We start from the raw sequence: 144,179 nt of genomic DNA on the forward strand, positions 1-144,179 counted from the left end.
ATGTGTCATCATGGGGTATAGCATGTAGATTAATGATGGAAAACATTTTATTTAATACATTTTTGAATAATGCTGTAATGGAACAAAATGTGTAAAAAGGAAAGGGTTCTGAATACTTTATGAATGCACTGTACAATAACTTTACATTTACATTTAAGTCATTTAGCAGACGCTCTTATCCAGAACGACTTACAAATTGGTGCATTCACCTTATGACATCCAGTGGAACAGCCACTTTACAATAGTGCATCTAAATCTTTTAAGGGGGGGGTGAGAAGGATTACTTTATCCTATCCTAGGTATTCCTTAAAGAGGTGGGGTTTCAGGTGTCTCCGGAAGGTGGTGATTGACTCCGCTGTCCTGGCGTCGTGAGGGAGTTTGTTCCACCATTGGGGGGCCAGAGCAGCGAACAGTTTTGACTGGGCTGAGCGGGAACTGTACTTCCTCAGTGGTAGGGAGGCGAGCAGGCCAGAGGTGGATGAACGCAGTGCCCTTGTTTGGGTGTAGGGCCTGATCAGAGCCTGGAGGTACTGAGGTGCCGTTCCCCTCACAGCTCCGTAGGCAAGCACCATGGTCTTGTAGCGGATGCGAGCTTCAACTGGAAGCCAGTGGAGAGAGCGGAGGAGCGGGGTGACGTGAGAGAACTTGGGAAGGTTGAACACCAGACGGGCTGCTGCGTTCTGGATGAGTTGTAGGGGTTTAATGGCACAGGCAGGGAGCCCAGCCAACAGCGAGTTGCAGTAATCCAGACGGGAGATGACAAGTGCCTGGATTAGGATCTGCGCCGCTTCCTGTGTGAGGCAGGGTCGTACTCTGCGGATGTTGTAGAGCATGAACCTACAGGAACGGGCCACCGCCTTGATGTTAGTTGAGAACGACAGGGTGTTGTCCAGGATCACGCCAAGGTTCTTAGCGCTCTGGGAGGAGGACACAATGGAGTTGTCAACCGTGATGGCGAGATCATGGAACGGGCAGTCCTTCCCCGGGAGGAAGAGCAGCTCCGTCTTGCCGAGGTTCAGCTTGAGGTGGTGATCCGTCATCCACACTGATATGTCTGCCAGACATGCAGAGATGCGATTCGCCACCTGGTCATCAGAAGGGGGAAAGGAGAAGATTAATTGTGTGTCGTCTGCATAGCAATGATAGGAGAGACCATGTGAGGTTATGACAGAGCCAAGTGACTTGGTGTATAGCGAGAATAGGAGAGGGCCTAGAACAGAGCCCTGGGGGACACCAGTGGTGAGAGCGCGTGGTGAGGAGACAGATTCTCGCCACGCCACCTGGTAGGAGCGACCTGTCAGGTAGGACGCAATCCAAGCGTGGGCCGCGCCGGAGATGCCCAACTCGGAGAGGGTGGAGAGGAGGATCTGATGGTTCACAGTATCGAAGGCAGCCGATAGGTCTAGAAGGATGAGAGCAGAGGAGAGAGAGCTTTAGCAGTGCGGAGCGCCTCCGTGATACAGAGAAGAGCAGTCTCCGTTGAATGACTAGTCTTGAAACCTGACTGATTTGGATCAAGAAGGTCATTCTGAGAGAGATAGCGGGAGAGCTGGCCAAGGACGGCACGTTCAAGAGTTTTGGAGAGAAAAGAAAGAAGGGATACTGGTCTGTAGTTGTTGACATCGGAGGGATCGAGTGTAGGTTTTTTCAGAAGGGGTGCAACTCTCGCTCTCTTGAAGACGGAAGGGACGTAGCCTGCGGTCAGGGATGAGTTGATGAGCGAGGTGAGGTAAGGGAGAAGGTCTCCGGAAATGGTCTGGAGAAGAGAGGAGGGCATAGTGCAACGAAATACTTACTTGCCGGTTCAGCTCACGACAATTGAAATGAAGTGAATAATTTTTTGGGGGGCCATAAATATAATTCAAGGCGGCACTCGGACAAATTGTGAATTTACATGTGCCAGGGAATTGTGCAATAATAAATAGACATTGTGCAGTAATATAAATAGGTGTGTGTGTGTGTGAGTCCATGTGTGGTAGAGTGCAGGGAGTCTGTTGTTCCGGCAATCAGTCCCGGTTCAACAGTTAAGTAGTCTGTTGGCTTGTGGGTAAAAACTGTCTCTGAGATGGTGGTCCGGGAACAGACGGTAACGGAGTGAATAGTCCATGGCTGGGCTGAGCGGAGTTCTTGTCCTGTATGGAGGGGAGCGCGGTTCCAGTGATGTACTGGGCAGTCTTCACCACCCTCTGAAGGGCCTTGCGGTCGTGAATGGAGCAATTTCTGTACCAAGCCGGGATGCAGCCGGTTAGGATGCTGTCGATGTTGCTGCGGTAGAATTAGGAGAGGACCCGGGGGAGCGTGCCGATTTTCTTCAGCCACCTGAGAAATTAGAGACGCAGTTGCACCTTCTTGACCAGGGCTGTGGTGTTGTCTGTCACTGTGAGGTTCTCTGATGTGAACGCAGAGGAACCTGAAGCTGCTGACTCCACTGCAGTGTTGTTGAATCCCTGCTTCCTGAAGTCGGCAATCAACTCCTTTGTTTTGCACCACACATTTATCCCCTTCTTTGAGAGAGAAAGAGCCTAGTTATTCTGTAAGAATGTGTGACTTTAGAGGGCAATGTAGGACCCAAATAACATGCTTCCAGGCATAGAGCCTAGTGGGGTATCCTGCAGGCTGAAACAATGACAGCATTTGTGAATCTTAAATATCCAAAATATAATCCGACAAGGGGAGTTCTTCACTTGCACAAAGTGCCACTGCACAAATACTTTTCTATTGATGAGACTGTTATGCCCCCCCCCACCTTTGCTATACAGTACAAATAAGATATGAAGGCAAAGGCCAAATGTACAACTATAAGTGTGTTGATGAATTTTGTAATATTATGTGAGTAGCAGTTCATCAAATTGGCAGATTGAGATGTCCTGGAACTGAGTTGAACAACTGTGATATTTTAATCAATGTCTGCAACTGGTTTCTTAGACCAGGCTACCTAAATGGAAGCCATTAAAATGTGGACCAACTCTTGTCTTGCGGTAATTGCTGTCCTGTGTTATTTGTCAGGCTCACACCAGTTTCAGTCAGCTGCTATGACAAATTCATACTGAAGAGGTTGCTGTACACAAATCATTTTGTTTGTAACTGGTTCTAAATTAAAAATAATGCTAGTTAACTTTGGTAAGAGATGAGGGCGTTGCTGCCGCTGAAGCCGGACAGGAAGTCGCTCCACGCTTTAGCAAAACACTTGGCCAAGCCCAGCCTAATTTCCCTCAGCATGTTGTCACAGCAGTCCCAGATCTTCACGTTCCTCCCAGGGCCAGACTTAGATCAACAGCTTTCCCCCTCAGTTCCACTCCTTCACCCAGCCGCACACTGAAGACGTCAGCAAGCATGTTGGTGCAGCAGCTCGGAGCTCATTGGCTGGGCGTCAAACTTATTTAGCAGGCTGCCTATGTCCCAGCTCCATGTCTACACGTAGCCTGTGGCATTACCTGTGTAGCAGTAGCATTCGAGCCAGTCTGTTGATACAGTGCAGCATAGCCCGGCTGCAGCCAGTCTGTTGATACAGTGCAGCATAGCCCGGCTGCAGCCAGTCTGTTGATACAGTGCAGCATAGCCCGGCTGCAGCCAGTCTGTTGATACAGTGCAGCATAGCCCGGCTGCAGCCAGTCTGTTGATACAGTGCAGCATAGCCCGGCTGCAGCCAGTCTGTTGATACAGTGCAGCATAGCCCGGCTGCAGCCAGTCTGTTGATACAGTGCAGCATAGCCCGGCTGCAGCCAGTCTGTTGATACTGTGCAGCATAGCCCGGCTGCAGCCAGTCTGTTGATACAGTGCAGCATAGCCCGGCTGCAGCCAGTCTGTTGATACAGTGTAGCATAGCTCGGCTGCAGCCAGTCTGTTGATACAGTGCAGCATAGCCCGGCTGCAGCCAGTCTGTTGATACAGTGCAGCATAGCCCGTCTGCAGCCAGTCTGTTGATACAGTGCAGCATAGCCCGGCTGCAGTCAGTCTGTTGATACAGTGCAGCATAGCCCGGCTGCAGCCGTGGAACTGTAGCAGCTCACGCTGGCCCGTGAACTCAAAGCTCTTGACGTGGTGGTTGCACAGGTCGTAGATGGAGGTCTGGCGCTATGTCACTAGGGCCCCACCAGGGTATCCATGTGCAGGGAGCAGCCGTTTCAGTCCCGCACTCTCACCAGCCCCAGGGGTGTCTGAGGGGACATCCAGAAGCCCCAGAAGGCAATGAGGCCCATGCTTATGGTCATCGGCTAGTTGGTCTCGGGGCAAAAGTGCATGCCAACTCCAGAAGCAGGGCAGGTGGTTCTGTGAAACACGGTCATCTCCTGGGGGGTGTCAGTGAAGACACACAGAGACAGATCACTGCAGGCCCCCACCAGAATACGCTGGGTCGGCACAAACACCAGGTGCTCTACCCGGTACTTCCTGTCCATAGGGATGCTCAAGTAGTGCGTCAGCTGGCCCTGCCCATAGTCTCAGCAGGTGACTCACTTTATGCCTGAGCAGTGGTGGAAAAAGTACCCAATTACCATACTTGAGTAAAAGTAGAGAACTTAACAGAAAATGTATAGAAAATTGTGTCACACACACACACACACACACACACACACACACACACACACACACACACACACACACACACACACACACACACACACACACACACACACACACACACACACACACACACACACACACACACACACACACACACACACACACACACACACACACACACACACACACACACACACACACACACACACACACACGAAAAGACAAAGAGCACTGTGAGCCCATTGAGGATATGTGAACTGGCTCATTGACACTTGGGAGAGGTAAGTATTCTGTTTTTCCTCTACAAGTTATACCCAGATTTCTTTAGAATGTGTTTTAGCATGTGCAGGTGAGGGCTGACAAATTGTCTGTTGTATTTTGTTGCCTTGCATTCATCCGCAGATCATCAGTGGTGATGGATTACATAGTCTATGTACTTTAAAAAAGGGACTGATTACATAGTCTATGTACTTGACAAAAGGGACTGATTACATAGTCTATGTACTTTAAAAAAGGGACTGATTACATAGTCTATGTACTTGACAAAAGGGACTGATTACATAGTCTGTGTACTTTAAAAAAGGGACTGATTACATAGTCTATGTACTTGACAAAAGGGACTGATTACATAGTCTATGTACTTTAAAAAAGCGACTGATTACATAGTCTATGTACTTGACAAAAGGGACTGATTACATAGTCTATGTACTTGACAATATGGACTGATTACATAGTCCATGTACTTGACAAAATGGACTGATTATTTAGTCTAAGTACTTGACAAAAGCTATCCTACTGTTTTGCGAGTGGTCATGATTGAGGGATGCTTTGGGGGGAATTTTGATGGTAGTCTTGACCACCTGCTATTTGGTATGTGCTGCTATGAGGCCTATGGGCACTAACCTGTGGGGGTGAGTCAATACACTTTGCAACAATAACGTTTTACAACCTGTTCACTAAAAATGACCAGAAGAATGGTCACTGATTTGGTTGATACATGCTTTGTGGTTGGGATGTTAAAATGGACTGGAAAATAATGGATTGATATTAATGCAAAATACAAGGTTAAGCAGAAAGAAAGCAATTGGTGACAATGTATGAACAAATTCCTTAAACATTGATTTGTTCAATCTGTGCTATTCAGTGCAATCCAGAGCTGTGAATCCAAGTGCAGTACAATGCAGCTTGGTGTGAACAAAGGGAGCACTGACTACACTCACATGAACAATCAGCCCTTTATTCCTCAGGCCCAGAGCATATAGCCGTGCCTTTTCTAGGGTGGCTCTGGACAGCCCCTCCTCTCATATAGCAAATGAGACGGCTATATGAGACTCCTAAAGACTGTACAAGGTTAGGGCTGAACAAGGCTGCTTCGTACTGCCACACACACACACACTGTTAGAGGTTATATTGTACATGCATGTTTTACATTTTACCGTTGGCTTTTGCTTATGTATTTCTCTTTCCCTCACTCTGTTTTACACTTTCAAAACAGTCTGGTCGTACATTCCCCCATAGGTGCTGTGGAACGTACCAACCATTACCTCTGTCAAACACTCACTCTTTCTCAGTTGGAGGTGTTGTACTACCCCCACCAAGCAGTGACTCTCTCTCCATGATGGCATCCTATAGCCCTACCCACAAGGGCTGGTTTGGTGAGAGGGGGGTTCACCAGGGGATTGGGCTGGACATCCTCTTCTGTGGCAGAGACTTTGACACATCTAATCTGTACTCCCAAAATGACACTCAACAACTTCAGGAGGCCAAGTCCCATTATGCCTGTCCCAGGGCCCCCCAGAGGTCCCTGCATGGCTGGGGCTCATACAGCCCCCCTCCACAGAGACCCAGCACTGGCAGCAGAGGGGGGACCAACCAGTGTCAGAGCTACCACGCCCATACCCTGCCCCTGCCCTTGCCCTGCAGAGCACTGCCTGTCTTCAGACCCTGGTGAGTAACAGACAGGGGGAGTGAGGGTGGGACACCCTGGTGGGTGAGACATGGGGAGTGAGAGATGGGAAGAAGGGAGGAAAGGAACACACTGGTGGGAGTCAGGAGTAGTGAGACAGAGACCCTAGTGGGAGGGACCTTGGTGGGGTATAGATTTATATGTGTGCAGATTCCGGGTCAGCTGAGAGCCGCAGGGTCCCAGGGAGGGGAGGATTAGGGGAAACGTGGGACACACCCTCCCCTCTACCATCACCATGTGACACATAACTTATAAAAACACACTGGGTGGGGCATCGTGGCAGCAATACACTATTGGAGTAATGCTTGGGTAAGTCTCAATGGTGTTGAAATTTGATTAGAAAATGTCTATGCATGCCGTGTGTGAGTTTGCACGTCACCACTGTGTGTGCATTTATTTGGTGTGTGTCTGTCCGCTGTGTTTGTGGTGTGTTTTTGTATGTGCTGCTCTGTGTGTCTGTGCTGTACCCGTGGATATGGTATGTGTGTGTTTGTTTTGCCTTTAGTGTCTACAGCAGCCCTCAGGGATATAACGCTACCACAGTGGACAAACCTCGCATGCTTAGAGCCACTATTACATCCAGCCCCTCGGATTCCAACCACCCTGTCCAGCACCAGAGCCAGCAACCCAGACCAAACCAGCAGCAGGTCATTAAGCAGCAGCACCAGAGCCAGCAACCCAGACCAAACCAGCAGCAGGTCATTAAGCAGCAGCACCAGCCAAGTCGCAGTCAAAAGCCTGTCTACCAGCCAAGCTTCAGTCCTACTCCAATCTATAGGAGACTCACAACCTGGCAGCACAAGGACAACACCAATACAGACAACACCGTCAAGACTAACAGCCCTCACAGTAACAGAATCAAGAGGTGAGTGTTTGTGTGAGTTTGAGCATGAAGAGAGAGTTATTCTATGTTAATGCAGTTGTTGTATAGTGCCTGTACCAAATACTTCATTAATGTGTAATTCATTGATTTAGAATCATTTTAGTTCTGTAATATTTAGATATTTTAAGATCTGAGTTGACAGGAGTATTTCTATTGCGTTGATCCAGACAGGAGTTGCAGTGTGTTGAGATTGATTACTGAGTAACTGTACCACTCTGTAATCAGACAGGTGGACATGACGTCCCAGAACGTGTTGGGTCAGCCGCTTGTCCTGGCCTCTCTGCGCGGCCCGCCCTCTCCACGACAGATCCACAAGACAACTAACCTAGAGGAGGAACTGAGGCTCATCATACTGGACACAGAGGACTCAGGGAGGGATGCAGTGAGTTAGGCACACATCAGCTGCGTTTACACAGGCTGCCCAATTCTGATATTTCTTCCACTAATTGGTCTTTTGACCAATCACGTCAGATCTTTTCACAGCAGATATTTTTCAGAGCTGACCTGATGGTCAAAAGACCAATTAGTGAAAAAGAGTGGAATTGGGCTGCCTGTGTAAAGGCTGCCATCTAGAAACATCATAGATGCACAAGTGAGGCGAAAAATAAATGTAGCCAATTCTACACCACAGGTTTAGTTAAACAAGAGCATTGGGAGCTCTGCCTCCGATAAAGATGTCAACAGGTTTTATTTTCTCCCCCACCATTAGTCAAAACCACAGACTTCTCTTTAAAACTTAGTTAAAGGACAAGAAGCACACAATGAAATATACAAACAAAAACAGGTTCTGGGCCAGTGCAGGGTCGAGGGAAGAACTACCTAAACATTCATTCATAATCAAATCAAGAATAATCAAATATATTCTCTCAATGTAGTCAGACAGTAAAAACTAACAACCAGCCACATGACAAGTCACACTCTTACCTGCACCTTCCCAGGTGGATGCACCTCAAACAAAAAAAGAGACTGTATTTAAAGAAATAGAATATAATTACTTTATTTTTCCAGAAGGAAGTTCAGTTGTGGCAAGTTGGATAAGATAAAGATATACTGTATAGTAAACGTATTAACAGCAACATTCACATACTAATGCTTGTGGGATCACTAGACTTTTTCCACATTTTGTTACATTACAGCCTTATTCTAAAATTGATTTCAATAGTCCCCCCCCATCAATCTACACATAATACCCCCTAATGACAAAGCAAAAACAGGTTTAGAAATGTTTGCCAATTCATTAAAAATAAAATACTTAAATATCACATTTGCGTAAGTATTCAGGCACTTTACTAGGTACTTTGTTGAAGCACCTTTGGCAGTGATTACTGCCTCAAGTCTTCTTGGGTATGATGCTACAAGCTTGGCACAATCCTGTCTCTGAGCTCTACGGACAATGCCTTCGACCTCATCGCTTGGTTTTTGCTCTGACATGCACTGTCAACTGTGGAACCTTATATAGACTGGTGTGTGCCTTTCCAAATCATGTGAAATCAATTGAATTTAGCACAGGTAGACTTCAATCAAGTTATAGAAACATCTCAAGGATGATCAATAGAAACAGGATGCACCTGAGCTCAAATTCGAGTCACATAGCAAAGGGTCTGAATACGTATGTAAATAAGGTATTTCTTCTTTTTATTTGAATAAATTTGCAAAAATGTATAAAAACCTGTTTTCACATTATATGGATATTGTGTGTAGATTGATGAGGAAAATGTTTATTTAATCTATTTTAGAATAAGGCTGTAACGTAACAAAATGTGGAAAAAGTCAAGGTGTCTGAATACTTACCAAACGCACCATGAATGTGTATAATTATATATATACAAGATAAATGTAAGTCACAAAAATCTATTTTCATTTATGAGCTGTGCTGATGATGGTACTAAACTTTTAGTGGCTCTTGCTTTTTGGAGGTGAAGACCTGAGTCTGTGCCCTCAGTCAGCCAATGAAATTACAGGATCTATCATTCATTCAGTAGTTTTTTTCTCTCAAAGCAAGGTAGGGTGCACAAGAATATAGAGGCTCATTGTCAGACCTGTAACACACAGATGTTGAATATTCTAACATACTCATAACATACTCATATTCAATGTACTCATTTAACTGACCACAGCTCTGTCCCCTAGTCCTGCCGTCATAGCCTCTCTACAGAGATCAGCCTCAGCAGTGGTCCCCTGGATTCCAGTCTGGCATGTTCCCCTGTCTCTGACTGCCCAGAGCTGGAGGGGCTTGAGGATCTGTCTGCCTCTGAGCTGTCTCTGACAGAGGGCTGGGACCCTGGGCACATCCCCCTACTGGCCCCTGCCTGGGGCATGGAGTGGAGCAAACTTGTCAATGCTGCCAAGGCCTATGAAGGTAGGAGACTGTGTGTGCAAGAAGCATGTCTGTGCTTGAGTTTGCCTATGAATGTTTGTGAGGAGCAAGGCATTTTAGACCAAATTATAATATGCAATGATTTTTTTGTGATATCAGTGAATGTTGCGTTAATTTTTTATGCTTGTAGCGAAGAGGACAGTGGAGCCCATTCCTCCCAGCATGCCCAAGAAGCATGGATCAGAGGGTGGACCTGCTGCTTGCCCACCTAATCACTACCCTCCTCAGGGCTACAATGCCCAGCCCACATTAAGAAGGTACAGTACACACACTCTCTCTCTCTCTCTATGGTCCCATTCCCTTTACTGGACACACACCCATAATGGCTGTACTCCGACTTAATGACCTTAAGTCCTGTAAGATATTAATTATCAAACAGACATGGATAAGTTTGGAGTGTGCCATTTATAGAGTTATGCATTTTAATTCAGCTTCAGCACATTTGTTTTTTCCCTCATGAAGTTTGTGTTGAAGTTATTCTTTATTAACAAGATGTTTTGCTTCTCTAAAGTGAAGTGCCCAGTGATCTGTCAAGACTTCACCACCTGGAGGCGCTGCTGAGACACTTGGAGAGTAACCTGGAGAAGGTGCGACACGTCCGCCTCAGATACACAACCCCCATTTCTCATCATTAAATCAATTTCGACCACTTCACCATCTCTTTTTAAATAACCCCATGACCTCTCTCTCTGTGACGGTCAGGAAAGGGAGGATAAAGTAGCCCTGATGGAGGAAGTGACAATTCTGAGAGAGACCAACCAGCGCCTGTGGGAGGAGTCTCTTTCATCCAACGAACAGCTCCGTAAACTCAGCCTGTTGTTCAACATGGCCCCAGGAATGATGCCTAGAGAGAGAGAATGACCAGCGACACTAAGAAGAGAGAGAGATGATTTGAAAAGAGGAGTAGAGGGAAAAAATGGTTTCAACAAAGATAGTACATTGAAACAGAGTTTACAAATGTAAATTGTCTTCAAAATGTGATCAGAGAAAGAGGACAGATCACGGCGAGTTACCAGAGTTTGCTTGTGGAGGTTACTTATGCTGGGACAGTGACATGTACAAGCTGGCTAAATGCTTGAGTTGTTAGCCAGTTCAGCTTTACACAGTTGGTACGTTTTAACTCCATGACATTGGAATATTTCAGTTGTGTAATTCTCATGTCCTCTCGCCTCTCCTGCTTGTCAAAGCCCATTGGATGAGAAAACCAGAGATCCATCCCCTCTGACCTTCTCCACCAATGGGTACAATAAAATATTTAAGAAGGCACTGCTGAGATTTGAACTCAGGATCTCTTGTATACTAGACAGGTACTTTAAACCAACTAAGCCACAGCACCCATAGCTGTAATTTCTATTGTGGGTATTTTGAATCAACCCAGTAATTTTCATTTAATCCATAACTCTGTCTGCAAAATTACATGTCAAAATAACAGATGTAATTTCCTAATATTGTAATCGATATGGACACCTTAAATTGACTAGCAAAAGGGTTTCTTAAACTATGGTTTGGGAACAAAAGTGGGCCCTGAGCATGTGAGAGGTGTGTAGCGAGTTATGAGTAAACATTTAGTATCATACCCTATTTCTTCTTCATTTGGGTTGTTCGAGGACAGTACATTTCCCATTTGGGTCTTGATTTTAAAAATCATAAGAACCTTTGAAATAGCAGATTAATCAGTTTGTGTAAGTCATTAAGCTACCATGAGCTGGGGGACTTTATCAAATGGCAGAGTTTCTTAGTTTACACAGTAAGTTTAAACTCATTCAAAGTAAGGGCCTTTCGTCATGACATTCTGTATAGCAATGCCGTGACCGGGATTCGAACCAGGATTTCCGAGGCCACAATGCAGAGTACTGACCACTATAAGATCACAGCGAGCTACAGGAGTTTGCTTATAGGGGATATTTATGCTGGGAAAGTGACGTGTACAAGCTGGCTAAATGCTTGAGTTGTTTGCTAGTTCAACTTTACACAGTTGGTACGTTTTAACTCTTTCAAAAAGTGCCCCTTTTCGATGACATTTGAATATCTCAATCGCATATTCCTCACGTCCTCTCCCCTCGCCTACTTCTCAAAACTCATTGGATGAGAAAACCAGAGATCCCTCCCCTCTGACCTTCTCCGCCAATGGGTAAAAAGAAAGGAACTCAGGATCTCCTGTTTACAAGACCAGCTAAATCACAAACCCCACGCGTTGGAGATAATGTCATTTCTATCGCGGGTATGAAAATCTGTCTATTTTGAATCAAATCAGTCTCATTAATTTGACCCATATCTCTGTCTAGCGAAATAACATGTCACAAAACATATGTAATTTCCTAGTATTGGAATCGACATGACACCTTGAATTGACTAGCAACAGGGTTTCTTAAACTATGGTTTGGTACCCAAAGTGGGCCCCGAGCATAAGAGTTTGGTCGCAAGTTATGAATAAACATTTATAATCGCACACTATTTCTCCTCAATTTGGGTCATTCGAGGACAGTACATTTGTCATTTGGGTCTCGAGCTTAGAAATCTTAAGAACCCCTGGGCTAGAGACCTGCTGCTCTGTACCTTGATAGATTGTCTGTTCACATTATTTCTCGTTTAATACATTCGGGTATGAAAAAGCCTAAGTAATAACTACCTGATTGTATTACCAGCGCTTTGAATATACTGCAACCTGAGATTCCCAAAGTCAAGCGATAATAACTTCTAAACGACTACCATGAAGTTTGAGGGCACAGTGGTCTTGACTTTAGATGAAAAACTGAGCCGTGCAATATGACTTTTAGTGTCGTTTTGTTTAAAGAATGATTGTTATATTTGTAATAATCTAAAATAACATATTGCATGTTATCTCAGATGTTCACTTGTTTCATTTGTCTCAAATAATTCAAAGTAGTAACAATTGAATAACTTTAATTTACAGAACATCTTAACATATTTTGACACCACACATAGAAACACTTCAGCAAACTTCCAATTAATTGACAATTTGAATAACTCAATACAATGGTAAGACTTCAGTTCTTACCTGCCTTATAAAAAAAGGAATTTACACAATGTGTAATAGAGTAACAGACATTCCACACATATTAATAAATGCAGTGTGTATAAATAGGTAATAAATAAAATGGTCAGTCCATGGGGCAGTTGATTTATGTGCTGCATACTGTGTTGCCTGGAATTTCTTTGGCCCATATGATAATAAATATAGACTGATTGATGAAATAAAGTTCAGGGTGACATGACTAGTAAAACAGTGCCTTGGCATTATAACCCACGGGAAGACATCACTTCATGTAAATACAAAACTTCCTACTAAAATGGTTCTCAATAATATCTGTAAAACCACATTTGAACATGTTGTATAAATAACTTTAACATGAGTCAGAAAACAAAAAGTAACAGTTAAATGTGGTGTGCTATAGACCAGGGGTTCCCAAACCTTTTCACTCAGGCCCCCCTGTCAGCATTGGGGAACAGCTTATTTTTTGAAATTCTATACATTTTGTCATGGGGTGCAAAGAAAATGTTGCAGTTTTAAGACAAATTATCTTGCAATTCTATACATTTTGCCATGTATTGGAGTGACAAAAAATTACAACAAAATCTATGGGCTAAAAAACCTAAATAAAAAAACATTAGCTGACATGAGCTAGTTGATCTGGACATTTGACAAGTTATAAATAGCTCTATAAGGTATGCAATGACTGACATGACAAGAGGAACTGATGACTCACTACCTCATTTCAGTACCTAATTCTACTATTACAACTTCAAGAGTCAGTTTAAAGTTGGACTGACTTCCTTTAAAAAACATATATAATTTGAGAACCACTGTGCTAGACAGAGATTAAGTGTCTGAGTTTGAGAATATAATTTAAACTCCAAAGAACTTCATAATTAACTCATACGGTTTTTCTTAAATAAACAATATTGTTGGTTTGAATATGGACAGATACAGTATAAATATGGACATCCAATGCTAGATGCATATGGTCAGTGAAGGGTCAGTGTGTGTGGAGGTAGCTACTCTAGGGGCCTCCTCTGGCTGCAGCACACAGGTCTCTCTGGGCCAGCAGCATGTGGAGGGGGCTGGGTACACAGTCCTCTTCCTCCCCGCCTCCCTCCACCAACTCACTCCTCACGTTACGGTTCTGCTGGCGGCTGAAGTGGCGAGCCTTCAGACTGAGAGAGATTACACAAGCTCCTCTGTAAAACTGAGAAATTCCAATTGTAAGTAAAGAGACAGACACAGTAAGAAAGTTACTGACCAGTAGACGTGCCTCTCCTGCTTGGGCATGACGTGCCACAGGCTGGCCAGCTCCTTGGTAACCACGGTAGATGGGGTGCCAGGGTGGGTACTGTTCAAAGACATGACATCTTAGTTACAGACACACAGAGGTACAGTACATCTAGCTGATACACAGGGTTATGGGGATAAAGGTCAGGAGTCACTCACCGGAGGTAGGTCTTCCTGTTGATGCGGCAGAACATTATGAAGCCGTTGACACACTTCTTCTTCAGGTTAAGAGGGGTGCGAGGGGGGCCCTTGGTGGAGGCATTGGCTCTGCGGTGCCGTCCTGTGCTACTGGTCTTTGACTTCAGAGGGACTTGCTGTTGCTTGGGGGTCCATGTGACGTCCCCTTCCTCCCCCTCACTCAGGGAGGACAGCCACCCTCCTCTGCCATGCCTGACTTCAGCTTCACCCTCCGACATCTAGGGGGAATAGTGGCTTTATCATTAAGCTGAACATACTCATTTCCTTAATTGTTTTGCACGATATACCGACACTTCTGGAAAGTAGAACATGAAAAACAGTTCAGTAGTAGAATTTGTATTACTTTCGGTACTGCTGTCAAATGTGTCTCACGGATTAAGCCTGTCTACTAGCACAGCCGACCCCTTATAGCGCGCACCGTACCTGATCCACCTACTCACTGCTAGCCTGCACTGAGAGTCTGGGCTGCATCATTTTAGCTCTGTTTGCAAAACAATGTCCATACAGGCAAGAACACTTTACAATGCAAGATACCTGTAGCTCCCAGCTTTGTAGGCTAACTTTCCTGGCTAGCTGACAGCTAAAGGTAACATCAATTCATTACCCTTATACTTCATTTGTGGTAATATAGAAACAATAACGCAAAAGCTGATTGCCACCAAAAACCTTAATAATTAACTTATTCGGTCTCTCTCACGTCTCTCCCAAAGATGATCTATTGCCTCAGCAAACTGACTCTGCACCAAACCTCTTGCATTGTGAATGATGCCATTACTGGTTAAAGAGACAGCGTACAATTTTTAAATAAAATATGCTACTTCTATGCAAATGTTGTTGATCAGTATAATAAAATAAGTCCCAAATGGAAGGGAACCAAATTGTTTTTCATCTGTAGCCCCATGAAATCAGCAAAAACAACCTCAATAACTCAATGCATGCACACACTCCTATTGAATATGAATTCACCTGTATGGTGGATAGGCCTAGGTTACATCCTGATTTACCCAGTTTATCAATAGAGATGTATCATTTATTGTGATATTGACCTCAAAAGATGCCCAACGATTGAACAGAGCAGTAGCTGAGTTTATCTGTCCGAATCAGGTGCCATTCTGTGACTTTGGCTAATATGTTGTTGTTTTTACACTGTTCTATCGTTTTGGTATCGAGTATTGTGATACTAAACCTGGTATTGATATTGAACACAACACTAGTACCTAACATACTATACACTCAACATTTGTGTTGTGGAAACATGATTCTATGAGGCTTACTGAGTCATTGGGGTCATGGCAGGGCAGGCAGGAGACTTTGGTGTGGGTCGTTTTAGGGGTGACCCAAACATCCTCGAATAGCACTGCAAAAAGATGAGTGTGTGTTGGCCTTTGGCTATGTTTCACTCTCTCTCTCTCGCACCAGGAACTGAAGACGTAAGTAGGAATGTATATGATTAATAGCTGGAGGAATCCTCCCAATCGAGTTACAATTAGGGTTTACAGACTGCACTACTTGGTAGACTACACACTACACCAAGCGTCCCGTAATCTATTTGAAGTCATACACTTCAAATATACTTCAATGGCAGGCAGGGTCTCTTTTGTATCCAACAAAATAAAGCAGCAATACCCTGGTCATTAAGATGATACTAAATCAGCTTAATATTGAGCGTGTGTTATTAAAAGGAGTGTTACCATGGAGCTCCTCCTGGCCCTCAGGCAAGAGGCAGTGGCTGAGGCCCCGGGCAGGGGATGTGAGGAGGGAGGGGCTGAGGTTCAGACTGTCCCCAGTCCCAAACAGAGGCAGCAGGGGGAGCAGGGTAGGGCGTTGGGGCGTGGCAGCAGGGCTGTGGAAGGGCTCCCTTCGCCCTCGCATGGGTGGGATTACCCCAAGCATTTGGTCCTTCAGGAAAAGTGATCCTGGCCTGGAAACACATACAGTTGAAGTCGGAACTTTACATACACTTAGGTTGGAGTCATGAAAAGTCCTTTTCCAAACACTCAACAAATTTATTGTAAACAAAGTATAGTTTTGGAAAGTCCGTTAGGACATTACTTTGTGCATGACACAAGTAAAAAATAATTAAAATTGTTTACAGACAGATCATTTCAGTTATAATTCACTGTATCACAATTCCAGTGGGTCAGAAGTTTACATACACTAAGTTGACTGCCTTTAAACAGCTTGGAAAATTCCAGAAAATGATGTCATGGCTTTAGAAGCTTCTGATAGGCTAATTTACATAATTTGAGTCAATTGGAGGTGTACCTGTGGATGTATTTCAAGACCTACCTTCAAACCCAGTGCCTCTTTGCTTGACATCATGGGAAAGTCATTAGAAATCATCCAAGACCTCAGAAAAAAATTGTAGACCTCCACAAGTCTGGTTCATCCTTGGGAGCAATTTCCAAATGCTTGAAGGTACCATTCATCTGTACAAACAATCGTACGCAAGTATAAACACCACGAGACCATGCAGCCGTCATACCGCTCAGGAAGGAGAAGCTTTCTGTCTCCTAGAGATGAACGTACTTTGGTGCAAAAAGTGCAAATCAATCCCATAACAACAGCAAAGGACCTTGTGAAGATGCTGGAGGAAACAGGTATAAAAATATCTATATCCACAGTAAAACGAGTCCTATATCGACATAACCTGAAAGGCTGCTCAGCAAGGAAGAAGCCACTGCTCCAAAACCGCCATAAAAAACCCAGACTATGGTTTCCAACTGCACATGGGGACAAAGATTGTACTTTTTTGGATAAATGTCCTCTGGTCTGATGAAACAAAAATAGAACTGTTTGGCCATAATGACCATCGTTATGGTTGGAGGAAAAAGGGGGAGGCTTGCAAGCCTAAAAACATCATCCCAACCGTGAAGCACAAGGGTGGCAGCATCATGTTGTGGGGGTGCTTTGCTGCAGGAGGGACTGGTGCACTTCACAAAATAGATGGCATCACGAGGAAGGAAAATTATGTGGATATATTGAAGCAACATCTCAAGACATGAGTCCGGAAGTTAAAGCTTGATCACAAATGGGTCTTCCAAATGGACAATGACCACAAGCATACTTCCAAAGTTGTGGCAAAATGGCTTAAGGACAAAGTCAAGGTATTGGAGGGGCCATCACAAAGCCCTGACCTCAATCCTATAGATAATGTGTGGGCAGAACTAAAAAAGTGTGTGGGAGCAAGGAGTCCTACAAACCTGACTCAGTTACCCCAGCTCTGTCAGGAGGAATGGGCCAAAATTCACCGACTTATTGCGTGAAGCTTGTGGAAGGCTAACCGAAACGTTTGACCCAAGTTAAACAATTTAAAGGCAATGCTACCAAATACTAATTGAGTGTATGTAAACTTCTGACCCACTGGGAATGTGATGAAAGAAATAAAAGCTGAAATAAATAATTATTCTATAATTCTGACATTTCACATTCTTTAAATAAAGTGGTAATCCTAACTGACAAGACAGGGAACTTTTTCTAGGATTAAATGTCAGGAATTGTGAAAAACTGAGTTTAAATGTATTTGGCTAAGGTGTATGCAAACTTCCGACTTCAACTGTATATATGGGTTGAAAACACATTCACATGAATACTATACTAAGTTACACTAAAAAGGGCAAGCATGCGGCTACAGGGATGTAAACCCACCCAGTAATTGGAGTAGTTGGAGTGTCTAGGACCCCGCTCCCTGATGGGATGCTCTCGTTGCCTGTGCGGTCCTCACAAACAAAGCAGTGGCCTCTCTCTGTTGGGGATGGAGTCCACAGAGTCCCACTGCTCCCTGTGGGAGACCAAAAGACAGAGGCATCAACTCAGTAACATTTGTCCCAAACACACCTGTCATGTATAGCCCAGAGAACACTTAGGGACCCTCCAGCCTAACTCACCCTCCAGAGGCGTGCTCAGGGGGAGCAGCTGATTTAGGCTGAAGCCTGAATCCAGGGAGCTCGGCTGGGAGTCACTGTCATACACAGGCCACGCCCCATGGCTATCACTAGACTGGAGCTCTGACCAATCAGAATGCACACCCCACATGGGGACAGACACACCCTCCTCTGGGTAAACTATTTTTCCATTGGCTACAGCTTTGTACAACCTCCTTCTGTTCACCTGAAGCTCTGCCTTCACCTCTGAGTTAAGCAAACAGAAAAGCACCATTCTGGTTAGTGTGATGTTATTACACACAAAACTAGTTTGTAATCATACTTGAAGTAACTAACAGAACTACTCTCGTCACCTTACAACAGTCTTTGACAGTGTTGAACATAATGTCATGGGTAGTTGGGGGGAGGTGTGGGTCTGGTACCTGAGGTGGGGGCAGGTCTCTTGCGGGAACGGCTGAAAAAATATTTGCGCTTGGCCTTTAGAGTGTGAGGGGGGGTGCAGGGATCAGAGAGGGTGTTCTCTTCACTCTCAGACCCTGTACATGCACACACACATACAGTGTAAATGCATTGATATGAAAGTCAGGTACGTAGTCTGTACTTGTCTTGATGCTTGGCTGAGGTTGTACCTGTGTCGGGTTCCTGCTTGGGGATGCAGTGGGGGGGCAAGCGGCTCTGCAGGGTCTGGATCTTACTCTGAAGAAAGTCAAAATAGCGCAGCATGTGGACCAGAGTCTCCTTCTGAAGATAGATTAGAGGTGAGACACACACAGAAACACCCACCACCATAATGTAACCGTACTGTATTCAGACATACTGTAGCCATGCACCCACATACGGACACAAATACTCATACAGGGAATCCATTAATACAATTAAATCAAGATCGTCCGTGCACAAACCTTGGTGAGTCCTCGGCCATTCCTAGGCTTAGATATGGGCAGGAGGCCTGCAATCTCTTTCAGACTGTTGCTCCAGCATGTGCTCCAGTCCAGCTGATCCTTACTGTAATATAATGTACCCATTACTTAGATACAGTAGATCATTTTCATGTCTTCAAGTCTATTTTATCATTCTTATTGACAGTGACGTGCAACAGGCCATTTAAGTAGCTAAAACTACCTTTTCCTGCGAGTCGCGTCTCTGCCTGCGGGTCCTTGTGCCATGCTCAAATCTGCCACAGGGGGCGTCAAAGACGCAAAATGAACGTTCAGTCCCTTGCGCGGTAATGTTAGTTTGCTGGCCAGTTAACTTAGCTAGCTGAAGTTTGCCATCCATCAGCCTAGCTAATTCTTTTCACGCCTTTAACCAACGAGTGTCTGCTTTAACTAAAATATATTAACAATATTAACAATATATTAACAAAGTTACGTTGAGCTAATTGCATAGCAAAATTGATATAACGTTAGCAATCCAGCTAACTTTATGGGTAACTTACCCGTTTTTTGTTAGCGAGGGCGAGCCAATGACTGTATATGAAGGGTGAGCAGAGATAAGCAAGATAAATATACATTTGAATTATTAAACACTATAAAAATATTAATATCTGTGGAAATAATTGTTAGTGACAATTTATGGCCAGTCACTTACCTAGAAGAAGTTTAGCAGCAAAGAGAATGTTGGCTATCTATTTTTTAAATGATTTTTCTCTAGCCAGCTAGTCATGTCACCTCATTGGTTAAGAAAGGACCAATCCCTTCGCACGAGGCAGATCATTGGTTAGACACAGACCTATCCTAGCGGGTACATTGAACGTTCTTAAGACTTTTAAGAAATGTGATTCTAATGCTACCATGCGGAAATATTTTGCCTACATGACAAACCAATCAGTGGTTTGGTTCACTAGATATCAATCAATAAATCAATAATTGATTCATTCGTTCAGCAATGTACAGATATAGATAGAACAATACACACATAAATTCATATTTTTGGGCTAACGTGTGACTTTTTTTTTCAATTCTAGTCTATTGTCATTTTTAGAATTTCTTCCAAATAAACAAGGCACATTTTCAGTCTCATTTTTCCATCAATTGATAGCCTTCTCCTGAATCATTTTCGCGTACAATTTTCACAGCAGGCGGTCGGAGCTCATGCACCAACTGCAGACACAGAACACCGCGTGTGCACTAAAAATGGGGCCATAACGAAACGACGACGATATGGCGGGGGTCAATATGCGATTAGTGCGGACGTTGATAGTTTATTATACCTCAGTGGTTGATAGATTTGATTGGACAGATCCGCCGCAGCATGTATGTCCCAACATGACTGCATGAGTGCTCCATTCAGGTAAAATAGCCTGTATCTTGTTGTTAAATTGTAGCCTATCCTGATGAAATTGTGTTAAATGACAATCATAGATGTCATATATTGTTTCATGTTTATTTGCCCACGCTCGGCTCGAGTCTAAGCAGCAAGTGGCCTCATTAATTCAATCGGTCATGGACGTTATTCTCCATTGCCATACGCTAGCATGGAATCATAAGCACTACAACGCACATAGTTAAGAAAGGCTCTGTACCGGACTGAACTGTTGTGTGAATCTAACGGTTCTTCCAAGTTATGAGAACCACCCGGAAGCCCCGATCTTCTCCAGGCACCAAGCTGCTACTGGGACGCTGCTACCGGCTCCGGATGTCCCGAGTTCGGGTGCTTCTCGTATGCCTATGTGGGATGCTGGCTATAGCTCTGACACTTGGATTTTCTTTCTCGAGTAATGATACAAGCGATGATGATGACAGTATTCATATGGACGATAACACACAATTTCGTGTGCCAGACCTAATAAGGGACAAGGTAGGTGATGGCTCCTGCACTGTAGCCTCCGGTTTTCCAATATTGGACTAAGCCTAAGGAGTAGCCTACTTTTTAGGTGCTGCTGTCTTGCTACAGCCTACATACCCCAGCCAGCTGGAACACTTAACCCAGTATGTTCAACTATATACACTTCACTGATGGCAGACAATTTACCTCAAGTCAGATCTTTGATTGCTCAATAATAACAGTATTTTCTGCCTGGTGACTGACGGTTTTCAAAATGCATATGTGAAACAAACTACTGCAATTGTCTCCTTTCTCCTGCTGTCCTCCTTTTCTGCAGTTGACCCATAACCCCCGTCGGGCCACTGTGGCCCAGATCAAGCGTCTGGTGGGCCAGGTGAATTCAGGTAGACTGTGGTACTCTCTCCTGAGGCCCATCCTGGTAGAGAGACTGCCAGGTACCAGGGGCAGCCGTAGGGTGCGTGAGGTTAGGATCTCTACTGACTCCAGGAAGAGACATCAGGGTAGAACGTCTGTAATTAAAGTGGAACTGGTGTCTCTTTATCCAGTCTTACATGTTATTGTATCAATTTACATTTTGTTTTCTGAAATAAAGTTCTTAGATTAAAATCACACTGTTTTTTTTCTTTGAATGCCACAGCATATCTACAGCCATCTAGAGTTCCTGTCAGCGGGTTGGTCGTTGGAGGTCGACTCCTTCAACTCTGCTACCCCAAAGGGAATAATCACCTTCTCCAACCTGCTGGCAGTCCTGGACCCCTCGGCCCCGCGCCGTCTGCTGCTGGCCTGCCACTACGACTCCAAGGCTATGCTCCCAGCTTCCAAAACCCCCGACGGGCCTCTCAGGAGGTTCCTAGGGGCCAGCGATGCGGCCGTCCCCTGTGCCATGATACTGGAGCTGGTGACTGCTTTGGACGTCCACCTGAAAGTGCTAAAACAACAGGTAAATACTGTCTGCTCTGCTACTGTAGGACAAGGCTACGCTTCAGAGGGCAAGGATGAAAGTGATGACTTGACAGATCCTTTTAAGTTCCTGGTTGCACTGGGAATATAAGTTGTTGGATTTGCGGAAAACTGATGACAGGATGAGGCTTCAGTGTGTGGTTGGGCTACCCTCTGACATGTTTGCCTCTCTCCCGGGATGTCAGACTATTTATAGATCTGGAGTCTGACCCATGCACACACATCAATTATTCAAACATTTATATCCAAATTAAACTGCAGACATTTGTGGGTTGAGGCACAGACATCATTAACACTCACCGGACATCTCTCATGTTGGCATCAAAAGCAATGCATTTTAAAGGATATTGTATGATAGTCACATATTACTCGACCAATATATATTTTTCTAAGCATTTTTGTTATATTACAAGAATATGTATCACTCCAACCCCTGTATCAGTCTTTCTTTCTGTCTGTTTTTCTCTCTGGTAGAAGTCACAGGTGACTTTGCAGTTGGTCTTCTTTGATGGTAATGAGGCGTTTGATCAGCCGAGCCCCTCCGACTCTCTGTATGGCTCACGTTACCTTGCTGAACAAATGTCCCGTACACCTCACCCTCCAGGAGCTGAACATACCACCCTGTTACATGCTTTGGTGAGGCTTTGTTAGTGTTTGTTACAATGTTCCATTGCCACATGCCTTATGTAGTATGCAGTTAAGTGTTCTTCGCTAAGTGTTCTGTATGTTGAATGGCAGGACCTGTTTGTTCTTTTGGATCTGATTGGTGCCCCTGACCCTATGTTTGTCAACCACTTTGACGACACTGTACGCTGGTTTGATGAGCTGATATATGCAGGTACGGCCCCCACCTCTTATCTCAAAATGTATACTCCATATACTGTATCACAAAAATTGCCTATATTGCCAGGTAAATTAATTCATTATTATCACGCTCATTGCTCACTGTAATCGTAATGGGGCAAAAACATATTGTAATGGAGATAGTGAGGTAGAGGGACACTAGAATGACAGAAAGAGCCAGGGAGCAAGGCACAGAGTTTTGTAGGTGGATGACTGACTCATGCAAATACAGGACCAGGCTCTGCAGTGCTGATCTGGCTATAATTCCACTCAGGCACAAGTAATAAGACACCTGAAATGAGCTGTTCTTCCTCCATCATTTTTTCTCTCCTCCCTGCTTACCCCTTCTCCACCCCCCATGGCCCGCGGTGGCTGTCACGTTCGTGTGCTAGAGAGGAGGCTCCATAAGCTGGGTCTGCTGTCCTCCCACCCCAGAGAGGTGAGCTACTTCAGGAAGGACATAAACCTGGGCCCTGTGGAGGACGACCATGTGCCATTCCTCCAGCAGGGTGAGAGAGCACACCCACATAGATAGGCAGATGGTTAGAGGGCACATTTACTGACTAACAAGGATGGACGATTAACAGTACACCATGAATATATAAGTGGATGCTCTTAAGGGGAGGACCATCCTACTCAGTGAATTTAATTTAATTTTCTAGTGAAATATTAAAGATGCACTATGCGGAAATCGCTTGGCTATTTCCTGGTTGCTAAAATTGGAATAGTTCGCCTAATTTCAGTTTATGTCAAATCAAATCAAATATATTTATATAGCCCTTCGTACATCAGCTGATATCTCAAAGTGCTGTAAAGAAACCCAGCCTAAAACCCCAAACAGCAAGCAATGCAGGTGTAGAAGCACGGTGGCTAGGAAAAACTCCCTAGAAAGGCCAAAACCTAGGAAGAAACCTAGAGAGGAACCAGGCTATGTGAGGTGGCCAGACCTCTTCTGGCTGTGCCGGGTGGAGATTATAACAGAACATGGCCAAGATCTTCAAATGTTCATAAATGACCAGCATGGTCAAATAATAATAAGGCAGAACAGTTGAAACTGGAGCAGCAGCACGGCCAGGTGGACTGGGGACAGCAAGGAGTCATCATGTCAGGTAGTCCTGGGGCATGGTCCTAGGGCTCAGGTCCTCCTGAGCCCTATGTGAAGTATAGTGTAGAGCCCTCAAACTCAACTCTGGACCTCAAAGCAATTTCCACTGCAATGTGCACTTAATTATCAGGTAGAACAGAAAACCAGCAGGCTCCGGACCTCGTAGGGTAAGAGTTGAATACCCCTGGTGTAGAGAATCATTGTACCATATAAACTGTGGTGAAATATATTTTACATAAACAAAAACATTATATTTTCAGCTGTTTAAAGATCGTGTACAAAACCTAAAGTAAAAGATGCAAAAAGCATAGAAATTGCGCATATAGAACAGATCTACTGCTTCTTAGAGTATGACATATCTATAACTCACATTTCTATGAAATGTTTGTCAAGTCACCCAAATAGATACATATTGCAAGATCTCCTTTTTAGGTAAAACTATACTAAATATATTCACGTCACCAAATGACTGATTAAAACACAGTTTTGCAATGAAGGTCTACAGTAGCCTGTAGGGTAGCACCATAGTGTAGCAGAACAGCTAGCTTCCATCCTCCTCTGGGTACCTTGACTTCAATACAAAATCTAGGAGGCTCATGGTGCTCACCCCCTTCATATACTTACACAGTAATTATGACGACTTCCGGGGGACGTCCTCCAACCTATCAGAGCTCTTGCAGGATGAACTGACATGTCCATCCAATCAAAGGATCAGAGAATGAATCTAGTAGTGAAAGAATAAGCTACAGCTAGTTAGCACTGCAGTGCATAAAATGTGGTGAGTAGTTGCCTCAAAGAGAGAGAAAGACAATAGTTGAACAGTTTTGAACAAATTCATTTTGTACAAAATTAAGGAGAAGCAGCAGAGCGAAATATTTTTATATTTTTAGCTAGCTGGCTAAGGCTATCCGAACTGTCCAATTCAAGGTGAGCTTTCGGTTTTATAAGTGTATTGTCACTGGGCCCCGCCAGTGTAACTACTAAACTGCTCGTTGTACACTACTGTGTGATTGTACAAATGGATTGGATTGTGGGTTTACTAATGCGTTAGTTATAGTAGCTATGTTGACTATGAAGTTAGATAATATGGTGACAACAATGTAGGCTGTGTGTAGCAGCTATGGTATGACAGCTATTGTGTTGTGCACTGAACTCCACAAGTGAAGGGAAAATATGAGAAGAGAGCGTGTAAATGTGATGATGCTGTTTGTGTGGCTGCTATGAAAGTGAACTGTGTGTGCTTATACGGGCACAAGGCGAGACCCAGATGCAGACACGGGAGGCAGATGGTTTAAGTCCTTGATATTTATTATATCCAAAAGGGGTAGGCAAGAGAATGGTCGTGGAAAGGCAAAAAGTCCAAATCAGTTCAGAGTCCAGGACGTACAGTGTGGCAGGCAGGCTCGAGGTCAGGGCAGGCAGAATGGTCACGCAGGCGGGTACAGAGTCCAGAAAACAGGCAAAGGTCAAAACTGGGAGGACTAGTAAAAGAGAATAGAAAAGGCAGGAGCATGGGAAAAACACACTGGTTGACTTGGAACATACAAGACGAACTGACACAGAGAGACAGGAAACACAGGGATATATACACCAGGGATAAAAAGTGACACCTGAAGGAGGTGGAGACAATAACAAGGACAGGTGAAACTGATCAGGGTGTGACAGTGCGGCTGAACAGGGGTGTATTTATTCCGCTAATTCTGTTGCAAAATGTTTCTTAAATGGAAGAAAACGGAATGAAACGGGGATGGATCTACCTGAATTTGTCCACTAGAAACTCTTGTTTTAGTTTTGCAACTGTTTGGACTAATGATTGCACCCTAGATCAGCTATATGCAGGCAGTACTCCAATTTGTCTTTCGACCTTTGCACCTACGTTATAAACTTAATTTGTAGGCTAGGTTGTAACAACCTCATGCTGGGTATAGGGCAAATATGAGTATCATGTAGTAGCCTAAACATATCAATGTTACATTGAACTGGGTGAATGGAATATGAAAGACAGACAGTCATCCAATATGCTGTAATAGAAATAAGGCCATGCTCATTAAAAAACCCCGCCTCTGATATCTACACCGCTGATTAGACTATGACCTTATGACTGTACTGTATCTGCAGAGAGTTCTCCCTCTGCTTTAGTTTTATCCCTGGAGAACTTAATCTACCATCTGCCTTTTTGATCTCTCCGTCTATTAACCTCTGTCATCCCCTACACTCTACCCTATCTCATTTGTCTTCTCCCCTCCCCTATCTCTCTGTCATCCCCTACACTCTACCCTATCTCATTTGTCTTCTCCCCTCCCCTGTCTCTCTGTCATCCCCTACACTCTACCCTATCTCATTTGTCTTCTCCCCTACACTCTACCCTATCTCATTTGTCTTCTCCCCTCCCCTGTCTCTCTGTCATCCCCTACACTCTACCCTATCTCATTTGTCTTCTCCCCTCCCCTGTCTCTCTGTCATCCCCTACACTCTACCCTATCTCATTTGTCTTCTCCCCTTCCCTGTCTCTCTGTCATCCCCTACACTCTACCCTATCTCATTTGTCTTCTCCCCTACACTCTACCCTATCTCATTTGTCTTCTCCCCTTCCCTGTCTCTCTGTCATCCCCTACACTCTACCCTATCTCATTTGTCTTCTCCCCTCCCCTGTCTCTCTGCCATTCCCACCCACTCCCCTCTATGCCCGCAGGGGTTCCAGTCCTACACATGATCACAACGCCCTTCCCCTCCTTTATGCACACTCTGGAGGACACAGCGGAACACATCCATTCTCAGACTATCGAGAACCTCACCAAGGTGCTAGTGGTGTTCCTTGCTGAATACATAGGACTCTGACTGACGTTTCCTCCCTTTACTGTTGCTCATAGACATGTATCCTTTAGACTTTATGCCACAATCACCCAGCTGCATTTTATAATACCAGCCACTCTCCCACATAATCAATTTACAATCATCAAAGTCCTATCATACCATGTCTTTTCTCTACATCACCTATATCTCTCGTTCTAGAATCTATACCCTAGTAGTCTTGTTGTTTAAAAAAAAAAATCCATTCTGGAGCCATACTAGAAAATGGTTGAAATTAGGATTGTGATTATAGTGGCCTTTTAATATACCCTGTCCCTCTCATTCCCATAATCCATGTGGAACTCAGACTTATGCAAAAACAGAATGACGAACTTGATTAGGTGCCTTTTCTCAATACGTTCAGTAAATGAGGTTGTGAACACTAGAGTATATAGTGTTTCCCAATGAGGGAAGTTCAAGCTAGATCATGTGGGTAAAAAAAGATTAAAATGCTAAATAAAGAGGTGATATACAGACATTACTGTACATATTTGTTCCCCAAAAATCACTTATATGTTTAGGACAGACAGTCCAGTAATAATATAGCAATAAACATGTGCTATGGGAAGTGCTAGATTATATGGGATATAATTGTGTATTAACAGTGCCTTCAGAAAGTATTCACACCCCTTGACTTTATTCACATCTTGTTGTGTTACAGCCTGAATTTAAAATGGATTGTTGCCACTAGCCTACCTACAATACCCCATAATTTCAAAGTGGAATTAGATTTTTTGAAAATGTTGCAAATGAATTACAAATGAAAAGCTGAAATATCTTGAGTCAATAACTATTCAACCCTTTTATTATGGCATAAATACGTCGCATGGACACACTCTGTGTGCAATAATAGTGTTTTACATGATTGCTGAATGACTACCTCATCTCTGTGTCCCACACATACAATTATCTGTAAGGTCTCTCAGTCAAGCAGTGAATTTCAAACACAGATTCAACCACAAAGACAGGAGGTTTTCCAATGCCTCACAAAGAAGGGCACCTATTGATAGAAGGGAAAATACAATTTAAAAAATACATTGAATATCCCTTTGAGCATGGTGAAGTTATTAATGACACTTTGGGTGGTGTATCAATACACCCAGTCACTGTAAAGATACGAGCTTCCTTCTTAACTCAGTTGCCAGAGAGTAAGGAAACCGCTCAGGGATTTCAACATAAGACCAATGGTGACTTTAAAACAGTTACAGAGTTTCTTTGGGGCTGTGATAGGATAAAACTGAGGATGGATGTATCAACAACGCTGTAGTTACTCCACAATATTAACCTAATTGACAGAGTGAAAAGAAGGAAGCCTGTACAGAATAAAAATATTCCAAAACATGCATCCTGATTGCAACGAGGCACTAAAGTAATAATGCAATGAAATGTGGCAAAGCAATTAACTCCTTGTTCTGAATACAAAGTGTTATGTTTGGGGCAAATCCAATATAACACATTACTGAGTACCACTCTCCATATTTTCAAGCATAGTGGTGGCTGCATCATGTTATGGGTATGCATGTAATTGTTAAGGACAGGGGAGTTTTTCAGGATAAAAAGAAACAGAATGTAGCTAAGCACAGGAAAAATCCTAGATGAAAACCTGTTTCAGTCTGCTTTCCACCAGACACTGGGAGATTAATTCACCTTTCAGCAGGACAATAACCTAAAACACAAGGCCAAATCTACACAGGAGTTGCTTACCAAGATGACAGTGAATGTTCCTGAGTGGCCGAGTTAAAGTCTTGACTTAAATTTACTTGGAAATCTATGGCAAGGCTTGAAAATGGCTGTCTAGCCATGATCAACAACCAACTAGACAGAGCTTGAATATTTTTTTTAAGAATGTGAAAATATATAATACATATACAGTGGAGCAAAAAATATTTAGTCAGCCACCAATTGTGCAAGTTCTCCCACTTAAAAAGATGAGAGAGGCCTGTAATGTTCATCATAGGTACACTTCAACTATGACAGACAAAATGAGAATAAAAGAAATCCAGAAAATCACATTGTAAGATTTTTAATTCATTTATTTGCAAATTATGGTGGAAAAAAAGTATTTGGTCAATAACAAAAGTTTATCTCAATACTTTGTTATATACCCTTTGTTGGCAATGACAGAGGTCAAACATTTTCTGTATGTCTTCACGAGGTTTTCACACACTGTTGCTGGTATTTTGGCCCATTCCTCCATGCAGAGCTCCTCTAGAGCACTCCTCTAGGACTTTCAACTCCCTCCAAAGATTCTCTATGGGGTTGAGATCTGGAGACTGTCTAGGCCACTCCAGGACCTTGAAATGATTCTTACGAAGCCACTCCTTCGTTGCCCGGGCGGTGTGTTTGGGATCATTGTCATGCTGAAAGACCCAGCCACGTTTAATCTTCAATGCCCTTGCTGATGGAAGGAGGTTTTCACTCAAAATCTCACGATACATGGCCCATTCATTCTTTCCTTTACACAGATCAGTTGTCCTGGTCCCTTTGCAGAAAAACAGCCCCAAAGCATGATATTTCCACCCCCATGCTTCACAGTAGGTATGGTGTTCTTTGGATGCAACTCAGCATTCTATGTCCTCCAAACACGACGAGTTGAGTTTTTACCAAAAAGTTCTATTTTAGTTTCATCTGACCATATGACATTCTCCCAATCTTCTTCTGGATCATCCAAATGCTCTCTAGCAAACTTCAGACGGGCCTGGACATGTATTGGCTTAAGCTGGGGGACACATCTGGCACTGCAGGATTTGAGTCCCTGGCGGCGTAGTGTGTTACTGATGGTAGGCTTTGTTACTTTGGTCCCAGCTCTCTGCAGGTCATTCACTAGGTCCCCCCGTGTGGTTCTGGGATTTTTGATCACTGTTCTTGTGATCATTTTGACCCCACGGGGTGAGATATTGCGTGGGGCCCCAGATCGAGGGAGATTATCAGTGGTCTTGTATGTCTTCCATTTCCTAATAATTGCTCCCACAGTTGATTTCTTCAAACCAAGCTGCTTACCTATTGCAAATGCAGTCTTCCCAGCCTGGTGCAGGTCTTCAATTTTGTTTCTGGTGTCCTTTGACAGTTCTTTGGTCTTGGCCATAGTGGAGTTTGGAGTGTGACTGTTTGAGGTTGTGGACAGGTGTCTTTTATACTGATAACAAGTACAAACAGGTGCCATTAATACAGGTAATGAATGGAGGACAGAGGAGCCTCTTATAGAAGAAGCTCTCTGTGAGAGCCAGAAATCTTGCTTGTTTGTAGGTGACCAAATACTTATTTTCCACCATAATTTGCAAATAAATTCATTAAAAATCCTACAATGTGATTTTCTGGATTTTTTTTTCTCATTTTGTCTATCATAGTTGAAGTGTACCTATGATGAAAATTACAGGCCTCTCATCTTTTTAAGTGGGAGAACTTGCACAATTGGTGGTTGACTAACTAAATACTTTTTTGCCCCACTTTAAATATAATACAATCCATGAGTGCAAAGCTCTTAGAGAGACTGGGTAAGAAAGACAGCTGTAATCGCTGCCAAAGGTGCTTCTGCAAAGTATTGACTCGGGTGTGAATTCTTATGTAAATGAGATATTTCTGTATTTCATTTTCAATACATTTGCTCAAATTTGTCATTATGGGGTATTGTGTGTAGATGGGTGAGAAAATCCCTCGATTTAATCCATATTGAATTCAGGCTGTAACACGACAAAATATGAAATAAGTCAAGGGGTATGAATACTTTCTGAAGTATCTTCTAGTAGCTTATGCAAGTAATACCAAGTTATGCTTCCGATTTTACATAGACCCAACAGTTCCAACTCTGTTTGTTGAAATACATGTACTATATATTAGGATGAAGATAAAGATTAATCAAATGTATTGGTATGACTTTGTATATTGAGCATTACGATATGTAGAGATATTTATCTAGAAGTAATACTATGTTCAGTGCCAATGTGTCACATATTATTTGTATACTGAAAGAGTCGCATCCACCAGTTAACTGGTCAAAAAGCGATAATAACAAAATTGAATTATTATTAATTGATTATTGTGTACTGTATGCATCCACTATTGTAGCACAACAATGGCTTTCACATGATCTCCGCCAGCAGAATCTAATAATGCATAATAAGAAACTATTTTATGCGCAATACTTGCTACAGCGAACTCAGTGACAACATTATTATACTGAATGAACCAGACTGTGTGAATGGATGCTGTAACTGTCACAGTGTTGTTACATAGCCTGGCTGACAGTCTATTTCTGCTAGCCAACATGTCCTATAATTGTTTTGCCGAAAGAAACAAAACACTCAGAATGGTTCATGCACAACGGGCTTCCATTGGAGTCATGCCATCTCCTATGTGAAAGATTGATTGAGGCTATTCTGTACCTCAACCCTCAACCCAATATTCTATTGCACTACTTTCTGACATCGACTCATATTTTAATTATGTTTGTATTATTATTGAACTGTATGAAAAATGTATATGAAATGAATGATTGCTTGCATAGAATTCCACACAGAATGTTTTCCTAAATAAAGATTATAAACTTGTTTGATTTGTTTAATTTCATGTGTGAGAAATGTGTTGAAACATGTTAAGTTCACCCCAACGTTTGAGCCTGTACTAAACTGACAACGTAATTGTGAGGTGAGACATCCAAGCCAATAGAGGGCAGTGTAACTAGCACCCATCGCAACAGCTCCGCCGCCTTTGGCTTTCGTAACATAAACATTTAACCACAAGAGTTTCTAAACTCAGAGGCGCAACATCGCGAAACTTCCGGGAACGCTTGCGAAACAGACTAGACCTGGCTTTCGCAAAGGTATCGTAGCAATAACCATCTTAATTCCATTGAAACTAAATAAACGAAAGATCATTTTAGTGCTACGATGCTTTTGGGGAAATCAGCCCAGGCCGGGGTTTGAGAAGTGAAAAATTAGTTGTTCCTTTTCTCGAAATCTAAAGGCACAACGTGGATTTGAGCCAATACCTCAACGAGTTTAACATGTTATTACGCCAACCTCGTGAAAGTGACAAACTGACACGTTTTCATCTTCATCAAAAACAACTTTATATGGACCTTTGATTTGACGGTCTTTGTCAGTCCTACTTTTCGGTACCTTTTCTGTCCCCAGGAAATATCAGTTCTTATTTAGTGTAATATGTGGATTCCAGAAGGCTTTAAATATAAGGCCTGGTGTCCTTAACCTTAAAAAACATACAAATATGGATCCTGAAAAGGAGTTTTATGCAAGTTTTTTTTGTCAGTGGATGTTGGCGTTTTTGCCATGTCCCCAGTTATCTACTTACACAATAAATATGCCATAAAATAATACACATTTTACGTAATACACACGTTCTTCCTTATGTTATAGTCCTAGTTAAAGTCTCTTTCATCAATAAAGTATTTTTCATAATTATTTTATTTAAGATTTTCCGAATCACTTTCCCTGTTAGTTTGTTGAAATTCTCCATTTAAGAAAACAACCCCTTCCTACAGTGACACCACATTTAGGAAGTGTCGTAATTTCTTTGGTGGGAAAACAATTTTGCAAAACTCAATAAATATAAATAAATACTCAGTTGTTAGTCCGTATGTCCCACTCAAATGTCCACTATGTTAGGCTAAATTATGGAGAAAATGTAAACATGTTTGATAGAGAAGTTAAAATCCTGTTCATGTGTTCACATTTTGCTTGCCAGCTCAATCTTGCTCACTCACAGAGCTATGGCTAATTTAGGCTCAAAATTCCCACCCAGTTAGGATTATGCGCCTAACAAATTGGAAAATGCACCCAATATTTTTGTAAGTGCCTGAGCTTGACCAATTTGTTTTTCTGAAAGTCAAACATGCCCATTTTCTCTTAGAATACTATTTAAAATACATATATTGGGTTTTTTTCTCCAAAGGTTTTGAGGTCCACATGGTACCGCAAGAGAGGAATGACCCTCCTGCATATGACGTATTTGTACGCATGAGTTTAGCTAGCAAATGTCGCCGTGACATCGCCTAGAAGTCTGATATGGGGAAGCAGTTCTGGCCTATCTTCATACTATACTGTCTTTGATACATAGCTAACATGAGTTATCATAAAGGTCGTGCTGTGTTAGCTAGCTAGTGTTTAAGCAATATGTTCCTCAAACGGTTTAAGTGGTAAATAGGTTATTAACGGGAGTTTCACACTTGATATGAAACGCATTTCACTATCAAATACAGGCAAAGTTACTATATTTTCGAAGTTGACACTGACTGTGAAGGTAGGTTAGTTTGCTGGTTAGCTAGCTAGCAGTTCTAGCCCAGTAAATTCGACTAGCTAGCTAGTATATAGCTACATGACTTTAAACCATATTGTGGTGTTTTAGTATCAGCCTGTATGTGGAATGTCTTGTAAAGTGTTCAACTTTGTGGTTTGTGTAGGTTAGCGACGAGCTATACGTTTTATTGATGTGACTCACTAATATAATACTGTTCCTGTAACGTTACTGTCCACTGCCTGGGATGAGTTCGGGTCCCTGACTGTCCAATCTGAGTTTATTTATCATCAGGGATATTGGTTTCATAGGCTATCATCATGAAGCTAATCAAATCTTCAGAAACACACCTATAATCATAAGATAATATAATGACAACTAACATGGCCAGATATAATTGTTTCACCAGCCACTATGATGTCTTTCTCCCATAGGTGTAGGAGACACTTCGTCTACACCCTTATGCATGTGTTGTGACTGAGGCTGCTTCATTCTCTGTCTTCTGGTAGGTCGTCTTCCCTGGTCATCTGTGTTGCTGTTGCCCTGTGTTCCACACCATGGCACGCCACAGTAAGCTGCAGAAACAGGTGTTGTCTCTGTTCCGCCAGTTCCTGCGTGCTGGCCAGGACAAGCCAGGCTTTCTACCCAGGATCCGGGATGAGTTCCGGGAGAACTCCAGCATCAAGAAGACTGATGTCATGCACATAGAATATCTTTACCGGCGCGGACAGAGACAGCTAGACCAGCTGAAAGATGTGAACACAAAGCAACTAGGAACTTTCTCCAAACCCAAAGCAGAGAGATGACCAAAACCATTTCCTTCTCTACCTCTAACTGGATACGGGGGCATGCGCTATGTAATTACATTAATCATTCACTAGTCAGATTACTACTCCTTTCAATCTGCAGCTAAGTGCAGTCATTGTCCTAAGCAATGGCCATGGATCTGAACTGTATGACATCACTATTGTCCTCTGTCAGAGAGGTGGACACCACTGATGAGGATGTACATTTGAAAACAGTCTCTGGCCAGTGAGTTTGTTGGGTTGAGCAGACCAGTTGCTCTGGTCATTGTTGTAAAATACTTTCATCTAGCTACATTAACCTGTTGAGTGTTTTGGATTTAAAGATGATATCATCAGTATGAGAAGTGAATTTGACTATTATTTTAAGTCTAGCTAATACTAGTATATGCTTACATGTCACAAGAGCTCAAGTAATGGCATTATATAATGCTTATGAAATGTACGGTAAATAAACATGTATGGTCACATATACCAGATAGGTGAAGTGAAATATGTTGTTTTATAGGGTCAGCCATAGTAGTATGGTCCCCCTGGAGCAAATTAGGTTTAAGTGCCTTGCTTAAGGGCACATAGACAGGTTTTTCACCCTGTTGTCTTGGGTATTCAAAACAGCGACGTTTCATCAGCTGGCCCAAAGTTCTAACTGCTAGTCTACCTTCCACTCACAGGTGGCATCACACAAATTAGAAATGCCTGAGTAATTTAGATATTGACTGTCAACCAGAAAGTAGCTCAAGCTAACAGCCCAATCCCAAATGGAACCCTTGACCCTACTCCCTATGCACTTGTGGAAATCTGAAATTATTTGGTTGGTATAAGCAATATGGTGAAACTTCAACCTAGCATATGAGAGGGCAAGGTGCAGCTATTAGCATATTAGTTGCACCTGTTAAATCCTCTCAGATCTCAAGTGTGTAGGGTTTACTATAGGGGGATATCTCAATTGCATTTCCTTGACTCCTCCTGTCCTCTCACCTCATTCTCAAAACCCATTGGAGGAGAAGGTCAGAGGGGTGTGAGGAGAGAGGACATGAGGAAGAAATGCAATTCAGATTCTCCCTAGGGGTCCATTTGAGATTGGGTCATAATCTTGACAGCTCAATTATGTAAGGCTCTCGCTTTAGCCGCTAGGTGGCAGTAATATGGGTACATCTCAGCACATGAACTAGAAGCAGAAGCAAAGATGGTGGACAAATGAAAGATGCCGTTTTCTCATTGAGAAAATGGTCAGTCCCGGTCTGCTTAACGGGTTGACTCTAGGCACCAATGCATTAGCAGCTGGCTCTGGTCTGTTTATTTCAGGGATGGGCAACTGGTGGCCCCTTTAATGTCCCCCAGATCAACCCCCCCCCCCCGTCTAAATTTATCATGGTTGAATTACTTTGTTAGTAATCTCACTAAGATATCATATTAAAAACTGCAAACATTTCTCTCCACCCTATGGCAAAATGTGTAGAATTGCAGGAAATTAGCTGTAAAACTGTGGCACCTCATGATGAATTCAGATTTTTTTGTGGCTCCCCACCCCCATCAAAGTTTCCCATCCCTGGATTAGTTAATTGACTGTGTAACACTGTATAGGACCACCTGCTCTTTTCATGACATAGACTGACCAGGTGAATCCAGGTGGAAGCTATGATCCCTTATTGATGTCACCTGTTAAATCCATTTCAATCAGTGTAGATGAAGGGGAGGAGACTTTTGAAATAAGGATGTTAAGCCTTGAGACAATGGATTGTGTTTGTGTGCCATTTAGAGGGTGAATGGGCAAGACAAAAGATTTAAGTGCCTTTGAACTGGGTATGATAGTAGGTGCACCGGTTTGAGTGTGTCAAGAATAGCAACGCTGCTTTGTTTTTCACACAACAGTTTCCTGTTTGTATCAAGAATCCAACCAACTTGACATAACTGTGGGAAGCATTGAGGTCAACATGGGGCCAGTATTCCTGTGGAACGCTTTTGACACCTTGTAAAGTCCATGCCCTGATGTATTGAGGCTGTTGTGACTACAAAAGAGGGTGCAACTCAATATTAGGAAAGTGTTCATAATGTTTTGTACACTGTGTATATAGCCTTAAGGTAGATATAATTGTTGTCTATCCATTGTATGTTGTCTTTGTCTATTTTCTAATATGATACATATTGCCTTTTAATTATTGTAATGAATGTATATTAAAAGCAGTGGTGGAGAAAGTACCCAATTGTCATACTTGAGTAAAAGTAAAGATACCTTAATAGAAAATGACTCAAGGTAAAGTGAAACTCTCAGTAAAATACTACTTGAGTAAAAGTAAAAAAATATTTTGTTTTAAATATACTTACGTTTTAAAAGTAAATGTAAATGCTGAAATATACTTATTCAAAAGTAAACATAATGATTTTAAATTCCTTACAAGGTTTCACAAACTCTCTGCACGTTGTATTTTTTGCCCTAGCACTACACAGCTGATTAAAATAATCAACTAATCATCAAGCTTTGATCATTTGAATCAGCTGTGTTGTGTTAGGGGAAAAAGCTAAACGTGCACATGAAAAATGCTGTATTAAGCATACCAGACTACATGATTTTCTTGTGTTTTTTAATTTATGGATAGCCAGGGGCACACTGCAACACTCATCATTTACAAACGAAGCATTTGACCAGAGATCTTTTCTTGATAAGTGCATGATTTGGACCATTTTCCTGTCCTGCTAAGTATTCAAAATGTAATGATTACTGTTGGTTGTGAGGGAAAATGTATAGAGTAGAAAGTACATTATTTTCTTCAGGAATGTAGTGGAATAAAATTAAAAGTTCTTAAGAATATAAATAGTAAAGTACAGATACCCAAAAAAACTACTTAAGTAGTACTTAAGTATTTTTAAGTGCTTCACACCACTGATTTAAAGGGAGACTGTTCTGATGCTTTTTAGGCAAATTATTGAACACAAGATAACTCATGTCTTCATTCATATGACCTAGACTTCATACATCAGGTTTTTGCCAAAAGATAGAGTGGGTTGTGATTTAGGGACATTGCCATGTTTCATTCTGTCCATAGCACAATGCATGATACATGCATGTAAGTGCTACATGAAAAATTGAAGAGCAGCATGAACACAAGACTACAGCACTAAACATCATATGCTCTTAAAATAGTCTAAAGAACACAAGACTACAGCACTAAACATCATATGCTCTTAAAATAGTCTAATGAACACAAGACTACAGCACTAAACATCATATGCTCTTAAAATAGTCAATGAACACAAGACTACAGCACTAAACATCATATGGCTCTTAAAATCATATGCTCTAAAATGAACACAAGACTACAGCACTAAACATCATATGCTCTTAAAATAGTCTAATGAACACAAGACTACAGCACTAAACATCATATGCTCTTAAAATAGTCTAATGAACACAAGACTACAGCACTAAACATCATATGCTCTTAAAATAGTCTAATGAACACAAGACTACAGCACTAAACATCATATGCTCTTAAAATAGGCCAATGAACACAAGACTACAGCACTAAACATCATATGCTCTTAAAATAGGCCAATGAACACAAGACTACAGCACTAAACATCATATGCTCTTAAAATAGGCCCTTGAACACAAGACTACAGCACTAAACATCATATGCTCTTAAAATAGGCCAATGAACACAAGACTACAGCACTAAACATCATATAGGCCAATGAACACAAGACTACAGCACTAAACATCATATGCTCTTAAAATAGGCCCTTGAATGAACACAAGACTACAGCACTAAACATCATATGCTCTTAAAATAGGCTAATGAACACAAGACTACAGCACTAAACATCATATGCTCTTAAAATAGGCTAATGAACACAAGCCTACAGCACTAAACATCATATGCTATTAAAATAGGCTAATGAACACAAGCCTACAGCACTAAACATCATATGCTCTTAAAATAGGCCAGTGAACACAAGACTACAGCACTAAACATCATATGCTCTTAAAATAGGCCAGTGAACACAAGCCTACAGCACTAAACATCATATGCTCTTAAAAAAGGCTTGACTACACACACTTATATGTGATCTGAAATCACTAGAAGAAGTGTATTTTGCAGGTGTAAATGCAGGTGTCACTCTTTCATGCATGGCCTCTTTCTTCTGCACCTGGACACTCAGTGCTCCAGTGTCCTTGCATGAAGCCATGCCCCTCTAGTACCCCTCAGCCCTCATCCAAGATTAAAGGCAGACAGACAAACACAAAAGAGAACAAAGCCCTCCTTCCCACACAACCTACAACAGAGAGGACTTATACCTGAGGCATTTGGGACAGAAACGAAGGAGAGAGGAGAACATACATTGTATGTTGGTTGTCTGAAAAATATACTTAGTTAATCACTTGGTAAACTCCTTATAAGAGTATCATCAATAAGCTGTGAACCACTTCAAACGCCACATTTGCAATCAGATGTCGCAGGGATAAATACCATGCAAAACTTTCTCTAAAAGGAATTGAGCTGTTGAATAAGAAGTCGTTGTGTTTTAATCAGTTTACAGTCCAGATCCAGTGTTTTAATCAGTTTATATATTTGCATATCAATAATATATTGAAGAACACCAGTCTCACTGCCCAGTGAGGAGGAAATGCTAGATTGAACGTTGATTACAGGTTGGAGGACCTGAATAGAAAAGCTTCTAAAATCAAGAAATTATTATTACACCAATCAAGGTATGCTTGCACACATGGGTTTTATCCCTCTGATCTCACCCTGCCTCTCCCTGCCTCTCCCCTCTCTCTCTCTCCATGCCTCTTTCTCTTTGCCTCTCTCCCCCTCTCTCTCTCTATCTCTCTCTCTCTCTTCCTGCTTCCTGCTTCGCTCGCTCCCTCTGCCTCTCTCTCTCTCTCTCTCTCTCTCTCTCTCTCTCTCTCTCTCTCTCTCTCTCTCTCTCTCTCTCTCTCTCTCTCTCTCTCTCTCTCCTGCTTCTCTCTCTCACTCCCTGCCTCTCCCTCTCTCTCTCACTTTCTCTCACACACACACACTTAAACAACGAATATATTTAAGTCTGTGATGGAAACATTTACGGATCAGATTGCTTCTCCACATCTCCCCCATCTCCATGGTCACTGATCATCAGATCCTCGGAAATGTGTACCCAGCGCAGGTAGGCTACCTGGAACCGCAGATCAAGTCTCACCATGACGATGGGCAAAAACTATTTGAATAAATTGTGGAATCATCGGATTAATCAAGATATATAAAATCAGGTATGTTTTTTCTAATATATGAAATTAATAAATGATATTAATTATCAAAGAGCCTTATGAACATTTCATGTAACAAACAAAAAAATCAAAATTATGAGAAGTGTAGGCTTTTGTGATGTTTTTGATTTTCAGGCATAGTAAAGAGCTCTAGTGGTTCATGATGGTTTTACTTTACACGACAGATGTCAGTAAATGTATATACACATTTTGAGAAAAGATGGAAAAATGATTTGCACTTGTTGATTGGAAACAATGCCAATACCAAATGAATTGCCCACTGGTACCGATATCTTGTTCACAGACCAGTGCAGGATTCCAGAGTCTTACACAGTGACCAAACAGTCAGGAGTTCTCTTCTAGTGGGCACATCATCACACAGCTGACAATCTGTGAAACTGTTCATCAGATTCGGAACTCATAAGGAACGTGAATGACCACTCAGGACATTACACCACATTGAGAGCTCTGGATGGACCAACCATCAACGTCCTCTGGCCTTGGGGGCCAGCTGTGTGTAGGTTCTCTGTGTGGGTACCCAGTTTGCTTTAGCACATTAGGGCTTGTTAAGCGTGTTGTGTGTGTGTGTGTGTGTGTGTGGTAGTTTGGTGTGTGTAATGTATGTGTAGTGAGTGATCTGAGTGGTGTTAATAAGCAGGCTCAGACAGGCAGTGTATGTTAGTGCAGTGGTTCGTGTATCTGTGCCGGGCCAGCTGCACTCATGGCTCGTAAACGGGATGGTGGCTGCTGCCCCCTGCCCCTCAATGAGGACAATGCCCGCTTCTGCCTGCTGGCAGGGCTCATCTTGCTCTATCTGCTGTGTGGGGCAGCTGTGTTCTCCGCCCTAGAGCGTCCCTCTGAGCTCCGCGCCCGCCTCCTCTGGGACCAGCAGCTGGCCAACTTTACCCTGAGCCACCGGGTGAGCCTGGGAGCCCTGCACGCGCTGCTGCGTCAGTATGAAGAGGCCAACGGGGCCGGGATCAGAGTGGATGCTCTTAGGCCCCGCTGGGACTTCTCTGGAGCCTTCTACTTTGTCGGCACGGTGGTGTCCACCATCGGTGAGTTGGACAGCTGCTCTGTTGAGGGTCAGAGTCAGGCTATTTTAGATGCAGTTCTTTGTTGTCATGTAGATGCAAACATCCGAACACAACCGTCTCAACAGATACACAGTATAATGTAGAGGATGTATTGAGTAGATAAATGGGGGTGAAGAGAGGAGGCTACGGGGATTAGCTGGATGATCGGTTAGATTCCGAGACACTATTGTCAAATTAGTTTAATATCAATTAAATATTGGCATGTGAGGTTGATGTGCTTTACTATGACTTTTTCAATGTGATCACTACTCATGACTGAACAATGCCCCCATTTTTAACAGACAACAGGATTGCCATCTCATCCCTTCTCTCCCTCAGCTCCTGTCTTCATGACTCATTCAGTCTCCCTTATTTTTAGTTTATGTTAACATTATTTGGAAGTACCCAGTACTGTGAAATGATTATCCCTCACTAATATCAGCTACATTCATAGAATGAAGCCAAAATGCTAATATCAATATCGATGCTAATATCTCCACGTCTTTTGTCATCTCGACATGTAGTGCTAATTAAGAACAACAGTAAGGGCACTTAATTGACAAACTATTTTCACATTGACCCTTCTCTTTTGTACTCTTTCCCACCAGGCTTTGGTATGAACACCCCAGCTACCATCCCTGGTAAGATATTCCTGATCTTCTACGGCCTCATCGGCTGTGCCGCCACCATCCTCTTCTTCAACCTCTTCCTGGAGAGGATCATCACCATGCTGGCCTACATCATGCGTTGGTGCCACGAGCGGAGGATGAGGCGCTCGGGGTTGGGGGCTGTGTCAGGGGCCGAGGAGCCCCGCAGTGAGGAGGACAGTCTGGAGGGCTGGAAGCCCTCTGTCTATTACGTGATGCTGATCCTGGGGGTGGCGTCTGTGCTGATCGCCTGCAGCGCCTCCTCTCTGTACTGCTCCATGGAGGACTGGAGCTACATGGACTCCCTGTACTTCTGCTTCGTGGCCTTCAGCACCATCGGCTTTGGGGACCTGGTGAGCAGCCAAAGGGAGCACTATGAGGCCCAGGAAGCCTATCGCCTGGGCAACTGCCTCTTCATCCTCATGGGCGTGTGCTGCATCTACTCGCTCTTCAACGTCATCTCCATCATCATCAAACAGACTCTCAACTGGATCCTGGCCCGGCTGGCTTGTCCAGGCCGACGCTGTCCCTGCTCGTGCCCTAAGAGAGGCCTCCGCAGGCGGGTCTGCTGCCCCTGCCTCCATAAAAAACACTCTGGCTTGAGGCCTCCACCTGCACGACTCCGACAGCAGCACTTCAAACGCAACGCCGTGCAGCCCACCCCGTCCCAAGTCCCCACAGGGCGACATCGCTACATGGACGCCTCGGTGGAGACAGTGTGCGATAGCGAGACGGATGCCGGAGCGGGGGTGGACGGGGTCGCTGGGGGCCGGCGTCTCTCTGGGGAGATGATTTCGGTGAATGACTTCACAGCGTCCAATAAGGTGTCTTTGGCGCTGCTGCAGAAGCAGCTGTGTGAGACGGCCCAGCAGGGCCCCAGGCAGAGCCATGTTCCTCGCCACAATGGCTTCTCTGGGGGGGTGGGTGCATTTGCCATTATGAACAACCGCCTGCAGGAGACCAGTGTGGACAGGTAGTCCCACCTGACCCCAACCAAACCTATTCACACCAACTCAGAAATAGAGCACTGTTTGTGTGGGTTATTGAAATATGACTGCAGCTTGACTGGATGCTGGATCTTCCCCTGTTATGTCTAAAAAAACTAGCAACGTTTCATCCTCAGAATGAGCATTGTTTGTCGATCAAACAGTAGTGAAACAGAACAGTTGGATGCCACGGCTGGCCATACATATTTGCAAATTTGTTTTCAACGTAAATCATATTGAGGTCAGCGAGATTTCTAGTTGTAGACATGATTATAGCCCACAGCATATCTCTGTTCTGTCTGACAGCTTCTCAGAATGCCAGACATTCATGACAATCACTGATCTCCTATTGAGACAGAATGATCCCGTTTGGTTCTGTGGGGGAGATGCGGTGGACAGACACCTTCCATTTCAACAGCATATGTCTGGAGAGGGTTTGAGAGGCTCAAGTGATTGGCAGGAATGCAATGCTGAACGCAATCAGGCTTTGTGTGGAGTATGGAGATGTGGAGGGGGTCTGGAGGAGACCCACTGATTTATGAGAGCCTTTCAGATGTGTCCTGAGCTCCTCCACAACACAATGGATTTGCGTGGGGTGGCATCAGTGAACATAGAAATGTACCCATATTCTGTATTTGTATCCTGTCACCTAATGTCTAGGGCTCTGCTAGAGAACCCGTTGAATATGTATCATGGTTCAATTGTGTTGCGTTAATTAGATAGAAAGCCCTCAGACACACAGTATGAGAGCTGTAAAAGGAAGATACAACCTCTTCATCTTCTGAAGGCTGAGATGGAGGTCACATTAAAATGCAATGCAATCATCAAGATAACTCTGACAAATAGGATATTGAAATAAGGCACATTTAATCAAATATAGCATTTGGAAAGGTATTTATGTCAATAAATGGTGTGAGAGTGTGACTATCTCATCCAATTTTTATGGATTGCCAATTTTCTGTGTTCATTTTAACAGTACCTAACTGATCAGGGCCCCTCACGCGTATGCAGGTATTTCCCACAAGAGTCACCTTGATCATGCATACTTATCTCTTTACAACATGAACATCATGTACCATATTATCCTCACCAAGGTGTTTAATAGCACATCTTTAAACAGGGAAGTTCAAAAAGAAGAAGGCTGAACACTTTTTTATTTAGAGACAACTCCTCCTGGTGGACATACATGAAATGAAGTCTCTTCGTTGTCTGTGATTCACCATCCGGCAGTAATCATTTAAAACACAGTAAAACCTTTAATGGTCTGGCATATCAAAATATTTGTCATTATAAATATGTAGTTGAAAGCTACTTGATGGAGATGTAAGTGGATGCTGTGGTGCTCTCTAGTAAAATCTCTGCAAGTTCTTATTCAGTCAAATCATCTTTATTTAGGCTGAAAACAGTCATAACTTTTAACATGTAGTGTCTATACACACACTACACAGTATGTAGGTAAAGTACATACTCATTTAAATCACATATGATAATACATTAACACGTTCATCAATCTACTGACCTTTCTTGGGTTTGTCTTGGTCATGTCACTGTAATAGGTTATTAAATCCACTGTCAGCAAGGTCGGTAAGGCAGCACAGTACAGGTCATGCCAACCAGACCAAACACAGTACAGGTCATGCCAACCAGACCAAACACAGTACAGGTCATGCCAACCAGACCAAACACAGTACAGGTCATGCCAACCAGACCAAACACAGTACAGGTCATGCCAACCAGACCAAACACAGTACAGGTCATGCCAACCAGACCAAACACAGTACAGGTCATGCCAACCAGACCAAACACAGTACAGGTCATGCCAACCAGACCAATCACAGGACAGAGAGAGAGAGAGGTTTGATGACTCAACACTAAACATCAACCTGAAATCCATACCTATAGAAGTTGTGCAAAGAATACTGGTGCTAATTTTACCTCATTGAATTCCATTTTTAAAGAATATAACAATTCGAATTTGACATTATTATCCATTATGGGATAAATATATGTCAGATGGGTTGTCAACTACTGGATCATATTGCTGAGCCAGAATCTCTGAGTTTAAAAGTGTCAGGTCCTATAAAATAAAATGTTCCCTATATTGTAGAAATATAAAATCTATAGTCCACAAATTGCATTATACTTGTCACATCAGGATGTTGCTTGGCAGGAGGGATGCGACAATATTCCTTCGTCAGGTTCCCTTTTGTGATTGATTGAATTGCCACATAATGAAAACAGTTTTTATTTTGTCATTGGTTGTGTTCCTGAGACGTTTCCCAGACAACAGAGCCTAGACGAGCTTTTCAGAAACACCAAGCCCCTGGAGAAAAATGTGGACTGTTGTTAAGTGATTGTGTATAAATATTGACCCGCTCAGAGATGACGTAGTATTGGTATAGTAACTGAGATAGTTTGATATAAATACAAACTTACATTAGGTGTAGTAGGTTTGTGTGCCTCTTTCTTTTCGTAATAGGCAGAGATGATACAGTTCCTTCTGCAACACACAGGAAACAGGTTTGAGGACAAGCAGTGTCTCTCTACTCAGAGGATCCTTATTGCACTTACTTGCTCTGCAGACCGCCTCCAGGTGGTAAACCTGGGACATCAGTGTTTGCCAGAACAGTGAGGACAGACAGCAGGTCAGGATCCTCCCCCTGGGAACTCAGCTCCTCATAAATCTCTATCAAAAGGGAAGAGGGGAGTATTTGAAAGAAAAACAATGATTGAAATGATACATGTAGCGTACTTGACAATAGTGCACCTGTCCTCTCTGTATCAATGAACTGTTTCACTCCACAAAATGACTGCCTTTTGCATTCCTTTGATATTTGAAGTAGAAATGGTGCACAGATATTGAATTTTAAAAGCCTGTTATATTAAATGAAGTTGCCTTTAATATAGACCACATGGACAATTCAATAAATCTGATTTTTTTTATATTAATAAAGACTTGCTAAAGTGCCCGAAATTCAGCATTTGTACATGTCCTTTTAAGCATCCCCTGTGACTTATAGGACTATTTTAACCCCCTTAACCCCAACATTTCTCCAAGTTGTCACCAGCATTGCAAAGCCCTAGTTATTTTGTTGCATTTTGTCAACACTGTTACTTGAACTGAGCTCTTGTTTTAATATCTTTTTCAAAAGAAGTATTTTTACACAGTGTAAAAGCAGGTGAGCTGGTTCTACTCCTTTTGGCAATTCTTTTATGCTTTGTGGTGGAAAACTGAGCTGGTCGATCACACCACGTCAACCCTGTTAGCTATGAACAGACAGGCTAGACATTTTTTTTACAGAAATGTTTTGGGGTGAAGCATGCATTCAATCGCCCCTCCTTGTTGTACACAACAAGCTTCTATTCCTTCTGTCAAAAGGGGATTTATGGCTGATTTAAGAAGTAGTCAACCCTGTTACTTTATTTGCACTTAATAGGCACTTACTATAGTATTTCTTTTATTTAACCTCTTGAGATGGGAAAAGGTGTTTTTTTATTAAGTTTAACGTGCTCTTTATGACTGTTGGTGTTTTTAGGTACTCAAAAGGTGACTACTTTGTGGAATGACCCAACTATAGTTGTGTAAATCTTGTTGTAAACTGATTTGGGGTTAAAATGGATAAACAGAAGTGAGTGAATATAATTATCCTCACAACGACCCCCACAATACTGCACCTGCCACTTTAGACTCCAGCAGATCTTCAAGTGCTGCCTCCTGGTGTAGGGCCTCTGCTGAGAGCTGGGGGGAGCCAGGGAAGCAGACCAAGATTATGCTGATGTTGTCCAGACTGCCCTGCAGAAGAGAACAAGCCAACCAGGGTTAGGACAGTCCCAGTACACAGAGATCCCCTCATGGTAGGATACAGTACACACCTGACATAAGTACGTACATCTTACATTTGTAAAAAGGGTTGACTGTTGTTAGCACATTTTTGTGATGTGCCCTCTGAACAGTGTGTGAGATAGGATAATCCTTCCCTCCATTATAATAATGGTGAAAATGTATTGAGCTGTAGATATTGTTGTTGGTCAAGTGCCAAATCAGGTGAGTGCCAAACAAGGCTTACTAGAAGGCTACTAGCAGGATTACAACAGCCCGCTAAGTAGTGACCTTTGACCTCCAACTACGACCACTTCTCTTCTGTGTTTGTCTGATCCTTACAAGATTAGGCCCCCTTTGTTCTAGAAGTTACCCCACTCTCAAATTATAGAGTACTGCCTGTCTTCCCTGTAGCCTACGTGGTGCATGAACTGCTGACTGTTAATCATTTACAGATGATTGTTGACACCTCAACCAGGATTAAGGGGCAGGGCAATTTGCGACTGTTGTTGTCTTCGTAATCAGTGGCTGTATTGGAGGGGGAGTGGTTTCTCCTCTCATAGGCAATCAGCAATTGGTATCATGGAGGTGTGCTCTTTACCTCTGCAAGGCAATTATTGCTAGCGCTTCAGTCTCCCATGTTTTCTCAGTGGCGGTCTGGTCGCAAGTCTAAGACCATCGCTGAAACAAAGAAGGTGCTGTAGAGTTGTTCTGCTGAGTTATTTGAGGAAGGAAAGAGAGGAAGGCTCCACACCACTCTCTTACTTGAGTGTCTTACCTCCAACTATGACCACTTCTCTTCTGAAAAACAGCTTGTATCTCAAGGCCATCAGACTATTAAATAGCCATCACTAGGCACCTTAGAGGCTGCTGCCCCATATACATAGACTTGAAATGACTGGCCACTTTAATAATGGAACACTAGTCACTTTAATAATGTTTACATATTTTTGCTATACTGTACAGAACCAGTCAAACGTTTGGACACACCTACTCATTCAAGGGGTTTCTTTATTTGGACTATTTTCTACATTGTAGACTAATAGTGAAGACATCAAAACTATGAAATAACACATGGAATCATGTAGTAACCAAAAAAGTGTTAAACAAATCTAAATATAATTGCTTCATGAGGTAGTCACCTGGAATGCATTTCAATGGAATGCATTTGTATTTGATTTGATTTATTTCACCTTTATTTAACCAGGTAGGCCAGTTGAGAACAAGTTCTTATTTACAACTGCGACCTGGCCAAGATAAAGCAAAGCAGTGCGACAAAAACAACACATGTATATACATGTAACACAGAGTTATACATGGGATAAACAAACGTACAGTCAATAGTACAATAGAAATACATCTATATGCAGTGTGTGCAAATGTAGTAAGATTAGGGAGGTAAGACAATAAATAGGCCATTGTGGCGAAATCATTTAAATTTAGCATTAACACTGAAGTGATAGATGTGCAGATGATGATGTGCAAGTAGAGATTCTGGAGTGCAAAAGAGCAAGCGGGTAAGTAATAATATGGGGATGAGGTAGTTGGGTGGGCTATTTACAGATTGGCTGTGTACAGGTACAGTGATCGGTAAGCTGCTCTGACAACTGATGCTTAAATTTAGGGAAGGAGATATGACTCCAGCTTCAGAGATTTTTGCAGTTTGTTCCAGTCATTAGCAGCAGAGAACTGGAAGGAAAGGCAGCCAAAGGAAGTGTTGGCTTTGGGGATGACCAGTGAAATATACCTGCTGGAGTGTATGCTACGTGTGAGTGTTGCTATGGTGACCAGTGAGCTGAGATAAGGCGTGGCTTTACCTGGAAAATACTTATAGATGACCTGGAGCCAGTGGGTTTGGCGATGAATATGTAGTGAGGGCCAGCCAACGAGAGGACACAGGTCGCATTGGTGACAAAATGGCGCTGTGATAGACTACAAACAGTTTGCTGAGTAGTAGGTGTTGGAGGCTATTTTGTAAATTACATCGCCGAAGTCAAGGATCGGTAGGATAGTCAGTTTTACGAGGGTTTTACGAGGATGTTTGGCAGCATGAGTGAAGGAGGCTTTGTTGCGATATAGGAAGCCAATTCTAGATTTAATTTTGGATTGGAGATGCTTAATGTGAGTCTGGAAGGTGAGTTTACAGTCTAACTAGACACCTAGGTATTTGTAGTTGTCCACATATTCTAAGTCAGAACCGTCCAGAGTAGTGATGCTAGTCGGGTGGGAGGGTACGGGCAGCAATCGGTTGAAGAGCATGCACTTAGTTTTAATAGAATGTAAAGCAGTTGTAGGCCACGGAAGGAGTGTTGTATGGCTTTGAAGCTTGTTTGGAGGTTTGTTAGTACAGTGTCCAAAGAAGGGCCAGATGTATACAGAATGGTGTCGTCTGCGTATAGGTGGATCAGAAAATCACCAGCAGCAAGAGCGACATCATTGATATATACAGAGAAAAAAGTTGCCCCAGAATTGAACCCTGTGGCACGTGAACCCCTAGAGACTGCCAGAAGTCTGGACAACAGGCCCTCCGATTTAACACACTGAACACTATCTGAGAAGTAGTTGGTGAACCAGGCGAGGCAGTCATTTGAGAAGCCAATTAACATGTGTGCCTTGTTAAAACTTAATTTGTGGAAATTCTTCCTTCTTAATGCATTTGAGCCAATCAGTTGTATTGTGACAGAAAAGCCCTATTTGGTAAAAGACCAAGTCTATATTATGACAAGAACAGCTCAAATAAGCAAAGAGAAACGACAGTCTGTCATTACTTTAAGACATGAAGGTCAGTCAATCCGGAAAATTTCAAGAACTTTGAAAGTTTCTTCAAGTGCAGTTCCAAAAACCCTCAAGTGCTATGATGAAACTGGCTCTCATGAAGACCGCCACAGGAACGTAAGACCCAGAGTTCCCTCTGCTGCAGAGGATACGTTCATTAGAGTTACCAACCTCAGAAATAGGCAATTAACTGCACCTCAGATTGCACCTCACAGAGTTCAAGTAACAGACACATCTTAACATCAACTTTTGAATCAGGCCTTCATGGTCGAATTGAATCAGGCCTTCATGGTCGAATTGCTGCAAAGAAACCACTACTAAAGGACACCGATAATAAGAAGAGACTTGCTTGAGCCAAAAAACATGAGCAATGGACATTAGACCAGTGGAAATCTGTCCTTTGGTCTGATGAGTCCAAATTTGAGATTTTTATTCCAACCGCCGTGTCTTTGTGAGATGCAGAGTACGTGAACGGATTATCTCTGCATGTGTGGTTCCCACAGTGAAGCATGGAGGAGGAGGTGTGATGGTGTGGGTTGCCTTGCTGGTGACACTGTCTGTGATTTATTTAGAATTCAAGGCACACTTAACCAGCATGGCTACCACAGCATTCCGCAGCGAATCACTAGCCACTTTAAACAATGCTACCTTATATAATGTTACTTACCCTACATTATTCATCTCATATGCATATGTATATACTGTACTCTACATCATCGACTGCATCCTTAGGTAATACATGTATCACTAGCCACTTTAACTATGCCACTTTGTTTACTTTGTCTACACACTCATCTCATATGTATATACTGTACTCGATACCATCTACTGTATGCTGCTCTGTACCATCACTCATTCATATATCCTTATGTACATATTCCTTATCCCCTTACACTGTGTATAAGACAGTCGTTTTGGAATTGTTAGTTAGATTACTTGTTGGTTATCACTGCATTGTCGGAACTAGAAGCACAAGCATTTCGCTACACTCGCATTAACATCTGCTAACCATGTGTATGTGACAAATAAAATTCGATTTGATTTGATTTGATTCCATCTAGTTTGCTCTTAGTTGGACTATCATTTGTTTTTCAACAGGACAATGACCCAACACACCTCCAGCATGTGTAAGGGCTATTTGACCAAGGAGGAGAGTGAAGGAGTGCTGCATCAGATGACCTGGCCCCCACAATCACCCGGCCTTAACCCAATTGAGATGGTTTGGGATGAGTTGGACCGCAGAGTGAAGGAAAAGCAGCCAACAAGTGCTCAGCATATGTGGGGACTCCTTCAAGACTGGTGGGAAATAATTCCTCGTGAAGCTGGTTGAGAGAATGCCAAGAGTATGCAAAGCTGTTATCAAGGCAAAGGGTGGCTACTTTGAAAAATCTCTAATATAAAATATATTTTGTGTTATTTTATAGTTTTTGTCTTCACTATTATTCTACAACATAGAAAATAGTAAAAGTATAGAAAAACCCTTGATTGAGTTGGTGTCCAAACATTTGACTGGTACTGTATATAATGTATTCTATTCTACTGTATTAGTCTATGACACTCTGACATTGCTCATCCTAATATATATATATTCCTAAATTCCATTATTTTACTTTTAGGTTGTGTGTATTGTTGTGAATTTTAGATACTACTGCACTGTTGGAGCTAGAAACACAAGCATTTAGCTACACCCGCAATAACATCTGCAAAATGTGTATGTGACAAATCAAATTTGATTTGATTTAGTTATTTTCAGATGATCTCATTTTGCTCTTTTGTAGCTTTGCTAACTATGTGTGTGTTTTCTATACCTGTTCGCTCCTCTCCTGTAGGCTTTACAGACAGACGCTCATCACCCCTTGGCTGCAACCCTTCTAATTTAGTGCACCCTGCATGCACAACAATGTGGGATTCCTGGTCTGTCTCTGGCAGTGTTTTGAACTCTTTCTTCCCCTCCTTGCCTCTTTTGACCTCACCTGTTCCCAGTCTCCTCCCACTCACAAGGCAGGCAATACGCTTGACCTCATCTTTACCTACCTTCCATCACTGTAAATTTCAAGCTTCTGGCTCTTTTCGATCTTCACCGCCCTCCGTAGCCCTTTCCTGCAGTCAATGACCAAAACTACCCTCTTTGGCCTCATGGATGGAATGTTATTCATATTCATACAACTGTCAAACAGTTGTTATATTCTGTGATGTACAGTATATAAAGTGTAATATTGGAATGTATTACAGTTCAACTCTATTTGACACAGTACAGGTGTTTTCTTTTTTTAAAGCCAATAACCATATGTGTAAAGGTGTATACTTCGGTTTCAAGGTAAATGTGTTAAAGATGACCAAGATACACTCTTTGTGACCCTGATTGAGCCCATTGCAGTAAAAGATTAAACCTCCCCTCTTCTTCCCGTTCTGCGGATTACTTTGTCAAACACGTTGAAAAGAAGGTCGACGACATCTCCTCCTCATTCCCTCAGCCTTTTGAGTCCACTGGTCCCACTCACACAGAACTACCCTACACCTTGACCTCTTTCTACCTCTCTTTTCAGATCAAATCCTGCGATTAGTGTGGTCCGGCCGCCTGACAACCTGCTCTCTTTACTCCATCCCCTTCTCCAGACAATCTCTGGAGACCTCCCATTCCTCATAAACTCATCCCTGACCACTGGCTGTGTCCCCCCTGACTTTAAAATGGCCAGGGTCGTTTCCCTCAAGAAACCAACACTTGACCCCTCTGACGCCAAAAATTACAGACCGGTATACCTGTCTTTTGTTTCCAAAACTCTTGAGCGTGCTCTCTGACTAACTCTATCTCTTTCAGAACAATCTTCTTGACCCTAACCAGTCAGGCATCAAGACGGGTCACTCAACCAAGACTGCTCTTCTCTGTGTCACGAAGGCTCTCCGCACTGCTGAAACTGACACTCTCTCCTTTGTTCTCATCCTCCTAGATCTATCCACAACCTTCAACAATGTGAACCCTCAGATTCTCCTCTCCACGCTCTCAGGGCTGGGTGTCTCAGGCTCTGCACACTTTTGGATTGCATCCTACCTGGCAGGCCACTCCTACCTGGTGACGTGGAGCGGATCTGCACCACATACTTTCAATACAGGTGTCCCTCAGGGCTCAGTTCTAGGCCCTCTCTTCTTCTCTCTATACACCAAGCCACTTGTTTCTGTCATATCCTCGCATGGTCTCTCCTATTACTGCTATGCGGATGACACCCAGGTGGCGACACGCATCTCTGCGTGCCTGGAAGATACACTACATGACCAAAAGTATGTGGACACCTGCTCGACGAACATCTCATTCTCAAATCATGTGCATTAACATGGAGTTGCTGCCTCCACTCTTCTGGTAAGGCTTTCCACTAGATGTTGGAACATTGCTGTGGGGACCTGCTTCCATTCAGTCACAAGAGCATTAGTGATGTCGGCACTGATGTTGGCCGATTAGGCCTGGTTTGCAGTCGGCATTGCAATTCATCCCAAAGGTATTCGATGTGGTTGAGGTCAAGGCTCTTTGCAGGCCAGTCAAGTTCTTCCACATCAATCTCGACAAACCATTTCTGTATGGACCTCGCTTTATGCACAGGGGCATTGTCATGCTGAAACAGGATAGGGCCTTCCTTAAACTGTTGCCACAAAGTTGGAAAAACAGAATAGTCTAGAATGTGATTGTATGCTGTAGCATTAAGATTTCCCTTCACTTGAACTGAGGTGCCTAGCCTGAGGTGCCTAGCCCGAACCATGAAAAACAGCCCCAGACCATTATTCCTCCTACACCAACTTCACAATTGGCACTATGCATTAGGGAAGGTAGCGTTCTCTTTGCATCCGCCATACCCAGATTTGTCCGTCGGACTGCTAGATGGTGAATCGTGATTTATCACTCCAGAGAACGATATTCCACTGCTCCAGAGTCCAAAGGCAGCAAGCTTTACACCACTCCAGCTGATGCATGACATTGCGCATGGTGATCTTAGGCTTGTGTGGGGCTGCTCGGCCATGGAAACCCATTTCAGGAAGCTCCTGACGAACAGTTATTGTGCTGACGTTGCATCCAGAGGCAGTTTGGAACTCGGTAGTGAGTGTTGCAAAACCCGAGAACAGACGATCTTTACAAGCTTTAGCACTCGGCGGTCCCGATGTTTGAGCCATCACTTTGCGGCTGAGCCGTTGTTGCTCATAGACGTTTCCACTTCACAATAACAGCACTTACAGTTGACCAGGGCAGCTCTAGCAGGGCAGAAATTTTACAAACTGACTTGTTGCAAAGGTGGCATCCTATGACGGTGCCACGTTGAAAATCACGGAGCTCTTCGGTAAGGCCATTCTACTGTCAATAGTTGTCTGTGGGGGTTGTATGGCTGTGTGCTCGATTTTATAGAGCTGTCAGCAACGGTTGTGGCTGAAATAGACTAATCTACTAATTTGAAGGGGTGTCCACATAATTTTGTATTATATAGTGTGCCTCAGCTTGGATGTAAGACCACCACCTCAAGCTCAACCTGGACAAGATGGAGCTGCTCTTCCTCCCAGGGAAAGCTTGCCCACTCCAAGACCTCTCCATCAAGGTTGACAACTCGAGTGTCCCCCCCCAGAGTGCAAAGAACCTTGGCGTGACCCTGGACAACACCCTGTCGTTCTCTGTAATCATCAAAGCAACGACTCGCTCCTGCAGGTTCATGCTCTACAACATCCATAGAGTTCGACCCTACCTCACACAGGAAGCCGGGCAGGTCCTAATACCGGCAGTTGTCATCTCCCGTCTGTATTACTGCAACTTGCTGTTGGCTGGGCTCCCCGCTTGTGCCATCAAACCCCTGCAACTTATCCAGAACGCTGCAGCCCGTCTGGTGTTCAACCTTCCCAAGTTCCCCCATGTCACCCCGCTCCTCCGCACACTCCACTGGCTTCCAGTTGAAACTCGCATCCACTACAAGATCATGGTTCTTACCTACTGAGCAGCAAGAGGAACTGCCCCTCCCTACCTTCAGGCTATGCTCAAACCCTACACCCCAACCCGAGTACTCCGCTCTGCCACCTGTGGTCTCTTGGCTCAGAACCAGCTTCCCCCTGAAGCTACGACAGCAGAATCCCTGCTCATCTTCCGAAAACTTTGAAATTCTACCTCTTCAAAGAGTATTTTAAATAATCTCCTCACACCCCCCCCCCTCATGTCCTATCCTGATGTGACCTGGGTGGGCTAATAAAAGCAGAGTCTGATGTACAAATGCTGTACGCAACCTTATCCTTTGTATAAGACTGACCCTCCACACAGCAAAGCTAAAGCACATTGTCTCCCTTCAGGAACATGAATAGCCTACTTCCTCCTTCATGCACAACTGAACTGACTCGTCACGCCTTCATGCACAACTGAACTGACTATGACGGTGAAGTGTGTGAGAGCATTAGAAACTGTGACATTTTCAGGTCGTTGAGCAGAATTTCTAAACTGGAACACTGTTATATAACCGCCAAGCCATACTAAGGTGAGGATATGATAGTCAAAGCCAGCCCAGCTCAGCTCACAGAGTATGTGTTCAATAGGTGTGTGCTAGTGGGTGTGTGTTTGTAAAGGTATTGTGACGTCATACATTCTCATGTCCCAGTGGTCTGTCTAAGCCTTGCGAAGGTCAGAAGGTACTCTTTGAGTTCTGGTATATCCTCGATAATCGTATTTCATGTGATTATTATTATGCAATGGAAAATAAAGCCATAGCCTCTGCCAAAATAATATCACGTTTTATTAACTAATGTTCAGTCTGTGTGGCTCATGTTTAACCAGATCAGACATTTTGCCCTGTCTACGTTGAGGATAGTGCATCCACATGTTGACAGCGAACTGAATCACTTATGCACCAACATGTACATGAAGGGACTATTTGAACAGATCACTGATGTGGTCCATATGTAATGATCTACAGGTGACCTTGGGTACTGACCTTATAGAGGCAGAGGTCAATGACCTGGGAGCAGACGTCCCTGAGGTCAGTGCAGACGCGCAGACGGCTGCGGATGAAAGCACACAGCTCCTCGTTGGAGACCGTGTCCCACACCCCATCACAGGCCAGCACCAGGAACTCATCCCCGGGCGACCGCTCCACCACACACACCTCTGGCTCCGGAGACACCATCTGCTGGGTGGGCGGCCGGTTCTCTGCCCCTTTGTAGCTGAAGTCCCCCAGGGCTCGGGACACGGCCAAGGAGCCGTTGATGCGCTGCAGGGACACGGAGCCACCGGCGCTCTCAATGCGCTCCCTCTCCAGAGGGCTGTAGGGCTTGTGGTCCTCAGTGGAGAAGCACACTTGCCCTGCCCGGCACAGCATGGCACGCGAGTCTCCACAGTTGGCGAAGTAGAAGTATCGTGGTGAGATGAGAGTGGAGGTCACGGTGGTGCCACCCCGCTCCCAGCCCTCACGGCGGGCTGCAGTTAGCAGGTGTTTGTCTGTGTGTAGGAAGCCATCTGTGAAGCTCCCTCTCACCCGATCAGGGTGGTCCTCTGGCCCGATCCCTCCTACAGGACACACCCGTACAGTTAGTACACACACCCGTACAGTTAGTACACACATACCGTACAGTTGGTACACACTTACCGTACAGTTGGTACACACATACCGTACAGTTGGTACACACATACCGTACAGTTGGTACACACATACTGTACAGTTAGTACACACATACCGTACAGTTGGTACACACAGGCCATACAGTTGGTACACACATACCGTACAGTTGGTACACACAGGCCATACAGTACACAAGCAGTAAGTACACATAGGAAGTCAGTACACACTGCACACAGGCAGTAAAAGCAGTGGCTAAAATGATTGGTGTTATTGGTCAGCTACGTATTTATTTTACCACAACACTGCTACTTTATCTTGCTAATCTCCAGGAAGCCTAAATTATAGTGATCATTTATAGTTATTACCAGGTATACACCTCTCTAACGTAGGCTATTCAATACATCACTGAGGAGTCACATGCTTTACCCCGATGAGCTTAATGTTACATATAAATATCTGCTCTCGAATGAGTCATCAACTCAATACATGAAGATCTGTTCACGCATCTCTTTTGTATCAAGCATCTATTTAAACTATGAGATGAAACAGGCTGTTAAGTAACATGAGAAGTATGTCAAACATAGATGATAACATTTTGTCTAAGTTTGTTTCACCTGTAGCTAGGACCTGATCCAGCAGGTGTTGTGAGGCGTACTGTGCCACTTGGTTGCCCGCATGCCCATCAAACACAGCAAAGAAGCTCCAGTCTGCCAGCCCTGCGCCCAGCTGAGGCACACAGTTGTGGTAGTCCTCCATGTTGGCCCTCCAGCCCTGCATGCTGCCCAGGGCGTAGGTCAGGCCCCAGCGGGAGCAGCCCTCCTCAGTCAGCTTGTCCAGGACGGGACGGTCCAGGTAGGGGCTGGGGATCACCTCCTCCTCCTCCCCCTGCATGTGCTCTGCCCCTCCACGGCCCCCTCCCTTGAAGAAGGAGCTGACCCTCTTCTCTGTCTCCTTCACCAGCTGCCGGACAAATGCAGGCATCTCCACACTCCCCTTCCGTGTTGTCCTCATGGCTACAGCAGCTGACAGTGTGGTTCTGGGTGTCTTCTTTCCCTCTTCCCCCCGCTGTGGGCCTGTGGGCCTGTGGGCCAGTGGGCTGTTGGCTAGGCCTGTGCCGCGCCGTGTGCTGCCTGCGTAGCCCCGCTTCTCCAAGCCTTTCAGAGCATGGCTGCCCAGGCTGATGCTATTGGTCTGGCTGATTGATTTTCTCTGTGCTGCTGCTTGCTGTTTACACCCCTCTCTCTGCCCATATCCTTCCTTTCAGTCCTCTCTTCTCTCTTCCTGTTCTCTCTGGAGATCTCACTGATCTGCACTCTCTCCTGTATTCATCGCTGCTCTGTGTTTGTTAGCTTTCCTCTGTAGTCCTGTGATTTCACCTTCTCCCTCTCTTTTTCATAACACTTCCCTCTTTCTCCAGCTGTCCCCTAGTCTTTCTGTTTGCCTCATCTGTGATTGGTTGGCTATTTATGTAGACCAATCCCTGAGCAGCATAGCTCATCTCTGTCATGCAAGCGCTGTCACTTCTCCCTCCCTCCCGGTCTTCCTATCTGTGCCTCTGTTTTCCATCCCTCCCCATCCAGCTCTCTGCTAATCTCGACCTTTGATGAGTCTGGATTATCAGGCTTCTAGCCTGCAGATTAGAGGAGCCAGAAGCATCAGTCTTTTATAACAGCAGCACAGACTACTGCATGTGAGAGGAATGGACTGGGAGAGAGGGAAGGAGGGACTGAGAGGGAGGGAGGGGCTGGGAGGGAGGGAGGGAGTAAAGGAGGGAGGGAGGGTGTAATGGAGGGATGGAGTAAAGGGAGGGAGGGAGTAAAGGGCGGGAGGGAGGGCAGGAGGGAGGGACAGGAAGAGAGAGAGAAGGCTCATCTATATTATGCACACTGATGCTCCCTTTTAAATCCACTATGAGTCATGTGATGGTGCATTTGTAGTGTTTTACTTTGCCTTGAGCTGAATATGTGTATGACGCACTTAGCTCTGGCCATGGCCAGTCTTTATTTAGAACAACCTGCCCGACACTATTTATACTCATAATTCATATGCAAATAAAAACAGAACAGATTTGAATGACTAGTTACAGTGATTTTAAGTGATTAGACTGTACTCAGCAGTAATTAGTGTTTTAAACTGACCTAAATCTACAGCACAACAATTTTTTGATTTGTGAGATTTATGTGAAAACGCATGATGATTTGTAATAGAACACAGTAATGATGGAGAACCTTATTTTGTGTCTTCATGCGAGTGCTTTTCTATATGAATGTAACACAAGGGATTTGTATTATTTGGGCTATGTATTCTTCAAATCCTAATCAATCAACCTGTAAGTCCTATAAGGATTAAATGCCTATACATAAATACTAACCTCTGGTGTGATCTAATAGAGTGGTAGGCCTACTTTGAAAACCTGTTCCTTTGATTGACTGAGGTTTTTTTTATTTTGCATAACAGACAGGCCAATGAACCAAGGATCTCTCTGGAGACCAAGGAACTGTCTGGAGACCAAGGAACTGTCTGCACTAAAACACATACTGGCGTCTCAGGTTCCCCAAGTTACGTGAATGTGAGTTTGTGTGTTAGTGTGTGTGGGAGTTTTCATGTCTCTGTGTGTGTCTGTGTGTGTGCGTGTGCGCGTGCGCGTGTGCCCTCAAAGAGGGGGTATCCAATTGGCAGGATAAAAGTAGGCCAGCCGGGCCCTGTACTGCTGACAGGGATGGTAAGGACAAAAAAAGATCCTAGCGAGGGCCATAGGAGTGCAGGGGGTCTAGGAGATTAGTGAGCAGCAGAGTAAGCTAGTGGGGTGGTTTGCAGAGTGATCCGCTGCCGAAATGGCCACCAAAGGTAAGACGGTGTAAATGTGTGACTTTTCCTTAGGTGGCCTCTGTGTATGGGCTGATGTGACCAGGTGGCTGTGGGACCAGTGAGAGGGGAGAAGGACTCCTCTGTGATCCCATGCCCACCTCAGGGGCTCTACTAATGGGCAGGTGGGCAGGAAGATTAGTTCTAATCAGGTCACTGATATTAGGCAAAGAGACCTACAGTTAGTGGAGAGAGGGATAGACAACAAAAACAAAACAAGTTGCTGACAGAATGGTGCTTAGCAAGCCTCTTTCTCCTGATCTGTCTTTGAGGAGTGATTACTTGTCAAATATTTTATCTGTTTTGGCCATGTTGGTGAATCATTATGGGCACAGCTGCTGGGTATTTAGGGTTAAGGGTTGGGGTGTAGGAGGGAACTCGGCTCTATCTGTGAGCCTGGATGTTAGTTTGAATCAGATCATTTCCCCTCTAAATTTACACTTGTTAGTGGGCTCATTGGGAGTTTCAGCTGCTGCCGAAAGGACTCTTCAGCATTACTGCAGATCTGCTGTGCGTTTGCACAATCTACTTAATGCATTGTGTGTGTGTGTGTGTGTGTGTGTGTGTGTGTGTGTGTGTGTGTGTGTGTGTGTGTGTGTGTGTGTGTGTGTGTGTGTGTGTGTGTGTGTGTGTGTGTGTGTGTGTGTGTGTGTGTGTGTGTGTGTGTGTGTGTGTGTGCTACCCTAAGAGGTCATGTGTTGTGAACAGAACCATAAATACAGTACATGTCTCTGTAAGCTATGTGTTGTGCACGTGTGGCATATGGAGTGGAGACCATATATCTTCAACTCGCCTGTTGACGTTTGTTAATTCAAGAAGCATATAGGCTACTGGTACTGTAGGCATTAGACACACAATAAACAAGCCATAAGTTCAAGTTCAAGTTTGTTTATTCGTCATATACAGTGGGGCAAAAAAGTATTTAGTCAGCCACCAATTGTGCAAGTTATCCCACTTAAAAAGATGAGAAGCCTGTAATTTTCATCATAGGTACACTTCAACTATGACAGACAAAATGAGAAAAAAAAATCCAGAAAATCACATTGTAGGATTTTTAATGAATTTATTTGCAAATTATGGTGGAAAATAAGTATTTGGTCACCTACAAACAAGCAAGATTTCTGGCTCTCACAGACCTGTAACTTCTTCTTTAAGAGGCTCCTCTGTCCTCCACTCATTACCTGTATTACTGGCACCTGTTTGAACTTGTTATCAGTATAAAAGACACCTGTCCACAACCTCAAACAGTCACACTCCAAACTCCACTATGGCCAAGACCGAAGAGCTGTCAAAGGACACCAAAAACAAAATTGTAGACCTGCACCAGGCTGGGAAGACTGAATCTGCAATAGGGAAGCAGCTTGGTTTGAAGAAATCAACTGTGGGAGCAATTATTAGGAAATGGAAGACATACAAGACCACTGATAATCTCCCTCGATCTGGGGCTCCACGCAAGATCTCACCCTGTGGGGTCAAAATGATCACAAGAACGGTGAGCAAAAATCCCAGAACCACACGGGGGGACCTAGTGAATGACCTGCAGAGAGCTGGGACCAAAGTAACAAAGCCTACCATCAGTAACACACTACGCCGCCAGGGACTCAAATCCTGCAGTGCCAGACGTGTCCCCCTGCCAGTACATGTCCAGGCCCATCTGAAGTTTGCTAGAGAGCATTTGGATGATCCAGAAGAAGATTGGGAGAATGTCATATGGTCAGATGAAACCAAAATATAACTTTTTGGTAAAAACTCAACTCGTCGTGTTTGGAAGACAAAGAATGCTGAGTTTGCATCCAAAGAACACCATACCTACTGTGAAGCATGGGCGTGGAAACATCATGCTTTGGGGCTGTTTTTCTGCAAAGGGACCAGGCGACTGATCCGTGTAAAGGAAAGAATGAATGGGGCCATGTATCGTGAGATTTTGAGTGAAAACCTCCTTCCATCAGCAAGGGCATTGAAGATGAAACGTTGCTGGGTCTTTCAGCATGACAATGATCTCAAACACACCGCCCGGGGGAATGAAGGAGTGGCTTTATAAGAAGCATTTCAAGGTCCTGGAGTGGCCTAGCCAGTCTCCAGATCTCAACCCCATAGAAAATCTTTGGAGGGAGTTGAAAGTCCTAGAGGAGTGCTCTAGAGGAGCTCTGCATGGAGGAATGGGCCAAAATACCAGCAACAGTGTGTGAAAACCTCGTGAAGACTTACAGAAAACTTACAGAAAACGTTTGACCTCTGTCATTGCCAACAAAGTATTGAGATAAACTTTTGTTATTGACCAAATACTTATTTTCCACCATAATTTGCAAATAAATTCATTAAAAATCCTACAATGGGATTTTTCTGGATTCTTTTTCTAAATTTGTCTGTCATAGTTGAAGTGTACCTATGATGAAAATTACAGGCCTCTCTCATCTTTTTAAGTGGGCGAACTTGCACAATTGTTGGCTGACTAAATAGTTTTTTGCCCCACAAAAGTACACAGTGGAGTTCACAGTGCAATGATTTACACAACGAGTAACGATAACTTGGCTATATACACAGAATACCTGTACCGAGTCAACTTGCAGGGGTACAAGGTAATTGAGGTAGATTTGTACATACAGTGCCTTCAGAAAGTATTCAGACGCCTTGACATTTTTTGTTAGGTTACAGCCTTATTCTAAAATTGATTAAATAGTTCCCCCCCCCCATCAATCTACACACAATACCTCATAATGGCAAAACAAAAACTGTTTTTAGAAATCTTTGCTAATTTATAAAAAACAAAATTCACATTTACATAAGTATTCAGACCTTTTACTCAGTACTTTGCTGAAGCACCTTTGGCAGCAAATACAGCCTTGAGTCTTTTTGTGTATGACGCTACAAGCTTGGCAAACCTGTATTTGGGGAGTTTCTCCCATTCTTCTCTGCAAATCCTCTCAAGCTCTGTCAGGTTGGATGGGGAGCGTCGCTGCACAGCTATTTTCAGGTCTCTCCAGAGATGTTCGATTGGGTTCAAGTCCGGGCTCTGGCTGGGCCACTCAAGGACATTCAGAAACTTGTCCCGAAGCCGCTCCTGCATTGTCTTGGCTGTGTGCTTAGGGTTGTTGTCCTATTGGAAGATTAACTTTCTTCCCAGTCTGAGGTCCTGAGTGCTCTGGAGCAGGTTTTCATCAAGTATCTCTCTGTACTTTGCTCCGTTCATCTTTTCCTCAATCCTGACTTGTCTCCCAGTCCCTGCCGCTGAAAACCATCCCCACAGCATGATGCTGCCACCACCATGCTTCACCGTAGGGATGGTGCCAGGTTTACTTCCAGACATGATGCTTGGCATTCAGGCCAAATAGTTCAATCTTGGTTTCATCAGACCAGAGAATCTTGGTTGTCATGGTCTGAGCGTCTTTAGGTGCCTTTTGGCAAACTCCATATGGACTGTCGTGCGCCTTTTACTGAGGAGTGGCTTCTATCTGGCCACTCTACTGTAAAGGCCTGATTGGTGGAGTGCTGAAGAGATGGTTGTCCTTCTGGAAGGTTCTCCCATCTCCGCAGAGGAACTCTAGAGCTCTGTCAGAGTGACCATCGGGTTCTTGGTCACCTCCCTGACTAAGGCCCTTCTCACCCGATTGCTCAGTTTAGTAGGCCGGACAGCTCTAGGAAGAGTCTTGTGTTCTTGGGGACCTTCAATGCTGCAGAAATACTTTGGTACCCTTCCCCAGATCTGTGCCACGACACAATCCTGCCACAAGTCTTCTTTGGTATGACTCTACAAGCTTGGCACAATCCTGTTTCTGAGCTCTACGGACAATTCCTTTGAAAGTCAACTGTTGGACCTTAAATAGACAGATTCCAATTAAGTTGTAGAAACATCTCAAGGATGATCAATGGAAACAGGATGCACCTGAGCTCAATTTTGAGTTTCATAACAAAGGGTTTGAATATTTATATAGATAAATTAGTAGATTACCGAGGATTGTTTTCTTTCATCCATTTTAGAATAAGGCTAAATCGTATGAAAATGTGGGAAAAGTCAAGAGATATTTGTCTTGCTGACATTGAGGGAGGGGCTGTCTGATCGTTGTCGGTGATCAGGCCTACCACCGTTGTGTCCTTAGCAAACATAATGATGGTGTTGGAGTCGTGTGCAGCCACACAGTCGTGGGTGAACAGGGAGTACAGGATGGGACTAAGAACGCACCCCTGAGGGGCCCCCCATGTCAGCGTGGCGGATGTGTTGTTGCCTAACCTCACCACCTGGGGGAGGGCCATCAGAAACTCCAAGATCCAATTGCAGAGGGAGGTGTTTAGTCCCAGGGTCCTTACCTTAGTGATGAGCTTGGAGGGCATTATGGTGTTGAACACTGAGCTGTAGTCAATGAACAGCATTCTCACATAGGTGTTCCTCTTGTCCAGGTGGGAAAGGGCAGTGTGGAGTGCAATAGATATTGTGTTATCTGCGGATGTGTTGGGGTGGTTTGCGAATTGGAGTGACTCCAGGGTGTTTGGGATGATAGTGTTGATGTGAGCCATGACCAGCCTTTCAAATAATTTCATGGCTACAGATGTGAGTGCTACGCTAGGCGTTCTTGGGCACAGAGACTATGGTGGTCTGCTTGAAACATGTAGGTATTACAGACTGGTTCAGGGAGAGGTTGAAAATGTTAGTGAAGACACTTGCCAGCTGGGTACGCATGCTCTGAGTACACGTCCTGGTAACCTATCTGGCCCTGCGGTCTTGTGAATGTTAATCTATTTACAGGACTTACTCACATCGGCTACAGAGATCACACAGTCGTCCGGAACACCTGGTGATCTCATGCATGGTTCAGTGTTGCTTGCCTCGAAGCAAGTATAGAAGGCATTTAGCTTGTCTGGTAGGCTAGCATCACTGGGAAGCTAGCGACTGTGTTTCCATTTGTAATTCGTAATAGTTTACAAGCCCTGCCACATCCGACAAGCGTCAGCTGGTGTAGTAAGTTTTGATCTTAGTACTGTATTGATGCTTTGCCTGTTTGATGGTTCGTCGGAGGGTGAAGCGGGATTTCTTATAAGCGTCCAGATCAGTGTCCTAGTCCTTGAAAGAGGCAACTCTAGCCTTTAGCTCAGTACAAATGTTGCTCGGAATCCATGGGTTCTGATTGGATATGGTATGCACTGTCACTGTGGGGATGACTTTGTTGATGCACTTATTAATGAAGCCGGTGGCTGATGTGGTAAACTCCTGAATGCCTTCGGATGAATCACGGAACATATTTCAGTCTACGCCAGCGAAATAGTCCTGTAGCTTATTGTGTGCATCACTGGTAAGTCCTGTTTGAGTTTCTGCTTGTAAGCAGGAATCATGATGATAGAGAAATATATGATAAAATAAAAACTCAGTGACATCAAATAGAACAGAATATAATTAAGCAATAAGGCCCGAGGGGGTATGGAGTATGGCCAGTATACTACGGCTAAGGGCTGTTCTTACGCACGACGCAATGCGGAATGCTTGGATACAGCCCATAGTCGTGCTTTATTGGCTCTACTGTATACCACAAAGCACTGAGGTGCCGTATTGCTTAATTATATTATTGCTAAATTACTATTCTATTTGATCTCATGGAGTTTTATTTGTTCAAATAAACAGGTTACCAACATAATTAGAACAGTAAACAAGCGTTTTGCGTTATACCAATGGTATATTTAAGCAATAAGACCCGAGTAGGTCTGGTACATGGCCAATATATTACGGTCTTCAACTAATCAGCATTCAGGGCTCGAACCAACGAGTTTATAGTTATAGTTATAAACTGGGTGGTTCGAGTCCTGAAGGATGATTGGCTGAAAGCTGTGGTATATCAGACCGTATACCACAGGTGACAAAACATTTATTTTTACTGCTCTAATTACATTGGTAACCAGTTTATAATAGCAATAGGGCACATCGGGATTTATGGTATATGGCTAATATACCACGGCTAAGGGCTGTGTACAGGCACTCCGCGCTGTGTCGTGCATAAGAACAGTCCTTAGCCGATGTATATTGGCCAAATACCACACCCCCTCGGGCCTTATTGCTTAAATATGCCATAGCTTTCAGACAATCAGCATCCAGGAGCCAAACTAAATAATATAATATAATACAAGAAGGCACTCAATGAATTAAGATGGCTATTAACAAAATGTGCTGGGGATATCTCCTTTGTAACTCCCTTGTTGTCCTCTTTTAATCCACACTGTCAGTGTTCAACTAATGTAATTGACATATTTCAAACTTGTATTGCCAACAGTCAGGGCTGAGGCAATGGTATCACTGCCCAATGATGTAACTTGTTACTTAATTATCAAAGACTTGTTGCACGTATCCCTTGTTTGACCACAGCATTCACCACAGTTCCAATATTACAAATGTAGGATCTTAATTTGAACCAGTTTGCTACAGCCGGAAAAGAATCCTGCAGTCTTAGGAAACGTGAATTATTATGTGGATTATAATTAATGGACATTTTTGTAGGTGTTGATACATTTTCTGTGAGGGAAAATCAAGTCTGAAATTTCAAAGTGGAAATTACAAACTTCAGAAGCCTTTTTAAAGCTCAAATAAACTACAAGTTTGACATTTCCTGCATTGCATTCCTGCACTTCTCTGTCACTTTTCCTTCCAGACATCAGATGAGCTCAATTGCTCTCCATAAAATTGTATGATCTTAATTTGAGCACTCTTTAGTTGCTGAGAATGTATCTGCACAGCAGGAAATACAAACGTGTAGTGTATTCAAAGTTTAAAAAGGCTTCTAAAGTTTATAATTTCCACTTTAAAATATCAGACTTGATTTGCCCTAACGAAAAATGCCTCAACCCCTACAAAAAAATGTTCATTAAGTATAATCCACATAATAATTAACATTTCCTGTTGCTGCAAGATTATTTTCCTGCTGTTGCAAACTAGCTCAAATTAAGCTCCAACATCTGTAAACCGCTCATCCAGATCAGTCTGAGTACCAGCCCCGACATCCACACTTATTCATCTGTACAACTCATCTATCTCTCCCTTCCATCCACTTGTTGTCCTCCACCACTTACTAATGGATGAATTAATTAATTAATGGATGAATGAATGATCTATACAAACTCCATCCTCTCTCTGTCTCTCTGCAGTAGTGGATCTGATCTACTGGCGGGACGTGGGGAAGACAGGGCTGGTGTTCACAGGGCTGGTGATAGGCCTGGCCAGCCTGTTCCAGCTCAGTGCCATCACCGTGCTGTCCTACCTGTGTATGGCCATCATGTGTCTCACCTTCCCCCTACGCCTCTATTACAAACTCCTAGAGCTGATACGTAAGAACCCTGAAGGAGTGCACCCCTTCCAGTGAGTACATTTTACAGCAGTTACCATGCTCTAGTTTATATATAGAGAGACATATCATATCACCCTAACAGCCATCTGTGTACACGCACACACGCAGGCACGCACTCAAGCACACACACAGACACACAGACACACAGACACAGACACACACACACACACACACACACACACACACACACACACACACACACACACACACACACACACACACACACACACACACACACACACACACACACACACACACACACACACACACACACACAAACACACAAACAGCCATCTGTGTATGGCTCTGTGCATCTGTTGGTAGAAAATGCTTCTTAAACTAGGGATGTGTGTGTGTGTGTGTGTGTGTGTGTGTGTGTGTGTGTGTGTGTGTGTGTGTGTGTGTGTGTGTGTGTGTGTGTGTGTGTGTGTGTGTGTGTGTGTGTGTGTGTGTGTGTGTGTGTGTGTGTGTGTGTGTGTGTGGTACCAGGTCTTATATAGGAGACGACAGCTCTCTGACAGATGAGGAGACGGTGTTGGTGGTGGAGGAAGTGGTGCTGATGATTGCCTTCGCCATCACAGAGATCAAACGCCTGCTCTTCATCGGCAGCATCATGGACTCCATCAAGGTCAGGGGCCACTGTCAATGTCCCTCTGAAAATGCAAAAAACCTCTGTGTATTACTGTAATTATGTACTATAAAATATGTGTAGGGATTGGGGAAGAAGCTAGAGGTTGAAGTCACACAATCACCAGCACTTGAGTCAGACAACATAACTGGTCATTCTGAGGGCTTACATCAGCAAGTGGACAGATGCAATATATACAATACATCAAAAAAACATACATTGCTTCGTAAACTCACATGCTATCTCTACCTATTCCAAACAATGACAATCTAAACACATGTTTTTCTGTTGTCAGTTTGTGCTGCTGCTGTGCGTGTTGGTCTATGTGGGCATCATGACCAACGGACTGACCCTGGTGATAGTTGGTGAGACCATTCTGATCCACCTCTCTATCTTAGTATCTTACACCACACCGTCCTACAGCACTACCCTCATACATGATTATGCTCTAAATACCATAACATGCTACATTGCTCTCTCTGTTTCATTCATACTTCACTTTCCGCCATCACCTCTGATCTGTCATAAAGTTATATGTAAATAATGTCTGTAACATAGTTTGTTGATCTCTTCTGCAGGTGTCATCTGTGTTTTCTCTCTTCCTCTATTCTACAAACAAATGCAGGTGAGGCAGAGAGCTCCTGCTGTTCACAGACTCTGCTTGTAGATAATTATAATGTAATCCACATCACAGCAGCAGCCAAAGGACTGTGTTTAATATGCACTTGTGTTTCGGTGACAGGGTCGGATGAAGAGGATTGGCAAAGTGGTCAACGGCCTCCTGAGGAAAATCAAAAGCTTGTAAGTGCTGAACAAGCCTGTTAAAATGACTGATATGACTGTTTTCATTTTTCATATGGCTAATTTCCTTACTAAACCCTACAGGGACATTTAATATTATGTTCTTTAAAACATTCAGGTCACAATAACCCAGCAACTATGCTCAACACATTATACATATTTTTCGTAATTTAGGATGCAGTATAAAGTAACTGATTTCCCTCTTTTGACACTCTCATTTTTGTCTTTGCAGGTTTAAGAGGTTGTGCAGTACACTGAGATCCTCTACTGCGGCTAAACCTGCTCCAACCACTACTCTGACCCCGGTGCCAGCCCTGGCCCCAAAACACAAACAAAAGTCAAAGTGATGAGAAAGAGAAAGGGGGATCTATGGGAAAAGAGGGGGGTCATTCATACATCTTATCAGACCACCTGGGATTAGGGGCTGGGAAACTCTGACAAGGGGGAGGGGTACAAGGACCTCATGGGGGTGTGACGGGAGGGGGTACAAGAACCTCATGGGAGTGTGAGTGTTCTTTGGAAGGCTACTGGTGTTTCATATTTCCATTTTCCCATTGTGGTGTCTGTGAATGGGAACAAGATTTCAAATCCAGTATTTGGTGTTGGTACACTAAAGATGTTTATAGACAAATGCAAGGTTTATATGGGAGGGAATTTTCAGTCAAATCTAAAAGACAACTAGTTCACCTTAGGCGGGGGGGTGGGGGGGGGGTATATACCACAGAACACTTGCCATTTTAAGACCACACAGGGTGAACACTGGCCATCTGACCACATGCCTTATAATTTACTTTGGAAGTGCACTCAAAGCGTAAGAATGGGTGAATGGGTGCATATTCAATGATTGGAGCTTACTGAAAAGTGTCATTAAACTGCATTGTTCCCTTTTTCTTGATTTTTGCTTAAATTGTTGAATAAATGTTGAGTACATGTTTGAACCTTTCGAAACTGCTCCCATAGATTAATATTTTTTGACATCTCAGTATATCACTTTCAGACATACACACAAACACACATTACACTGATTATTCATCAAATTAAATAATTCTACAATTGTATGCCTAAATAATTATCAGAAACATAACATTCATGTTATCATCTCACTGAGAGTAAAATATTGATCCAACATGCAACAAGCGACAAAGCCTACAGTCCATGAAGCGTCCCCGTCTTCTACAAATAATTGTACGTAGCTAGAACGTCGCAATTGTCGTCATCACGTACGTCTGTCTTGGATGGCAAAACAATTTATGTAGATGAATCCTTCTGATTAAACGGGATTTGTGGCAATTTTTGAAACGCCAATAAGTTATTTATTGACATTTCAGCACTCGAAGACCTTGAATCCATCAATGGAAATGACAGAAACATATGGTAAGCAAAGCTATATTTGGCGTCACTATATGCTATGTGGGTTGTTCTTTTGTCTGGGATAAGAAACAAGATGAAGCTTGTAGGCTAGACAGCCGCCAATAGCTAGCAACTTAGTAAACATTACTTACATTACTTGTCAGTCTATAAGATAGTTAGCTAGTTCTCTAGATCTGTAACACTGGTCGTCAGTAACCGTAACCACTGCTTCTGTTTGATTTGTGAGAAAAAGACATCGCGGCTTTCAACGTCTCTGCTCTTGGCTGCTTCCATGTGGCCAGTCTGTTGTAGTCGTGTGATGTAGTAAATGTGTTATCATAATTTCTTCTCCTTCGTTCTTTTCCAGATTTCCTTTTTAAATTCTTGGTGATTGGAAGTGCGGGATCAGGGAAATCCTGTCTTCTCCATCAATTTATAGAAAACAAGTGTAAGTGAAATTGTTATTAAATGGATAACTTTCAGAAACAGTATATGCACGTCTTAAAGATCACTGGCCTCATGGAGATGGCACTGTAATGTTATATTATGGCACTGTAATGTTATATTATGGCACTGTAATGTTATAGTATGGCACTGTAATGTTATAGTATGGCACTGTAATGTTATAGTATGGCACTGTAATGTTATAGTAGGGCACTGTAATGTTATAGTGGGGTACTGTAATGTTATAGTGGGGTACTGTAATGTTATGGTAATGTTATAGTGGGGTACTGTAATGTTATAGTAGGGTACCATAATGTTATAGTAGGGTACTGTAATGTTATAGTAGGGTACCATAATGTTATAGTGTGGCACTGTAATGTTATAGTATGGCACTGTAATGTTATAGTAGGGCACTGTAATGTTATAGTAGGGGACTGTAATGTTATGGTAACGTTATAGTGGGGTACTGTAATGTTATAGTAGGGTACCATAATGTTATAGTAGGGCACTGTAATGTTATAGTGGGGTACTGTAATGTTATAGTGGGGTACTGTAATGTTATAGTAGGGTACCATAATGTTATAGTAGGGTACTATAATGTTGTAGTAGGGTACTGTAATGTTATGATACTGTAATGTTATAGTAGGGTACTGTAATGTTATGATAATTTAATGTTATGGTATTGTTATATTAAGGTACTGTAATGTTATAGTAGGGCACTGTAATGTTATAGTAGGGCACTGTAATGTTATAGTAGGGCACTGTAATGCTATGGTAATGTTATAGTAGGGTACTGTAATGTTATAGTAAGGTACTGTAATGTTATAGTAGGGTACTCTAATGTAAAAATAGGGTACTGTAATTTTATATTATGGTACTGTAATTTTATATTATGGTACTGTAATTTTATAGTAGGGTACTGTAATTTTATATTATGGTACTGTAATGTTATAGTAGGGTACTGTAATGTTATGGTACTGTATTGTTATGGTACTGTATTGTTATGGTACTGTAATGTTATGGTACTGTATTGTTATGGTACTGTAATGTTATGGTACTGTATTGTTATGGTACTGTATTGTTATGGTACTGTATTGTTATGGTACTGTATTGTTATGGTACTGTAATGTGTTATTATGGTACTGTGCTGTTATATTATGGTACTGTAATGTTATGGTACTGTAATGTTATTATGTTACTGTAATGCTATAGTACTGTAATGTGTTATTATGGTACTGTGCTGTTATATTATGGTACTGTAATGTTATGGTACTGTAATGTTATTATGTTACTGTAATGTTATAGTACTGTAATGTGTTATTATGGTACTGTAATGTTATAGTAGGGTACTGTAATGTTATATTATAGTACTGTAATGTGTTATGGTACTATAGTGTTATATTATGGTACTGTAATATTATAATAGGGTACTGTAATGTTATATTATGGTAATGTTATAGTAGGGTAATGTTATGTTCTGTAGCTCAGTTGGTAGAGCATTGCGCTTGTAACGCCAGGGTAGTGGGTTCGATCCCCGGGACCACCCATACGTAGAATGTATGCACACATGACTGTAAGTCGCTTTGGATAAAAGCGTCTGCTAAATGGCATATATTATTATATTATTATTATATTACGGTACTGTAATGTGTTATTATGGTACTGTAATGTGTTATTATGGTACTGTAATGTGTTATTATGGTACTGTAATGTGTTATGGTACTGTAATGTTATAGTAGGGTACTGTATTGTTATATTATGGTACTGTAATGTTATATTATGGTACTGTAATGTGTTATTATGGTACTGTAATGTTATAGTACTGTAATGTTATATTATGGTACTGTAATATTATGGTAGGGTACTGTAATGTGTTATTATGGTACTGTAATGTGTTATTATGGTACTGTAATGTGTTATTATGTGGTCCTTCTGTAGCTCAGTTGGTAGAGCATGGCGCTTGTAACGCCAGGGTAGTGGGTTCGATCCCCGGGACCACCCATACGTAGAATGTATGCACACATGACTGTAAGTCGCTTTGGATAAAAGCGTCTGCTAAATGGCATATATTATTATTATATATTATTATGGTACTGGAATGTTATGGTACTGGAATGTTATGGTACTGGAATGTGTTATTATGGTACTGGAATGTTATAGTAGGGTACTGATTGGTATATTCACTGGTATCACTACCAAGTTTTTGGTATGTTTACTCTACATTTACATTAGGCTCTATGAGACAACATGACATATGCCAGCAAAGCGTCTCTACCACCATGTGCAACAGAGTCTGTTTTGTTTTGTGTTGTCTGTTCTGTCCCATGTAGTCAAGCAGGACTCCAGCCATACCATCGGGGTGGAGTTTGGCTCCCGGGTGGTAATGGTCGCTGGCAAGACGGTCAAGTTGCAGATCTGGGACACAGCTGGACAGGAGCGATTCCGGTAGGTAGCTCTAATTAACAGGATGCTTGTTATCTGATATATCAGCAGGATGTTCATTTGATCAAATCAAATGTTATTAGTCACATGCGCCGAATACAACCTTACAGTGACATGCTTACTTATGAGTCCCTAACCAAAATAAATAATACAGCCTGGTATAGAGGTCCTGGATGGCAGGAGGCTTTGCCCCAGTGGTGGACTGGGCCGTACGCACTACCCTCTGTAGTGGCTTGCGGTCAGAGGCCGAGCAGTTGCCATACCAGGCGGTGACACAATCATTCAGGATGCTCTCGATGGTGCAGCTGTAGAACCTTTTGAGGATCTGAGGACCCATGCCAAATCTTTTCAGTCTCCTGGGGGAAATGGTTTTGTCGTGCCCTCTTCACTACGGTCTTGGTGTGCTTGGACCATGTTAGTTTGTCGGTGCCCCTGTGTTGAGGATCAATGTGGCCATCTGGGGGCGGCCTGTCAAAGTCCAGGATCCAGTTGCAGAGGGAGGTGTTTAGTCCCAGGGTCCTTAGCTTATTGATGAGCTTTGAGAGCACTATGGTGTTGAACGCTGAGCTGTAGTCAATGAATAGCATTCTCACATAGGTGTACTTTTTGTCCAGGTGGGAAAGGGCAGTGTGGAATGCAATATAAATTGCATCATCTGTGGATCTGTTAGGACAGTATGCAAGTTGGAGTGGGTCTCTGGGATAATGGTGTTCATGTGAGCCATGACCAGCCTTTCAAAGCACTCCATGGCTACAGAAGTGCTACGGGTCAGTAGTAATTTAGGCAGGTTACCTTAGTGTTCTTGGGCACAGGGACTATGGTGGTCTGCTTAAAACATGTTGGTATTACAGACTCGGACCAGGGGAGGTTGAAAATGTCATTGAAGACACCTGCCAGTTGGTCAGCGAATGCTCGCAGTACACGTCCTGGTAATCTGTCTGGCCCTGCGGCCCTGTGAATGTTGACCTGTTTAAAGGTCTTACTCACATCGGCTACGGAGAGCGTGATCACACAGTCTTCCGGAACAGCTGGTGCTCTCATGGATGTTTCAGTGTTATTTGCCTCGAAGCAAGCATAGAAGTAGTTTAGCTCTTCTGGTAGGCTCGTGTCACTGGGCAGTTCTCAGCTGTGCATCCCTTTGTAGTCTGTAATGGTTTGCAAGCCTGCCACATCCGACGAGCGTTGGAGCCGGTGTAGTACGAGTCGATCTTAGTCCTGTATTGACAATTTGCCTGTTTGATGGTTCGTCGGACGGCATAGCGGGATTTCTTATAAGCTTCCGGGTTAGAGTCCTGCTCCTTGAAAGCGGCAGCTCTAGCCTTTAGCTCAGTGCGGATATTGCCTGTAATCCATGGTTTCTGGTTAGGATATGTACGTACGGTCACTGTGGGGACAACGTCATCGATGCACTTATTGATGAAGCCAATGACTAATGTGGTGTACTCCTCAATGCAATCGAAGGAATCCCGGAACATATTCCAGTCTGTGCTAGCAAATCAGGCCTGTCGTTTAGCATCTGCTTCATCTGACCACTTTTTAAAATTAATTGAGTCACTGGTGCTTCCTGCTTTAATTCACACATCTAAAAGTAAAAGGGATTTAATTTCTATATTAGGACGAGCAATGTCGAATTCCGGAGTATAATGAATATATATACAGTGCTTTCAGAAATTATTCCGATCCCTTGACTTTTTCCACATTTTGTTACGTTACAGCCTTATTCTAAAATGGATTAAATTGCTTTTTTACCCTCATCAATCTGCACACAATACCCCAGAAATGTTTGCTAATTTATTAAAAAATAAAAATAGAAATATCACATTTACTTAAGTATTCAGAACCTTTACTCAGTACTTTGTTGAACCACCTTTGGCAGCGATTACAGCCTAGAGTCTTCTTGGGTATGACGCTACTAGCTTGGTTCACCTGTATTTGGGGAGTTTCTCCCATTCTTCTCTGCAGATCCTCTCAAGCTCTGTCAGGTTGGATGGGGAGCGTTGCTGCACAGCTATTTTAAGGTCTATTCAGAGATGTTCGATCTGGTTCCAATCCGGGCTCTGGCCGGGCCACTCAAGGACATCCCAAAGTCACTCCTACGTTGTCTTGGCTGTGTGCTTAGGGTCGTTGGCCTTTTGGAATGTGAACCTTCACCCCAGTCTGGAGGTCCTGAGCGCTCTGGAGCAGTTTTTCATCAGGATCTCTTTTTGCTCCGTTCATCTTTGCCTCAATTCTGACTAGTCTCCCAGTCCCTGCCGCTGAAAAACAACCCCACAGCATGATGCTACCACCACCATGCTTCAAGGCAGGGGTGGTGCCAGGTTTCCTCCAGATGTGATGCTTGGCATTCAGGCCAAAGAGCTCATGTGCCTTTTACTGAGGAGTGACTTCCGTCTGGCCACTCTACCATAGAGGCCTGATTGGTGGAGTGCTGCAGGGATGGTTGTCCTTCTGGAAGGTTCTCCCATCTCCACAGAGGAGCTCTGCCAGAGTAACCATCAGGTTTTTCAGTCTCTCGCTTCCAGCTTTGATGCACCTGTACTGACCTTGCCTTCTGGATGATAGTGGGTTGAACAGGCCGTGGCTCGGGTGGTTGTATTCTTTGATGATCTTTTTGGCCTTCCTGTGACTTCGGGTATTGTAGGTGTCCTGGGGGGCAGGTAGTGTGCCCCCTGTGATGCGTTTGGCAGACCGCACCACCCTCTGGAGATCCCTGCGGTTGCGGGCGGTGCAGTTGCTATACCGAGCGGTGAAATAGCCCGACAGGATGCTCTCAATGGTGCATCTGTAAAAGTTTGAGGGTCTTAAGAGCCAAATGTATTCTTCCTCCTGAGGTTGAAGATACACTGTTGCGGCGCCTTCACCACACTGTCTGTGTGAGTGGACCATTTCAGATTGTCAGTGATGTGTACGCCGAGGAACTTGAAGCTTTCCACCTTCTCCGCTGCGGCTCTGTGGATGGGGGCGTGCTCCCTCTGCTGTCTCCTGAAGTCCACAACCAGCTCCATTACTTTGTTGGCATTGAGGGAGAGGTTATTTTCCTTGCACCACTCCACCAGGGCCCTCACCTCCTCCCTTTCTTGTCATTATTGGTAATCAGGCCTACTACTGTTGTGTCGACTGCAAACTTGACGATTGAGTTGGAAGCCTGCGTGGCCACACAAGTCATGGGAGAACAAGGAGTACAGGAGGGGGCTAAGCATGCACCCTTGTGGGGCCCCTGTGTTGAGGATCAGCGTAATGGAGTTGTTGTTTCCGACTTTTCCCTTTGACGTAAGTATTAGTGGATGCTACATTATGTTCTACATCATGATGTTGGAAAGAGACGGCTCCTCTGTCTGACACTCTTGTTTCCCCCTGACCTCAGATCAGTGACTCGCAGTTATTACAGAGGGGCAGCAGGGGCTCTCCTGGTTTATGACATCACCAGGTAAGACCCTGATTTACACTAATCCCAAATTAACCCCATATTGGATGACAGTGGACCCATTTAATATTTTACTTGAATATACTTCTGTGTCTCTGGGTATCCAAGTCGGGAAACTTACAATTCCCTGACCAACTGGTTGACAGACGCTCGGACACTGGCCAGTCCAAACATCGTCATTATCCTCTGTGGGAACAAGAAGGACCTAGAAGCTGACAGAGAGGTCACTTTCCTTGAGGCATCCATTTTTGCCCAGGAGAATGGTAATGACCCTGCATACTGAGTGATGGTAGTGACTATAGATAAAGGAGATTGATTACTTAATTAGTCCATGTTGTTATAAAAACAGAAGTGATGTTCCTGGAGACGAGCGCCCTCACCGGAGAAAATGTGGAGGAGGCCTTCCTCAAATGTGGTCGCACCATCATCAACAAGATAGAGTCAGGTAATAACGCAGAGCAATGTAGTGCACTAGTGATATATAGGCATCCACATTCGCTGAAGTGCTAACTGTATCTTTGGATGAGTTTTCTCATGTTTAATACATCGATGTGTCTCCTCTGTAGGTGAGTTAGACCCAGAGCGGATGGGCTCAGGGATCCAGTATGGTGACACAACGGTGAGGCAGCTTCGCCAGTCGCCACAGGCTGGCTCAGAACAGGGCAGAGATCAGTGCAACTGTTAAAGGCTAATGCTAACCCAGCTCTAAGACACACAAATCCCATGTCTCCAGGTAAGTAGCTTGTATTAAACCTACACTGATAAGTATGGCTTCTTACAAGTGTTTTGTATTTCTTCAATTGATAATCTATTAGTGTGATAATTTTAGGGCTGTCCCCAATTATTCGACTGGTCGATAGGCTGTTGGTCGACCAACATTTTCTTTCGAAAACTACAACAACAAAAAAATCCTACTTCCTGAATGGATTTTCTCAGGTTTTCGCCTGCCAAATCAGTTCTGTTATACTCACAGACATTATTTGAACTGTTCTGGAAACATTAGTGTGTTTTCTATCCAAATATACTCATTATATGCATATCCTTTCTTCTGGGCCTGAGTAGAAGGCAGTTTGGGCATGCTTTTCATCAAAAATTCCAAATGCTGCACCCTACCCTAGAGAAGTTAATGAAGCTGCCAGTTGAGGACTTGTGAGGCGTCTGTTTCTCAAACTAGACATTCTAATGTACTTGTCCTCGTGCTCAGTTGTGCACTGGGGCCTCCCACTCCTCTTTCTATTCTGGTTAGAGCCAGTTTGCGCTGTCCTCTGAAGGGAGTAGTACACAGCGTTGTATGAGAACTTCAGTTTTTTGGCAATTTCTCGCATGAAATAGCCATCATTTCACAGAACAAGAATAGACTGATGAGTTTCTGAAGAAAGTTCTTTGTTTCTGGCCATTTTGAGCCTGTAATCGAACTCACAAATGCTGATACTCCAGATACTTAACTAGTCTAAAGAAGGCCAGTTTTATTGCTTCTTTAATCATCTTTAAACAGTTTTCAGTTGTGCTTACATATTTGCAAAAGGGTTTTCTAATGATCAATTAGCCTTTTAAAATGATAAACTTGGATTAGCTAACACAACGTGCCATTGGAACACAGGAGGGATGGTTGCTGATAATGGGCCTCTGTACACCTATGTAGATATTCCATTAAAAATTAGCAGTTTACAGCTACAATAGTCAATGACAACATTAACAATGTCTACACTATATTTCTGATCAATTTCATGTCATTTTAATGGACAAAAAAAATCTGATTTTCTAAGTGACCCCAAACTTTTGAACGTTAGTGTGTGTGTGTGATTATTATTATTTTTTGGATGGCACACGAGACACCAGTCTTATTCGCGGCCATCTCAGTGAACTAATCCATTGCGCCGACCACGGGGATGGCACAGTCAAAGAAGAGGAGTGTGGCTGCACAATGCATTTCTCTCTCCAGAAATCCAATTTGTGCATATTCATTGTTTCATAACTTCATTGTGATTTTTTGTTTGTTTTTGCGTTTGATTGTTAGTGTCTATCAATTCCCCATTACATACAGCACCAGTCAAAAGTTGGGACACACCTACTCATTCCAGGGTTTTTCTTTATTTGTACTATTTTCTACATTGTAGATTAATAGTGAAGACCTGAAAACTATGAAATAACATGGAATCATGTAGTAATTAAAAAAAGTGTTAGAAGAATGTCAAATATATTTAGAATTGTTTAAGTAGCCACCCTTTGCCTTGATGACAGTTTGCACACTCTTGACATTCTCCCAACAATGTATTTGAAAATATTTCCAGTGCTCTCCCTTTCGATAACCACTCAGAGTGAAAGGGAAAAATGTAATTCTCTGATCATAAAATAGTTATACCGATTACTTCTTCCTTGCTAAATAGCCTACAGCTGTGTCTGTCCCGAGCTCACTGGCTCTGGAAACTCGTGAGAGCCCAGAATATTTTATACAATGTTGCAAGGACAGTTCGTTGCAGACAGGCAATGCGTGGCCAATGTGATTTATAGGATATTTATTTTTATCAGGATATTTTCTACCTTGTTAGCTTTATAGGCTATTTTTACATATTTGGCGATGGCAGTAGAAGTAACTTTAGGTTTATCATTTTCACTTAGATTTGGATAGAATTTTGATTAACCACATGACAATGATTTTGAGATATGAAAAAGTTATAAATTAAATTAAACTGCTTTACGAAAATGTGCATATGAACTGCCGGTAGAATTGGTCAAATAAATTGGTATTCCACATGAGAAGGTTTGCTGACTCCTCGTGTAGCCTATTACTGACAACTTCAGGAGAGTAATGGCAAAATTTATGAAAGCCAGTAGCAGAGGGAGGATGGTCAAGTTTCTTCTTCTTCTGGTTATCTTGATCTCTGGCTCCTTCTTCAGTCGGCCCTAGATCGGTTAAATTATTGGTATTTAGCGAACTGGGCTGAACTTGTACACCGGGCAGAGAGAGATTTAACATCTTTCCTTTAACCGTCTCTGCACACTCAGGCTTTTAGAGGACTGCCCTGTGACTTTTGACCACTGCTCCTGGAAAATTGCTGGAGAGACCCTGTGTGGAACTTAAGGCTGGGTTAGCGTCTGGATCAGGAACTGTGATGTGAGTATCTGGGTCCAGTCATTGAGCTACTCTTCTCCAGGCCTTTCTCTCTCTGACTACTGCTCCGCTGTGCATCGCCAGGGACTACAAGTGACATCAGCAGAGAGACCTGACCAATCAGAGCCAGGCCCATGGACACACATCAGGATGTTTGTTTTCAATGTCTTTATTCAGAAGCAACAGCCACAGCAGCTCATACACCTCTCACTGTTCACTCTATTGATATAAAGCTGGTGAAAGTCGGGCCAAAGCTTGTAGACAGTGAAGGGACTGACATGGTGTAAGGAGAACACAACACCAGACATTTGTGTTCGATCTCTATAAAAGTTTAGCCTATTTATTGGTTGTGTTGAAAAATGTTGTGAATATATCAAAAGGAAATAACATTTGTGACATTGGTGTACAATGTTTTATGAGACTGTAAAAAGCAGGGAACTTCTATGGTAGTCACAGTGTACACATACAGTACTGTGTGAGTACAATTTTGACAACGTTAATACACATATACATACACACACAAAGTATGTGGACCCCCTCAAATTAGTAGATTCAGCTATTTCAGACATAGGTGTATAAAGTCGAGCACACCGCCATGCAATCTCCATAGGCAAACATCAGCAAGAGAATGGCCTTACTGAAGAGCTCAGTGACTTTCAAGTTGACACCATCATAGGATGGATACCAACAAGTCAGTTCATCATATTCATCATATTTCTGCCCTGCTACAGCTGCCCCGGTCATTTGTAAGTACTGTTATTGTGAAGTGGCAACAACTGCTCAGCCGCAAAGTTTTAGGCCACACAAGCTCACAGAATGGGACCACCGAGTGTTGAAGTGCGTAAAAAGAATCTGTCCTCGGGTTGCAACACTCACTACCTAGTTCCAAACTGCCTCTGGAAGCAACGTCAGCACAAAAACTGTTCGTCGGGAGCTTCATGCTCTCCATAGCCGTGCAGCCACACAAGCCTAAGATCACAATGCCAGGCGTCGGCTGGAGTGGTGTAAAGCTCGCTGCTGTTGGACTCTGGAGCAGTGGAAACGCATTCTCTGGAGTGATTAACCACGCTTCACCATCTGGCAGTCCGACAAACGAATCTGGGTTTGGCAGATGCCAGGAGAATGCTAACTGCCCCAATGCATAGTACCAACTGTAAAGTTGTTTCAGCATGACAATGGCACCGAGCACAAAGTGAGGTCCATACAGAAATGTTTTGTTGAGATCGCAGTGGAAGAACTTGACTGACTTGCACAGAGCCCTGACCTCCACCCCATCGAACAACTTTGGGATGTTTTGGAATGCCAACTGTGAGCCAGGCCTAATCGCCCAACATCAGTGCCCGACCTCACTAATGCTCTTGTGGCTGAATGGAAGCAAGTCCCCACAGCAATGTCCCAACATCAATGGAAAGCATTCCCTGAAGAGTGGAGGCTATTATAGCAGCAAAGGGGGGACCAACTCCATATTCATGCCCATGATTTTGGAATGAGATGTTTGACAAGCAGGTGTCCACATACTTTTGTTCATGTGTTTAGGAGTTGGAGGCAAGCCCAACAGTCGTTTGTTTGTATGAATGAATGAATGAATGAATGAATGAATGAATGAATGAATGCAGTGTGCATTGGATCTGGATGACTCATAAACGTCAGGTTAGGGGGAAAACAAATATGTATTTTACATGTGAGGTATTGTGCAATGATTATGAAAGGGTTGAGGCCATATCTAAATCCACTCAAACCAGATTGTCATTGATGGACCGAAGTAAAGCACAAACGTGAGTATCTCCATTTTTAAAGTTGTTTGTGCGATTGGTTTTAGTAGATGCATATATCTGGACTATGATCTTACATGTGACGTTTGTGTGCTAGATAATTATTGAACTGAAGCACTGCCATCCCTTTGCAAAGCCTGTATGATCTTAAATTAATAAATAATTAAACCAAATGAATTACACTCTCTATCACTTCCCATTGGTATGACTGTGGCTGACACACATTTTACACACCCCTGTTCCGGAGTCAGATCCTACACAGGATGAATCATCTTCAGTGGTTAAATTGAGCCAGACCTACCTGGCTCCTGCACCTTGGGTTAAAGGGAGAGCCAAGCTCCTGCACCTTGGGTTAAAGGGAGAGCCAAGCTCCTGCACCTTGGGTTAAAGGGAGAGCCAAGCTCCTGCACCTTGGGTTAAAGGGAGAGTCACGCTCCTGCACCTTGGGTTAAAGGGAGAGTCACGCTCCTGCACCTTGGGTTAAAGGGAGAGCCACGCTCCTGCACCTTGGGTTAAAGCGAGAGCCACGCTCCTGCACCTTGGGTTAAAGGGAGAGCCAAGCTCCAGCACCTTTCATGATCAAAGAGAAAAGTTTAATAAAAAGTCAGATAAAAGTAGCATAAACTAACATTAGGGTTGTGGTTGAAGAGTTTTTTTCAAAATGCTATATATACACACATTTTTCACGAGAAACGAATGCTTATACGTGCCTTTTTGTGTTTAAAATATTACTGTTCTCAGATTTTAGATTAATAGAATCATAGGTGTGTATTAAAATGCGTTTTGTTGCGAAACGCTATAAGTATCGTATCCTGTATATTTAACAAATTCAACCCATTATAAATCCAGTCTCATGTTATAGTGTTTGGTTAGAGTTAGGCCTTGTCCCGAATGGCACTACTTTTGACCAGAGAACAGATGTCATTGTTTTTTCGTTTTGCAACTAAATGTGATTATTTGTCTCTCTAAAATTACGTCCATTTAGTGATAGGTTTCAAACAAATGTAACAGGGTTGGTTGTTTCCACTTGCCTCTAAAGAAAGGGGTATTTAATGTTCAAGCATTCTTATTGGTTGGTTCAACTCTGACTAAGGCGTGTTGTGATTGGCCCCGCTTGCAGAGAGGCGGAGATCGCGAACATCAAGTCTTCCCAGTATGAAAATGTGATGCAAGGTGTAGGTCACGTTCTGAATACTGTTTTCTATTTTACAATGTGTACAAGTTTGCTGTACATGATTGATTTTTACATGTGTGGGAATATTGTAGGGATTGAGGGGCTTTGGCATATGATTGCTGTAAATAAGTGTTAGTTAGCATACACCGATTTAATGTTCACATAAGCCCACTGCTAACACAGTTGTCTTCATGCTACATATTTTGCCATCAACAGCCATCAATACCGTTAAGCCCTGCACAACTAACGTGCCGTTTCCTTTTTAACACCATAAATAAATTATGCTCAACTGGGACAACTGGCTGATGTGATTTATTTGGACAAAACACAACGCAAGGAGAGTACGATTTACATCTGTTACACTGGTGCCGTGACCCGGATCCACTGGTTGCTGCGGAAAAGGGGGGGTGTAACCGATGTGAAATGGCTAGCTAATAGCGTTTCAATCGGTGACGTCACTTTCTCTGCAAGGGCAGCGTTTTTTTTGTGGAGTGATGGGTAACGATGCTTTGTGGGTGACGTATTCAATACCATGATTGAATAGTGAAACACCAATCTCAAATTCATTAAACAATAAAAGCAAATTTACCAACATTTCTGAAAATTGATATATAGTGTTTTGGAATGAAACTCCAGTTGAACTGGATGTGGACATGATACTACAGTTGTTGGGGTTGAACTGGATGTGGACATGATACTACAGTTGGGGTTGAACCGGATGTGGACATGATACTACAGTTGGGGTTGAACCGGATGTGGACATGATACCACAGTTGTTGGGGTTGAACCGGATGTGGACATGATACCACAGTTGTTGGGGTTGAACCGGATGTGGACATGATACCACAGTTGTTGGGGTTGAACCGGATGTGGACATGATACCACAGTTGTTGGGGTTGAACCAGATGTGGACATGATACCACAGTTGTTGGGGTTGAACCAGATGTGGACATGATACCACAGTTGTTGGGGTTGAACCAGATGTGGACATGATACCACAGTTGTTGGGGTTGAACCAGATGTGGACATGATACCACAGTTGTTGGGGTTGAACCAGATGTGGACATGATACCACAGTTGTTGGGGTTGAACCAGATGTGGACATGATACCACAGTTGTTGGGGTTGAACCAGATGTGGACATGATACCACAGTTGTTGGGGTTGAACCAGATGTGGACATGATACCACAGTTGTTGGGGTTGAACCAGATGTGGACATGATACCACAGTTGTTGGGGTTGAACCAGATGTGGACATGATACCACAGTTGTTGGGGTTGAACCAGATGTGGACATGATACTACAGTTGTTGGGGTTGAACCAGATGTGGACATGATACTACAGTTGTTGGGGTTGAACCAGATGTGGACATGATACTACAGTTGTTGGGGTTGAACCAGATGTGGACATGATACTACAGTTGTTGGGGTTGAACCAGATGTGGACATGATACTACAGTTGTTGGGGTTGAACCAGATGTGGACATGATACTACAGTTGTTGGGGTTGAACCAGATGTGGACATGATACTACAGTTGTTGGGGTTGAACCAGATGTGGACATGATACTACAGTTGTTGGGGTTGAACCAGATGTGGACATGATACTACAGTTGTTGGGGTTGAACCAGATGTGGACATGATACTACAGTTGTTGGGGTTGAACCAGATGTGGACATGATACTACAGTTGTTGGGGTTGAACCAGATGTGGACATGATACTACAGTTGTTGGGGTTGAACCAGATGTGGACATGATACTACAGTTGTTGGGGTTGAACCAGATGTGGACATGATACTACAGTTGTTGGGGTTGAACCAGATGTGGACATGATACCACAGTTGTTGGGGTTGAACCAGATGTGGACATGATACCACAGTTGTTGGGGTTGAACCAGATGTGGACATGATACCACAGTTGTTGGGGTTGAACCAGGATGTGGACATGATACTACAGTTGGGGTTGAACCAGGATGTGGACATGATACTACAGTTGGGGTTGAACCAGATGTGGACATGATACTACAGTTGGGGTTGAACCAGATGTGGACATGATACTACAGTTGTTGGGGTTGAACTAGATGTGGACATGATACTACAGTTGTTGGGGTTGAACCAGATGTGGACATGATACTACAGTTGTTGGGGTTGAACTAGATGTGGACATGATACTACAGTTGTTGGGGTTGAACCAGATGTGGACAAGATACTACAGTTGTTGGGGTTGAACCAGATGTGGAAATGATACTACAGTTGGGGTTGAACCAGGATGTGGACATGATACTACAGTTGGGGTTGAACCAGATGTGGACATGATACTACAGTTGTTGGGGTTGAACCAGATGTGGACATGATACTACAGTTGTTGGGGTTGAACTAGATGTGGACATGATACTACAGTTGTTGGGGTTGAACCAGATGTGGACATGATACTACAGTTGTTGGGGTTGAACCAGATGTGGACATGATACTACAGTTGTTGGGGTTGAACCAGATGTGGACATGATACTACAGTTGTTGGGGTTGAACCAGATGTGGACATGATACTACAGTTGTTGGGGTTGAACCAGATGTGGACATGATACTACAGTTGTTGGGGTTGAACCAGATGTGGACATGATACTACAGTTGTTGGGGTTGAACCAGATGTGGACATGATACTACAGTTGTTGGGGTTGAACCAGATGTGGACATGATACTACAGTTGTTGGGGTTGAACCAGATGTGGACATGATACTACAGTTGTTGGGGTTGAACCAGATGTGGACATGATACCACAGTTGTTGGGGTTGAACCAGATGTGGACATGATACCACAGTTGTTGGGGTTGAACCAGATGTGGACATGATACCACAGTTGTTGGGGTTGAACCAGGATGTGGACATGATACTACAGTTGGGGTTGAACCAGGATGTGGACATGATACTACAGTTGGGGTTGAACCAGATGTGGACATGATACTACAGTTGGGGTTGAACCAGATGTGGACATGATACTACAGTTGTTGGGGTTGAACTAGATGTGGACATGATACTACAGTTGTTGGGGTTGAACCAGATGTGGACATGATACTACAGTTGTTGGGGTTGAACTAGATGTGGACATGATACTACAGTTGTTGGGGTTGAACCAGATGTGGACAAGATACTACAGTTGTTGGGGTTGAACCAGATGTGGAAATGATACTACAGTTGGGGTTGAACCAGGATGTGGACATGATACTACAGTTGGGGTTGAACCAGATGTGGACATGATACTACAGTTGTTGGGGTTGAACCAGATGTGGACATGATACTACAGTTGTTGGGGTTGAACTAGATGTGGACATGATACTACAGTTGTTGGGGTTGAACCAGATGTGGACATGATACTACAGTTGTTGGGGTTGAACCAGATGTGGACATGATACTACAGTTGTTGGGGTTGAACCAGATGTGGACATGATACTACAGTTGTTGGGGTTGAACTAGATGTGGACATGATACTACAGTTGGGGTTGAACCAGATGTGGACATGATACTACAGTTGTTGGGGTTGAACCAGATGTGGACATGATACTACAGTTGTTGGTGTTGAACCAGATGTGGACATGATACTACAGTTGTTGGGGTTGAACCAGATGTGGACATGATACTACAGTTGTTGGGGTTGAACCAGGATGTGGACATGATACTACAGTTAGGGTTAGTTACTACCCTAACCCTAGACTGGTAGGTAACACACTGTAATTACAGCAGTAGCCCTAACCTGAGTTTAATGTCCACATCCCGGGTTCAACCTTAGGTTAGGTTTATGGTTGAGGCTAAGTAATGTTCAAACCTATACCTCACCCTAAATAGGGCTCCCCCACCTCCAAATTCCCAAATTAACCACTTGTCATATTGTTACACTTCTGTATCACCACAAGGTGGTGCTGTGAAACCACGAATATTAATATCATGTCAGTCAGCAAGCAACAGGTAAACAAAGCCGTATTCAGATGACATTGGTGTTACATTTTGGAACAAATATTTTTTTGTATCAAGTACAATGCGTATAATAAGTAGATTATAGAGTAAATAGTAATACCTAATAATGCTTTTAGCCTCTTGCAGGGTCAAGCCAAACAACAATGTATGTATGTCCCTTTGAAGGGTACGGCCCAATGGGAGAGCACAGGGCTGATATTATGATCTCTGACCTCTAGTGTTACAGATGAATGGGCCCGGCGTGTGACCAGACGACAGCTGGGCCACTGTTCTGCTGAGTCAGCCTCTGCTTCACAGACATACGCGTGAGCACACAGATGGAACAGGGCCATTTACTAAGATACGTGTCCCCTTCAAGGCCTTATATTATCATCATATTAAATGACATGGATGTGGCCTCGTCTTTATGACTTGCCCACTCCTGGTTGAAATGAACATGTTTACACCAGCTGTGTGCAAATGCACAGATCTTAAGTCGCTGTGTTTGTATAGTATACGTGTCTCCTTAAGTATTGACATTACATTTAAGTCATTTAGCAGACGCTCTTATCCAGAGCGACTTACAAATTGGTGCATTCACCTTATGACATCCAGTGGAACAGCCACTTTACAATAGTGCATCTAAATCTTTTAAGGGGGGGGGGGGGGGGGTGAGAAGGATTACTTTATCCTATCCTAGGTATTCCTTAAAGAGGTGGGGTTTCAGGTGTCTCCGGAAGGTGGTGATTGACTCCGCTGTCCTGGTGTCGTGAGGGAGTTTGTTCCACCATTGGGGGGCCAGAGCAGCGAACAGTTTTGACTGGGCTGAGCGGGAACTGTACTTCCTCAGTGGTAGGGAGGCGAGCAGGCCAGAGGTGGATGAACGCACTGCCCTTGTTTGGGTGTAGGGCCTGATCAGGGCCTGGAGGTACTGAGGTGCCGTTCCCCTCACAGCTCCGTAGGCAAGCACCATGTGACCAATGACAGCTGCTCAGAATAAGGCTGAGTGTGTGTGTATCAGAAACATGCAAACCTTAATTGGGAAAACATTTGATAGAAGCAGAATTTTTTTTATTTCAGCGTTAAAGGGCATGGCCGAGTTTCTAACACTTCACAGGCAGAAATGCATTCAAGCTTTCATGAACAACATATTTTGTCTGACTATATTAGAAAACCAAGACCAGATCATTTTACTAGTAGGTTTAACCACCCTCTTTCAGACCTTGACATCTCCTCTCCATGAGCCTGGTTTTCCTCTGCTGTCCCCAGCCAGTCAGACACAGACACAGCTGGAAGCCACATTAGTACTAAGGTTGGATGGATACCTACTAAACAAACAGAGGATGAGACCCTAGACCTGTTAGTTTGTTTCTGGGTGTACAGTAGGTCTGGCAACATGGACACAGACAACCAGGCTTGCTTTTGTTTCATAGTTCATGTGCAGTTTTCATTAGAAATGTTTCAATGAAATTGAGAAGATTTGCGTGTTGGATTTGTCGATTCATTTTCATGGTTGTGTCTCGGTTGATCTCGCCAGCGTTCATTATCCAAGTCCTGGGTCTCCTCTGTTGGAGGAATGTTGGCTCGGACCCAGACATGTCCCATAGAGAAACACTAATGATCAAAGAAGCTGTTCTGTGTTTATTTTCACTTTGTGAATGAGTTGGATTGCATTATGAAACACAGAACAGAATAAATACTGTCTGAAGTTCGTCAGTCTTGGCCACAAACATGCATATCCCGGATGAAGTGATACACCCTGCTTCACTCTCTACATTTACATTCACGCACTAAAAAAACGTGCAAATCAATAGACCGTCATCCACACCCCTCTTTAAACATGCACGCAGGCATACACACACAAGACACTCCAGTGTCATTGCTCAGATGGAGGTCTGGCAGACAGACACTCCTTCCTTGTGATGTATGGAGATGTCTGAACAGAGGCCCACCAATCGTGCTTTAATTGCCACACCACCACAAAGAAGAGGAAAAATGACAGCAGGCTGGCCGGCGCAGTGCAGGCCTTTGTAGTGTGGCTAGCCGCTCTGGCCCAGACGAAGAGATCGGCTCAACAGTCATATAAGCCCTCAAGGAAGAACAAATCGGTTGAGAAGGCAAGGATCCACATTGAGTATCTCCTCTATATTCTCTGGACTCTGTGGATGAGTTACTGAGTGAGTACATTGAGTATAGGAACAGTGCAGCACAAGGCAAATAAAGAAGCACAGCCAACAACAGAAATGCCCAAAATACATTGGCTACAAAAGAAAGCAAATGGGGCCTTGTTTAAAGCGGGTTTTCAATGTTTGTGAGAATACATGGAATATCACTGGTGGGTGGGTTAGACCTGTGGAAGGGTAACTGGGGAATAGGGCAGTATGAGAAAGACAGAAGGGGAGAGAAGAGGGAACTGGGAGAGAAAATGGTTCAAGGGAAACAGAGATAATGATCAGATGAAGGTGATCGATGGAAGGGATCAGTCCTTCATAGAGGCCATTTTGTCATCCTGACACGCACACACACGCAAACATGCATAGATACGACCACAGGGCCTTAAAAGGGCGCTTAGTGCTGGCAAAGGTCTAGACATACATTAACAAAGAATAATGGCTGCCATTTTTGTACGCAGAATGAGACTGGGCTGAAACTCAGAAATAATTATTAGGGAGAAAGGCAGGGGAAAACGTTTCATTCCAATACAGGGAGGGTCTGAAACATGTCTCTCTGCATTTTCACTCCTACTGGAAGCATCCCAGAGAAGGAGAAAGGCTGTATGTCCTTAAACAACCAGCATGACCTTTCATAAGGTTACAGGTAGAGTATCATACAACAAAACATACACATTTATCCCCATCAAAAGTACTACAGTAATATTATCCAACAATGAGGTACACATTTATCCTCCTCTCATAGTGTCAGATACATACACGCATATTTGGGTTTGTCAAAAAATACCATTGACTTCATGAGCGAGAGTTGCTCTGGTTTTGTTGTGCCTCTTTGTTAGTCTGGATTATTATAGATGAGCTTTCAGAAACAATAGGCTGCTCTCCCATTGAGATGTCATGAGCTGGCCATATCTAATAGTGTGTCTCCCTGCTGGGGACTCCTCTGTCAACAATCTGCTGGCTGTTGTTCAGTCATAAACCACTGTTCTATAAGCAGACACAGATCAATACTGAGATGTCATGAGTTGGACATATCTAATAGTGTGTCTCCCTGCTGGGGACTGCTATGTCAACAATCTGCTGGCTGTTGTTCAGTCATAAACCACTGTTCTATAAGCAGACACAGATCAATACTGAGATGCATTCATAATTGATATGTTTGATCATGTTTCATAATTGTGTTTTCAGGTTGATTTATAGACTTTTCACATTGCTATAGAGAGCAGAGCTGGCTCTGAGTTCCACTGATTGAGCCATCCACGCAGAGACACAGAAATGCAGCCGATTTCAACAGATGGCACATCAAAGTACAGTGCCCGTGATCCCCCTTGAATGGCTGTAAAGCCTTGCCACACTCATCTCCCCTCTCCCTTCTTTCTCCACTGCTTCACCATACAGACATCCATTATGCCCATCTCCATGGCACAGTATTTCTTCATCCACGTTTTACAGACGTAAAATAAAGGTGACTAAAGGCTCAGGCGAAGAACAAAAGGCCCCTCTTAACGGCAGTAAATTGTCAGTCTGGCCCCCTGTTCACCATCCCCCTGTCCACCATCCCCCCCACCCTCTCTCCTCCGACCCACTACCATACACCCCCTTCCCTACAGTGGCCTCCCCTCCCCCTAACCCTCCACCCACTACCCTGCACACAGACTAATAGTCTGACGGGAGAGAAGGATGGCAGGTGGCCAGGCTATTCTCAGAGGACAATGTCTCAGCCAAGAAGCATAGAGAGAGAGAGAGAGACCGACAGACCGACAGAGAGAGACAGACAGACAGACAGAGAGAGAGAGATTTTCCCGGGTTGTGAAAACTGCTGTATGACCGAATCGTCATGACCTGCTGCCATCACTGTGGCTATCCTAAATTACACCATCATCACCTGCAGTCCAGCCATTGGCACACAAACATGTTGATAGTGTTAGTTTTACAATACCTCAATGGTTTTCTCCCACTGCTATGGGTAGGGTATGATACTTTTAAAATGTAATCCGTTAGTTACTAGTTACCTGTCCTTAATTGTAATCAGTAACATAACTTTGGGATTACCCAAAATTAGTAACGTAATCTGATTACATTCAGTTACTTTTAGATTAGAAGAAGAGGCATTATTAGAAAACAAAAATGTATGTTACCAATTGAACGACATCTACTGCAGGATAAATCACTGTTAAAGTTTACATAGCTGGCCACATATGGATGTTACGTTTTACTTTATGGCTTGGTTATGTAGGCTTCTTCTAACCCATCGCTTTCTACTACATATAATAATACGATTAAATTATATCTTTACATTAAAAACCAAAGTCTATCAGAATTCCAGTCATTCCAGTAAATGTTATACTGCTTGATCTTCAAGAATAGAACATGGAAATATAGATTAGCCAAATTGTTTAACCTGAGCATGACCCCAAAACTAAGGACTTAATAGCCAGCCCTACTCTGTTGTTTACGATTTTGTTGTCATGGAGGACTGATTGGACTGGATTTGGGTTGAAAAATAAATGCTGCGCTCATGTAATGGCATGCTTTGAGCACTACTGAAAAGTGCTATTTACACCTGAAAAATGAATGCCATATACTGCATTTGCAATAGGCCTATTGTTTACCTTTTTGTTGGTGACACTTTGATATCTTGATATGCTGCAGCTGTTTAAAGGGCAAATATACAGATGAAACAATAACAAAATGGCCACCCCTCTGTTTTGGTAAAAAGCTGAGGGATGGGCCTGGAGAAATGCAACCACTCAGATTAATAGACAGAGTTATGGATGCAAGGACTGCCCCTCCATGATATCCAAATTATTGTTTTAACCATGTTATGAGGCTATATGAGGCTTGCAAACTATTACAGACTACAAAGGGAAGTATAGCTGCGAGCTGCCCCATGACACAAGCCTACCAGATGAGATATTTTACTTCTATGCTCACTTCGAGGCAAGCAACACGGAAGCATGCATGAGAGCATCAGCTGTTCCGGAAGACTATGATCACGCTCTCCGTAGCCGATGTGAGTAAGACCTTTAAACAGCTCAACATTCACAATGCAGCAGGGCCAGATGGATTACCAGGGCATGTACTCCGAGCATGCGCTAACCAACTGGCAAGTGTCTTCACTGACATTTTCAACTTGTCCCTGACTGAGTCGGTAATACCAACATAACTCAAGTATACCACCATAGTCTCAGTGCCCAAGAACACTTAGGTAACCTGCCTAAATGACTACCGACCCATAGCACTAACATCTGTAACCATGAAGTGCTTTGAAAAGCTGGTCATGGCTCACATCAACAACATTATCTCAGAAACTCTAGACCCACTCCAATTTGCATACCGCCCCAACAGATCCACAGATGACGCAATCTCTATTGCACTCCACACTGCCCTTTCCCACCCGGACAAAAGAAACACCTTTCTAAAGTCTCCGAAAGCCAAGTGAACAAACAGATCACCGACCATTTCTAATCCCACCGTACCTTCTCCGCTGTGCAATCTGATTTTCGAGCTGGTCATGGGTGCACCTCAGCCACGCTCAAGGTCCTAAACAATATCAAAATCGCCTTTGATAAAAGACAGTACTGTGCAGCCGTCTTCATTGACCTGGCCAAGGCTTTCGGCTCTGTCAATCACCACAGTCTTATCAGCAGACTCAACAGCCTTGGTTTCTCAAATGATTGCCTCGCCTGGTTCACCAACTACTTCTCAGATAGATTTCAGTGTGTCAAATTAGAGGGTCTGTTGTCTGGACCTCTGGCAGTCTCTATGGGGGTGTCACAGTGTTCAATAGAGGGTCTGTTGTCTGGACCTCTGGCAGTCTCTATGGGGGTGTCACAGTGTTCAATTCTGGGGCGACTCTTTTCTCTGTATACATCAATGATGTCGCTCTTGCTGCTGGTGAGTCTCTGATCCACCTCTACGCAGGCGACACCATTCTGAATACTTCTGTCCCTTCTTTGGACACTCTGTTAACAACCCTCCAGACGAGCTTCAATGTCATACAACACCCCTCAACTCAACTGCTCTTAATTGCAAAAAAACCTAAATGCATGCTCTTCAACCGATTATGGCCGCACTTGCCCGCCCGACAAGCATCACTACTCTGGACAGTTCTGACTTAGAATGTGGACAACTACAAATACCTAGGTGTCTGGTTAGACTGTAAACTCTCCTTCCAGACTCACATTAAGCATCTCCAATCCCAAACTAAATTGAGAATCGGCTTCCTATTTCACAACAAAGCCTCCTTCACTTATGCTGCTAAACATACCCTCGTAAAACTGACTATCCTACTAATATCCTCCAAAACTCTACTCAGCAAATTGGATGTAGTCTATCACAGTGCCATCCATTATGTCACCAAAGCCACACATATTACCCACCACTGTGACCTGTATGCTCTCGTTGGCTGGCCCTTGCTTCATATTCATCGCCAAACCCACCGGCTCCAGGTCATCTATAAGTCTTTGCTAGGTAAAGCCCCGCCTTATCTCAGCTTACTGGTCACCATAGCAACATCCACCCATAGCACACGTTCCAGCAGGTATATTTCACTGGTCATCCCCAAAGCCAACTCCTCTTTGGCTGCCTTTCCTTCCAGTTCTCTGCTGCCAATGACTGGAACGAATTGCAAAAATCACTGAAGCTGGAGTCTTATATCTCCCTCACTAACTTTAAGTATCAGCTGTCAGAGCAGCTTAACGATCATTGCACCTGTATACAGCCCATCTGTAAATAGCCCACCCAGCTACCGCATCCCCATATCGTTATTTATTTTTGTTCTTTTGCACCCCAGTATCTCTACTTGCACATCATCATCATTTGCACATCTATCACTCCAGTGTTAATGATAAATTGTAATTATTTTGCCACTATGGCCTATTTATTGCCTTACCTCCCTAATCTTACTACATTTGCACACACTGTATATAGATTTTTTCTATTGTGTTATTGACTGTGTGTTTGTTTATCCCATGTGTAACTCTGTTGTTTTTGTCGCACTGCTATGCTTTATCTTGGCCAGGTCGCAGTTGTAAATGAGAACTTGTTCTCAACTGGCCTACCGGGTTAAATAAAGGTGAAAAAAGAGAATGTGAGAATGCTATTCATTGACTACAGCTCAGCGTTCAACACCATAGTGCCCTCAAAACTCATCACTAAGCTAAAGACCCTGGGACTAAACACCTTCCTCTGCAACTGGATCCTGGACTTCCTGATGGGCCACCCCAAGGTGGTGAGGGTAGGTAACAACACATCCGCCACACTGATCCTCAACACAGGGACCCCTCAGGGGTGTGTGCTCAGTCCCCTCCTGTACTCCCTGTTCACTCATGACTGCATGGCCAAGCACGACTCCAACACCATCATTAAGTTTGCCGACGACAACAGCCTTATCACCGACAGCGATGAGTCAACCTATAGGGAGGAGGTCAGTGACCTGGCCGTGTGGTGACAGGACAACAACCTCTCCCTTACCGTGATCAAGACAAAGGAGATGATTGTGGACTACAGGAAAAGGAGGACCAAGGACGCTTTAAGTTCCTTGGTGTCCACATCAACAACAAACTAGAATGGTCCAAACACACCAAGACAGTCGTGAAGAGGGGACAACAAAACCTATTCCCCATCAGGACACTGATCAGATTTGGCATGGGTCCTCAGATGCTCAAAGATTTTTTTACACCTGCACCATCGACAGCATGGTTGCATCACTGCCTGGTATGGCAACTGCTCAGCCTCCGACCGCAAGGCTTGACAGAGGGTAGGTCGTATGGCCCAGTACATCACTAGGGCCAAGCTTCCTGCCATCCAGGACCTCTATACCAGGTCGTGTCAGAGGAAGGCCCCAGCAACCCTAGTCATAGATCCTTCTCTCTGCTTCCGCACGGCAAGCGGTACCAGAGCACCAAGTCTAGGTCCAAAAGGCTTCTTAACAGCTTCTACCCCCAAGCCACAAGACTCCTGAACAGCCAATCAAATGGCTACCCACACTATTTGCGTTGTAAGTAAACATTTCACTGTAAGGTCTACTACACCTGTTGTATTCGGCACGTATGACAATTTTTTTTATATTTGATATACAGTGGTTGTTTACATTTACAATGTTTACAAACATAGGAGAAAAACAAGCTTATATTTTGGGATCTCATGGAGTTTGACAGTTGAACTAAGCTCATGAGACATTTATAAGTTATATTCTTCAAGAATCAATGGATATATACATATATATATATATATATATATATATATATATATATATATATATATATATATATATATATATATATATATATATACATATACATATATATATATATATACATACAGTGGGGCAAAAAAAGTATTTAGTCAGCCACCAATTGTGCAAGTTCTCCCACTTAAAAAGATGAGGCCTGTAATTTTCATCATAGGTACACTTCAACTATGAAAAAAAAAGAAATCCAGAAAATCACATTGTAGGATTTTTTTGTTTATGTATTTGCAAATTATGGTGGAAAATAAGTATTTGGTCACCTACAAAACAAGCAAGATTTCTGGCTCTCACAGACCTGTAACTTCTTCTTTAAGAGGCTCCTCTGTCCTCCACTCGTTACCTGTATTAATGGCACCTGTTTGAACTTGTTATCAGTATAAAAGACACCTGTCCACAACCTAAAACAGTCACACTCCAAACTCCACTATGGCCAAGACCAAAGAGCTGTCAAAGGACACCAGAAACAAAATTGTAGACCTGCACCAGGCTGGGAAGACTGAATCTGCAATAGCGAAGCAGCTTGGTTTGAAGAAATCAACTGTGGGAGCAATTATTAGGAAATGGAAGACATACAAGACCATTGATAATCTCCCTCGATCTGGGGCTCCACGCAAGATCTCACCCCGTGGGGTCAAAATGATCACAAGAACGGTGAGCAAAAATCCCAGAACCACACGGGGGGACCTAGTGAATGACCTGCAGAGAGCTGGGACCAAAGTAACAAAGCCTACCATCAGTAACACACTACGCTGCCAGGGACTCAAATCCTGCAGTGCCAGACGTGTCCCCCTGCTTAAGCCAGTACATGTCCAGGCCCGTCTGAAGTTTGCTAGAGAGCATTTGGATGATCCAGAAGAAGGTCATATGGTCAGATGAAACCAAAATATAACTTTTTGGTAAAAACTCAACTCGTCGTGTTTGGAGGACAAAGAATGCTGAGATGCGTCCAAAGAACACCATACCTACTGTGAAGCATGGGGGTGGAAACATCATGCTTTGGGGCTGTTTTTCTGCAAAGGGACCAGGACGACTGATCCGTGTAAAGGAAAGAATGAATGGGGCCATGTATCGTGAGATTTTGAGTGAAAACCTCCTTCCATCAACAAGGGCATTGAAGATGAAACGTGGCTGGGTCTTTCAGCATGACAATGATACCAAACACACCGCCCGGGCAACGAAGGAGTGGCTTCGTAAGAATCATTTCAAGGTCCTGGAGTGGCCTAGCCAGTCTCCAATTCTCAACCCCATAGAAAATCTTTGGAGGGAGTTGAAAGTCCATGTTGCCCAGCAACAGCCCCAAAACATCACTTCTCTAGAGGAGATCTGCATGGAGGAATGGGCCAAAATACCAGCAACAGTGTGTGAAAAACTTGTGAAGACTTACAGAAAACGTTTGACCTCTGTCATTGCCAACAAAGGGTATATTACAAAGTATTGAGATAAATTTTTGATATTGACCAAATACTTATTTTCCACCATAATTTACAAATAAATTCATTAAAAATCCTACAATGTGATTTTCTGTATTTTTTTTCTCATTTTGTCTGTCATAGTTGAAGTGTACCTATGATGAAAATGACAGGCGTCTCATCTTTTTAAGTAGGAGAACTTGCACAATTGCACAAATACATACATGCACAAATACACAAAAACTTGCACACACACACAAACACACACAGTGACTTCGGAATGTATTCAGACCCCTAGACTTATTCCACTTTGTTACAGCCTTATTCTAAAATTGTTTAAATAAATCACAATCCTCCTCAATCTACACACAATACCCCATAATGACAAAGCAAAAACAGGTATTTACACATTTATAAAAAAATAAAAAACAGAAATAGCTTATTTACATACGTCCTCAAACCCTTTGCTATGCCACTCAAAATGGAGCTCAGGTACATCCTGTTTCTAATGAAAATGCTTGAGATGTTTCTACAACTTGGTTGGAGTCTACCTCCGGTAAATTCAGTTGATTGGACATGATTTGGAAAGACACACACCTGTCTATATAAAGGTTCCACAGTTGACAGTGCATGTCAATTCCAAAAAAAGCCATGAGAAAGAATTGTCCATAGAGCTCAGAGACAAGATTGTGTTGAGGCACAGATCTGGGGAAGGGTATCAACACATTTCTGCAGCAATGAAGGTCCCCCAAGAACGCAGTGGCCTCCATCATTCTTAAATGGAAGACGTTTGGAAGCACAAAGACTCTTCCTAGAGCTGGCTGCAAGCTTGAGCGTCATAATTATATAATTTATAAGTCCATAAATGGATGTTTTAACTACAGATTGACCCTTTAAGTCTATCAAAAGTGTGCAAGTTTGAGCATGTGTCCATTAGGCCTATGGATTTGTTTATTTTTTTATCAGCATGAATTAGATTGAGCAATAAAACCCCACTTTTATTCCATGGGCTTAGATCTGCACTATGCAGCTGTTGCAAGAGGAGCATTTTTCACTGGCTGTCCACTGGTTTAAAAAACAATGATTGATAGGCAATCTAATCTTCTTGAATTCAATCATTATTGGATTTATATACGCATTTAGATTTGTGAACAGCCATCCACAACCACCACTATCCTTATGGCAGAAATAGCTAAATGAGAGAGCAGCAGTGTGATTCACATCAATGTGCTATGTAGATATCAATAATACGTGATATCCATATCGCCGTAGGCTACACCACTGCTGTCATCCTTACCTCCAAGCCTTTATTCAAGTTGGATAATCTTTGGATGCCGACAGCAGTCGCACCATTGGAAGACATAGCTTGGACTGTAGCCTATAAAAGCGATTTTCCCGCGACCCATCAAACACGTTTGGTGTGTCATCGTAGTGGTCTCTGACTTGGTCAGACTCACTCAGGTAGAACAAATTTAAACTTGCGCTTTTTTTCAATGCTGATTTGAATGTCATTGAGAAAACAGAGAAGTGTCAAAGATTTTTTTTTTTTAAACATCCTTTCTAAATTAAAATTGAATCCTCAAAGTAATCATCTAGCTTTTTGTAAATCTGTTACTATCCAACCCTGGCTATGGGTCACATATGTCCCTCTCACTGTCACCATTTTACTGCCGTCTCTCTAACAGATGAGTTGGAGTCCCTCCATGGCCAGAAAATGTCCTGGATGGAAATGATGATGATCCTTCACTGACCTGAACCAGAGCTGTTCTCTTTCCATTGGACAGGGAGCTGGCTGCATTCTCCTCACAGGGCTCCCTCAGGTGTCTCTGCAGACATAGGCTTTTAGAGACATATTTCCTGGCTGTATGCGAAAGTGCTTGTACATCACTTATGACATCCAGGGAACAGCCACTTTACAATAGTGCATCTACATACAAATTTTAAGAGGTGAGAAGGATTACTTTATCCTATCCTAGGTATTCCTTAAAGAGGTGGGGTTTCAGGTGTCTGCATGCGAGAAGTGCTCTATCCAGCCTGTACATCAAAACATAAACACAGGAGCCCTCCTCATAAAACATAGTGAGGATGACCTAAACACCACATTTTACAGGACGTCTGGAAGAGGCCATGACGGAGGGCGGTTACTGGTCAGAAATAAAGATCCCTCTGTGAAGAAACTAAGTACACATTTATCCTCAAACTCTCAATCACTCACATCCACAAACTCACAGTGCAAAAGGCATGTTTAAAAACTAAGGCTTTTTTCTTTAGCCTCCATTCATAAACTCCTATTTAATTTCTAAAATGTCTTGTCCTTTAAGACGTGAACCATTATATTTAAGTATGAATGAGCTGAGGATGAGGTAGGCTTATTAAAAATGTGCCGAGATCAGATCCCAAAACACCAATGCTACTCTACACATACCATCACTTACAATCATGACGATACTTAAGTTGTACAGAAGAGCTACAAAAGTCTACTCCGCTCATCCCTCAACTTCGTTTTGCAGTCCAATCCCAAACCACCCTCCCTAACAAACCAATAGGCTACATGACATAACAGTCCATAATATTCAGCCCCTCAGAAAGGCATGGTAAAACTTGCCCTGTACATACTCCACTTCCAGCAGGGCAGTTTGTTAGCTGATGGAAACTGACACATTTTTATATTTCAATAGTTAATGCATTCCTGAGAGCTTATTCACTAGTGGCAGGGAAACAAACAATGGCCTTATTGTGGGTTGGCTCAGCTAGAGCCCTGGTCCCCACCAGGACAGGAGAGGAGAGGCACGGAGGCCTAACTCATTAACACACTGCTATGTGAGGCTAACGTCCTTAGCAGATGCCTCTAAGGCTGCGACTGCTCTTCCGAACGTTTGACCATATAAAAACGTTGTCATGTACACAGACTACCTATACTGTATAAATATGGTTTAAAAAACTCTAACCCTGACCAATGTGTAAAAAACAAACACTGCATATATATTATCTACTCACAATGGAAGAATGAGAACACAAAATCATCAACAGTTGAGAAGATCCCCTTCAAATATATAAATGGCGCTAGAAAGACCTCTCTGAAATTGCAGCGAAATAACACAAATCGGATTGTTCCACTGATGTATGAATGATTTATGTTTCAATTCCAAGTGCGAAAGTTCCCTTTTTCTATGATTCAGTTAACTTCTCGAAGCATTAAACCACATTAATCTTTTCTCAACATTTAAATTACATGATAGTAACATATAATGAAATTCGCTGTACTCTATCTGGTATACTGTTGCTATCTGGTATGCTTGATCCTGATGTCCTGGTGCACGGTCCTTCAGGCAATGTTACCATCTCTGTTCAGATCCTGATGTCCTGGTGCACGGTCCTTCAGACAATGTTACCATCTCTGTTCAGATCCTGATGTCCTGGTGCACGGTCCTTCAGGCAATGTTACCATCTCTGTTCAGATCCTGATGTCCTGGTGCACGGTCCTTCAGACAATGTTACCATCTCTGTTCAGATCTTGATGTCCTGGTGCACGGTCCTTCAGACAATGTTACCATCTCTGTTCAGATCTTGATGTCCTGGTGCACGGTCCTTCAGACAATGTTACCAGCTCTGTTCAGATATTGATGTCCTGGTGCACGGTCCTTCAGACAATGTTACCATCTCTGTTCAGATCTTGATGTCCTGGTGCACGGTCCTTCAGACAATGTTACCATCTCTGTTCAGATCCTGATGCACGGTCCTTCAGACAATGTTACTATTTCTGTTCTTATACCATGAAGTTAGAATCCTACCTAATTGGCTGTGTGTTTACCAGAACCGTACAAAGACATGCCTGGTGTTTACCACAATCCTAAAAAAAAGTATTAGTTCTAACTAATTCAAAGAGCATAACTGTACACAGGATTATCACATAGCCACAGTGACATAGTAACACATTCAACTACTATACATAATAGAGCTTAGTATGGTGTTTTCATATCATTCCACTCCAATACAGTACACAGCAGAGCTTAGTGTTCCATTTTAAATAGTTACTTTGTGGTACTGTACCAAATCTGTCTTCCTGCTCTTCCCTATGCTGTTATCCTCTGTTCATTGATGTGGTTGGGAACAGAACAGGTGGTACGGAGAAGGGGAGTGGAGGGGTGTTTGGGTTGTCGTTCCTCAGAGAAACTCAGCAGTTTATGCTTCAGCCTCATTAGTCTTGCTTCTTACAAGTGATAACTGCTGCTCTCAAATTATGTTAAATGTGGAGTAGACTCATCTATGAAGGCTTGGTCAAGTCATAAACTATTTTGTTGCCTGGGTTCTTCACATTGAAAAGGCTGGCATCTGTGAGCCTGCATGGCGATGGGTGGGGCAGGGTGAGTGATTGATTGACAGGTCCATAGAAGGTTTAGGACGTGTCCGTCACACATAGTGTTCCCGGTGGTTGATGTAGATACGATCCGCCCCGTTCTGGTGACACACCCACTCCTGATAGGACAGAGGCTGGTGGGAGGGGCTTCGGGGTTCCCGGGGTGTGAGCCTGGCAGGTGTTCCCTCTGCCATCTCAAACTGCCGCACAGCCCTGTGAGCCTGCAAAAATAGAGGATGGGATGACTCACTGTGTCGCTGTTGATACAAAATAAATACATATTCCGGAAATTAGTCATATCAACTTTCTAAAAAAACTCGAAACTTTTCATTTCAACCCTAAATATATGCAGCTGAAAAACACATCAAATATGAGGGAGTGAGTTGAAGAGAATTGGCACTGAATCAGTAGAGGGTCTCAGAGGAGAGACGCTAGATGGATAGAACTGACTGTTCTCCCTGTAGTCCAGACAGACAACAGTCTTTGTTGGGAATACTAGACTCTGTAGCTCTACATACACAGAAACACAGATAAACTCCATTTTACTGGTGCTGTTTGAATAGTGTGAGGTAGGGTTCAGGCCAAAGCCATTACATTCCTTTTATGGACCTGAATACTAATAACACTCTTAAATGAACCGGTAAACAAGGTAAAGATAGAAACAGAAGGGAGAAGGGTAGGATGAAAGAGCGAGAAAGAGAGAGAGCAAGCGAGGGAGCGAGAGAGATGCATGGTTGGAAACAGAGGACACTGAATCATTCAATGATCTTAAAAGACTACCTTTTGCATCTCACTGAGCTGAATGAATCTAACTCCATTTTAACCCCAATATGGCTCTTCTCCTTCCCCAGAGCTCAGTTTATTTAAGGTTTACTTGAATGAGAAGTTGACCAGTTAGGAGCAGTGTGGTGTAGTGCAACAACCCTAACCCTAGCTTCATGTCCACATCCCAGTTTAACCTCTTGGAACAGTAGGGGCAGTATTTCATTTTTGGATGAAAAAACGTTCCCGTTTTAAACAAGATATTTTGTCACGAAAAGATGCTCGACTATGTGTATAATTGACAGCTTTGGAAAGAAAACACTCTGACGTTTCCAAAACTGCAAAGATATTATCTGTGAGTGCCACAGAACTGATGCTACAGGCGAAACCAAGATGAAACTTCAAACAGGAAATGACCTAAATTTGAGGTGCTGTTTTTCATCGTCTCCTTATATGGCTGTGAATGCGCCCTGAACGAGCCTACACGTTCTGCCGTTTCCCCAAGGTGTCTGCAGCATTGTGACATGTTTGTAGGCATATCATTGGAAGATTGGCCATAAGAGACTACATTTACCAGGTGTCCGCCCGGTGTCCTTTGTCGAAATTGCTGCGTAATCTCCAAGCTGCACGCATTCATCCATGTGATTCAGAGGAGAGAGGAGACTTCCACGAACGATATATCATCGAAGAGATATGTGAAAAACACCTTGAGGATAGATTCTAAACAACGTTTACCATGTTTCAGTCGATATTATGGAGGTAATTTGGAAAAATTTTGGCGTTTTGATGACTGAATTTTCGTTGTTTTTTGGGAGCCAAACGTGACAAACAAAACGGAGCAATATCTCCTACACAAAGAATCTTTCAGGAAAAACTGAACATTTGCTATCTAACTGAGAGTCTCCTCATTGAAAACATCCGAAGTTCTTCAAAGGTAAATGATGTTGCCCGCTGAATGCTAATGCTAAATGCTACGCTAGCTATCAATACTGTTACACAAATGCTTGTTTTGCTATGGTTGAAAAGCATATTTTGAAAATCTGAGATGACAGTGTTGTTAACAAAAGGCTAAGCTTGAGAGCTAATATATTTATTTCATTTTATTTATGATTTTTATGAATAGTTAACGTTGTGTTATGCTAATGAGCTTGCGGGATAATTACACTCCTGGATACAGGTTTTTTTCGTAGCCAAACGTGATGAACAAAATGGAGTGATTTGTCCTAAACAAACAATCTTTTTGGAAAAACTGAACATTTGCTATCTAACTGAGAGTCTCCTCATTGAAAACATCTGAAGTTCTTCAAAGGTAAATTATTTTATTTGAATGCTTTTCTTGTTTTTGTGAAAATGTTGCATGCTGAATGCTACGCTAAATGCTACGCTAGCTATCAATAATCTTACACAAATGCTTGTTTTGCTATGGTTGAAAAGCATATTTTGAAAATCTGAGATGACAGCATTGTTAACAAAAGGCTAAGCTTGAGAGCTAGCATATTTATTTAATTTCATTTGCGATTTTCATGAATAGTTAACGTTGCGTTATGGTAATGAGCTTGAGGCTGTATTCACGATCCCGGATCCGGGATGGCTAGAATCAAGAGGTTAACCCCAAATCTGGCCCTTACTATAAACCTGAACTCCAGATATAACCCCAACCGTAGCTCCACCTGCAACCCTACACACAATAATAGGAGTGTTTACCTGTGAAAGGGAGGCCACCTGTGGTGTGTGGACAACCAGAGGGATGACTGATGGTCTCTCTGTGTAGGGAGGAGGAGGCTTGTGCGTCGGAGGTAGATCAATCCTGCAGGGAGAGAGGAGGAAATAAAAAACATTGTCTGTCCCTAAAATAAAATGTCAACTGACAGTGACTATAACGCACACCTTAAGACATGTTACTGTGCCATGGCAAACCAGGTAATTGCAAAGTTGTAGAACAAGAGGAATTAAAATTGTGTTAGGAACGGTTTCCACTGTGAATTAAATCAATTTCAGGCTAGAATCGACAGGCGCTAAGCAGAGTTAAATAGAGTGATTAGGTTAACAGCCGTCCCCTCATCAAGGTCCAGCTCACGCCAATCAACCTAATCTCCTCCCACATCCTTCAAGCGTTGCCTAGCCCTGCCCTACACTCTACTCCGGTTTTGGAGAGCGCTAGTATCATCTCTTTTGCTCTAACGCCAAATCTTTGTCCGTCACCCTCTCTCTGACCATATTTCCATGCTAGGGCATACACACAGGAACATGTAATATTAGGCTGTGGATTGTACTTCCTATTATTATAGTGATCACCCTCACACATCAGAGTGAGAGAGCAGCGTGAGGTCATAGTTCATTATTGCAACTTTCCCCCAGTGGTAAAAAACATACACTTTGACCTGTGTTCAGTTATTATCTCATGTCATAATCATTGATTTCTAAAAACATTGATCACTCTAAAGCTTTGTCCCAACCCTGATCCTCCAGTACCCCCAACAGTACATATTTTTTATTGTAACCCTGGACAAGCAGACCTCATTCAACTTGTCAACTAATCATCAAGCCCTCAATGAGTTGAATGAGGTGTGTGTCAAGGGCTACAACAAAACTGTGTAGTGTTGGGGGTACTGCAGGAACAGGGTTAGGAAACACTGCTCTAAAGTGCAGCCAGGCATACGAACTCATAGGTCTCCTTTTCCTTCTATCTGACTTGGATGAGACATGGAGAGAACACATCTGATGTATAGTTAATGACCTTGCATGTGTTTCCCACAGAAGGCTGTGGGACTGTAGAGTGCACCTGATCCATTAGAAGAAGAGCTGGGCTTTAATGTGTGTGTGATGACAGAGGGATGAGGCCTGTATCCATTCAGCCAGGCCCACAGGGTCCACAGGGATGCCCTCAGAGACACACAGCCAGGGCCACACTCAGGCCGATTGCCTTTCATTTGGCATCAGACACAAAACAGGAAGGCCCAGAGTAGAAAAGACACACCACTCTGGACCTGAGTAGTGGAGCTATGCATGCAGGCACAGAAAGTCTCTTTTCCACACAGCTGTTCACTACTGGGTTTCAGATCCGGGTTGTGTTTCTTTTGGCCAGACAGGCTGTATTAGAGTCCTCTCCAACAGTCAGTCTGAGAATCTGCTTTCACACTCGTCGGCTCCAAGGCAGCGGAAACAAACAGCTGTAGAATCCAAATGTGAATCTCCAGTGAAAGAGCCAGAGAGTCGAGGACATGGTCGAGGACTTAGCAAAGTGACCAGACTGCAATCATAAATAAATAAGACCTTGGATATAAGACCTTGGCTTATTATCACCATTATTGACAGGATTAACCCTAATGCTCTTTATCAGAAATGGGTAGAATGTAGGGATAGTCAGAATCACAGGCAAACATATACGCACATACACACACAAACACATACATACACAGGCACAGACACACACAGGCACAGACACACACAGGCACAGACACACACAGGCACAGACACACACAGGCACAGACACACACAGACACACACCTAAATGCTTTCCACCTGATAGGGTTGTTTGGATTTATCTCCCACTAGCTGAGAGTCTCTCCATAGGCTGTATCCTAAACTGCTCCCATGACAGATAAACAAGATCATTTAAGCAGAACTACAGTACCTGCACCCCAACAACTCCCATTATCTTCATCTGTAAAGTACACACATGCTCACATTTGTTGGTACCCTTACGTCTCATTGAAATACTTCATTCCTCCTGAAAAGTGATGAAATTAAAAGTTATTTTATCATCTATACTTGCATGCCTTTGGTATGTCATAGAATAATGCAAAGAAACTGTGAAAAGAGATGAGTCACTGCTTATTTTACAAAGATATTCTAAAATGGCTGGACACATTTGTTGGTACCCCTTAGAAAAAATAATCAATAATTGGATTATAGTGATATTTCAAACTAATTCGTTTCTTTAATTGGTATCACAAATGTCTCCAATCTTGTAATCAGTCATTCAGCCTATTTAAATGGAGAAAAGTAGTCACTGTGCTGTTTGGTATCATTGTGTTGCACCACACTGAACATGGACCAGAGTAAAGTAGTCACTGTGCTGTTTGGTATCATTGTGTTGCACCACACTGAACATGGACCAGAGTAAAGTAGTCACTGTGCTGTTTGGTATCATTGTGTTGCACCACACTGAACATGGACCAGAGTAAAGTAGTCACTGTGCTGTTTGGGATCATTGTGTGCACCACACTGAACATGGACCAGAGTAAAGTAGTCACTGTGCTGTTTGGTATCATTGTGTTGCACCACACTGAACATGGACCAGAGTAAAGTAGTCACTGTGCTGTTTGGGATCATTGTGTGCACCACACTGAACATGGACCAGAGTAAAGTAGTCACTGTGCTGTTTGGTATCATTGTGTTGCACCACACTGAACATGGACCAGAGTAAAGTAGTCACTGTGCTGTTTGGTATCATTGTGTTGCACCACACTGAACATGGACCAGAGTAAAGTAGTCACTGTGCTGTTTGGTATCATTGTGGTCACCACACTGAACATGGACCAGAGTAAAGTAGTCACTGTGCTGTTTGGTATCATTGTGTGCACCACACTGAACATGGACCAGAGTAAAGTAGTCACTGTGCTGTTTGGTATCATTGTGTTGCACCACACTGAACATGGACCAGAGTAAAGTAGTCACTGTGCTGTTTGGGATCATTGTGTGCACCACACTGAACATGGACCAGAGTAAAGTAGTCACTGTGCTGTTTGGTATCATTGTGTTGCACCACACTGAACATGGACCAGAGTAAAGTAGTCACTGTGCTGTTTGGTATCATTGTGTTGCACCACACTGAACATGGACCAGAGTAAAGTAGTCACTGTGCTGTTTGGTATCATTGTGTTGCACCACACTGAACATGGACCAGAGTAAAGTAGTCACTGTGCTGTTTGGTATCATTGTGTTGCACCACACTGAACATGGACCAGAGTAAAGTAGTCACTGTGCTGTTTGGTATCATTGTGTGCACCACACTGAACATGGACCAGAGTAAAGTAGTCACTGTGCTGTTTGGTATCATTGTGTTGCACCACACTGAACATGGACCAGAGTAAAGTAGTCACTGTGCTGTTTGGTATCATTGTGTTGCACCACACTGAACATGGACCAGAGAAAGCAAAGGAGAGATTTGTCTGAGGAGATCAGAAAGACAATAATAGACAAGCATGGTAAAGGTAAAGGCTACAAGACCATCATCAAGCAGCTTGATGTTCCTGTGACAACAGTTGCAAATATTATTAAGAAGTTTAAGGTCCGTGGAACTATAGCCAACCTCCCTGGGTGCAGCCGCAAGAGGAAAACCAACCCCAGATTGAACTATAGCCAACCTCCCTGGGTGCAGCCGCAAGAGGAAAACCAACCCCAGATTGAACTATAGCCAACCTCCCTGGGTGCAGCCGCAAGAGGAAAACCAACCCCAGATTGAACTATAGCCAACCTCCCTGGGTGCAGCCGCAAGAGGAAAACCAACCCCAGATTGAACTATAGCCAACCTCCCTGGGTGCAGCCGCAAGAGGAAAACCAACCCCAGATTGAACTATAGCCAACCTCCCTGGGTGCAGCCGCAAGAGGAAAACCAACCCCGGATTGAACTATAGCCAACCTCCCTGGGTGCAGCCGCAAGAGGAAAACCAACCCCGGATTGAACTATAGCCAACCTCCCTGGGTGCAGCCGCAAGAGGAAAACCAACCCCAGATTGAACTATAGCCAACCTCCCTGGGTGCAGCCGCAAGAGGAAAACCAACCCCAGATTGAACTATAGCCAACCTCCCTGGGTGCAGCCGCAAGAGGAAAACCAACCCCAGATTGAACTATAGCCAACCTCCCTGGGTGCAGCCGCAAGAGGAAAACCAACCCCAGATTGAACTATAGCCAACCTCCCTGGGTGCAGCCGCAAGAGGAAAACCAACCCCAGATTGAACTATAGCCAACCTCCCTGGGTGCAGCCGCAAGAGGAAAACCAACCCCAGATTGAACTATAGCCAACCTCCCTGGGTGCAGCCGCAAGAGGAAAACCAACCCCAGATTGAACTATAGCCAACCTCCCTGGGTGCAGCCGCAAGAGGAAAACCAACCCCAGATTGAACTATAGCCAACCTCCCTGGGTGCAGCCGCAAGAGGAAAACCAACCCCAGATTGAACTATAGCCAACCTCCCTGGGTGCAGCCGCAAGAGGAAAACCAACCCCAGATTGAACTATAGCCAACCTCCCTGGGTGCAGCCGCAAGAGGAAAACCAACCCCAGATTGAACTATAGCCAACCTCCCTGGGTGCAGCCGCAAGAGGAAAACCAACCCCAGATTGAACTATAGCCAACCTCCCTGGGTGCAGCCGCAAGAGGAAAACCAACCCCAGATTGAACTATAGCCAACCTCCCTGGGTGCAGCCGCAAGAGGAAAACCAACCCCAGATTGAACTATAGCCAACCTCCCTGGGTGCAGCCGCAAGAGGAAAACCAACCCCGGATTGAACTATAGCCAACCTCCCTGGGTGCAGCCGCAAGAGGAAAACCAACCCCGGATTGAACTATAGCCAACCTCCCTGGGTGCAGCCGCAAGAGGAAAACCAACCCCGGATTGAACTATAGCCAACCTCCCTGGGTGCAGCCGCAAGAGGAAAACCAACCCCAGATTGAACTATAGCCAACCTCCCTGGGTGCAGCCGCAAGAGGAAAACCAACCCCAGATTGAACTATAGCCAACCTCCCTGGGTGCAGCCGCAAGAGGAAAACCAACCCCGGATTGAACTATAGCCAACCTCCCTGGGTGCAGCCGCAAGAGGAAAACCAACCCCGGATTGAACTATAGCCAACCTCCCTGGGTGCAGCCGCAAGAGGAAAACCAACCCCGGATTGAACTATAGCCAACCTCCCTGGGTGCAGCCGCAAGAGGAAAACCAACCCCGGATTGAACTATAGCCAACCTCCCTGGGTGCAGCCGCAAGAGGAAAACCAACCCCAGATTGAACTATAGCCAACCTCCCTGGGTGCAGCCGCAAGAGGAAAACCAACCCCAGATTGAACTATAGCCAACCTCCCTGGGTGCAGCCGCAAGAGGAAAACCAACCCCAGATTGAACTATAGCCAACCTCCCTGGGTGCAGCCGCAAGAGGAAAACCAACCCCAGATTGAACAGAAGAATAGTGCGAATGGTAGAAAAAAAACAAGGATAACTGCCAGAAATACAAGGTGAACTCCAAGGTGAAGGTACGTCAGTTTCTGATCGCACCCCTCCGTTGCTTTTTGAGCGAAAGTGGGTTCCATGGAAGAAGACCCAGGAGAACTCCACTTGTAAAAGAAAAACATAAAAAAGACAGACTGGAATTTGGAAAGCATATTGACAAGCCACAATCCTTCTGGGAGAATGTCCTTTGGACAGTTGAGTCAAAACTGGAGCTTTTTGGCAAGTCACATCAGCTCTAAGTTCAGAGAGGAAAAAAGGAAGCTTTCAAAGAAAAGAACACCATACCTATAGTGAAACACGGAGGAGACTCGGTTCTGTTTTGGGGATGCTTTGCTGTGCCTGTCACAGGGTGCCTTGAATCTGTGCAGGGCACAATGAAATCTCAAGACTATCAAGGCATTCTGGAGCAAAACGTACTTCCCAGTGTCAGAAAGCTCTGTCTCAGTCTCAGGTCATGGGTCCTCCAATAGGATAATGACCCAAAACACACAGCTAAAAGCACACAAGACTGGATAACAACTAAACATTGGACTATTCTGAAGTGTCTTCTATGAGTCCTGATCTGGGTCCTGATCTAACTCTGGGACCTGAGTCCTGATCTAACCCTAATCCTATCGAACATCTATGGAAAGAGCTGAAACTTAAAGTCTGGAGAAGGCACCAATCAAACCTGAGACAGCTGGAGCAGTTTGCTCAGGAAGAGTGGGCCAAACTACATGTTAACAGATGCAGTCTCATTGAGAGCTATAGAAAACGTTTGATTGCCTCTAAAAGTTGTGCAACAAAATATTAAGGGTCCCATTTTTGTTCATGACATTTTCATTTGTTTTATTATTTACAATATTATGTTGAATAAAACAATTATATTAAATATGGAATAAACAATGGAATAAAGAAACAAACAATTACTTCTGTAAGTTTCTTCAGAGAAAATTGTGCAATCTTCGTTTTTTATGAGGGGTACCAACAAATTTGAGCACGTCTGTAACGGAACCCTACCCTGTTTAACAGTGTGTAACGGAACCCTGTGTAGCTCAGTTGGTAGAGCATGGCGCTTGTAACGCCAGGGTAGTGGGTTCGATCCCCGGGACCACCCATACGTAGAATGTATGCACACATGACTGTAAGTCGCTTTGGATAAAAAGCGTCTGCTAAATGGCATATATTTTATATATATATATTTATATTTTAACAGTGTGTAATGTAACCCTACCCTGTTTAACAGTGTGTAATGTAACCCTACCCTGTTTAACAGTGTGTAATGTAACCCTACCCTGTTTAACAGTGTGTAATGTAACCCTACCCTGTTTAACAGTGTGTAATGTAACAGAACCCGACCCTGTTTAACAGTGTGTAATGTAACCCTACCCTGTTTAACAGTGTGCAATGGAACCCTACCCTGTTTAACAGTGTGTAATGTAACCCTACCCTGTTTAACAGTGTGTAATGTAACCCTACCCTGTTTAACAGTGTGTAATGTAACAGAACCCTACCCTGTTTAACAGTGTGTAATGTAACAGAACCCTACCCTGTTTAACAGTGTGTAATGTAACCCTACCCTGTTTAACAGTGTGCAATGGAACCCTACCCTGTTTAACAGTGTGTAATGTAACCCTACCCTGTTTAACAGTGTGTAATGTAACGGAACCCTACCCTGTTTAACAGTGTGCAATGGAACCCTACCCTGTTTAACAGTGTGCAATGGAACCCTACCCTGTTTAACAGTGTGCAATGGAACCCTACCCTGTTTAACAGTGTGTAATGTAACCCTACCCTGTTTAACAGTGTGTAATGGAACCCTACCCTGTTTAACAGTGTGCAATGGAACCCTACCCTGTTTAACAGTGTGCAATGGAACCCTACCCTGTTTAACAGTGTGTAATGTAACCCTACCCTGTTTAACAGTGTGTAATGTAACCCTACCCTGTTTAACAGTGTGTAACGGAACCCTGCCCTGTTTAACAGTGTGTAACGGAACCCTGCCCTGTTTAACAGTGTGTAATGTAACGGAACCCTACCCTGTTTAACAGTGTGTAATGTAACGGAACCCTACCCTGTTTAACAGTGTGTAATGTAACGGAACCCTACCCTGTTTAACAGTGTGTAATGTAACAGAACCCTACCCTGTTTAACAGTGTGTAATGTAGCGTAACCATACCCTGTTTAACAGTGTGTAATGTAACAGAACCCTACCCTGTTTAACAGTGTGTAATGTAACGTAACCATACCCTGTTTAACAGTGTGTAATGTAACGGAACCCTACCCTGTTTAACAGTGTGTAATGTAACGTAACCATACCCTGTTTAACAGTGTGTAATGTAACGGAACCCTACCCTGTTTAACAGTCTAATGTAACGGAACCCTACCCTGTTTAACAGTGAGTAATGTAACGGAACCCTACCCTGTTTAACAGTGTGTAATGTAACAGAACCCTACCCTGTTTAACAGTGTGTAATGTAACGTAACCATACCCTGTTTAACAGTGTGTAATGTAACGGAACCATACCCTGTTTAACAGTGTGTAATGTAACGTAACCATACCCTGTTTAACAGTGTGTAATGTAACGGAACCCTACCCTGTTTAACAGTGTGTAATGTAACAGAACCCTACCCTGTTTAACAGTGTGTAATGTAACGTAACCATACCCTGTTTAACAGTGTGTAATGTAACGTAACCATACCCTGTTTAACAGTGTGTAATGTAACGGAACCCTACCCTGTTTAACAGTGTGTAATGTAACGGAACCCTACCCTGTTTAACAGTGTGTAATGTAACGTAACCATACCCTGTTTAACAGTGTGTAATGTAACGGAACCATACCCTGTTTAACAGTGTGTAATGTAACGTAACCATACCCTGTTTAACAGTGTGTAAGTCGCTCTGGATAAGAGCGTCTGCTAAATGACTTAAATGTAATGTAAATGTAAATGTAACGGAACCCTACCCTGTTTAACAGTGTGTAATGTAACGTAACCATACCCTGTTTAACAGTGTGTAATGTAACAGAACCCTACCCTGTTTAACAGTCTAATGTAACGTAACCATACCCTGTTTAACAGTGTGTAATGTAACGGAACCCTACCCTGTTTAACAGTCTAATGTAATGGAACCCTACCCTGTTTAACAGTGAGTAATGTAACGGAACCCTACCCTGTTTAACAGTGAGTAATGTAACGGAACCCTACCCTGTTTAACAGTGTGTAATGTAACATAACCCTACCCTGTTTAACAGTGTGTAATGTAACCCATATCCTGTTTAGCAGTGTGTAATGTAACCCTACCCTGTTTAACAGTGTGTAATGTAATGGAACCCTACCCTGTTTAACAGTGTGTAATGTAACGGAACCCTGCCCTGTTTAACAGTGTGTAATGTAGTAGGGTAATAAAGTCTGTAGCACCACAGACTGGCTGTTCCCACATCAGACGCATCCTCAGCTCACTGTGTCTCTCTCTGTCTCCCTCATGACGAACATCATCTGGGAGTGATGGTCCGCTAGGGGCCTCCCACCACCATGGAACGGGAGTGGCTGATTGGCCAGCTTGTCAGAAGCTGAATGTGTGAACGTACAGTGAGGAAATGCAGACAGACAGGGGAGGAATGGGATTGAGGAGGCCTTTCAAGAACAAAAGGAAAACAGAGATGATGTAATCCCTGTGGGGATATAGATGCCGGATGGAGCTCCATATCTATGGTGTAATAGGAGGATAGACCAATGAGAAACATATGCGATTGTTTTGCTTCACATCCTGTGTTGGAAAATTTTGTTTCAACTGGAGGGTAGACTGGTTAAAGCTCTCTGTTTTTATTGGGCATGTGTGTGTGTCTGACATGAAACTGCACCCTAAAGGAAGGACAGGAGGATACACATATAAGAGTTGAGGAATATGTTAGCCACTTGCTTTGAGGCATCCCAATCACTGGAACCCACCCACCCACACACACACACAGGGCCAGATGTCAGTCACAGACCTCTTGGGCAGGGAGTGACCCAACTGTTATGTAAATAATTTACTCTAAAACTTCCTTCCTTCTTTTTGCCCCAACGCTAACATGAGTGCAGGTCTAGCAATAGAAACTTACTCAGCAAAACAAGACAAGGGACTCGTGCCAAAACTGCAATTACTTGTCACCCCTCAACCTTGTACCACCACCTCTCTACCTCCCTGCACCAGACTCCATTTTATGGTACACTGCAGTGGAATGACTCCATGTGCAGTACGTATAGGAAAGCACATTGGATTTGAGTTAGACTGTAACTCCATGATGATATGATAGTCACAACATCTCAGTTGACGATATTAACTAATGGATGAATTGATCCAATACAGCTGCAGTATTCTGTGACAGCACTTCAACTCACACTTTGTCTGTGTACGTTGGGGCCGAGGTCTTCCGTGCAGTGAGGATGACGATGGTGAAGACGGCTATGAGGAAGAGGGCGAGGACAGCCCCCATCACTGCCCCTGCCACAGCAACAGAGTTCGCCCTCTTTTCTTGAGACTGGTCTGGAACAGAACACAGACGGATGATATGAAACAGCAGACACAACCCCACATCAGAGCAGTGTAGAAATCATGCGGCAAAACATTTGACTATACAAATCCAGGAGCATTCTAACAGTATACAGCCGCATTCACACAGGCAACCCAATTCTGATATTTGTTTCACTAATTGGTCTTTTGACCAATCAGATCCACTCTGAAAATGATCTGATGTGAAAAGATCTCCGTTTTGCTTGGTCAAAAGATCTGTATTGGGCTGCCGGTGTAAACACAGCCTAAGTGTAAGAAGCTGTGTGTGTGTGTGTGTGTGTGTGTGTGTGTGTGTGTGTGTGTGTGTGTGTGTGTGTGTGTGTGTGTGTGTGTGTGTGAGAGATAGAGATCTGCAGGCAGGTTGCTGACTGTCTCCCAGCAGTATGAACTACAGTAACTCAAGTGTGATTAGGGGCGCCATGCTGCTCCTCTTAAAGCCCTGCTTCTGTAGTCTCTCCCCTGCAGCTCCCCCATACTTCAATGGGCCTCATTCACTTTTCACCTCAGCCTCCCTCTATCCATCTCTCTCTCTCTCCATCTTTCTTCCTGCTCCTGCTCATGTTGTGTGTAATGTGGTCTTGTTATCCTCCATGTCGGGGGTCTGGAGAGATTTGCAATGATCAGGATTAATTAAGATTAATTAAAATTCACAGAACCTTATACAACCTAGTGGCATACAACCTAGTGGACCTTATGGGTCCCGGTCAAACATAACATTGTATTTGTTAATTAGTTAGTTGCATGGAAAGAAGCATCCTTAAGACACTGAGCGGAGAGGGAGGGGGGGGGGCGAGAGAGTGACAGACAAGTCAAGTTGCCTAGCTCTTGAGCGGTAGAAAAATCTATAATCTGCAGAGACGAGAATCCAAAATAACATGCCAATTACGATGCAGAACAAACAGCGTGGGACCTTGGGGTGACCCCCCCCTATCCTTCGCTCTCCCTCAATACACACATCACATGACCGACAATAGGGGGTATTGGATTTAGCAGTAGCGCAGGGAGAGATTACGCTTCACTACAGAGCAGTGAAGAACACAGCCTCTTTAGTGAGATGCGGAAGGGAAAATTAGAGGAGGGATTAGCCAGACGTTCCATGAAGGGCTATAGTAACTCCTTTTGATAACCATGACAGCAGATGATGAGTCAAGTACAATGACCTTAAGACTCTGTTCTCTCTGCCCACTTCAGCTAACGTACATCTGACCAGACAAGGCAAGAGTGAATATACTGCTCCTATGAGTGGGGTGGTGGTAATGGCAGACAGACGTGTAGGTGAGAGGAGTGGTGTGTGTGTGGCTGTCAGGGTTGATCACAAGGATCCTGATTATCAAGCTCTAATGGCTCAGACACACCAATAGTGTTTGCTGGTGAGAGTACTCAGCACCTCTGAAAGTAATTTGTGAACCGAGTGCGCACCGATTTTACATGTAGAATCACGTGAAAAAATATTGTCAGTCAGACTTCTGCAGTGGATGGTCCCTAAAACACAACACACTGATAAATCAGCAGACTAACGCTAGATCCACATTCAGTGTGATGTGCACAAGCCTTAAGGGTCCTGATTCTCTAGCTCTAAGGCTGCCATGGCCAACACCTTAGAGGATCTGATAGACGCTACATCCCGCCGACACATTCCCAAACTGCAACCTGACCCAGGTAGAGGTTTAATCCTGTCTCAGGTTCTCAGTCTACTTATCCACTCCTCTCAGAACAGTGCTGACAGACAAAACCCAACTCAAACCCCTCTAAAAGGACAGCGGGAATCAGAGGTGTATGACCACAACAGTTCCTACCCCAGGTCAGGGCAAACCTAAACCCAGGTGAGTGAACACACCTCACTGACCTACAGAGGTCAAACTGAGAAAAATAATCTCAACAGCAAGGTCAAGGGTCATGTGGTTACCGGGGACATCAGCGAGCTCTGAGGAAGCAGATGCTTATGTAGTGGGCGGATCAGATGGGACGAGGCAGCGGGACAGGATGAGTGCGGGTGGTCGTGGTCTGTGAACCTCTCAGGCATCTGTCCCAATTAGACACCAGTTAGCTGCACAGTGGGATACAGTGTTAGTGGTCCCCACTACTCTATTTGTTGCAGTCGAACTCCATCTTCATTTAAAACGGATTCCTAAATTAAACATTTTCACATTAATTTAGATTGTACACTACCCTGCAGTCTGTGTTGTGGGTCGACTCTGCTTCGTAAAGTATCCCTAGAATCTCTTCATATCTGCTGAAGGTGATAAGACAAATCAATGAATAGATTTTTTTATATGGGGGTTTCAACATAATTCAAGCATAACAGACTGAAAATCATTACTGCTGGAGAGCTGGTGCTAAATCAACAGCCCACTCTGTACAATAGAGTCAGGCATGTTCCAGTCCAAGGTGAATGAGACCTTGAAAAACTTTCATGGACAGAATCTACTGAAATAAGTGCTGAGCAGAAAGAAGATGTGGTGATGACATTCACTAACACAATGCCAAGGTCAAATGATTTCTTAACCCCGCAGAGCTCACTCTATGCAACTGTCAGCTTGTCATAAATGGCCATTTCATGTCTGATGGCCAAACCTCTCATTTTCCAATCCTTCAACAGCCCCTTTAACCTTGCTCCCTCCTCTCTCTCGGTCTGCAGGTACATGCGGTTGGGCCCTGATGGAGCCCGCCTGTCACCAGCTCCAGATGAGACTGTTGCCATGGGGACAGAGTCAATGGCCCGGAGAGGGGGAGCTCAGGGGCAGATATAAACACTAACCACTTGATTTCACCAGCTGTGAGATACTGGGAGAGAGGCACAGGGGAAATTCACAAAGGAGACAAGCTGTAGAGGGGAGCAGGGGGCAAATTCTGTTCTGTCACAAAGCCAGACGAGAGTTGACAAGAGAACCAGAGAGGGGAAAGAGACTAAAGACGAGAGTTTTTTTTGATCTCTGCTGACTTCTACAGAAAGCATTGAGAGAGGCAGAGTAAGAGAGAGGGGAGGAAGGGAAAGATGGGCAGCAGTCAAATAGAGCAAAAACCAAATGAAATCTCATATTGCAACGCTGGCTTGTGATAGTGGCAGTAACATGCTATGGATTTGTTTGATTTTACTCTGCGAGTGTGTGCTCTCCATGTGATGCACCGGAGCACAGGCTGTATGATGAGTGAGGGAGCTAAAGATGACGTCACCTTGAAGAGCACAGGGAGGAGAATCATCACTTTGAGAGTACAGTAGCTACCCGAGGGAGCTTGTTTAGGAGCTCAGATCAGTCAGGAAATGCAAATCACAGAAAAAAAGGTGCTTTATTGAAAACAAAAGTATTTCAAAAAAAATATGTACAAAATAATGCTTGTTGTCATTGATGATACAACATGTGATTATTTTAAATGTTTTCTTGCATTATATATTTTTAGACTTACAGTAGCTCTTCTCTTATATACTAAACAAGCATGAACACAATGGGAAGGTGCTTGCAAGGAGAATGTGAAATACGGTTGGAGGTTGACCCTGGTGAGGTGGTGGGGTGCTCCACTCTCCATTCTCGCAGACTTTGTACAAGAACTAAACAAAACCATCTGGAAGTCCAAAAATCCCCACTTAATTTTCTTATATACCATGCACACTTAAAGGGATAGTTCACAAATTACACATTGGTTTCCTTACCCTGTAAGCAGTCTATGGACAAGGTATGACAAAAATCCATGCTTTCCCAGGCTTTCCCAAGCTAATGTTTTAGAATTTTGTGGGACAACTCCCATTCAAGTCATAGGAACGATATTAGCATTTTTCACGCATCATGTCCAAATCATCCAAAAGTATCTCAAATTGATTGTGAAGCTCAACAAAGTCACTTCTAGATGATCTGAATATAAACCAAAGCATGGATTTCTGTCATACCTTGTCCATAGACTGCTTACAGGGTAAGGAAACCAATCTATCCCTTTAACGCCGCTGCTCTGACAGAAAACTGCCATATAGGAACTGTACAATAAGATAATCATTGTTTTAGCTTAGCTCAGCTTTGTTCAGGTGTTTTGCAACTCAGACTTTGCAAAATGTCATTCATTGTATGAGCAAAAATAATGCTATCGTCAGAGAATATAGAAAAGAGGATATGCCACAAAAACAGAATGACTCGATCAAAACATTGTAAAACAAAACACAAAAAAAAAACAAAGGCAACAAACATTCACTCAACAGAGGATGAAACGGGCCTTGCACTTCAGTCTGTACATTTTACTTGATTACTTTACTGCTCTTCTGGGATAAGGCACCGGTCACATAACTGAACCCAGAGCAGTGAGTAACAGAGGAAATCTCACTAGACAGAACAATGATTCTCCATTTACTTCACAGTAGCACAGCTGAAATAACAACAGGAAGTAGAAGTATTATGGCCATATTCACTGTTTCCTAAACAGCCTTTAACATAGACAGTCTACACATCGTACTCTATTTTTATGAGCATTTCAGATTATATATTAGAAAAACACACACAACTCGAGAGGAAGAAGGTGCTGACAGAAAGCATGTAGCTCCTGAACATACAGCCCCCCCCCCCCCATCTGTGAAAAGGGACCTCTAGTTAAATATGTTTTCATTCTATTAAGGGCTGAACATCTCTGTATGAAGAGGTGATATACAACAAGTCAACTAATACTCAGTTGTAACTCGTTAGTTATCATTACTGTCCTGCTATCTGAGACGGACCATCACACTGGTACAGAACATTGCAGGAAGTAGTTCTAACCTACGACATCCTGCTGCAATGACAGCATCTAACGCTATGTGACAATATTGACCAGGTTGGCACTGGTACTAATAACACACTCACACATACGCGTGTAACAGCACATAATGACAATAATGTTTTGTGATTTGTATCCGTGCTATCCACATAGCAACTGCAACACATGTATGTGCCAGAAAGCTGTACATTCTTTTCCCTTTCTGTGGGTACCAAACCACAGACCAAGAAGAAATTAAATCTGGAATAACAAGTAAATACTGTCCACTTTTTCCTCTTTCCTTCCTCCAATACAGATTCCCGAAAAATGACTTCATGTCATTTAAAGAATCATGAACTGAAAAGGAGCAAGAGTTCTGCCTTTGTTTACAAAGTAATTCACATAAAAAGGAAAATTTCTGCAGGCTTGCAATCAAAACAATACCACAAGGCCTACCCAGTAGTGCATGTGTAGTGAACTGTGAGCCACATTAACTAGTTAACAGATTTGTCCTCTAGTTCAGAACGAAGGCAATCCACACACCTCCCATGATGAGGATCAGAATCAGATGAAAACACCTCCCATGATGAGGATCAGAATCAGAGGAAAACACCTCCCATATGAGGATCAGAATCAGAGGAAAACACCTCCCATATGAGGATCAGAATCAGAGGAAAACACCTCCCATATGAGGATCAGAATCAGAGGAAAACACCTCCCATATGAGGATCAGAATCAGAGGAAAACACCTCCCATATGAGGATCAGAATCAGAGGAAAACACCTCCCGTATGAGGATCAGAATCAGAGGAAAACACCTCCCGTATGAGGATCAGAATCAAAGGAAAACACCTCCCGTATGAGGATCAGAATCAGAGGAAAACACCTCCCGTATGAGGATCAGAATCAGAGGAAAACACCTCCCGTATGAGGATCAGAATCAGAGGAAAACACCTCCCGTATGAGGATCAGAATCAGAGGAAAACACCTCCTGTATGAGAATCAGAGGAAAACACCTCCTGTATGAGGATCAGAGGAAAACACCTCCTGTATGAGGATCAGAGGAAAACACCTCCCATATGAGGATCAGAGGAAAACACCTCCCGTATGAGGATCAGAGGAAAACACCTCCTGTATGAGGATCAGAGGAAAACACCTCCTGTATGAGGATCAGAGGAAAACACCTCCTGTATGAGGATCAGAGGAAAACACCTCCTGTATGAGGATCAGAATCAGAGGAAAATAGCTTGTGTATGAGAAATGAAAAAGCATGTTGAAAGAGAAAACTACAGTATAAAGACATTGTCCAAACATGAGCTTGTGTGAGAGAGAGAGAGAGAGAGAGAGAGAGAGAGAGAGAGAGAGAGAGAGAGAGAGAGAGAGAGAGAGAGAGATGATGAGAGGCAGAACATGTGAGTATTATCTTTTCTTAAATAATGTATTAAATCCTCCTGTGATTTCTGCGCTGTGGTCTCTCTTCTCTCTGGTGCCAGAGTCTGTTGGCAGGGTAGCATGCCTGGTGGTGGTGGGATCAGACGTACCACTCCCTGCGTGAGATCACTGAGCCGTCCATATGGGAGACATAGTCCCCCTCAGCCCCACTGTCATAGCAGTCATCCGACAGGTAGGGGGAGCCAGTGCTCAGTGGGTGTGACGGGGCAGCATATCTAGCATGGCCTGTCTGGTGTGGGCTGGTGTAGCTACGCAGGTGGTCTCCGTTCCTCATCGCCCTCGTGAGGCCGTTGGGCTGGCACTCCGGTTCTCTTTGGTTGTTTATGATGGTTGTTGATGTTGGATGCAGGTGGAGGCGTTCACGGTCCCGCACGTGGTTGCGTTCGCGGTCGCCCCACTCTTCGCGGTCCTTGTCTAGGTAGACGTTATTTTCAGGCTTAGTAGGGTGGAGCTTGTGCTGTGGAGGAGCCTTCTGCATGTCTGAAGGCCCTAGGTACTGCTTAGTGTAGTAGTCCCCGTGGAAGGTCTGTCGTTGTCGTAGGTAACAGACCCCGCCCACTACCAGTAGCAGAAGGAGGAACAAGGCTCCGCCAACAGCCCCGCCCACAATGGTGCCCAGGTGGTTGTCGGGGGGCAGGGCTGCCAGGGTGGGGGAGGTGAAGACCCGTCGCTTGTCTCCCACAGAGGTGGATGAGGAGGCAGAGCCGGTTAGGACAGGCGCAGGGGTGGTGGAGGACATGGAGGTGGTGGGAGGATCTAATGGAGGGAGGCAGGGAGGGAGGAGTAAATGGGAAAAGGAGGGTCAGGAAGTGAGGTAGGAGCAGAGGGGAAAAGGAGGGTCAGGGAGGTAGGAGCAAAGGGGGAAAGGAGGGTCAGTGGAGGGAGGTAGGAGTAGAGGGGAAAAGGAGGGTCAGGGAGGGAGGTAGGAGTAGAGAGGGGAAAGGAGGGTCAGGGAGGGAGGTAGGAGTAGAGGGAAAAGGAGGGTCAGGGAGGGAGGTATGAGTAGAGGGGGAAAGGAGGGTCAGGGAGGGAGGTAGGAGTAGAGGGAAAAGGAGGGTCAGGGAGGGAGGTAGGAATAGAGGGGGAAAGGAGGGTCAGGGAGGGAGGTAGGAGTAGAGGGAAAAGGAGGGTCAGGGAGGGAGGTAGGAGTAGAGGGGGAAAGGAGGGTCAGGGAGGGAGGTAGGAGTAGAGGGAAAAGGAGGGTCAGGGAGGGAGGTAGGAGTAGAGGGAAAAGGAGGGTCAGGGAGGGAGGTAGGAATAGAGGGGGAAAGGAGGGTCAGGGAGGGAGGTAGGAGTAGAGGGAAAAGGAGGGTCAGGGAGGGAGGTAGGAATAGAGGGGGAAAGGAGGGTCAGGGAGGGAGGGATGGAAATACAGACAGAAAAGTAGAGAATGTCAATGCAAACTACATCAGCATATTACTGAAAGGGGATAGGTTGACATGAAAACACTACCAACATTTCTACATCTAAAATGACATGTTCATAACAGCCTCTGGCTTGCATTGGCATGTTGTCTGTACAAAGTATGTTATTACATCTTGACATACCACTTGAGGATAGAAGTTCCCTTTCAAAACGTATAGATGTGGTAAATTAAGTTGATGTCTTGGGACTGAGCTAATGTACCCAAAATGACATGCAGTCTATAGCAGCCAAGTGTGCTGTAGGCAGAGCTGTAGCAATCCAGAGACTGAGACGGTTTCGTGATTAGTGTCATAATGGTCAATGGAAAAGTAAGGTAAGGCAGAGGGATGTTGATGTTACTAGTCGAGGAACCAGAGATGAGTGATCAGGAAACTAAATCATCTACAAAGCAAAAACACATTTTTAAACAAATCATCAATTGAAGTGAATGTTGCCTGGCTTTTGTTAGTGTCTTATTTGAAGTAGTACTGTATAAGTGGTTAATAATGCTGACAACAAGAGGCAGCATGACAAACACACAGTCAGTTACTATTTTCCTTGTCTGTAAATCTATGCAAGAGAAGATTTGTTCCGGATTGCACAGATCTACTGTTAGGTTTGAGGGATACTCACATGACGTGCTGTAGCTACCTCCATTAAAATCAGGTCGAATTAACTAACCGATTAACACTTTAATGCTGTGCCTGTTATGTGGGCTTATGGAGGGCTTTATGAAGAGAGTATGTTGAGCATTTCAAATAAAGACAAACATGTCATTGCCAGTGATAAATGTTGTGAGGCAATGATAGGTAGGAGGGAGGGGATGTCTAGAATAGAGTCAGCACTAAATGTTAGGGGCTTTGAGATATGGGAAGGACTACTAAAATGGTAGGGACTGGTTCAGGGATGGATACTTGGGTAAAGGGATAGGCAAAAAGGGCGAATCACTCCTTCACAATTCAGCCAATTTGAACAACTGTTTTGGGCATATGCGTTAATGACTTGATCCAGATCTTCAAATACTCCCTAGAATGTTCTTTGGGCCAGATGAACCATGATCAAGCACCCGTCATCAACAGCTTAGTATCACAGATGGGACATGCTGTTACATCTCTGGTCAATCTGCTCTCCTTATTCCGTCTGCTAGTATTTCTGTCTGGACTTGCCGAGTCTGTATTGAACCATTGTGGTTATGGTTGGATTAGGACTGAGTGACGTGTCCCACTGCTTCATGTGCGAACGGTTCCCTTTAAAAGTGTTGTTGTAAAGTTGTTCAAACAGGGACATAAGATGACACCGCAGTCTTAGTTCCAGGTCAGATGTCTGTAGAGATATCGATCTCTGGCGTCATGGCCCTGTGAATTCCATTTGAATCATATGAATTATGCGACACCACGTGGAGACACTGCACGAATGTGTGGGCGGACACACACACACACACACACACACACACACACACACACACACACACACACACACACACACACACACACACACACACACACACACACACACACACACACACACACACACACACACACACACACACACACACACACACACACACACACACACACACACACACACACACAGCTCCTCTCAAAGGGAAAAGCAACAAAAAAAGGTTGAATAAATAATGAATAGGAGTTGAAAAGAGCTGGTGAATGTTATGAATCTGAGACATCCTCATCTCTCAGTCAAGGCTACACGTTTCTGCCTTTCGCTCTGTGACAAAGAGAGGGAGGGAAGAGAGACAGAAAGAGGTAGATATAGAGGAGAGGGAAAAGCAGAGAGAGAGAGGGAGAGAGATGTACAGTAGTCAACGTGATATTGAAATGAAAGCTCCTTTAAGGAGGGGAAGAGAGGTTTACGGCCAAAAGGGTTCATATTGCACAGCAGAGGGACTGAGACACAGGCCAGGGGTATGACAGAGGAGACACAGCAGAGGAGAGTGGAGGAGTGAGTTAATGGTCTGGGGGATAAGCAGACATGGGTTTGGCCAAAGAACCAGGGAGATCTCCTCTCCTGTTGAAAATCTGGAGACCTAATCAAGACTAATCAGGGCCTCATTAAGACTCGTACATCTGAGGGCCGGAGATAAATTGGCCCTAACACAGCATGGCACCTCGCTTCATTTCAAACACACCCTCAAGCTTAGACAGACTGGGGTCAAGAATGACGAAATGCTGGACGGATCATGTTTTTTTATTTCATTTTTTTGTAAATGCTGTTGTTACAAAATCATAACAATTAAAAAGTGTTTAGTAGCAGGAGCCACAACGACAGAATTATATATTCTATAAATCATGACTCATCTCTATGCTATTATGTTGACACCGAAAGCTTCAAGGCCACAATATGTTTAAAGTTCTCCCTAAGAGAGACAGGAAGAATACGTGTGGAATAACAAGCTGTGTGCACATTCAGCAGCGTTAGTTTCCTCCGCTCACCTTGTATGCGTATCCTCAGGTCCCTGCTGCGTAGGTTGATGTCATTGGCAACCTCACACCTGTAGACTCCAGAGTCATTCCATTGGAGGGGCCTCAGAAACAGCAAGGTGTTGTTCACTATCTCCACCCCTTCTGGCATTTTCCCGTCCAGTCTTGGATATCCACACACAATTACATTATACACAAACACTGGTTCAACGTTTAATCTGCAGTGGGAACAAATCTGTGCACATAAAAACACGAGTAGCGAGCGCACACGCTCACATACCTGATCCATGTGAAGTGGTGTGCTGGTGGGTTTGCGTTGGCTTTGCAGGTCAGTTGGATGTTCTCACGGCCCACATACCAGTCACCGTCATAACCTACGACCACGATGTCTGGGGCGTCTGCAGAGACACAGAGAAGGGGCAACAGACAGAACCTGAAAACGTGGAAAACTCAACCACCCCCAACCTTTTTTTTGTGTGGAATTACATGAATCAATCAAATCTGATGAAATTCCAGCATCAAAGACACTGTGCCAGTCAAAAGTGGACACACCTACTCATTCAAGGGTTTTTCTTAATTTTTTACTATTTTCTACATTGTAGAATAAAAGTGAAGACATCGAAACTATGAGATAACACATATGGAATCATCTATTATCCAAAAAAAGTGTTCAACAAATCAAAATATATTTTATATTTGAGATTCTTCAAAGTAGCCACCCTTTGCCTTGATGACAGCTTTGCACACTCTTGGCATTCTCTCAACCAGCTTCACGAGGAAGTCACCTGGAATGCATTTCAATTAACAGGTGTGTCTTGTTAAAAGTTCATTTGTGGAATTTCCTTCCTTCTTTATGCATTTGAGCCAATCAGTTGTGTTGTGATGAGGTAGGGGTGGTATACAGAAGATGATATTTATCAAATAGGGCTAAGTCCTTGTTATGGCAAGAACAGCTCAAATAAGCAAAGAGAAATGAACGTGAAGGTCAATCAATATGGAAAATGTCAAGAACTTTGAACGTTTCTTCAAGTGCAGTCGCAAAAACCATCAAGTGCTATGATGAACCTGCCTCTCATGAGGCCTGCCACAGGAAAGGAAGACCCAGAGTTACCTCTGCTACAGAGGATAAGTTCATCAGAATTACCAGCCTCAGATTGCAGCCCAAATAAATGCTTCACGGAGTTAAAGTAACAGACACATCTCATCATCAACTGTTCAGAGAAGACTGTGTGAATCAGGCCTTCATGGTCGAATCGCTACAAAGAAACCACTACCAATAATAAGAGGAGACTTGCTTGGGCCAAGAAACACGAGCAATGGACATTAGACCAGTGGAAATCTGTGCTTTGGTCTGATGAGTCCACATTTGAGATTTTTGGTTCCAACCTCTGTTTCTTTGTGACACAGAGTAGGTGAATGGATGAATGGATGATCTCTGCATGTGTGGTTCCCACCGTGAAGCATGGAGTAGGTGTGGGATTTCTTTTCTCTCCAAAACTCTTGAACGTGCCGTCCTTGGCCAGCTCTCCCGCTATCTCTCTCTGAATGACCTTCTTGATCCAAATCAGTCAGGTTTCAAGACTAGTCATTCAACTGAGACTGCTCTCCTCTGTATCACGGAGGCGCTCCGCACTGCTAAAGCTAACTCTCTCTCCTCTGCTCTCATCCTTCTAGATCTATCGGCTGCCTTCGATACTGTGAACCATCAGATCCTCCTCTCCACCCTCTCCGAGTTGGGCATCTCCGGCGCGGCCCACGCTTGGATTGCGTCCTACCTGACAGGTCGCTCCTACCAGGTGGCGTGGCGAGAATCTGTCTCCTCACCACGCGCTCTCACCACTGGTGTCCCCCAGGGCTCTGTTCTTGGCCCTCTCCTATTACACCAAGTCACTTGGCTCTGTCATAACCTCACATGGTCTCTCTTATCATTGCTATGCAGACGACACACAATTAATCTTCTCCTTTCCCCCTTCTGATGACCAGGTGGCGAATCGCATCTCTGCATGTCTGGCAGACATATCAGTGTGGATGACGGATCACCACCTCAAGCTGAACCTCGGCAAGACGGAGCTGCTCTTCCTCCCGGGGAAGGACTGCCCGTTCCATGATCTCGCCATCACGGTTGACAACTCCATTGTGTCCTCCTCCCAGAGCGCCAAGAACCTTGGCGTGATCCTGGACAACACCCTGTCGTTCTCAACCAACATCAAGGCGGTGGCCCGTTCCTGTAGGTTCATGCTCTACAACATCCGCAGAGTACGACCCTGCCTCACACAGGAAGCGGCGCAGGTCCTAATCCAGGCACTTGTCATCTCCCGTCTGGATTACTGCAACTCGCTGTTGGCTGGGCTCCCTGCCTGTGCCATTAAACCCCTTCAACTCATCCAGAACGCCGCAGCCCGTCTGGTGTTCAACCTTCCCAAGTTCTCTCACGTCACCCCGCTCCTCCGTTCTCTCCACTGGCTTCCAGTTGAAGCTCGCATCCGCTACAAGACCATGGTGCTTGCCTACGGAGCTGTGAGGGGAACGGCACCTCAGTACCTCCAGGCTCTGATCAGGCCCTACACCCAAACAAGGGCACTGCGTTCATCCACCTCTGGCCTGCTCGCCTCCCTACCACTGAGGAAGTACAGCTCCCGCTCAGCCCAGTCAAAACTGTTCGCTGCCCTGGCCCCCCAATGGTGGAACAAACTCCCTCACGACGCCAGGACAGCGGAGTCAATCACCACCTTCCGGAGACACCTGAAACCCCACCTCTTTAAGGAATACCTAGGATAGGATAAGTAATCCCTCTCACCCCCCTTAAGTTTTAGATGCACTATTGTAAAGTGACTGTTCCACTGGATGTCATAAGGTGAATGCACCAATTTGAAGTCGCTCTGGATAAGAGCGTCTGCTAAATGACTTAAATGTAAATGTAATGTGTGGGGCTGATGGTGTGGGGCTGCTTTTCTGGTGACATTGTCAGTGATTTATTTAAAATTCAAGGCACACTTAACCAGCATGGCTACCACAGCATTCTGTAGCGATACGCCATCCCATCCCATCTGGTTTGAGCTTAGTGTTTTTCAACAGGGCAATGACCCAAAACACACCTCCAGGCTGTGTAAGGGCTATTTGACCAAGGAGAGTGATGAGGTCACCACTAAAAATTTCACAAATTAAGAAAAACCCTTGAATGAGTAGATGTCCAAACTTTTGACTAGTACTGTATGTGTGAATGATTCTGAACAGAAAACTACTCATACTGAATCACACACACACACAAGCACACACAAGCACACACACACACAACACACACACACACACACACACACACACACACACACACACACACACACACACACACACACACACACACACACACACACACACACACACACACACACACACACACACACACAGAGGGAGAGAGACTCACACTGCACGTTGAGCTGGTAGGGGATCCTGAAGTCTGTGTGCAGGGCAGGATGACGCACCACACAGGTGAGGGCGTGACCCTGGATGTGGCGGGTGGGCTGCCACAGGTAGCGCACCTGGGTGCTGGTCGTGCCGTTTGCCTCGTCCTGCAGCGACACCTCTGATTGGCCAAACAGGTCAGTCTCCCAGGAGACCTCGGCGGGGGGCCGGGCCCGCTCAGCGATGCAGGTGGCCACCACTGTTTCATTGCCCTCGTCGATCAGAGCTACCGAGCCAGCCGACACATACACCCTGGGCTCCACTGAGAGAGAGAGAGAAGGGGTGAGGAAATATGGATAGAAAGGGTTGTAGTGTTCAGTCAGTGTTCCAGTATCTTCTAGGGCAGGGGTCCCCAATTACATTCAGCCATGGGACGATTTTCCCTTGAGCGGTTGGTCGGGGGGCTGAAAAATCGTTTTTTTTTTTTACACTACAAATTGACCACAAAAATCCCTAACAGATACTGTGTAGTATTTGACAAAAACAGAATAATTTCAAACCTGGATTACATTGGGATACGATCACGTTTTAATTTATGCGTGAGAATATTTGCAAACTGATTTCCTAAATTAACATCACTTTGAGATGATTTTCTGTCTTACATCCAAAAACGAAAATTCTAAATATACACATATATATATATATATATTCCGATTTTGTTGTTGTTGTCAAGGGCCAAATGAAATCACCAGTGGGCCGAATATGGCCCGTGGGCCACCTATTGGGGAACCCTGCTCTCGGGAAGCAGAGTTCCCGAGTAGGGTCTGGAAGTGGTTTAGTCATTCACCAAGCTCTTTTTTCCTTCTTTCCGTCACTCTTTCTTTCAACCGCCGCCCCCCCTTTCCATCTCCCTCCTTTCGCCTTTCCTACTACGCAGTAGCAGCTCAGAGACTTCCTGTAACCCTTCAAAAACAGTGCGTGTAAGCCACGGCCTTGCCTGGAATAATACATCTAACTAACCCCGACTAACTCCCCGGGATACTTTAAAAGAGGGGCGTCTCAATTGCCCACCACATTCCTCTAGCTCCAATTATAGCACCCTGTTCCTGTACACCCCTCCCTCGCTCCCATTCCTTCACCCCTCCTCTCACGCAACTGTACCCATACCGTTCTCATTGCAATGCCCCTTTAACCAACCCTTATTCCAACCCCTCATCCTCACTAGCTTCCATCCTTTCTCTCCACACTTTGTCTTACCACTCTCCCTCTGGCCCAGTGACGTGAGTAGGATCCTCTCCCCCACAATGGCCATGTGTAGTTCATACATTTTTACACGAGGCTCTTTACTAAGATGTAGGATTACGTTTCAGAATATTACAAGCACACCATCAGCCATACAAACACACACACTTACAAGAGGTGTGTTGCACAGAGACAGACACTAGCGGTGGGTCATATGGCCAAAAATCCATATTGTAATAAATTGCCTGAATTGATGAGATAATTATTATTTAAAATGATCTTTTAAACTACTACTACTGGTTGGAGCCATCAATTGTCCCATTAACAATCACCCATATTAGCAAACTTATTTTATTTATTTCTCTAGTATAGGTTACTTATAATATCAGCAAAATGCCTGCGATAAGTGATCGGTATAGTCAGTGTCAATAATTTCCTGTTTATCGTCCCAGCTCTAATTGGCACACACACACACACACACACACACACACACACACACACACACACACACACACACACACACACACACACACACACACACACACACACACACACACACACACACACACACACACACACACACACACACACACACACACACCCCAACACAAGCACACCCCAACACAAGCACACCCCAACACAAGCACACCCCAACACAAGCACACCCCAACACAAGCACACCCCAACACAAGCACACCCCAACACAAGCACACCCCAACACAAGCACACCCCAACACAAGCACACCCCAACACAAGCACACACACTCCTACCGAGCACGCTGACAGTGGTGGAGGCCTGTGTGTTGCCCAGGGGGAAGGTGGCAACCTTGCAGGTGTACACTCCAATGTCCTCAAAGCCCACATCCTCCAGTATGATGGTGGCGTCATGGGAGGAGGGCGAGCGGAAGGACAGGCGGCGCACATAGTTTGGGGGGATCGAGATGCCGAACACAGGATTGTACACCGCCACAGTCACCGAGCCTGTGGGGAGCCGGCGCTCCCAGGAACTCTGGGTAAGACTGAGGTTGGCCCCCACCTCCACGCTACAGCCCAACGTCACATTCTTCCCCAATACAGCACTCACCTTCTGGGGAACCAACACCTGACTGCACCCCACACCTGGAGCACAGAGAGGGAGAGAATGAAAGAGAAAATGATTAGTTTCACCATCAACAATCAGTTAATTCCATTTTTTTCTGAAGAACTACTGTAAGAATCAAAAAGAAAAGAATAACCACATTCCCCTGTGGTTAGTCACAAAGTATAATCAAAAGAGTTGTAGTTATCTTGGGCAGTGAAACATAAGCCTGTGTGCAATGTGTATGGCTGTAAATGTAATATGCCCACTGATGACGGCAATAAAGGACTGTGGCAATAGCATACGGACTTCCCCTCAACACACTATACCCTCCATCTGTCTCTCAGTTGGACATCATTTACCTAATAACATCACATTGGTCACATGCACGTGGTTAGCAGACGTTATTGGTCACATGCACGTGGTTAGCAGACGTTATTGGTCACATGCACGTGGTTAGCAGACGTTATTGGTCACATGCACGTGGTTAGCAGACGTTATTGGTCACATGCACGTGGTTAGCAGACGTTATTGATCACATGCACGTGGTTAGCAGACGTTATTGGTCACATGCACGTGGTTAGCAGACATTGGTCACATGCACGTGGTTAGCAGACGTTATTGGTCACATGCACGTGGTTAGCAGACGTTATTGGTCACATGCACGTGGTTAGCAGATGTTATTCAAATCAAATTTAATTTGTCACATGTGCCCAATACAACAGGTGTAGTAGACCTTACAGTGAAATGCTTACTTACAGGCTCTAACCAATAGTGTAAAAAATGTATTCGGTGAACAATAGGTAGGTAAAGAAATAAAACAACAGTAAAAAGACAGGCTATATACAGTAGCGAGGCTATAAAAAGTAGTGAGGCTACATACAGACACCGGTTAGTCAGGTTGATTGAGGTAGTATGTACATGTAGATATGGTTAAAGTGGCTATGCATATATGAACAAAGAGGGGTTGGCAGGTGGGACACAATGCAGATAGCCCGGTTAGCCACTGTGCGGGAGCACTGGTTGGTCAGGTAGTATGTACATGAATGTATAGTTAGTGACTATGCATATATATGATAAACAGAAAGTAGCGGCAGCATAAAAGGAGGGGTTGGGGGGGGGGGGGGGCACAATGCAAATAGTCCGGGTAGCCATTTGATTACCTGTTCAGGAGTTATGGCTTAGGGGTAAAAACTTAAGAAGCCTTTTTGTCCTCGACTTGACACTCCAGTACCGTTTGCCATGTGGTAGTAGAGAGAACAGTCTATGACTGGGGTGGCTGGGGTCTTTGACAATTTTCAGGGCCTTCCTCTGACACCGCCTGGTGTAGAGGTCCTGGATGGCAGGACCTGGGCCGTACGCACTACCCTCTGAAGTGCCTTGCGGTCAGAGGCCGAGCAGTTGCCGTACCAGGAATTGATGCAACCAGTCAGGATGTTCTCGATGTTGCAGCTGTATCACCTTTTGAGGATCTCAGGACCCATGACAAATCTTTTTAGTTTCCTGAGGGGGAATAGGCTTTGTCCTGCCCTCTTCACAACTGTCTTGGTGTGTTTGGACCATTCTAGTTTGTTGTTGATGTGGACACCGAGGAACTTGAAGCTCTCAACCTGCTCCACAACAGCCCCGTCAATGAGAATGGGGGCGTGCTCTGTGCTCCTTTTCCTGTAGTCTACAATGATCTCTTTAGTCTTGGTTACGTTGAGGGATAGGTTGTTATTCTGGCACCACCCGGCCAGGTCTCTGACTTCCTCCCTATAGGCTGTCTCGTCGTTGCCACTGTTGTGTCGTCGGCAAACTTAATGATGGTGTTGGAGTCGTGCCTGGCCATGCAGTCGTGGGTGAACAGGGAACACAGGAGGGGACTGAGCACGCACCCCTGGTGAGCTCCAGTGTTGAGATGCAGCGTGGCAGATGTGTTGCTGCCTACCCTCACCACCTGGGGGCGGACCGTCAGGAAGTCCAGGATCCAGTTGCAGAGGGAGGTGTTTAGTCCCAGGATCCTTAGCTTTAGCAATGAGCTTTGAGGGCACTATGGTGTTGAACACTGAGCTGTAGTCAATGAGGAGCATTATCACATAAGTGTTCCTTTGTCCAGGTGGGAAAGGGAAGTGCAATAGAGATTGCATCATCTGTGGATCTGTTTGGGCGGTATGCAAATTGGAGTGGAACTTGGGTTTCTGGGATAATGGTGTTGATGTGAGCCATTACCAACCTTTCAAAGCACTTCATGGCTACAGACTTGAATGCTACGGGTCTGTAGTCATTTTGGGCAGGTTGCCTTTGCATTCTTGGGCACAGGGACTATGGTGGTCTGCTTGAAACATGTTGGTATTACAGACTCAGTCAGGGACAAGTTGAAAATGTCAGTGAAGACACCTGCCAGTTGTATGTTGACCTGTTTAAAAGGTCTTACGTCAGCTACGGAGAGCGTGATCACACAGTCATCCGGAACAGCTGATGCTCTCATGCATGCCTCAGTGTTGCTTGCCTCGAAGTGAGCATAGAAGTGATTTAGCTCGTCTGGTAGGCTCGTGTCACTAGGCAGCTCGCGGCTGTGCTTCCCTTTGAAGTCTGTAATAGTTTGCAAGCCCTGCCACATAAGACGAGTGTCGGAGCCGGTGTTGTATGATTCAATCTTAGCCCTGTATTGACGCTTTGCCTGTTTGATGGTTCATCGCAGGGAATAGCAGGATTTTTTGTAAGCTTCCGGGTTAGAGTCCCACACCTTGAAAGCGGCAGCTCTACCCTTTAGCTCAGTGTGAATGTTGCCTGTAATCCATGGCTTCTGGTTGGGGAATGTACGTACAGTAACTGTGGGGTAGACGTCCTCAATGCACTTATTGATAAAACCAGTGACTGATGTGGTGTACTCCTCAATGCCATTGGAAGAATCCTGGAACATGTTCTAGTCTGTGATAAAACAGTCCTGTAGTTTAGCATTTGCTTCATCTGACCACTTTTTTTATTAGTGACATACACGTGTTTAGCAGATGTTATTGTGGGTGCAGCGAAATGCTTGTGTTTCTGGCTCTGACAGAACAGCAATACAGTGCCTTGCGAAAGTATTCGGCCCCCTTGAACTTTGCGACCTTTTGCCACATTTCAGGCTTCAAACATAAAGATATAAAACTGTATTTTTTTGTGAAGAATCAACAATAAGTGGGACACAATCATGAAGTGGAATGACATTTATTGGATATTTCAAACTTTAACAAATCAAAACCTGAAAAATTGGGCGTGCAAAATTATTCAGCCCCTTTACTTTCAGTGCAGCAAACTCTCTCCAGATGTTCAGTGAGGTTCTCTGAATGATCCAATGTTGACCTAAATGACTAATGATAATAAATACAATCCACCTGTGTGTAATCAAGTCTCCGTATAAATGCACCTGCACTGTGATAGTCTCAGAGGTCCGTTAAAAGCGCAGAGAGCATCATGAAGAACAAGGAACAAACCAGGCAGGTCCGAGATACTGTTGTGAAGAAGTTTAAAGCCGGATTTGGATACAAAAAGGTTTCCCAAGCTTTAAAAATCCCAAGGAGTACTGTGCAAGTGATAATATTGAAATGGAAGGAGTATCAGACCACTGCAAATCTACCAAGACCTGGCCGTCCCTCTAAACTTTCAGCTCATACAAGGAGAAGACTGATCAGAGATGCAGCCAAGAGGCCCATGATCACTCTGGATGAACTGCAGAGATCTACAGCTGAGGTGGGAGACTGTCCATAGGATAACAATCAGTCGTATATTGCACAAATCTGGCCTTTATGGAAGAGTGGCAAGAAGAAAGCCATTTCTTAAAGATATCCATAAAAAGTGTTGTTTAAAGTTTGCCACAAGCCACCTGGGAGACACACCAAACATGTGGAAGAAGGTGCTCTGGTCAGATGAAACCAAAATTGAACTTTTTGGCAACAATGCAAAACGTTATGTTTGGCGTAAAAGCAACACAGTTCATCACCCTGAACACACCATCCCCACTGTCAAACATGGTGGTGGCAGCATCATGGTTTGGGCCTGCTTTTCTTCAGCAGGGACAATGGTTAAAATTGATGGGAAGATGGATGGAGCCAAATACAGGACCATTCTGGAAGAAAACCTGATGAAGTCTGCAAAAGACCTGACACTGGGACGGAGATTTGTCTTCCAACAAGACAATGATCCAAAACATAAAGCAAAATCTACAATGGAATGGTTCAAAAATAAACATATCCAGGTGTTAGAATGGCCAAGTCAAAGTCCAGACCTGAATCCAATCGAGAATCTGTGGAAAGAACTGAAAACTGCTGTTCACAAATGCTCTCCATCCAACCTCACTGAGCTCGAGCTGTTTTGCAAGGAGGAATGGGAAAAAATGTCAGTCTCTCGATGTGCAAAACTGATAGAGACATACCCCAAGCGACTTACAGCTGTAATCGCAGCAAAAGGTGGCGCTACAAAGTATTAACTTAAGGGGGCTAAATAATTTTGCACGCCCAATTTTTCACTTTTTGATTTGTTAAAAAAGTTTGAAATATCCAATAAATGTTGTTCCACTTCATGATTGTGTCCCACTTGTTGTTGATTCTTCACAAAAAAATACAGTTTTATATCTTTAAGTTTGAAGCCTGAAATGTGGCAAAAGGTGGCAAAGTTCAAGGGGGCCGAATACTTTCGCAAGGCACTGTATCTAACCATTTCACAACATATGCCCAATACACACAAATATAAATCAAGGAATGGGATTAAGAATATATAAATATATGGACGAGCAATGTCAGAGCGGCATAGACTAAGATACAGTAGGATAGAATACAGTATATACATATGAGATGAGTAATGCAAAGTATGTAAACATTATTAGTGACTAGTGTTCCATTTATTAAAGTTGCCAGTGATTTCAAGTCTATGTACATTTGAAGTTGGAAGTTTACATACACTTCGGTTGGAGTCATTAAAACTCATTTTTTCAACCACTCCACAAATTTCTTGTTAACAAACAATAGTTTTGGCAAGTCGGTTAGGACATGTACTTTGTGCATGACACAAGTAATTTTTCCAGCAATTGTTTACAGACAGATTATTTCACTGGGTCAGAAGTTCAAAAACTAAGTTGACTGTGACTTTAAACAGCTTGGAAAACTCCAGAAAATTATGTCATGGGTCTAGAATCCAAGAACAACAGCAAAGGACCAAGTGAAGTTGCTGGAGGAAACAGTTACAAAAGGATCTATATTCACAGTAAAACGAGTTCTATATCGACATAACCTGAAAGGCCGCTCAGTAAGGAAAAATCCAGGCTACGGTTTGCAACTGCACATTGGGACAAAGATCGTACTTTTTGGAGAAATGTCCTCTGGTCTAATGAAACAAAAATAGAACTATTTGGCCATAATGACCATCGTTATGTTTGGAGGAAAAAGGGAGAGGCTTGCAACCCGAAGAACACCATCCCAACCGTGAAGCACGGGGGTGGCAGCATTATGTTGTGGGGGTGCTTTGCCGCAGGAGGGACTGATACACTTCACAAAATAGATGGCATCATGAGAGAGGAAAATTACGTGGATATATTGACGCAACATCTCAAGACATCAGTTAAAGTTAAAGCTTGGTAGCAAATGGGTCTTCCAAAGGACAATGACCCCAAGCATACTTCCAATTTTGTGGCAAAATGGCTTAAGGACAATAAAGTCAAGGTATTGGAGTGGCCATCACAAAGCCCTGCCCTCAATCCCATAGAAGATTTGTGGGCAGAACTGAAAAAGCGTGTGCGAGCAAGGAGGCCTACAAACCTAACTCAGTTACACCAGCTCTGCCAGGAGGAATGGAGAAAAGAATTCATTGTGGGAAGCTTGTGGAAGGATACACAAAACGTTTGACCCAAGTTAAACAATTTAAAGGCAACACTACAAAAAAACTATTGAGTGTATGTAAACTTCTGACCCACTGGGAATGTGATGAAAGAAATAAAAGCTGAAATAAATCACTCTACTATTATTCTGACATTTCACATTCTTAAATAAAGTGGTAATCGTAACTGACCTAAGACAGGGAATTTTTACTGAGTTGTGAAAAGCTGAGTTGAAATGTATTTGGCGAAGGTGTATGTAAACTTCCAACTTCAACTGTATATAGCTATTTACAGTTTGATGGCTTTGAGATAGAAGCCATTTTTCAGTCTCTCGGTCCCAGCTTTGAAGCACCTGTCTGACCTCGCCTTCTGGAGGATAGCGGTGTGAACAGGCAGTGGCTCAGGTGGTTGTTGTCTATGATGATATTTTTGGCCTTCCTGTGACATTGGGTAATGTGAATGTCCTGGAGGCCAGGTAGTTAATCCCCAGTGATGCGTTGGGCAGTTCGCACCACCCTCTGGAGAGCCCTACGGTTGGGGGCAGTGCAGTTGCCGTACCAGGCGGTGATACAGCCTGACAGGACGCTCTCAATTGTGCATTTGTAAAAGTTTGTGGGTTTTATGTGCCTAGTCAAATTTCTTCAGCCTCCTGAGGTTAAATAGGCGCTGTGGAGCCTTCTTCACCACACCGTCTGTGTGGGTGGACCATTTCAGTTTGTCAGTGATGTGTACACCGAGGAACTTGAAGCTTTCCACCTTCGCCACTGTGCTCCCTCTGCGGTTTCCTGAAGTCCACGATCATCTCCTTTGATTTGTTGACGTTGAGTGAGAGGTTATTTTCCTGGTTACTCCCAGAGCCCTCACCTCCTCCCCATAGACGGTCTCGTCATTGCTGGTAATCAAGCATGCTACTGTTGGGTTGTCTGAAATCTTGATGATTGAGTTGGAGGCATGCGTGGCCACGCAGCCATGGGTGAACAGGGAGGACAGGAGGGGCCTAAGCACGCACCCTTGTGGGGCCCCAGTGTTGAGGATCACCGAAGTGGAGGTGTTGTTTCCTACCTTCACCACCTGGGGGCAGCCTGTCAGGAAGTCCAGGACCCAGTTGTACAGGGCAGACCCAGGGCCTCGAGCTTAATGATGAGCTTGGACGTTACCATGTTGTTGAATGCTGAGCTAGTGTCAATGAACATAATTTTTACATAGGTATTCCTCTTGTCCAGATGGGATAGGGCAGTGTGATTGCATTGTCTGTGGATCTATTGGGGCGGTAAGCAAATTGATGGGTCTCGGGTAACAGGTAAGGTAGATCCTTGACGAGTCTCTCAAAGCACTTCATGATGACAGAAGTGAGTGCAACGGAGCGATAATTTAGTTCCGTTACCTTTGCCTTCTTGGGTACAGGAAAAATGGTGGCCAACTTGAAGCATGTGGTGACAGCAGATTGGGATAAGGAGATATTGAATATGCCTGTAAACACACCAGCCAGTTGATCTGTGCATGCTGAGGATGTGGCTAGGGATGCCGTCTGGGTCGGCAGCCTTGCGAGGGTTAACACTTAAATGTCTTAGGCACGTCGGCCACGGAGAAGTAAAGCCCACAGTCCTTGGTAGCGTTATCCTCAAAGCAGCCGTAGAAGCTAGATGCTTGTCCAAAAGCAAGACGTCGGTGTCTGCGACGTGGCTGTGATTAGTCTGTGATTGCCTGCAGACCCTGTCACAAACGTCTCATATCTGAGCCGTTGAATTGCGACTCCACTTTGTCTCTATACTGGCATTTTGCCTGTTTGATTTTCTTGGTGAGGGAATAGCTACACTTTGTATTCTGCCATATTCCCAGTCACCTTGACATGGTTAAATGTGGTGGTTCACGCTTTCAGTTTTGCGTGAATGCTGCCATCTATCCACGGTTTCTGGTTAGAATAGATTTTAATAGTCATAGTGGGTACAACATTTCCTATACACTTCTTGATAATCTCAGATTCCGATTGGTCAGACCAGCATTGCATAGTCCTTAGCACAGGTATTTCCTGTTTGAGTTTCTGCCTATAGGAAGGGAGCAGCAAAATGGAGTCGTGGTCAGATTTTCCAAAAGGAGGGTGGGGGAGGGCCTTGTAGGCATCCCGGAAGTTGGAGTAGCAGTGGTCGAGTGTTTAAGCAGCGCGAGTACTACAGTCAATGTGATGATAGAACTTCTGCAGCCTTTATCAAATTTCATTTGTTAAAATACCTAGCTCCAATAAATACAGCCTCGGGATATTTGGTTTCCAGTTTGCATAATGTCCAGTGAAATTCATTGAGGGTCGTGGTGGTATCGGCTTGAATGGGGTGGATATACACGGCTGTGACTATAACCGAAGATAATTCTCTTGGGAGATAATACGGTCGGCATTTGATGAGGTATTCTAGGTTGGGTGAACAAAAGGACTTCAGTTCCTGTACGTTATCACAATCACACCATGAGTCATTAATCATGAAACATACACCCCCCGCACTTCCTAAGTCAGACAGGAAGACCACTGAGTACCTCTCCTCCGCTGGCATGGTTTTGGGTTGGCCTCTGGAATCAGTTAAATTGCCCTGGGGGGTGTGAACAAAGGATTCTGGAAAGTCATATTCCTGGTTGTAATACTGGTAGTGCTTGTGAGTTACCGCCACTCTGATATCCCGGCTGTATGTAATAACACCCCAAAAATTCTGGGCTAATAATGTAAAAAATAATACATTTTAAAACAACACTGCAGAGTTTCCTAAGAGCTAGAAGCACGGCAGCCATCTCCATTGGTGCCATTTTCACACATAAAAATACATGCAGAGCCAATATATGTGTAGAAGTATGCTAATAGGTAAGGAGGACAATCCAAATCTAAACCAATCCAAATCTAAACCAATCCAAATCTAAACCAATCCAAATCTAACATGCAGGGTCCAAAAATGTATTAAAATGTTACAAATCACCAATTGATGCGTCCACTCCATGCAATATCAGTAGCCTAGTCAGACTGTACGCTGTGCCCAGCTTCGCACACGCTAACTAACACGAGGTAGGCAGCATGTACCTGATCTTGTACATTGGCGTGGCAGATTCAGCATTCAAATGCTAAAATGGCATGTGTGATATCAAGCTTTATTAGTTGAGTGACCACCTACGTAATTTGCTAGGTAGGTTATTGTTATCTATGCAAAGTTGAAAATTGTGTTTTACGAGAATGAAAGTAAGCTACTGGAGACACACCTAATCTAGCTATAGGCCATCTGCTGAACGGGACTTAGATTGTCCAGGTTCACCATCAGCAATAGTTTTCGTAGTTTTTTCTTTAAACAATCAGTGTATATGGTCAATTTTAGATATTAAAATTCTTAATTTAATTCATTTTACCCTCTATACCGCGGAATCACGTTTCAGAGGAAATCCAAAGTTATGCTATATATTCATTGGCTGTCACAGCTCATTTGTAAATGATAAATATTGATGCATTACTAGCTCAAACACTTAATATGCCAGCTCAGAGAGAGCCAGCAGCAGAGAGAGCCAGCAGCAGAGAGAGCCAGCAGCAGAGAGAGCCAGCAGCAGAGAGAGCCAGCAGCAGAGAGAGCCAGCAGCAGAGAGAGCCAGCTCATAGAGAGCCAGCTCATAGAGAGCCAGCAGCAGAGACATCCAGCAGCAGAGACATCCAGCAGCAGAGAGAGCCAGCAGCAGAGAGAGCCAGCAGCAGAGAGAGCCAGCAGCAGAGAGAGCCAGCAGCAGAGAGAGCCAGCTCAGAGAGAGCCAGCAGCAGAGAGAGCCAGCTCAGAGAGAGCCAGCAGCAGAGACAGCCAGCTCAGAGAGAGCCAGCAGCAGAGACAGCCAGCTCAGAGAGAGCCAGCAGCAGAGACAGCCAGCTCAGAGAGAGCCAGCTCAGAGAGAGCCAGCTCAAGAGCTCCATCAGCAGATGATTTTAATTTAGAATGGAAAATGAATGTGTTCATGCAACTGAATCGTTTCCCACTAAATCGTTCCGGTATCGTATCCAGCCCCTGTATATAGATACGTATCGAATCGTCTTGAAAGGGAAAGATGCACATCCCTACGAGCTAGCATATAGCCTAATCATGGATGCTATTTTTCCCCATTAGCTGTTGCGAAAGCAGGTGCTACTCTTCCCGGGGTCCACACAAAACATGACATAATACAGAACATTAATAAACAAGAACAGGAATACATTGAAAAATAAAAAAGTTTTTAAGGCACAAGTAGCGTACATATCAATACACACTATCTAGGTCAAATAGGGGAGAGGCGTGGTGCCATGAGGTGCCGCTTTATCTGGTTTTTTAAAACCTGGTTTGCTGTTCATATAAAAAACTCAAGTACCGATCGTTACCGCTGGACTCCCTGTTATACTCAAACTACATATATATACATATATATATACATATATAGGTGTGTGTGTGTGTGTGTGTGTGTGTGTGTGTGTGTGTGTGTGTGTGTGTGTGTGTGTGTGTGTGTGTGTGTACACTGCTCAAAAAATAAAGAGAACACTTAAACAACACAATGTAACTCCAAGTCAATCACACTTCTCTGAAATCAAACTGTCTGTCCACTTAGGAACCAACATTGATTGACAATAAATTTCACATGATGTTGTGCAAATGGAATAGACAACAGGTGGAAATTATAGACAATTAGCAAGACAAACGGTCAGAAACAGACTCCATGAGGATGGTATGAGGGCCTGACGTCCACAGGTGGGGGTTGTGCTTACAGCTCAACACCGTGCAGGACGTTTGGCAAATTCGCCACTGGCGCCCTGTGCTCTTCACAGATGAAAGCAGGTTCACACTGAGCACATGTGACAGTCCCGCCGTGGAGAACGTTCTGCTGCCTGCAACAACCTCCAGCATAACCGGTTTGGCGGTGGGTCAGTCATGGTGTGGGGTGGCATTTCTTTGGGGGGCCGCACAGCCCTCCATGTGCTCGCCAGAGGTAGCCTAACTGCCATTAGGTACCGAGATGAGATCCTCAGACCCCTTGTGAGACCATATGCTGGTGTGGTTGGCCCTGGGTTCCTCCTAATGCAAGACAATGCTAGACCTCATGTGGCTGGAGTGTGTCAGCAGTTCCTGCAAGAGGAAGGCATTGATGCTATGGACTGGCCCACCCGTTCCCCAGACCTGAATTCAATTGAGCACATCTGGGACATCATGTCTAGCTCCATCCACCAATGCCACGTGGCACCACAGACTGTCCAGGAGTTGGCGGATGCTTTAGTCCAGGTCTGGGAGGAGATCCCTCAGGAGACCATCCGCCACCTCATCAGGAGCATGCCAAGGCATTGTAGGAAGGTCATACAGGCATGTGGAGGCCACACACACTACTGAGCCTCATTTTGACTTGTTGTAAGGACATTACATCAAAGTTGGATCAGCCTGTAGTGTGGTTTTCCACTTTAATTTTGAGTGTGACTCCAAATCCAGACCTCCATGGGTTGATAAATTTGATTTCCATTGATAATTTGTGTGTGATTTTGTTGTCAGCACATTCAACTGTGTAAAGAAAAAAGTATTTAATAAGAATATTTCATTCATTCAGATCTAGGATGTGTTATTTTAGTGTTCCCTTTATTTTTTTGAGCGGTATATATATGTAGTGTGTGTGTGTATAATATCATATATATATACACATGATATTATACACACACACACTACATATATATATATATATGATATTATACACACACATATATATAATACACACACACTACTTCATGGATGACCTCAACTATACTGAACAAAAATAAACGCAACATAAAAACAAAACAAAATAATTTGTCCCATGTTTCAAGAGCTGAAATAAATGTTCCCAGAAATTGTCCATACGCACAAAAAGCTAATTTCTCAAATTTGGCACACAAATTTGTCTACATCCCTGTCAGTGAGTATTTCTACTTTGCCAAGATAATCCATCCACCTGACAGGTGTGGAATATCAAGAAGCTAATTAAACAGCATGATCATTACACAGGTACCTCTTGTGCTGGGGACTCTAAAATGTGCAGTTGTGTCACACAACACAATGCCACAGATATCTCAAGTTGAGGGAGTGTGCAATTGGCAGGATGACTGCAGGAATGTCCACCAGAGCTGTTGCCAGAGATCTGAATGTTAATTTCTCTACCATAAGCCATTTAGAGAATTTGGCAGTATGTCCAAATGGCCTTAACTGCAAACCATGTGTAACCACGCCAGCCCAGGACCTCCACAGCCAGACTCTTAACCTGCAGGATAGTTTGAGACCAGCCACCAGGACAGCTGATGAAACTGATGAGTATTTCTGTTTGTAATAAAGCCCTTCTGTGTGGAAAAACTCCTTCTGATTGGCTGGGCCTGGCTCCCCAGTGGGTGGGCCTATGCCCTCCCAGGCCCACCAATGGCTGCACCCCTGCCAAGTCATGTGAAATCCATAGATTAGGGCCTAATTCATTTATTTACATTGACTGATTTCCTTATATGAACTTTAACTCTTTGTATTAAATTGTTGCATGTTGCGTTTATATTTTTGTTCAGTGTAGATATCTTCATTTCATGTGTTTTTTCATCAGAAGATGATCATAGTCTTTCAATAAACATTAATCGTGTCTGGAAATAGTGTGTGTGTGTGGTCGGGAGAGACCGAGACAGTAAAAAAATATATATATATATTTAGTTGAAAGAGCATTGACGTCAGCTCCAGCTTAGACATTCCAAACAAAACACAAGCTTAGTCAGTGCCATCAAACTAAGCATTCACAGACATCTGTGTTGACCTGATCATGAATCCACAGCAACCGGCATTTGGTTTTCCATCATAATAATACACAGGCCAGTGTTTGCGTGTGTTCCCGAAGATCAGTGCATTCTGGTGCAATAGCTGCCTGCCCTACTTCTGACCTGAATCCAGAAATTAAAAGCATCCCTTTGTGAAAATGCTCACTCTGTCCCGGTGTCCAATCAGAACTTCCCCCTAAAGCCATGTCATCCCCTCCAGTCATTTACATGTCCTGTCCACACACACAGCATTAAGATCAGCAGTGGTCCACAGAAACAGACAAAGGGAGAGAGGCAACAGGAGAATGCAGAGGGAGAGGCAACAGGAGAATGCAGAGGGAGAGGCAACAGGAGAATGCAGAGGGAGAGGCAACAGGAGAATGCAGAGGGAGAGGCAACAGGAGAATGCAGAGGGAGAGGCAACAGGAGAATGCAGAGGGAGAGGCAACAGGAGAATGCAGAGGGAGAGGCAACAGGAGAATGCAGAGGGAGAGGCAACAGGAGAATGCAGAGGGAGAGGCAACAGGAGAATGCAGAGGGAGAGGCAACAGGAGAATGCAGAGGGAGAGGCAACAGGAGAATGCAGAGGGAGAGGCAACAGGAGAATGCAGAGGGAGAGGCAACAGGAGAATGCAGAGGGAGAATACAGAGGGAGAGGCAACAGGAGAATACAGAGGGAGAGGCAACAGGAGAATACAGAGGGAGAGGCAACAGGAGAATACAGAGGGAGAGGCAACAGGAGAATACAGAGGGAGAGGCAACAGGAGAATACAGAGGGAGAGGCAACAGGAGAATACAGAGGGAGAGGCAACAGGAGAATACAGAGGGAGAGGCAACAGGAGAATACAGAGGGAGAGGCAACAGGAGAATACAGAGGGAGAGGCAACAGGAGAATACAGAGGGAGAGGCAACAGGAGAATGCAGAGGGAGAGGCAACAGGAGAATACAGAGGGAGAGGCAACAGGAGAATACAGAGGGAGAGGCAACAGGAGAATACAGAGGGAGAGGCAACAGGAGAATACAGAGGGAGAGGCAACAGGAGAATACAGAGGGAGAGGCAACAGGAGAATGCAGAGGGAGAGGCAACAGGAGAATACAGAGGGAGAGGCAACAGGAGAATACAGAGGGAGAGGCAACAGGAGAATACAGAGGGAGAGGCAACAGGAGAATACAGAGGGAGAGGCAACAGGAGAATACAGAGGGAGAGGCAACAGGAGAATACAGAGGGAGAGGCAACAGGAGAATACAGAGGGAGAGGCAACAGGAGAATACAGAGGGAGAGGCAACAGGAGAATACAGAGGGAGAGGCAACAGGAGAATACAGAGGGAGAGGCAACAGGAGAATACAGAGGGAGAGGCAACAGGAGAATACAGAGGAGAGGCAACAGGAGAATACAGAGGGAGAGGCAACAGGAGAATACAGAGGGAGAGGCAACAGGAGAATACAGAGGGAGAGGCAACAGGAGAATACAGAGGGAGAGGCAACAGGAGAATACAGAGGGAGAGGCAACAGGAGAATACAGAGGGAGAGGCAACAGGAGAATACAGAGGGAGAGGCAACAGGAGAATACAGAGGGAGAGGCAACAGGAGAATACAGAGGGAGAGGCAACAGGAGAATACAGAGGGAGAGGCAACAGGAGAATACAGAGGGAGAGGCAACAGGAGAATACAGAGGGAGAGGCAACAGGAGAATACAGAGGGAGAGGCAACAGGAGAATACAGAGGGAGAGGCAACAGGAGAATACAGAGGGAGAGGCAACAGGAGAATACAGAGGGAGAGGCAACAGGAGAATGCAGAGGGAGAGGCAACAAATGTATCACTAAGAGATTCTGGCGAAGAGGAAAACAAGTGTAAGGAATGAGTCCCAGATAGAATACATGCGAAACATCATAATACCATCATGCTGCAAGCCGCCAGCCCCCTCAACGAAATCACTAATTGCAACAAGCTGCCAGTGGGAAGACGTCATTGTATAGCATTGCTTGGCAACTGACTCCAAACATTCCGCCTGTTTTTGTCGTGCCAACAACAATCCCAGCCCAATCTCCCAACCCCCCCCGCCAACTGAAAACAGACGGTTTTTCCTGAGTGTCCCCCTAACACCAACCTTTGAACCTGGGGCGACCTGAGCACAGAGATAAGAGAGGGTTAGGAGAGGAAAATCAACAGGAGGATGGCCATTCATTAAAGGACAGGATTTAATCAAAGAACACAACAATTCTCTGAACATCCAAGGCTATGTCGTGCCCTGGAGATTAACGGTTGAGTTGTGTGGCATTTTATAGGGGTGGGATAAGACCGAGAGGATGGGAAACGGTCAGAAACTCTTTGTAATCCCTCCCTGAATTCTCAGATATTTTACTAGCTTGCAGCGCAACGACTAGAGGTCTGAATTTTCCAAATTACTGCACGGCCCCGCATTGCCCACAGTTGACTTTGCAAGGCTCTTAGGTCAACAAGGAGGAAACACAGTATTGTGTTTACTGTTGGACATCTGTTGACTCTTGCTAGACATGTCAAAGATCACTGGCAGCTGTGTCACTTCCTGGTGGCTCATTTAGTTTGATCGTTACACACAGTGACTGTATTCTCAGACAGGAAATCCACAATAGAACAATTTACACTGCAACCCAGCAGAGGTCGAGCTTCATCCACAGAGGAGGACCTACAGGACGTGGGTTCTGATGAGGGGAACTGTAGAACAGAACCATCCTGTTGTCCAGGAGAGGAGTGGCTGTATCGGTGCTCACTACTGAAACTGGAACTTTAAGATGGAGATTTTTATAATGGGAGTCAGGTGGTTTAAATTGCAATAGATTGTTATATATCCTATTAATAACCAGACCACTAGAGATCTGCTCAATCAGAGCTTTCATCTTCTCTGTTGTTATTTTTAGGCTCCCCTCAAAAGCAGAGAGCCTCTTTCACCATGATCTTCAATGTAATCACCTAACCGTCAGGAGAAAGAGGAAAGGCCAACAAATGCTTTCCTCCTCAACGCTCCTGTGATGACATGATCTTCCTTAATAAAACGGGTGTGAAAACTACACTTTCAGAGAAACAAACGAAATGTAATTTTCTACTGTATCAAAATGAATCAGCCATGAAGAGCACACACACATACTCATCACAGAGAAGAAGCACGACTGTAGCCTCTGTCACACGCGCACACACACACACACTCATCACAGAGAAGAAGCACGACTGTAGCCTCTGTCATGCGCACACACACACACACACACACACACACACACACACACACACACACACACACACACACACACACACACACACACACACACACACACACACACACACACACACACACACACACACACACACACACACACAGAGAAGAAGCACGACTGTAGCCTCTGTCACACGCACACACACACACACACACTCATCACAGAGAAGAAGCACGACTGTAGCCTCTGTCACACGCACACACACATACTCATCACAGAGAAGAAGCACGACTGTAGCCTCTGTCACACGCACACACACATACTCATCACAGAGAAGAAGCACGACTGTAGCCTCTGTCGCACACACACACATCACAGAGAAGAAGCACGACTGTAGCCTCTGTCGCACACACACACACATCACAGAGAAGAAGCACGACTGTAGCCTCTGTCACACGCACACACACACACACATCACAGAGAAGAAGCACGACTGTAGCCTCTGTCGCACGCACACACACATACTCATCACAGAGAAGAAGCACGACTGTAGCCTCTGTCGCACACACACACACATCACAGAGAAGAAGCACGACTGTAGCCTCTGTCACACGCACACACACACACATCACAGAGAAGAAGCACGACTGTAGCCTCTGTCGCACACACACACACACACACACACACACACACACACACACACACACACACACACACACACACACACACACACAGAGAAGAAGCACGACAGTAGCCTGTCACACACACACACACACACACACACACACACACACACACACACACAGAGAGAAGAAGCACGACTGTAGCCTCTGTTACACGCACACACAGTCCTGGCAGCAAGGACAGATCGTTCCCAGAGGAGACTCAAGTGATCATTCTCCCTCCGTCAGCACTACCTTCACATGCACCACTCACGTGGCAGCAGGTGTGTGTGTGTGTTACTATACCTCTGTGTGCTAGTAATAGGAAGGAACTACTGTTTGTGTTAGTGGCTTTGATAGTGTGTTTGGGTATACATGTGTCATGAACACATTATATTAAATGACATCAACTCATTGGGAGGTGTTCCTCTAGGTCGTGACGTGTGTTAGAGTTACTACAACAATGCCTGGGTGACTCCGTCATCACTGGAGGTCTCAGAGAACTAGAGCCAGGCGTCTAAATCAGGATCGTACAATATTTGCTCATTTGTATTTAAATAAAATTATTATTCAAGCTCTGTCAAGTCGGTTGTTGATTATTGCTTGACAGCCATTTTCACGTTTTGCCATTGATTTTCAGGTCGATTTAAGTCAAAACTAAGTAGGCCACTTGGGAACATTCAATGTCGTCTTGGTAAGCAACTCGTGTATATTTGGCCTTGTGTTTTAGGTTATTGTCCTGCTGAAACATGAATTTGTCTCACAGTGTCTGTTAGAAAGCAGACCAGGTCTTCCTCTAGGACTTTGAGTGTACTTGGGTATATTCTGTTCATTTTTATCCTAAAAAACTCCTTAGTCCTTGCCGATGACAAGCATACCCATAACATAATGCAACCACCACCATGCTTGAAAATATGATATATTTATATTTAAAGTCACCATTGGCCTCATGGTGAAATCCCTGAGGGGTTTTCTTCCTCTCTGGCAACTGAGGACACCTGTATCTTTGTAGTGACTGGATGTACTGATACACCATCCCAAAGTGTAATTAATAACTTCACCATACACAAAGTGATATACCATGTCTGTTTTTTATTTTATACATCTCCCAATAGGTGCCCTTCTTTGTGAGTCAATGAAAAACCTCCCTGGTCTTTGTGGTGG

At 43.9% G+C, this 144,179-nt stretch overlaps 8 protein-coding genes and 1 non-coding gene across 14 annotated transcripts; 5 read left to right on the forward strand and 4 right to left on the reverse strand.

Annotated features, from left to right (window-relative positions):
• The first annotated feature begins 4,708 nt into the window (after positions 1-4,708).
• On the forward strand, positions 4,709-11,888 carry LOC124009133 (signal-induced proliferation-associated 1-like protein 3). Of its 3 annotated transcripts, none has more exons than XM_046320660.1 (8): positions 4,737-4,802; positions 6,017-6,468; positions 6,993-7,352; positions 7,596-7,752; positions 9,501-9,729; positions 9,878-10,004; positions 10,259-10,334; positions 10,450-11,888. In XM_046320660.1, the coding sequence occupies exons 2-8, from the start codon at positions 6,137-6,139 to the stop codon at positions 10,606-10,608; spliced, it is 1,440 nt and encodes a 479-aa protein (XP_046176616.1). In that variant the 5' UTR covers positions 4,737-4,802; positions 6,017-6,136; the 3' UTR covers positions 10,609-11,888. The 3 variants fall into 3 exon arrangements, with proteins under 3 accessions (XP_046176601.1, XP_046176616.1, XP_046176608.1); XM_046320652.1 differs by having other exon boundaries at positions 4,741-4,802; positions 6,040-6,468; XM_046320645.1 differs by having other exon boundaries at positions 4,709-6,468.
• On the reverse strand, positions 11,009-11,083 carry trnat-agu. The gene has a single exon. It is a non-coding gene; the product is annotated as a tRNA-Thr (tRNA).
• Positions 11,889-12,640: 752 nt separating the features above from the next.
• Positions 12,641-19,749, reverse strand: LOC124009152. Of its 2 annotated transcripts, XM_046320673.1 has the most exons (13): positions 19,711-19,749; positions 19,559-19,589; positions 19,243-19,294; positions 19,023-19,125; positions 18,750-18,861; positions 18,543-18,656; positions 18,124-18,366; positions 17,885-18,017; positions 15,928-16,157; positions 15,511-15,593; positions 14,198-14,454; positions 14,010-14,099; positions 12,641-13,923 (listed from the first exon to the last, which is right to left on the reverse strand). In XM_046320673.1, the coding sequence occupies exons 3-13, from the start codon at positions 19,284-19,286 to the stop codon at positions 13,770-13,772; spliced, it is 1,563 nt and encodes a 520-aa protein (XP_046176629.1). In that variant the 5' UTR covers positions 19,287-19,294; positions 19,559-19,589; positions 19,711-19,749; the 3' UTR covers positions 12,641-13,769. The 2 variants fall into 2 exon arrangements, with proteins under 2 accessions (XP_046176629.1, XP_046176638.1); XM_046320682.1 differs by having other exon boundaries at positions 19,559-19,739.
• A 496-nt stretch (positions 19,750-20,245) lies between these two features.
• LOC124009159 (glutaminyl-peptide cyclotransferase-like) lies at positions 20,246-34,196 on the forward strand. Of its 2 annotated transcripts, none has more exons than XM_046320706.1 (7): positions 20,246-20,919; positions 21,224-21,370; positions 21,545-21,847; positions 22,342-22,503; positions 22,606-22,705; positions 23,103-23,219; positions 33,424-34,196. In XM_046320706.1, exons 1-7 carry the CDS (start codon positions 20,686-20,688, stop codon positions 33,486-33,488), a joined length of 1,128 nt encoding a protein of 375 aa, XP_046176662.1. In that variant the 5' UTR covers positions 20,246-20,685; the 3' UTR covers positions 33,489-34,196. The 2 variants fall into 2 exon arrangements, with proteins under 2 accessions (XP_046176662.1, XP_046176652.1); XM_046320696.1 differs by lacking the exon at positions 33,424-34,196 and adding an exon at positions 26,508-27,609.
• A 4,499-nt stretch (positions 34,197-38,695) lies between these two features.
• LOC124009168 (potassium channel subfamily K member 13-like) lies at positions 38,696-43,060 on the forward strand. The gene is made up of 3 exons (XM_046320719.1): positions 38,696-38,965; positions 39,267-40,020; positions 40,647-43,060. The coding sequence occupies exons 2-3, from the start codon at positions 39,684-39,686 to the stop codon at positions 41,660-41,662; spliced, it is 1,353 nt and encodes a 450-aa protein (XP_046176675.1). The 5' UTR covers positions 38,696-38,965; positions 39,267-39,683; the 3' UTR covers positions 41,663-43,060.
• On the reverse strand, positions 42,823-56,257 carry LOC124009173 (protein phosphatase 1A-like). The gene is made up of 6 exons (XM_046320733.1): positions 55,450-56,257; positions 54,212-54,783; positions 45,347-45,464; positions 44,243-44,357; positions 44,108-44,171; positions 42,823-43,994 (listed from the first exon to the last, which is right to left on the reverse strand). The coding sequence occupies exons 1-6, from the start codon at positions 55,844-55,846 to the stop codon at positions 43,965-43,967; spliced, it is 1,296 nt and encodes a 431-aa protein (XP_046176689.1). The 5' UTR covers positions 55,847-56,257; the 3' UTR covers positions 42,823-43,964.
• Positions 56,258-57,535: 1,278 nt separating this feature from the next.
• Positions 57,536-67,143, forward strand: LOC124009179 (reticulon-1-A-like). Its single transcript, XM_046320745.1, has 7 exons — positions 57,536-57,682; positions 64,823-65,033; positions 65,512-65,650; positions 65,946-66,015; positions 66,229-66,275; positions 66,393-66,451; positions 66,684-67,143. Exons 1-7 carry the CDS (start codon positions 57,670-57,672, stop codon positions 66,796-66,798), a joined length of 654 nt encoding a protein of 217 aa, XP_046176701.1. The 5' UTR covers positions 57,536-57,669; the 3' UTR covers positions 66,799-67,143.
• Positions 67,144-67,649: 506 nt separating this feature from the next.
• LOC124009188 (ras-related protein Rab-4B-like) lies at positions 67,650-77,930 on the forward strand. Of its 2 annotated transcripts, XR_006834240.1 has the most exons (9): positions 67,650-67,825; positions 68,169-68,249; positions 70,576-70,690; positions 74,052-74,114; positions 74,220-74,374; positions 74,461-74,556; positions 74,678-74,844; positions 77,118-77,226; positions 77,308-77,930. XR_006834240.1 is itself a non-coding variant. In XM_046320754.1 (8 exons), the coding sequence occupies exons 1-7, from the start codon at positions 67,804-67,806 to the stop codon at positions 74,794-74,796; spliced, it is 651 nt and encodes a 216-aa protein (XP_046176710.1). In that variant the 5' UTR covers positions 67,650-67,803; the 3' UTR covers positions 74,797-74,844; positions 77,118-77,930. The 2 variants fall into 2 exon arrangements, 1 of the variants encoding a protein (XP_046176710.1); XM_046320754.1 differs by having other exon boundaries at positions 77,118-77,930.
• Positions 77,931-114,090: 36,160 nt separating this feature from the next.
• LOC123990635 (nectin-3-like protein) lies at positions 114,091-141,722 on the reverse strand. The gene is made up of 7 exons (XM_046291294.1): positions 141,650-141,722; positions 141,273-141,290; positions 126,240-126,587; positions 124,249-124,548; positions 121,108-121,225; positions 120,840-120,991; positions 114,091-117,741 (listed from the first exon to the last, which is right to left on the reverse strand). Exons 1-7 carry the CDS (start codon positions 141,720-141,722, stop codon positions 117,065-117,067), a joined length of 1,686 nt encoding a protein of 561 aa, XP_046147250.1. The 3' UTR covers positions 114,091-117,064.
• Positions 141,723-144,179: the final 2,457 nt, after the last annotated feature.

Source organism: Oncorhynchus gorbuscha, linkage group LG02 (genome assembly GCF_021184085.1).
Source record: "Oncorhynchus gorbuscha isolate QuinsamMale2020 ecotype Even-year linkage group LG02, OgorEven_v1.0, whole genome shotgun sequence".
NCBI classification, from domain to species: Eukaryota; Metazoa; Chordata; class Actinopteri; order Salmoniformes; family Salmonidae; genus Oncorhynchus; species Oncorhynchus gorbuscha.

Excerpts from the sequence above, each read along its gene's own strand:
- LOC124009168 (XM_046320719.1), top strand. The coding sequence starts at position 39,684 with ATGGCTCGTAAACGGGATGGTGGCTGCTGCCCCCTGCCCCTCAATGAG. Across the intron at positions 40,021-40,646 it reads CACGGTGGTGTCCACCATCG|GCTTTGGTATGAACACCCCA; the intron begins GTGAGTTGGACA and ends CTTTCCCACCAG.
- LOC124009188 (XM_046320754.1), top strand. The coding sequence starts at position 67,804 with ATGGAAATGACAGAAACATATG. Across the intron at positions 74,115-74,219 it reads CTGGTTTATGACATCACCAG|TCGGGAAACTTACAATTCCC; the intron begins GTAAGACCCTGA and ends TGGGTATCCAAG. Across the intron at positions 74,557-74,677 it reads CATCAACAAGATAGAGTCAG|GTGAGTTAGACCCAGAGCGG; the intron begins GTAATAACGCAG and ends TCTCCTCTGTAG.
- LOC124009133 (XM_046320645.1), top strand. The coding sequence starts at position 5,942 with ATGTTTTACATTTTACCGTTGGCTTTTGCTTATGTATTTCTCTTTCCC. Across the intron at positions 7,353-7,595 it reads CACAGTAACAGAATCAAGAG|ACAGGTGGACATGACGTCCC; the intron begins GTGAGTGTTTGT and ends CTCTGTAATCAG. Across the intron at positions 9,730-9,877 it reads TGCTGCCAAGGCCTATGAAG|CGAAGAGGACAGTGGAGCCC; the intron begins GTAGGAGACTGT and ends TTATGCTTGTAG.
- LOC124009179 (XM_046320745.1), top strand. Across the intron at positions 65,034-65,511 it reads GAAGGAGTGCACCCCTTCCA|GTCTTATATAGGAGACGACA; the intron begins GTGAGTACATTT and ends GTGTGGTACCAG. Across the intron at positions 65,651-65,945 it reads GCATCATGGACTCCATCAAG|TTTGTGCTGCTGCTGTGCGT; the intron begins GTCAGGGGCCAC and ends TTCTGTTGTCAG.
- LOC124009159 (XM_046320696.1), top strand. The coding sequence starts at position 20,686 with ATGAGAACCACCCGGAAGCCCCGATCTTCTCCAGGCACCAAGCTGCTA. Across the intron at positions 22,706-23,102 it reads TGATGAGCTGATATATGCAG|AGAGGAGGCTCCATAAGCTG; the intron begins GTACGGCCCCCA and ends TTCGTGTGCTAG. Across the intron at positions 23,220-26,507 it reads TGTGCCATTCCTCCAGCAGG|GGGTTCCAGTCCTACACATG; the intron begins GTGAGAGAGCAC and ends CTATGCCCGCAG.
- LOC123990635 (XM_046291294.1), bottom strand. The coding sequence starts at position 141,722 with ATGAGCCACCAGGAAGTGACACAGCTGCCAGTGATCTTTGACATGTCT. Across the intron at positions 124,549-126,239 it reads CACCACTGTCAGCGTGCTCG|TGGAGCCCAGGGTGTATGTG; the intron begins GTAGGAGTGTGT and ends TCTCTCTCTCAG. Across the intron at positions 120,992-121,107 it reads CACCACTTCACATGGATCAG|ACTGGACGGGAAAATGCCAG; the intron begins GTATGTGAGCGT and ends TGGATATCCAAG.
- LOC124009173 (XM_046320733.1), bottom strand. The coding sequence starts at position 55,846 with ATGAGGACAACACGGAAGGGGAGTGTGGAGATGCCTGCATTTGTCCGG. Across the intron at positions 44,172-44,242 it reads GGAGGCGGTCTGCAGAGCAA|AAGGAACTGTATCATCTCTG; the intron begins GTAAGTGCAATA and ends TGTGTGTTGCAG. Across the intron at positions 43,995-44,107 it reads ACAAACCTACTACACCTAAT|GGGCTTGGTGTTTCTGAAAA; the intron begins GTAAGTTTGTAT and ends ATTTTTCTCCAG.
- LOC124009152 (XM_046320673.1), bottom strand. The coding sequence starts at position 19,286 with ATGGCACAAGGACCCGCAGGCAGAGACGCGACTCGCAGGAAAAG. Across the intron at positions 18,862-19,022 it reads ATGGCCGAGGACTCACCAAG|AAGGAGACTCTGGTCCACAT; the intron begins GTTTGTGCACGG and ends ATCTATCTTCAG. Across the intron at positions 13,924-14,009 it reads CAGGAGAGGCACGTCTACTG|TCTGAAGGCTCGCCACTTCA; the intron begins GTCAGTAACTTT and ends AATCTCTCTCAG.